The following is a 117,251-nucleotide window of genomic DNA, read 5'->3' as shown; positions in this document are numbered from 1 at the left end:
AATCAGCAATGGCTGCTAACCAGAGTGACAACTAGACATATGCCTCATGATGAAAGTACACAAAGCCATCAACTAAAAAAATCAAACCCGAACCTAATCAACTCTTTAGCTCTAACTGCCAATTTACAGGAAATACAGGGAACAGAGAAACATATCAGTGAAACTACAGAGATGCAATCAACAAAATTCAGATGATGGGAAACACGATAGGACCTGCTTTCTTCAAAAAAAAAAAAACTATAGCAAAAAATTTGAGGGGAAACCAACAGATAAGAAAAGACTTAAAAGGGAGCACTGGGTGGCTTAGTCTGGTAAGCATCTGTCTTTGGCTCAGGTCATGATTCCAGGGTCCTGGGATGGAGTCCCATATCAGGCTCTCTGCTCAGTTGGGAGCCTGCTTCTCCCTCTCCCTCAGACTGCCGCTCTGCCTACTTTTGTTCTCTCTTTCTCTGTCAAATATATAAATAAAATCTTTTTAAAAAGATTTAAAAGATATTATTAATCGAGTACAATGTATGACCTTTATTTCAATCTTGGTTTAAACAAACAAGTATAAAAAAATGAGACAGAGACATGTGAACACTGGATTGTTGTCAATATGAACTGGATATATGCTGATATAAACAATTTATTGTTAAATTGGTTTAAGTGTAATGAAGATGTGATTATTTCTTAAAAAGAATCCTTATCTTTTAGAGATACATTATGAAAATACATACAGATAAAATGATAGGCCATTGATGAAAGACCTAAAACTAGAAGACACTGATAAAAGAAACTGAAGATGATACAAACTAATGGAAAGATATATTGTACTTATGGATTGGAAGAATTGATATTAAAATGTTGATACTACCTAAAGCAATCTACAAATTCAATGCAATCTCTACCAAAAAACGATAGCATTTTTTACAGAACTAGAACAAATAATCCTAAAATTTGTATTGAACCACAAAAGATCCTAAATAGCCAAACCAATTCTGAGAAAGAACAAAACTGGAGGTATCATAATCCCAGATTTTGAACTGTACTACAAAGCTGTAGTAATCAAAACAGTATGGTACTAGCACCAAAAAAAGACATACAGATCAATGGAACAGGATAGAGAGCTCAGAAATAAATCCATGCTTATATGGTCAATTAATCTAAGACAAAGGAGGCAAGCATATAAAATGGGGGAAAGACAATCTCTTCAATAAACAGTGCTGGGAAAACTGGACAGCTACATGCAAAAGAATGAAACTGGACCACTTATTTACACCATGCACAAAAAAATAAACTCAAAATGGGCCAAAGACCTAAATGTAAGACCTAAAACAATAAAACTTTTAAAAGAAAATATAGGTAACAATCTCTTCAACCTCTGTTTTTTGACCTCAGCTTTAGCAGCATACTTACAGATTTATCTCCTGAGGCAAGGGAAACAAAATAAAAAATAAACTATTGGGACTATAACAAAATAAAAAATTTTTGCACAGCAGAGGAAACCTTCAACAAAACAAAAAGGCATCCAAATGAATGAAAGAAGATACTTGCAAATGATATACCTGATAAAGGGTTAATATCCAAAAGATAAAAAAAACTTATACAACTAAACACCAAAAAAAAAAAAATCCAATTAAAAAATGGACAGAGGAACCAAATAGACATTTTTCCAAAGAAGACATACAGATGGCCAACAGCCACATGAAAAGATGTTCCACATCACTAATCATCAGGGAAATGAAAATCAAAACCACAATGAGATACCTTATATCTATCAGAATGGCTAGTATCAAAAAGACAAGAAATAACAAATGTTGGTAAGGACATGGAGAAAAGGGAACACTTCTGTGCCCTGTTGGTGGGAATGTGAATTAGTGCAACCACTGTGACAAACAGGATGGAGGTTTCTCAAAAAAATAAAAATAGAACTGCCATATGATCCAGTAATTCCACTTCTGGGTATCTACCTAAAGAAAACAAAGACATTAATTTGAAAACATATATGCACCTCTATAGTTAATGTAGCATTATTTATTTATTTAAAAATTTTAAAACATTTTACTTATTCGTTTTAAGTAAGCTCTATGCCAATATGGGGCTTGAATTCATGACCCCAAGATTAGGAGTCATATGCTCCACTGACTGAGCCAGCCAGGCGCCCCTGCAGCATTATTTATAATAGTCAAGATATGGAAGCAACCTGGGTGTCCATTGATAGATCAAAAGATAAAGAAGATGTAGGAGATAGATAGATCACAGAATATTAGTCGTAAAAAAGTATAAGATCTTGCCATTGCAGCAACATGGATGGACCTAGAGGGTATTGTATTTTTTTTAAGATTTTATTTATTTATTCATGAGAGACACACAGAGGCAGAAACACAGGCAGAGGGAGAAGCAGGCTCCATGCAGGGAGCCCGATGTGGGACTCGATCCCAGGACTCCAGGATTACGTCCTGGTCCGGAGGGAGGCGCTAAACCGCTGAGCCACCTGGGCTGCCCTAGAGGGTATTGTATTAAGTGAAATAAGTGAGACAGAGAAAAATAAATACCACATGATTTCACTTATAGATATAATCTAAGAACAAAACAAATGAACAAACAAAAACAGAAAGGGACTCATAAATGATAGAGAACAAACTGGTAGTTGCCAGAGAGGAAGTGGGTCAGGGCATGGGCATAATAGGTGAAGGGGATTAAGAGGTAAAACTTCCAGTTATAAAATAAGTCACAGAGATGAAAAGTACAACACAAGGAATACAGTCAATAATACTATAATAATATGGTAAGGTGGTAGGTAGTGACAAACTTTTTGTGGTGAGCATTTCATAATGTACAGAATTGTTGAATCACTATGTTGTACAACTAAAACTAATATAATACTGTATGTCAACTTTACTTCAATAAAGAGAATGGTATGCTATCAGAGATGGCCTTCAAAATAATAAGGGAAAAGTTGAGGGAAGTATGTCGGTTGAGGGTGAAGTGGATGAGGGATATAAATGAAACAAAATTGGCCATAAAGGAACAAACATTGATTCTGGATGATGGGCACATTGGGGTTCGATGCATTATTCTCATTGTGTATATACTTGAAATTTTCCATAGCAAGTTTAAAAAACAAACAAAAATAAACATACAAAGAAAAAATTACCTTTACATTTCACAGAATCTTTGGAGTGGGGCAAGGATTATATTCAATATATTCAATTGCCTCCCTTCTACTTTTCTGTGGACCATATAACAGTACTTATTTTCAAAACAATTTGCATAATTAAACAATGAAATAAATAAAACTAGACTACTTATAATTAAGAAAACAACAATGGTTTTCAAATTTGCAAGGGAATATCTTGCTAAAGATGTAGATTGCTGGGTCTCAATTCCTAGAAATTCTAATTTTTAGTAGGTATGGGATAGAGCTAAGGAATCTGCAATTTAACCAGTAGCCCACATGATACATAGACAACTGGGCCACACAGCAATATACTTCAAGAAACATTAGTACATCCTGGTAAATACCTCTTTGCCCACATTTATAAGAGTTTCTCTTGGAGTATAAAGAAGTAAAATTGCTGGAGATGGCAGATTTTCAATATAACTCTCCAAAATGACTATCCTAATATATATTCCTTCCAGCAGAAGAAGAGAATTCCCAAATCCCCATTTCTTGGCTAACTCTTGATGTGCTCATACTTTTTAATTTTTGCCAAGAACATAACTACCTTACAGAACGATCTTTCAGTTAGCAACATTTGCTAAAGCAGCTCTTGAAAAATCTGCCACATTTTGAACAAAGACTCCTTTTTAATGATATAATGACTTTTCACCCCAAAATACATTAAATAAATATGCTAAAAGAAGTGATAATTCAACATTACAGTTTAAAGCAAAAATATTCTCACCAATTACAGAATGTAAGAATTCCTCATCAGAGAATCTCATATGGAACAAATTTGAATTGTGTTCTATGTTTATATGAACCACAAATGTTTTTTGCTTGTTTTTGCACACAGACATAAAGCAAATAGAAACAAACACCCCAAATTGAGAACAAAACAGGAAGGAGCAGCTGGCAGAAATGTGGAAAGTTTCGTAATTCTTGAAAAGGTGAAGGAAGCCAAGGACACAGCAGGAATCTGAGTGAGTGAAATTAAGGTTTCAATCAAGTGTGAATTGTGCCTGTAAGACTCAGGTGGCCAGCAATGGAGTCCCCACTTTACGGTAATGACACTATGTTGAGGGAAAATTCACACGAGAATGAAATGAGAAGTAGAGTCAGAGCATGGATGGCATGGTCTGATCTGGTGAGGAGTCTGGGACAGCCTTCGCTGTAAAGAACAACCCCGTGAGTAGCCAGATAAAATGGATCACGAATAAAAGGGTTAAAGAGCGCCTGTGCTCTGGAGCGGAGCTTCTGGAACTTAATGTGCACACAATCCCCCCTGCCCCAACAACCCAGGATTGCTATGAACCCACTCCTCTGTGGCAGCAGGGCCAGGACTGCCCAAGACTCTGCATTTCCTACAAGCTCCCAGGCCACGCCTCCGGGCCAGTGGCTCTGAGGCCTTGCCTGGGTCTCCAGTGGCCCAAGAGCAGGGGGGAAGAGCCAGGGGCAACCACTATGGAGATGAATACCATCACCTGTGTCCACGCCCCCGGGGAGCTCAACATTCAGAGGGGGAGGAGAGAGATGGTAGACACGGAGAACAGACAGCCAACACCAACACACAGGTACTTGCTGCTCCTGGCCAACAGAGGCCATAACGAAAGATCTTCTGGAAAAAGGTTTTCCTCAGCCTGAGAGATGTGTCTCTCACTCACCCCGCCTCAGGGAAAATCGCCCACCCGCACATCCACACAGTGGGGCAACGATTTTTAAGGACAACTTTTCATTACAAAAACCCCTGCGATCACTAAGACAGGAGAAAATTCATCATTTATTGAGGGCTCACCTTGTGTTCTGCACACTACTTGGTGCTTTCCCTGAGTTCTCTCATCTAAACCTCATGGCATCCCAATAAAGTGGTGATGCCCATCTTCAAGTGGACTGGATTCAGGAAGTCCAACGGTTTGGTCAGGACCCCTCTGCTCTCTGGCTGCCTTAGCTCTCTTCCAGCCCATGCTGGAGGAGACAGGCTTCTTCTAGATGGGCATAGGCAGCTCTGGGCTCAGGTCATCGCAGCCCAGTCCCCCTGGAAGAAAGAGAGAGAGTCTCTCTTCTGGGGGTAATGGCCCCTACCCCTCTTGTCCTGCTCCTCTGGATATGGAACCTCTGCCATGTGAGCAAGCTGGAGCAGGAGTGATGACGTCCCAGTACTACAGCCTGCTGCGCATGCAGTAGAACTTCTGTCCCACAGTGGAGGCTGGACAGGAATGGGACCTCCAATCCTCTGCCTTGAACCTGCCTGGCTATAGCTTCTGCAACACGGAGTTGAGGTGATGAAAGATGCTGATGGCCTGCCCTTCCTGGAGTGAAACCATAGCCCTAGACTGGGAGCTGAGAGGAAATGGAGTTCCATCTCTTTGGCTGCATCTTACACAAGTAGATTCCATCAGACTGAGCTGAGAAGTAGGAAGCAGTTTGTGGTTCAGATGTCACAGACTCCCATTTAAGTAACAAGTTCATTGCTCTTATTAAGGTTTACTGGTAAATTTTCTTGGATAAATGTTTCTGTATCTGCTGTATGTTCTTAGGACAATCCCAGAGACTTTAAATGGTTGGGTTTCTAAAATACTTTTCACCAGTTAAATACTTGTTTCTCTGGGGAAAGTGTCTACTAATCTCACCCCACCATTTTGGAAGTCCATACTTCAATCAGGTTTTTTTTTTTTTAAGGAGAAAAATAAGTTTGATAGCATTGTAAACTCATGATTCAAACATACCCCAGGTGTTTCAATCCACTACAATTATTTTTACTGATGCTCAAATTATGCCAACTGTGACTGGGGGAAATTCTTTAGGTTGGCTCTTAAGTCCTTCTGACATGACCCTAACAGTTGTTGACAGCTTTCTTGCTGTTAAAATACTGTGTACATTCTAGTTGCTTCAGCAGTACAAATACTAAAATTGGAATGATACAGAAATTAGCATGGTCCCTGCGCAAGGATGACACACAAATTTGTGAAGCGTTCCAAACTTTTAAATACCATATCATTTCACTCATATGTAGAACTTAAGAAAACAAAGGAACAAAGAAAAAAAAAAGAGAGACAAGCCAAAAAGCAGACTTTTAACTATAGAGAACAAACTGATGGTTACCAGAGGAGAGGTGGGTGGTGAGATGGGTGAAATAGGTGAAGGGGATTAAGAGTACACCTATCAGGACGCCTGTGTGGCTCAGTGGTTAAGCGTGATCCTGGAGTCCTGGGATCGAGTCCCGCATTGGGGTTCCTTGTGCATTGGGCTCCTAGCATGAGCCTGCTTCTCCCTCTGCCTATGCCTCTGCCTCCCTCTCTGTCTCTCATGAATAAATAAATAAAATCTTTTTTTAAAAAAAGAGTACACTTATCATGATGAGCACTCAGTAATGTACAGAATTGCTGAATCATTATATTGTATATCTGAAACTAATATAACACTATGTTAACTATACTGGAATTAAAATAATACAGACATACATACTGTGTACATTACCTACAGAATGCTTTTGAAAAACTGAAAGGTCATACTTTCCAGTATCAAAAGGAGTATATATGGATTCTAAAGAAATGAAGAAGATAAAATCAATCACTCAAAAGGGAAAAAGAAATTTAAAAAATAAGGAAACATTAAAGATAGAATAAAAAGGAATGCCTGGGTGGCATAGTTGGTTAAGCATCTGACTCTGGGTTTTGGCTTAGCTTGTGATCTCAGGATTGTGAAACTAAAGACCCACATTGGGCTTCGCACTCAGCACAGTCCATTTGAGATTCTCTCTACCCTTCCTCCTTGTGCTCTCTCTCTCAAATAAATAAATCTTTTAAAATAGCATAAAAATATGACATGAATAATAAAAATGTATTAGTTATCATGATAAATACATTGGAATCTACTCCCCTATTAAAAATTAAGATTCAAAAAGAAAAAAATTAAGATTCACAGGGGCACCTGGCTAGCTCAGTTGGTAGAGCAAGGGGTGTAAAGATTACTCAAAACTAAAATCTTAAAAAATAAAAAGATAAAAATAAACTAAAATTAGGATTCACAAATTGGACTAAGAATTCCATTTTATGTTATTTAGATGAAACACAAAATGAAACAAAAAGATTAATGTAAAGGAAGGAGAATATATAAAATAAATGCAAATGAAGAGAAATCAAAGATAAAAATACTTACATTAGTAAAATTTGACATTTAAAAAATGACATTGGAATTTATAAAGCCAAAATATGAGGAAGGATAGAGTATCACTAATATGATTAATAAGTCTTATTTAATAGCTTCCTGCAAAGAAACATGTATTGAATACTAGATAATATACTGGTTTTTTTTTCCCTAGTATCATGTAGCATTTACAAAAACCGAGTATATATAGCTGTACGAATAGTGGCATGTAAGTAGGTTTAAATGCTAAAGAAGACTTACAGAACCCAAATGACATGGCTTACAAATATACAGTTTATTATAGGGAAAGGACATGCTATATCAACAGCACAAAAGTCGGAATATACATCACAGCATATGATTCACAGCAGGGGTCTGGAGAGGCCAAGTGTAGGCTCTTATTGTCCTCTTCTAGTCCTAGAAGATAGATGTTCTGCACTCATCCTATATCTTCCTTGCCCCAACCCTAGAATCAGCCATTTCTTTAAGGAACCCTGGTTCCATTTATTGGAGAATAATATTTAGCAACAAAGACCTGGGTGCTAGGTGTACTCATTGCTACTGGGGTATCACTGCTTCTAGACCATTTCAGAAGCCAGAGCCAGAAAATATATGTAAGTATGCTACCTTATGTATATGTACATATCTATATTTCTGTATATATCTACCAACTAGAGTACACTTATGTATAGTTCTTTTTATTGTTAGTCTTATATTATCTTATCAAAATACCATTTTCTTATTTTAAATTGAGGTATAATTGACATACAACATTATATTAGTTATAGGTGTACAACATAATGATTCAATATTTGTATATCCTGCAAAATGATCACCACAATAAGTCCAGTTAATATCTGCCACCATACTCACATTTCTTGTGATGAGAACTTTAGACTTCCTCTCTTAGCAACATTCAAATATGCAATATAGTACTATTAACTGTAGTCACCATGCTGTACATTACATCATCATGACTTATTTATTTTATAACTGGAAGTTTGCATCTTTTGACTCCCTTCACCCATTTTTCCTACACCTCACCCCCTCCTCTGGCAACCACCAATGTAATCTCTGTGTCCATAAACTTAAAAAAAAACAAAAGTTTTTCACAGTTATTTAACACTCCGCCCTACCCTCTTCAGTGAAGTAATGCCATACAATTTTAATACAATTAGGTTCTTTTGTCACATGCTGCACTCCATCCCAAGATCATGGACAATCATATTAATTTTTAAAACTTTGCAAACAGTAAAGTTCATTCTTGGTGGCGTGACATTCTGTGGGTTTTTGGCAACTGTGGAGTCATACATATCTACACCACTCTTGTACAGCCCATTGTATATTTCAACCTTCCTTCTCCCACAATCCCTGGTAATTACTGCTCTACTTTCCGTCTTATGGTAGACCAAATAATGACCTGAAAAAATATCCAAGTTCTAATCCCTCCAACCTGTGAATATTACATCACATGGCAAAAGGGACTTTGCAGATGTGATTAAGAATTTTGTGATGGGGAGATCATCTTGGGTTATCCAGGTGAGTCCTAAATAATCACAGAGGTCCTTAAAAGAGAGAGCAAGACAAAGGAGGTAGTAGGAGACATGAAGATGGAAGCACGAGGTTGGAGTGTTGTGAGGCAGGAGTCACAAGCTAAGTAATACAGGCAGCCTCTAGAACCCAGAAAAGTCATGGAAATGAATCCTCCCTTAGAGCCTCCAATAGGAACCAGTCCTACAATACCTTGACTTTAGTCTAATGAAACTGATTTTTTACTTCTGGCCTCCAGAACTCTAAGAGAATAAATTGGTGCTGTTGTAAGGCACCAAGTTTGTGGTAATTTTTTACAGCAGCAATAGGAAACTAATACATCTCCCTATAGTTTTGCCTTTTCCACAGTGTCTTAAGAATGGCACTATACAATACTTCTGGGTCTTAGAATCTGGCTTCCTTCACTTGGCAAAATACATTTACAATTCATCCATGTTTATGTTATATATATTTTACCACTAAGAAAGAAGATTCATTTGTGTTGAGTGAATCAGTAGATCTTTCCTTCTTATCACTGACTAGTACTCCACTGTACACTTGTGCCAGTTTGTTATCCATTCACCTGTTGAAGGACTTTAGATAGTTTCTGATGAATAAAGCTGCTATAAACATTTGCATACAAGTTTTTGTGTGCACATAAATTTTCCATTAACTTGGCTATTAAAGAAAGCTCATAGGTATTCATAGCTTTTAGGACATGGGGATGGCAATTTAAATATCATTACCAGGGAAACACATTATTCGGTAATACAAACAAAAAGAATTACAGGCTTTTTAAGGCCAAAGTTACGTTCACAGAACAAGCCAGAAGTTTTGAGTTCCAGATGTCTTACAAGACCCCTTTGTTAGTAATAATATTTCCAAGGACATATTAAGAAACCAGAAAATCGTCTTATTCTGTTGCTGGGATTTCTTACACTAGTAGTTAGGACAGCCTGTGGTTTTCCAGACCAAATGCTGAAATTCCATTATTTAGAACTGAAAGAAATAAAGACAGATCTAGGAAGATTAAAACTTACTATGGAAAGGAAAAGGGCAAAATAGAATTATAAACAATTGGAATATTAGCATGGAATGTTATCCATCCTACAGTGCAAACAGAAGAAACTGACAATATCTGAATTTCTGATTTATTATATTGGCAATCCATTTACCTCTAGTCCTTAGTACTGTTGCCATGTAACCTTTTAAAATAATTTCATGAAGTTATTAAAACTTACCTGTTTTTTCCAACAGATGTGCAGGGACACCTCTGGCAGTAGAGTTTTGCCTGAACAAAACAAAAAAATACGTCATTCAAACATAAAAGTGGCAAAATTTTTTCCCTAAGGGACCAAAACTACAGAGGAATAATTCTGAGTTATGCTCTTCAATACCAAATCAGGTACAAGTCACATACTATCCAAAAGGCTTATAAAACTAACTGCAAAGTGTATAATAAACATTTGTAGGGGTTTGAGATTTTTCTCCTACTTACAAGCTAACAAATTAGCCTGTTATCATTTCCTGAATGCCAGCAGCATGGTAAGCAGTATGAGCATCATCAGCATATATATGTGGGTTCCCCCCTCCCCAAGTCCCACAGCGGCCATGCAGAGGGGCCCAGTGGACACACTGTTTATATCTTGTAGTTTTGCATTGCTGCCGAGGAATATTGGCCTTAGGGAATTCACATCTTTTAGAGAAAACCTCCTATTTGTTCAGAAGGAGACATCACCTCAAGGCAGCTCCCTACGAAGAAAGCCCTGAGAAATGGCTCAGGTAAAGAGCGGTCTGGATCCTGTGTTCCAGGAATGTAAAACAAGAACACGCAGTGATGCTCTGGGCTGTGATGGATAGTATCTTCTAACAAAAGCGTGCCCAGAGAGATAACAGACTATCTGTCCTTCTGCGTGAAGTGGACAATAAGAGGTCTTGCTCAAAGTTTTGCTCCTAGGAATATTTTCCTTCACCACTGTCTTTCAGGGACTAGAATGGATCCATTTTTAAGCTGGTGCCAGCAAACTGTGTGTAAACCAGGCCTGTGGCCTGTGCTTTTTCTTGTCAACCAGTCATAGAGAACTCTCTGGGAAGTCATAAATGCGGGTTAAAGGGAGAAGTAAATCAGTAGAAGCAAGTACCATGGGAGCTTAAAACATAGCTTCATGCACTTTACTTGTGCCTTCTGAGCAGCTTGGATCCAATCATGTATATACAACGTTACCATTTTCTACTGGAATACTGTTGTCACATCCAATTTTATGTTTCCATGGAAACGACATTCACTTCCTGATGGTCATTTCAAGTGGCACACCTCATTCTCCTTTCACCTTCCAGGTTTCCTGCCCATGCTTTCCATTGAGTGAACCTAACCAGAAGCTGGAGGGCAAAGAAACCTATTGATACCACCTCCCATGGCACAGAGCAGGTAGAGAGGGTGGAGTGAATCTGGAAGGGCAAATGGAAGGTATCTAGCACAGCCCATAAATGGCATTGATGTCACTGGCATGATTTTCTAAAACATTAAGCCATTCTTGGGAAAGTTCCAAACAAAACAACACACACTCTTTTCAACTTACACAGTAGTTCCGTTCCTGGAAAATTCCAGGATATTAAAACCATGCAAAAAATACTTTGAGTTATGCTCACTTCAGCAGCAATATACTAAAATTGGAATTATACAGAAAAGATAAGCTTGGCCCCTGCACTAGAATGACATGCAAATTTGTAAAAGCATCTCATATTTTAAAAAATAAATTTTAGAAAGAGAAAAAGTACATTGAATTTACATGCAAAATAAGGTCAGGTTTAGGTTCAGATAATTACAAATAAGTTTCTCATACATATGAATGGCCAGGGGGATGTTTGAAAATCACATAAGAAAAAAAATAATAAAAAATTTTAAAAAAAGAAAGAAAATCACATAAGACGTAGGAAAATTCATCCTTGTAAGAAAGTCACATGCACTGAAGGACATATGACATTCTTGGCTTCTGCCCAACTAACTAATCCCGGCCAGGGGGTTCCTGTCAATCACTGCAACAACCTTACTAGCCACACAGGAGTTTTCAAAGCATACCCTTGGGTGGTACTGCCCCTAGTGATACCCACTCTTCTAAGGTGAAACATTCATCCTTGTAGAATTTGAGTTTGATATCTCATCCACTTAACTGGAGGCAACATTCAATGGAAGAAACCATTCAATTTATGGATTCTTCTCAATTTCTCAATTTAAGGATTCTTGTTCAATCCAACATACAAAAGTCTCTGACTCAATTACCAAACACTTGCTGCCATTTCTGGCAATGTATAATTGTGAATTTGAATTTTCTGATTTAGTATAAATACAAAGTAAGAAAATAACTGAACATGAAGCTCAAACTTCACATGGAGCCAGATAAAAGTTTATATATAACCACATTTCATGTAACTTGATATTAAACTATAACATTTTTCTACTTTTAACTAATATATTTTGGTTTTTAAAAAAGATTTTATTTATTCATTTGAGACAGAGAGGGGGTGGAGAGATAGTGAGTGAGAGCATAAGCAGGGGTGGAGAAGGAGAAGCAGGCTCCCTGCTGAGCAGGGAGCCCCAAATGGAGCTCAATCCCAGGACCCCAGGATCATGACCCGAGCCAAAGGCAGACACCCAATCGACTGAAAAGTATGGGGCCAACCAGGCGCCCCATACTTTTAACTAATATATTCTAAGTAATAACATCCACATTTTATAAAAATATAAAATACCTAAACAGAAATATAGAATCAAAACATTATATACTATGGCAGACAGAATAATGGCTCCCCTCAAATATGTCCATGACCTGATTTCTTGAAACTTTTGAATGTTACCTTACATGGCAAAAGGGATTTTGCAGATGTGACTAAGTCGAGGATCTTGAAATGGGGAGATTATCCTGGATTATCCAAGTGGGCCCAATGTAATCATGAGAGTACTTAGTAAAGGGGAGCGGGAGAGTCAGAAGACAGAGAAGGTGATGTGACAATAAGAGTATATATTGGAGTGATGCAACTAGAGCCAAGGAATGCAGGCAGCCTCAAGAAAATGGAAGACACAAGCAATGGATTCTCTCCTAGAACTTCCAAAAGGAACCAACCCTACAGACACCTTAATTTTAGCTCCATAAACTTCTCCATACTTCTGACCTCCAAAACTGTAAGAGAATAAATCCGTGTTGTTTTAGGGCACTAAATTTGTGGTAATTTGTTACAACAACAACAGGAAACTCATAAACATTTCTGCCCCTTCTCCCTGCTGAGAGATCCACCATTGTTAATACCTTGGTACCTGTACTTCCAGATCTTTTCCTATACCATTAAATGTGTGTATGTACGTGTGTGTGTACTTCTTACAAAAATGGATCACAGTTGGATCACATGCTATTTTGTAACTTGCTTTTTTAAGTCTACAAGCTCCATATGTCCATTTCATCAAATATCTAGACTACATTAAAAATTTCTCAAATGAAACAAAAATGCCCTTAACTCTTGTTTGGTCCATAACAGAATCTGTTTGAGGACCACACGTATCATCTGATTATTAGGTCCCTTTGGTTATGTTGTTGACTATTGAGGAGATGGTTTTACAGTTGCTCTGAAGAATGTGCCACCTTTTGGTTCATTTAGTTGCTACCTCTGGTGCTATTTAGTTTGTTCTTTTATTTCCTGTATTTGAAATGCTGTAACATTTTTACTAAAATTTTTGGCTAGAATTCTCTATAGGTTATGGGTATTCATGTTGAGTCACATCAGAAAACACATAATATATGGTTAATCCATTAAGGATGTTAAGACTGACCACTGGATTAAGGTGATGACTGCCTAATCCCTCCATTTTACAGTTATATTTTTGCCCTGAAACTAGAAAGTGACCATTGTTCCTTTGCATTTTAAAAATATCCATTTCCAGGATGCCTGGCTGGCTTGCTTGTAGAGCATGTGACTCTAGATGTCAGGGATGTGAGTTCAAGTCCTATGTTGGGTGTAGAGATTACTTAAAAATAAAATCTTTTTAAAAATCCAGTTCTTATTAACCATTTTAACACCTGTTGATATGGTGTTATGACCATTATAATTCATGGAAATTTCATTCAAGATTGTGATGTTTGGGGATCCCTGGGTGGCTCAGTGGTTTAGCGCCTGCCTTCAGCTCAGGGTGTGATCCTGGTGTCCCGGGATCGAGTCCCACATCGGGCTCCATGCATGGAGCCTGCTTCTCTCTCTGCCTATGTCTCTACCTCTCTCTGTGTGTGTCTCTTATGAATAAGTAAATAAAATATTTAAAAAAAGATTGTGATGTTTTTAAAAGTCTATCATCTCTTCTACATTTACTAATTAGTATTCACCTGTGAAGTAAAGCTTTCCCTCATTTCGGGGGGATATTTGGTTACATGAAATACAAATTCTACTGGAAAGGCAGGATAAAATGCTTTATTTTTTGCCATTAATTACCAACTTTCGTAGTAAGTAGTTGATTCAATAGCTTTCTCAAAAGGTGAATTTTCATAGATTCCATCTATTTGAATTCATTGCTACTGTTAGTCTTTATAATGCTCGAAATGTCATGACTATGGCCAGTGGAACATAAGCCCAGTGATCTTTAAGAACTTTACTGATTTCTAGCACAAAAAAATATCCCTGGCTTTTCTTGTATTTTCTCTGTTCCAGCCTTGGAATGAGCTATTTCTCCAAAATGTCCAGTTGTACTTTAGTGGGGAGTGGTTTTCAGAGACCACAACCTGAGCACTAGAGGTGTTCATTATTACTGGGGTGACACTGCTTTTAGGCCATTTCAATGGACAGAACTAGAAGAATATACATATTGAGGAAGACAGACTCTAGGGTGCCCCCTTGGTGTTCATGTTCCTGTGTGCTTCCCTCCTGAAAGTGGAAGGAATCGTGATTTGCTTCTAGTCAGCAGTGTCTGGCAAAGATGTCAGGATGCACGCAATTACATATATATAATTATATGTGTATGATTTATGATTAATGTCAGTCTTGGAAGGAGAATATCCCCCTTGCTAGCTTTAAAGAAGCCAGCTGCCAGGCTGTGAATCACTTAGGGAGAGAACCACTTGACAAAGAACTGAGGGCAGCCTCTAGCTAACATCCAACAACAAACTGAGACCCTCAGCCCAGAAGCCTGCAAGGAATGAAAAATTGCCAACAACCAAAGAACTTGGGAGCAGATGTGAGCACAATGTTGACTGACACCTTGATTGAAGCTCTGTGAGTCCCTAAAGCAGAGCATGCAGCTAAGTCATGCTCAGACTCCTAACCCACAGAAAGTGTGAAATAATAAATGTGTCCTGTGTTAAGCCTCTAACTTTGTGGTAATATGTAACAATAGATAAGTAACACTATTTAACCAAGGGCTTATATGAATTTTTTTAATTCAGTTTTAACATTACAGTGTTTTTCTTAATTTCTTGGATCCTATCCTAATATTCTTACAAATAGTGGGACTATTGGTTTTATCCCCTGGAGGACTGCATACCAAATGGTGAACAAAAAACTGAAAATGAGGGATCTCTTCTATTTTTCCATTTTTCCTCTCCTTGAAGGCAAACATTTATTCATTCATATTGTCTCATCTAAGTAAACTAAGTCTACGAAATCACTTTATAATAATTTTGGCCCTAAAATTCCTTTAAATTGTCATTATGAAGTATAATATTTCCTATTAATATAGTACTTCATGGTTTAAAACTAATTTTTTCATGTCAAAGTTTCTCTAATAAATTTTAGAACAGCATTCAATTAACAGAAGTTTAGGCAAAATTATCATACAAATTATTTGCTCTCCACCAACAATGTTTATTTCCCCAAACAAGGCACACTTATGCTTTAAAAATATTTTTTAAAAGAATACAGTTTCATTTTTCATATATTTTTTAAACATTTTATTTATTTATTTATTCATGAGAGACAGAGAGAGAGAGAGAGAGAGAGGCAGAGACACAGGCAGAGGGAGAAGCAGGCTCCATGCAGGGAGCCTGGCGTGGGACTCGATCCCGGGACTCCAGGATCAGGCCCTGGGCTGAAGCCACCAGGGCTGCCCCATTCTTCATATTTTCAAGAAACATATGAAACAGAAATTCAAAGTACAAGCTCTGGACAACCACTTATGCTAAACAAAGATGTCCCTAATTAAAACAATCACTTTCTTCTTTAAATATTTAGTAACAAATATTTAATTTTTAAAATTATACAAATAAATGTATACTTCTATTATTTATGATAAAAAGTTAAATATTTTCAAATGTCCACTAGAAGTAATATTATTAATACTTATAAAAGAAAAAATACTCAGATTCACTTTGAATACTTGTCTGTTACTTTCAGGTTTAGCACAAGATATTATAGAACAAATAATTCAGCCTGACAAAAAAACATTTCCCACAAGTACTACTTCCAGTAACAATTTCTCTACTGAATGAGACTTGATAATAAATATTATGAAATTTCTCACAACCACCCTGCACGTGAGTCAGTAAGTATTATTATAATGTATTATATAGAAGGTAGCAGGCTGGTTTTCAGAAGCTTGAGGAACAATGGGTAGGTTCTCTTGACCAAAAATATCATACCCACTAAGAAATTAAATTATTTAAATCAAAGACTTTTCTGGAACAGCTTCACAAATTCTTTAAAACTGTTCCATGTCATGAAACTCTTTTTTCTAGATTAGTAACACATTGAAGAGGTTGAAGGAATCTTGAGAAATGTATCTAGGTTTTATTTATTTCTCTGTCCTTGGGTCTAGTATAAAACCTAGCATATTAATTCAATTAATGTTAAATAAATGAAAGAATAATTGGAGGAAGGAAGGAAGGAAGAAAAGAAAAAGAAAGAAAGAAAGAAAGAGGAAGGGGTGCAAAGGATCTAGTAAGATGGTCTTAAGTGCCTTTAAGTTACTGTGAAATATATTTAAATGTCTTTAAATGAACAAAAATATAAAATAATGAAAAACTGAAAGAAGTTAACCAAAATTTTAGTGAAAGCTGCAGATTTCCAAGAATCAATGAAAGAAATAGGTATTAATAGAAAGATCTCAGAAAGATGGTAGAGTAAAAGGATTCTGAGCTCACTTCCTCCCACAGACACAACAAAGCTATAAATGCATATAATGCAACTCACTCTGAAAATGGCCTGAAGGCTGGCAGAACAGATCTTCGATAGCTAAAGACACAAAGAGAAGGCAACATCAAGAAGGGGAGGAGAGGCAGAGACACAGCTGAGAACCAGACCTCTGATAGTGATCCACAAGATGGAGAGACATTGCAGACACAGAAGTCATTTCTGAGAAGCGAGGGATCAAGTCCCAAAGATGAACCCCTATAATATCTGACTTTGAGAATCAGCGGGGCTTAACTCTGTGAAAGACAGAAGGCTATAGGATACTGAGTCTCCACTCCTAAAAAGCTGGTACACTGTAACACTTGGTCAAGAGACCCAGCACAGATAGAGCAGTTTGAAAAGCACATGGTTTATACATGAAGATATATTGACTAACTTTAGGGCATGTGCCCTAAAAAAATCTTTAGGAGCTTTCTCTGGAAACGGAAGTTCTGGGAGGCACAGTTTATCTTGCCCTCCTTCAGTGTAGCTAGCCAAATGCTTGTGGGAGCCAGTTCTAACACTATCCACCTACCTTGCAAGCACCTATTGCCTCACCAACGCATTCTCCTGCAGACCTGCCATGACAGGTGCCTCCCCAAAGCAACTCCTGCCCCGTCATACCTGGTGGGCAGCCTCAGCTGGGACTGGCATCTCCCCAAAGCAGCTACTACCCAACTACACCTGGCAGGCAGGCTTGGTGATACTGCACCCCTCCAAAGTGACTCCTGCCCTGGGAAATCAGTCTTGTCCACCAGCACAACCATAGCAGTTGTGGCCTGGTTCTGGTAACAAGGAGAGACTGGACTACTGGGCTCCAAAGAATACCTTCTAAATAAGGCCACTACCGTCAAGACTAGGAGACGTAGCTGACCTTCTTAATACACAGAAACAGAGAAAGTCAAACAAAATGAGGAGACAGAAGAGGTATGTTCCAAACAAAAGAACAAGATGAAAATCTCAGAAAAGGAACTAAACAAAATGGAGATACACAATCTACCTAATAAAGTATTCAAAGTAATGGTCATAAAGATACTAGAATTGACAGAAGAGTGAGAACTTCAAAAAAGAGATAGAAAATATAAAATAGAACCAACCAAAGCTGAAGAACACAGTAACTGAAATAAAAAATACACTAGAGGGAAGCAATAGCAGATTAGTGTATGCAGAGGAACAAATTAGTGATCTGGAAGATGAGGTAATGGAAAGCATTCAAGCTGAATAGCAAAAAGAAAAAGTAATTTTTAAAAATGATGATAAGGGCACCTGGGTGACTCAGTAAATTAAGCATCTGACTTTGGCTCAGGTCATGATCTCGGGATCTTGGGATCAAGCCCCATGTTGGGCTTTACAATCAGCCAGCAGTCTGCTTGTCCCTCTCCCTCTGTCCCTCACCCCACTCACATAAACTCTCTCTTTCTGTCTCAAATAAATAAATAAAATCTTTAAAGAAATGATGATAGATTAAAGGATCTCTAAAATATTATCAAGTGTACTAACATTCACATTACAGGGGTCCCAGAAGAGAAGAGAGAAAGAAAAAGGGTCAAAAAGAGTATTTGAAGAAATAATAGCTGAAAACTTCCCTAATCTGGGAAAGGAAACAGACATCCAGGTCCAGGAAGCACAGAAAACCCCAAACAAGATGAACCCAATGAGGTCCACACCAAGACATATAATTATTATATCAAAAATTAAAGATAAAAAATCTCAAAAGCAGCAAGAGCAAAGCAAGTAGTTATGTACAAGAAAAACCCTATAGGGTTATCCGCTGACTTTCCAGCAGAAACTTTATAGGCCAAGACAGACGGACATGATATATTCAAAGTTCTAAAAGGAAAAAAACAGCTCTTTTTCGTGGTGCCTCCGAGGCGGTAGGCCGCTTCAGGATGAAGCTGAACATCTCTTTCCCAGCTACTGGCTGCCAGAAACTCATTGAAGTGGATGATGAGCGCAAACTGAGTACTTTTTATGAGAAGCGTATGGCCACAGAAGTTGCTGCCGATGCTCTGGGCGAGGAATGGAAGGGTTACGTGGTGCGAATCAGTGGTGGCAATGACAAACAAGGCTTCCCCATGAAGCAGGGTGTCTTGACCCATGGCCGCGTCCGCCTGCTGCTGAGTAAGGGGCATTCCTGCTACCGACCCCGGAGGACTGGAGAGAGGAAGCGCAAATCTGTTCGGGGTTGCATTGTGGATGCCAATCTCAGTGTTCTCAATTTGGTTATTGTGAAAAAAGGGGAGAAGGATATTCCTGGACTCACAGATACTACTGTGCCTCGTCGCCTGGGGCCCAAAAGAGCCAGCAGAATCCGAAAGCTTTTTAATCTGTCAAAAGAAGACGATGTCCGCCAGTATGTTGTTAGCCCCTAAACAAAGAAGGTAAGAAACCTAGAACCAAAGCACCCAAGATTCAGCGTCTTGTTACTCCACCTGTCCTCCAACACAAACGTCGGGGTATTGCTTTGAAGAAACAGCGTACTAAGAAAAATAAGGAAGAGGCTGCAGAATATGCTAAACTTTTGGCCAAGAGAATGAAGGAGGCCAAAGAAAAACGCCAAGAACAGATTGCCAAGAGACGGAAGGTGTCCTCTCTGAGAGCTTCTACCTCTAAGTCTGAGTCCAGTCAAAAATGAGATTTTCTAAGAGTGACAAAATAAATATGATCAGACACCAAAAAATAAATAAATAAATAAATAAATAAATAAATAAATAAATAAATAAATAAATGGAAAAAACATACAACCAGCAAGATTATCATTCAAATTTGAAGAAGAGGTAAAGAGTTTCCTAGATAAACAAAAATTAAAGGAGTTCATTATCACTCAACTGGCCTTACAAGAAATGTTAAAGCAGAAAAGGAAAGGCCAGAGGCCACTGAGTGACTCAGTTGGTTAAGTGTCTGCCTTTGGCTCAGGTCAGGATCTTAGGGTCTTGGGATCGAGCCCTGCATCAGGCTCCCTGTTCAATGAGAAGCCTACTTCTCCCTCTCCCTCTACCGCTCTGCCTGCTTGTGCTCTCTTGCTCACTCTTTCTCTTTCAAATAAATATTAAAAAAATCTTTTAAAAATATAAACAAAGAAAAGGCCATAACTAGAAGTGATAAACTAATGAAAGGACAAAATTTCACTGGTAAAAGGAAATATATAGGGCAGCCCCGGTGGCCCAGCAGTTTAGCGCCGCCTTCCACCCGGGCATGATCCTGGAGACCTGGGATCGAGTCCCACGTCAGGCTCCCTGCGAGGAGCCTGCTTCTCCTTCTGCCTGTGTCTCTGCCTCTCTCTCTCTCTGTGTCTCTCATGAATAAATAAATAAATAAAATCTTAAAAAAGGGAAATATATAGTAAAGGTAGTAGATCAATCAGTTATAAAGCTAATATAAAGGTTAAAACACTGGACGCCTGGATGGCTCAGTCTGTTAAGTGTCTGCCTTAACATGAGGTAATACACAGAAACAGAGAAAGTCAAACTCCTGTAGCTCAGGTCATGATCTCAGGTCCTGGGATTAAACAACGCATTGGGCTCCCTGCTCAACAGGAAGCTTGCTTCTCCCTCTGCCCCTCCCCCTGCTCGTACTTTCTCCCTCCTCCTCAAATAAATAAAAATCTTTTTTTTTTAAAGGTTAAAAGACAAAATAAATAAAATCACTTCTATCTACAAAAATTAGTTAAGAAAAAGACAAAATATAAAGATGTGAAGTATGACATCATAAAACTAAAACATGGAGGGAGGAGTAAAAATGCAGTGCTTTTAGAGTGTGGTCAAACTTGGTATGCCTGGGTGGCTCAGTGGTTGAGCATCTGTCTTCGGCTCAGGGCATGATCCTGGAGTTCTGAGATCAAGTCCCACATCAGGCTTCCCGCAGGGAGCCTCCTTCTCCCTCTGCCTATGTCTCTGCCTCTTTCTGTGTGTCTCTCATGAATAAAAAAATAAATTTTTTAAAAGTCTTAAAAAAAAGAATGTGTTCAAACTTAAGCAATCATCCACTTAATATAGACTGCTATATAAATAGGATGTTTATATCAAAAACCTATAATACACAAAAAATTAGAGAAAGGAATCTGAGTATAACACTAAAGAAAGTTACATAATCATAAGGGAAGTGAACAAGAGAAGAAGAAAAGAATAGAAAAGAGCTACAAAACAACCAAAAAACAACAAAAGGGCAGTAAGTACATTTCTATCAATAATTACTTTGGGCAGCCCTGGTGGCTCAGCGGTTTAGCGCCACCTTCGGCCCAGGGCGTGATCCTGGAGTCCGGGGATCAAGTCCTGCGTGGAGCTCCCTGCGTGGAGCCTGCTTCTCCCTCTGCCTGCCTGTGTCTCTGCTTTTCTCTCTGTGTCTCTCATGCATAAATAAATAAAATCTTTAAAAATAATAATAATAATTACATGTAAGTAAGACTAAATGCTGCAATCAAAAGACAGAGGGTAACTCAATGGATAAAAACAACAATAACAACAACAAAAACAAGACCCACATATATGCTTCCTATAAGAAACTCACTTTAGACCTAAAGAGATAAACAGACTAAAAGTGAAGAGATGTAAAAAAAATATTCCATGCAAATGAAAGCAAAAAAAAGCTGGGTAGAAATACTTAGGCAAAATAGACACTAAAATAGACTGTAACAAAGAAGGGCATTACATAGTGATAAAGGGATCAATGCAACAAGTGGATATAACAATTGTAAATATCTATGCACCCAAGAGAAGCCTACCTAAATACATAAAGCAAATATTCAGACACAAAGGGCAAAACTGACAATAATACAAAAATAGTAGGTACTTTAACAATCCACTCACACCAATGGATAGATCATTAGGGAGAAAATCAGTAAGTAAACAGTGGCTTTGAATGACACATTAGACCAGATGGACTTAAAAGATATATTACAGAACATTCCATCTAAAAACAGCAAAATTCACATTCTTTTAAAGTGCACATGGAACATTTTTCAGGATGAGCACATTTTAGGCCACAAAACAAGTTTCAATAAATTTGAGAAAAATGAAATCATATCAAGCATCTTTTCCAACTACAATGCTATGAAAGTAGAAATCAATTACAAGTAGAAAACTGGAAGAAACACAAACATATGGAGGCTAAACAACATGGTACTAAACAACGAATGGGTCAGGAAAGAAATAAAAAAATACCTGGAGACAAATGAAAATAAAAAATACAATGGTTCAAAGTCTTTGGAACATAGCAAAAGCAGTTCTAACAGAGTTTAAAGCAATAAGCAAAAAACAAGAAAAATCTTAAATACACAATCTAACCTTTCACCTAAAGGAACTAGAAAAAGAAGAGCAAACAAAGCTCAAAGTTAGTAGAAAGAAGAAAATAATAAAGATAAGAATGGAAAGAAATGAAATAGATATTTTAAAAAAGCAGATAAAATCAATGAAATTAAGACCTGGTTCTTTGGAAAGATAAACAAAATAGATAAACCCTTCGCCAGACTCCTCAAGAAAAAAAAAGAGAGGGGACTCAAATAAATTAAACCAGGAAAGAAATAGAAGTTACAACTGATACTACAGAAATACAAAGGATTATAACAGGCTACTATGAAAAAATTATATATTAACAGACTGAATAATTTAGAAGATATCATGAATTTCTAGAAACGTACAATCTGGGTGTTATACATAATGATAAATCATTATGCACTACATCTAAAACTAAATATGTACTTTATGTTGGCTAATTGAATTTTAAAAAAAAAGAAATAGGGGCAGCCCCAGTGGCGCAGTGGTTTGGTGCCACCTGCAGCCCAGGGTGTGATCCTGGAGACCCAGGATCGAGTCCCACGATCAAGTCCCACATTGGGCTCCCTGCGTGGACCTGCTTCTCCCTCTGCCTGTGTCTCTGCCTCTCTCTGTGTCTCTCATGAATAAATAAATAAAATATTTTTTTAAAAAAGAAACAATCTTCCAAGACTGAATCAGGAAGAAATAGAAAATCTAAACAACTGATTATTAGTAACAAAATTGAATCAATAATCGAAAAACTCTCAACAAACAAAAGTTCAGAACCAGACAAATTCACAGGTTAATTCTATCAAATGTTTAATTAAGAGTTAATATCTATGCTTCTCAAACTATTCTAAAAAACTGAAGAGGAAGGAATACTTCCAAATTCACTCTATGAGACCACCATTGCCCTGATAACCTAACCAGACAAAGACAATACCAAAAAAAGAGACAAATATAGACGAATATCCCTGATGAACATAGATGCAAAAAATCCTCAACAAAATATTAGCAAATCAGGACACATGGGTGGCTCAGCGGTTTAGAGTCTGCCTTTGGCTCAGGGTGTGATCCTGAGATCCAGGATCAAGTCCCACATCAGGCTTCCTGCATGGAGCCTGCTTCTCCTTCTGCCTGTATCTCTGCCTCTCTCTCTGTGTGTGTCTCTCATGAATAAATAAATAAAATCTTTTTTTAAAAATTAGCAAATCAAATTCAACAATACATTAAAAGAATCATCCACCATGATCAAGTGGGGTTTATGGTGGGATGCAAGGATGGTTCAATATCCACAAATCAATCCATATGATACACCACATTAACAAAATGTAGGATAAAAATCATATAATCATCTCAACAGATGCATAAAAAGCATTTGACAAAATTTAACATCCATTTACGATAAAAACTCACCAAAGTAGGTATAGAAGGAACATACCTAAACAAAATAAAAGCCACATATGACCCACAGGTAACATCATACTCAATAATGAATGGCCAAAAGCTAAGGGTGCTTGGGTGTCTCAGTTAGTTAAGTGTCTGCCTTTGGCTCAGCTCCTGATCATAGAGTTCCAGGATTGAGCCCCACATCAGGGTCCTCGCTTAGTGGGGAGTCTGCTTCTCCCTCTGACCCTCTCCCCTCTCATGTTCTCTCTCTCTCTCTCACACTCTCTCTCACTCAAATAAATATAATCTTAAAAAATAGAAAAATAGAAAAGCCTCTGAAACCAGAAAAAAGATAAGGCTGTCCACTCTCCCTACTTCTATTTAACATAGTACTGGAAATTCTAGCCACAGAACGAAAAGCATGAAAAAGAAATGAAAGGCATCCAAACAGGTAAGGAAGAAGTAAAATTGTCACTATGTGAAGATGACACAATACTATCTATAGAAAACCCTAAAGACTCCACAAAAAAATATTAGAACTAATTAAATGAATTCAGCGAAGTTGCAGCATACAAAATTAACATACAGAAATCTGCTGCATTTCTATACACTGATTAACAAACTAGCAGAAAGAGAAATTTTTAAAAATTCCATTTATAATGGCATTAAAACAATAAAATATCTAGGAATGAATTTAACCAAAGAGGTGGAAGACCACCATTACTATTTAACATAGTACTGGAAGTCTTAGCCTCAGCAATCAGACAACAAAAAGAAATAAAAGGCATCCAAATCTGCAAGGAAGAAGTCAAACTTTCACTCTTTGCTGACCACATGATACTCTATGTAGTAAACCTAAAAGACTCCACCAAAAAATTGGTATAACTAATACATGAATTCACCAAAGTCGCAAGATATAAAATCAATGTACAGAAATATGTTCCATTTCTATACACCAATAATGAAGCAACAGAAAAAGAAATCAAGGAATTGGTCCCATTTACAATTGCACCCAAAACCATAAGATACCTAGGAATAAACCTAACCAAATAGATAAATTGACCTGTATTCTGTAAACTATAGAACATTTATGAAAGAAACTGAAGAGGACACAAAGAAATGGAAAAACATTCCATGCTCATCGATTGGAAGAACAAACAATGTTAAAATATCTATACTACCCAAAGCAATCTACATATTTAATGAAATCCCTATCAAAATACCACAAGCATTTCTCAAAGAGCTTGAACAAACAAACCTAAAATTTGTATGGAACCACAAAAGACCCTGAATAGCCAAAACAACCCTGGAAAAGAAAAGATTTCACAATCACAATTCCAAACTTCAAGCTATATTACAAAGCTGTAGTCATCAAGACAGTATGGTACTGGCACAAAAACAGGCATATAGGCTCAGCAGTTTAGCGCTACCTTCAGCCCAGGGCGTGATCCTGGAGACCCAGGATCGAATCCCACGTTGGGCTCCCTACATGGAGCCTGCTTCTACCTCTGCCTGTGTCTCTTCCTCTCTCTCTCTGTGTCTCTCATGAATAAATAAATAATCTTTTAAAAATGAATAATTAAAAAAACAGGCATATAGTTAGATCAATGGCAGAATAGAAAATCCAGAAATCAGGCAGCCCCGGTGGCGTAGCGGTTTGGTGCCGCCTGTAGCCTGGGGTGTGATCCTGGAGACCCGGTATCGAGTCCCACATCGGGCTCCCTGCATGCAGCCTGCTTCTCCCTCTCCCTCTGCCTGTGTCTCTGCCCCTCTCTCTCTGAGTCTATGAATAAATAAATAAAAATCTTAAAAAAAAGAAAATCCAGAAATGCACCCAACTATATGGTCAACTAATCTTCAACAAAGCAGGGAGAAATATCCAATGGAAAAAAGACAGTCTCTTCAACAAATGGTGTTAGGAAAACTAGACAGCAACATGCAGAAGAATGAAACTGGATGACTTTCTTACACCATACACAAAAATAAATTCAAAATGGATGAAAGAACTAAATATAAGACAGGAAACCATAAAAATCCTAGAGGAGAGCAGAGGCAGCAACCTCTTTGACATCAGCCATAGCAACTTCTTACTCTGGAGACAAGGGAAACAAAACCAAAAATGAACTATTGGGACTTTATAAAGATAAAAAGCTTCTGCATAGCAAAGGAAACAGTCAACAAAATTAAAAGGCAGCCTTCTGAATGGGAGAAGATATTTGCAAATGGCATAAAGGATTAGAATCCAAAATTTATAAAGAACTTATCAAACTCAATACCCCCCAAAAAACAAATAATCTAGTTTAAAAATGAGCAGAAGACATGAATAGACATTTTTCCAAAGATGACATCGAGATGGCTAACAGACACATGAAAAGATGCTCAACATCACTTATCATCAGGGAAATACAAATACAAATCAAAAACCACGATGAGATACCATCTCACGGGTGTCAGAACAGCTAAAATTAACAACATAAGAAATAACACGTTGGTGAGAATGTGGAGAAAGGGGAAGGCAAACAGGGGCAGCCACTCTGAAGAACAGTATGAAGGTTCCTCAAAAAGTTAAAAATAGAACTAACCTATGACCCAACAACTGCACTAGTAGGTATTTACCCAAAGGATACAAAAATACAGATTCGAAGAGGTACATGCACTCCAATGTTTACAGCAGCATTATCAACAATAGCCAAACTATGGAAAGAGCTCAAGTGTCCACCAACTGATGAATGGATAAAGATGATGTGGTATATATATATACAATGGAATAGTACTCAGCCACCAAAAAGAATGAAATCTTACCATTTGCAATGATGTGGATGGAGCTAGAGTGTATTATGGTAAGTGAAATAAGTCAGAGAAAGACAAATACTATATGATTTCATTTATGTATGGAATTTAAGAAAAAAAACAGATGAACATATGGGAGGGGGCAAAAAGATAGGGAAACTAACCAAGAGACTCTTAAAGATAGATAACTGAGAGTTGATGGAAGGAAGAGAGTGGGGGATGGGCTAAATGAATAATGGTATTAAAGAGGGCACTTGTTATGATAAGCACTGGGATGTCGTATGTAAGTGATGAACCACTGAATTCTACTCCTGAAACCAATATTGCACTGTATGTAAACTAACTAGAATTTAAATAAAAATTTGAAAAAACAAAGAGGTAAAAGACCTATACAATGAAAACTATAAGATATCGCTGAAAGAAACTGAAGATGACACAAATGGAAAGATATATCATGCTCATGCGTTAGAAGAATTAATATTATTAACATGTCCATATTACCCAAAGAAATCTACAGATTCAATGCAATCCCTATCAAAATACCACAGCATTTTCCACAGAACTAGAACAAATAATCCTAAAATTTGTATGGAACCACAAAAGACTATGGATAGCCAAAGAAATCTTGAGAAAGAAGAACAAAGCTGGAATATCACAATCTCAGGATCAAACTATACTACAAAGCTATAGTAATCAAAATGGTATGGTACTGGCACAAAAACGGACACATAGATCAATAGAATAGGATATAGAGCCCATAAATAAACCCACACTCATACGGTTAATGATTTACGACAAGGGAAACAAGCATATAAAATGGGGAAAAGATTAAAAAAATGGGGAAAAGATAATTATCTTTAATAAAGATAATTTCTTTAATTTCTATATGGTGCAGAAAACCATATAGCTACTTGCAAAAGAATGAAAGTGAACCACTAGTTTATACCATATACAAAATAAACTCAAAATGGATTAAAGACCTAAATTTCAGCCCTGAAATCATAAAACTCCTAAAGAAAATACAGGCAGTAAACTCTTGGATATCTGCCTTAGCAGTAATGTTTTTTTAAATCTATCTCTGCAAGCAAGTGAAACAAAAGCAAAAATAAACCACTGGGATTACATCAAACTAAAAAACTTTTTTTTAAAGATTAAAAAAAATTTTTTAAAGTAATTTCTACATTCAATGTGGAGCTCAAACTTAAACCCCAAGATCAAGAGTCACATGCTTTACCAACTGAGCCAGTCAGGTATCCCAAACTAAAAAACTTTTGCACAGCGAAGGAAACCCTCAACAAAATGAAAAGGCCACCTATTGAATGGGAGAAGATATTTGTAAATGATATATCTGATAAGGAGTTAATATCCAAAATATATAAAGAACTTTTCAACTCAACACCAGAAAATTTAATTAAAAAATGGGCAGACCACATGAATAGACACTTTCCCAAAGAAGACATACAGAGAGCCAAAAGACACGTGAAAACATGCTCAACATCACTAATCATCAGGGAAATGCAAAACAAAACCAAAATGAGATATCACTTCACATTACTCAGAATGGCTAGAATGAAAAAAAAAAGAAATAATAATTATTGGTGAAATGTGGAGAAAAGGGAATGTAAATTGGTGCAACCACTGTAGCAAACAATGTGGAGGTTGCTCAAAAAATTAAAACTAGAAATACCATACAATTCAGTAATTCCACTTCTGGGTATTTACCCAAAGGAAAAGAAAACACTAACTTGAAAAGATATATGTACCTCTGTGTTTACTGCAGCATTATTTATAATAGCCAATATATGGAAGCAGCTTTAGTGTCCATCAATAGACAAACAGATCAAGAAGATGTAGTATTTATATGCAATGGAATATTACCCAGCCATAAAAAGGAATGAAAACTTGCCATTCATCACAACATGAGTGGACCTAGAAGGTGTTTATGCTAAGTAAAATAAGTCAGAGAAAGACAAATACTATGATTTCATCTATATCTGAAATCTACAAAACTAAACCAGAAAGAGATTCATAAATACAGAGAACAAACTGGCAGTTGCCAAAGGGGAGAGCTGGGAGGATGGATGAATTAGTGTAGGGGATTAAGAGGTACAAACTTCTAATTATGAAATAAATAAGTCATGGTGATAAAAAATATAGCATGTGAAATATAGTCAATAATAGTGTTATAACTTAGTATGCCAACACATGGTAACCATAGTCATTGTGGTGAGCACTTTGTAATGTATATAATTATTAAATCAGGATGTGGTACACTTGAAACATTAGTATAATATTGTATTCAACTGTACTTCTATTAAAATAATAGTAATAATTTTAAAAAATCCAATAAATGGTTATTAATAGGCTATAAACCCAGAAATGAGGATTATGTTGACTGCAGGTACAACCTCTACTTTAAATTTTGGAGTCCATGTCATTTTGTCTATAAGATGGGGATTAAGGGCACCTGGGTGGCTCAGTGGGTTAAGTGTCTGCCTTCAGCTCAGATCATGATCTTAGGGTCCTTGGATCCTCGGATCATGCCCCACTCAGGCTCCCTGCTCAGTGGGGAGTCTGCTTCTCCTTCTCCCTCTGCCCCTCACTCATGCATGTGCATGTGCATGCGAGCTGTCTCTTTCTAATAGATAAAATCTTTAAAGGCGGGGAGGGGAATTAGTCTACCCTTAGAGAGCTATAGGACAGATCTCACAACCGCCAGGCTTTGGCCAAGCAGCAATCTCAGTCATAATAGACAGCAATTGTATCTGAAGTAACAAGGACAATACTGCCCTCTAGGGAGCACTTTGGAAGTTTGTGCGTACTTTTTTGGACACACTTGGAGTGAAACTGCAAAACATCAATTATAAAAGGAATCTTAAACGCCACAAGAGAAAAAAGGCATTACCCCTAAAAAATGAAAATTAGACTGTCACCAGAATTTTTGCATGGGTCAACAACTGACACCAGAAGATAATGGAATGATATTTTCAAAGTGAAAAAGAGATTATTAGCAACATAGGATTTTATACCTAGGTTAAATTACCATTCTAGAGTAAAACAAAATAGATACAGTCACAGAAAGAGAAGTAGTTTACCACTTAGACTCTTACTAAAAGAAATACTGTGTTTTTAAATTTTTAATTCCAGTATAGTTAACATATGGTGTTATATTAGTTTCAGGTGTACGTTATAGTGATTCTACAATTCTATACATTGCATAGTGCTCATCATGATAAGTGTACTCTTAATCCTCATCACCTATTTAACTCATCCCCCAACCACCAGCCCTCTGGTAACCATCAGTTTGTTCTCTATAGTTAAGAGTCTGCTTTATGGTTTGTCTTTTCTCTCTCTCTTTTTAAAAATATTTTCCCATCTTACACACTGTACAGTTTTTTAAAATATTTATTCATTCATGAGAAATACAGAGGGAGAGGCAAGAGACACAGGGAGAAGCAGGCTCCCCGTGGGGAGCCCAATGTGGGACTTGATCCCAGAACTCTGGGATCACACCTTGAGCTGAAGGCAGACACTCAACTGCTGAGCCACCCAGGCATCCCTGTCTCTTTTTATTTTGTTCCTTTGTTTTTCTTCTGAAATTCTATACACAGGTGAAATCATATAGTATTTGTCTTTCTCTGACTGACTTATTTCACTTAGTGTTATACTCTCTAGAAATGTAATTATCAAGAAAGAGAGCATCCCTATTTCCCAGCCTTGGTGAAAGAGTTGAAGCCTAACTTTGAAAAGCACCAATTAGCAAGTACAGCTGGCCTAATTACATAGACCAGCCTTCTCCTAACATTCTCCAGTACTTTTCCACTAGCTCACCTCAATGCTTAAATTTTAGAGGTGAGTTCTCTCCCTCATTCCAATAGTTTTTTTTTGTTTTTTTTTTTTTAAGATTTATTTGGGGACAGCCCCGGTGGTGGAGCAGTTTAGCGCCACCTGCAGCCCAGGGCGTGATCCTGGAGACCCTGGATGGAGTCCCACATCAGGCTCCCTACATGGAGCCTGTTCTCCCTCTGCCTGTGTCTCTGCACCTCTCTCTCTCTCTGTCTCTATGAATAAATAAATAAAATCTTAAAAAAAAGATTTATTTGTTTGTTTGAGAGTGAGCATGGGGAGTCAGGGCAGAGGAAGAGGGAGAGAAAGAATCTCAAGCAGACTCTCCATTGAGCCTGATGCAGGGCTCGATTTCATAACCCTGAGTTCGTGACCTGAGCCAAAACAAAGAGGTCTCAACTTACTGAGCCACCCATGTGCCCCTGTAATAGGTTTGAATAAAGTCTTCCTTGATTTTTCAACTGGTCAGGTTCAATTTTTCCTTTACAAAAATCTTTAAAACATTGCTGTTAGAATAAGTATATTTGAAAAAGAGGAGGAAGCTGGAAAAGACTATCCTTTAATTCTCTATATGAACCCACAGAGGCTCACCTCTGAACCGAGTATGCAATGAGACAGCTCCAAAGCAATATAGCAAACAAAGACTTTGAGAACTGAACAATGATATAAAACGCCACTCAAACTAGCCCCTGTGTAGCTAATATGTAGGATAACCCCAAAGTACCAGAGCAAAGGCTTTGGAAACTCAACTGATATTGAGACCAATGCATACTGAAGGTGAGCTAAAAATCTGTAGTCTGAACCCAACCAGGTTGATCGCCTGCCTGCTTTAAAAAAATCACATCCATCAGAAGACTTTATAACAGGATCCATATTCTTACAACATAAGATACAAAATATCCAGTATACAATCCAAAATTACTTGACGTACAAAGAATCAAGAAAATGTGCTTAATTCCCAAGGGAAAAGACATTCAACAGATGCCAAACCCAAGATGACTCAGCTACTTAAAGTTATAGACAAAGACTTCAAGGCTGTTATAATTATGCTCTGTGAGGTAAACACACCCTTTAAATAAGTGAAAAGAGTGTTCTCAACAGAGTAAAAAGAAACTATAAAAAATAACCAAATGGAAATTTTAGAGGATAACACTATAATATATGAAATTAAAGATTCACTAGATGAGCTCAATAGCAGAATTATATGTGTGACATGTATGCATAATATACAGAAAACCATCATTTTATAGGATATATAATTATATATGATATGTAAATATGAGGATTATGAGGATTGTAGGCACAACTCCTACCTTAAAATTTTGGAATCTGTGTCATTTTGTCTCTAAAAAAGGATATAGTCTAGTCTTGACGATCATGAGAAGCTGGAGATGTACACCCCAGATCTCACAACCCAGTCAGTCTCTGGTCAAACAGCAACTTTAATCAAGAGATGGCAATAGTCTCTGAAGTGCTATGGGTGTAAAAGAAACAACACTGCCCTCTAGGGAGCATTGTGGAAGTTTGTGTGTACTTTTTTGGGACACATTGGAATGAAACTGCAAAACATGGATGATAAAGAAAATATATATATGCAGAGGGAGGCAGGGAAAATGGGAGAGATTCTAAGGATTTGGCTAATATGATTGTAGGGGCTGGAAAGTTCAAAATCCTCAGGGCAGGCCAGCAGGCTGGAAACCCAGGGAAAAACTGATGTTGCAGTCTTGAGTCCAAAGGCAGTCTAGAAGCAGAATTCTTCTCTTCTCTCGGCAGGTCAATAGTTTTTCCTAAGCCCTGTGACTTATTGGATAAGGCATACTCACTTTATAGAGGATAATCTGCTTTACTCAAAGTCTACTGATTTAAATGTTATAATCACATCTAAAAAATACCTTCACAGCAATATAGAGACCACTGTTTGATCAAACACTAGGTATCCTAACCTAGCCAAGTTGACACATAAAATTAACCCATCACAGATGACAGAGGAAAACAGATTATGAGCTTGAAGACAGATCAATGGAAATTATCCAAACTAAAGACGAAAAAGAAAGAAGAGTAAATTTAACAGAACATCAGGCCTGTGAAAAAATATCGAATGGTCAACCATTGGTACCACTAGAGTCCCAGGAAAGCAGAAAAAGATTAGTGCAGAAAAAAATATTTGAAGACATAATGGCTGAAAATTTCCCAAATTTGGAGAAAGACATGTCTCTATAGTCAAGATCAGCAAACCCAAAACAAGATGAACTCACCAACAAGAAAAATTTATTCACTCTTCTCAATTATATATGATGCAATAATAAAAAGTGACCAGATATAAGCAACAGTCTCAACAAATATAAAAAAAAATCAGTATTAAACAGACCTCAGTTTCTTTTTTTTTTAATTTAATTTTTATTTATTTTTGATAGTCGCAGAGAGAGAGAGAGAGAGAGAGAGAGAGAGGGAGAGAGAGGGAGAGAGGGAGAGACACAGGCAGAGGGAGAAGCAGGCTCCATGCACCGGGAGCCCGACGTGGGATTCGATCCTGGGTCTCCAGGATCGCGCCCTGGGCCAAAGGCAGGCGCTAAACCGCTGCGCCACCCAGGGATCCCAGACCTCAGTTTCTGATAGAAAAGAATGAAAAGATGTTTTAAAAAAAATAAATGTTTAGTCAATTATACTTCAGTAAAGCTAAAAAATGTTTAGAATAATAAAATGTGGGGCACCTGGTGGCCCAGTCAGTTAAGCATCTGCCTTCAGCTCGGGTCATGATCTTGGGGTCCTGGGATCAAGCCCCACATTGGGCTCCCTGCTCATTGGGGAGCCTGCTTCTCCCTCCCCCTCTGCTACTCCTCCTGTTTGTGTTCTCTCTCTCAAATAAGTAAATCTTTTTTAAAAAGAACAACAAAAAGTTACTAAATAATTTATGGGTTTATGAGAAAATCATAATTTTGCAAAGGATTCTTAGTTATAATACCAATAGCGCCAGCAACAAAGGAAAACAGACATACTGGACTTTATCAAAATGAAAAACTCTTGGGCTTCAAAAGACATCATCAAGAAAGTGCACAGAAAACCCAGAGAATGGGAGAACACATTTGCCAACCATAAATCTGAGATTTGTATCCAGAATATACAAAGAATTCTTACAACACAGTAATAGAAAGACAATTCAATTGTAAAAATGAGTCAAGGATCTGAATACACATATCTCCAAGGAAGATGTACAAATAGCCAATAAACACACAAAAAGATGTTTGGCACCATTAGCCATCAGGGAAATGCAAATCAAAACAATAATGAGATACCACTTCACACACACCAGGATGCCTAGAATCAAAAAGTCATAATAAGCAAGCAGAACTGTCATTCATTACTGGTGAAAATGCAAAATGTACAGCCACTTTGGAAGACAGTTTGGCCATTTCATACAAAATTAAACATACTCTTACCGTATGATCCTGCAATCACTGTCCTTAGTGTTTACTCAAATGAATTGAAAACTTATGTCCACACAAAGTCTGCCCACAGATATTTATTACAGCTTTAATCCTAACTGCCGGAATTGGAAACAATTAAGCTGTTTTATCAGACAAACAGTGGTACATTCATATAATGGAATATTATTCAGTGATAAAAAGAAATGAGATATCAAGCCAGGAAGACACTGAAACATTTTAAATGCATATTGCTGAGTTAAGGAAGCCAACCTGAAAAAGCTACATACTGTATAATTCCACCCATATGACATTCTGGAAAAGGCAAAACTATGGAGACAATAAAAAAGAACAGTGGTTCTCAGGAGTTTAACAGCAGGAAGAAAGGGAGGTATGAGTAGGTAGGGCAAGGCAATTTTGAGGGCACTGAAACGATTTTGTATGATAGTGTAATGGTGAATATATGTAATTATACAACTATCAAAACCCAGAGAATATACAATACAAAAGTGAATCCTAATATAAATCATGAACTTTAAGTTTTTTTTTAAACCTGTTGTAAACACTGTCAACTAAAAAAGAATACAGCCAAAAGAGAAAAAAGGCCATAGCAACAGGTTTTGGTGAGATGTGGAGAAACAGGAACCCTAACATACTGCTGGTGGGAATTAAAATGATGCAGCCACTTTGAAATACAGTCTGGCAGTTTTTCAAATGATTAAATAGAAAGTTACCATATGACCCAATAATTCTCTTCCTAAGTTTATACTGAAGAGAAATGAAAACGTATGTCCATGCAAAAACTTACACACATACTGCTGTGTGTCTCTCATGAATAAATAAAAATCTTAAAAAAAATGGTGTTCTCTGACAAAACTACTAAAACAGAAAAAACTCCAGCAAGTCTGACTGTCAGAAAACTAGGAGAAAAAGAGAGACAATGAGAGACAGAGGTAGAGAATATTTGGAACAGAAAAATATATATATAATAAAAAATAAGAGCAGAAATTTTTTTTAAAGATTTCATTTATTCATGAGAGAGACATAGGCAGAGGGAGAAGAAGCAGGCTCCACGCAGGAGCCCGATGTGGGACTCGATCCCAGGACTCCAGCATCATGCCCTGAGCCACTCAGCTGTCCCCAAGAGCAGAAATTTTTAATAACATATGAGAATACAATGGACAACTTCATTCCAGTCCACCTGAAAACTAAGACATATGGAAAGATTTCAAGAGAAATATAAGAAATATAGGAACTGATAATCAAATGTTGCTCATATGAAAAATATTAATCCCATGGTTTTACTGAAAAATGTATCAAATCTTCCAAAGAAAATCTTTCTATATTAAACAATATATTTCAAAAAATAGAAGTGTAAAAGTTACTCAGCTCAAACTTCATAACAAACTCACTAAATCGTAAAAGAAAGTAACATTTTAATCAATCTCACTTATTAGTATGTATGCAAATCTTCTAAATAAAATAACAACCGTTAACTTAAGCACCGTATTAAAAAAATAACTTGACACAATCAAGTAGAACGTTTTGAAGAATGCATCGAGTTCAACATCAGAAAATCTAGCAATGTAATATTTTATAGATTAAAGGAAAAATATAATCATCACACAAGATACAGAAAAGATGATGAGCATTTATTCATTGTTTAAAACGAAACAAAATTAAAACCCCTAAGATAATTAGAATGGGGAACTTCCCAACCTTGAAAAAAATCCATTAAAAAAAAAAACTACATAGCGGAGGCAAAATTTTCAGAGAAGATGGAAGGAAAATTATGTTCCTGAAAAGTAACAATAAAGTTGGATAAAATTGACAAAAACAACCATTTCAATATTTTAGAAATCACCTGAGATGGGGAGAGAGAGAACACAAACTACCACTATCAGGAAAGAAACAAGAAGTATCACTATGGACCCTGCAGACATAGAAAGGATACTAAGGGAGTAAGTACTACAAACAATTCTACATATAAAAACTTGACAACTAAGATGAAATGCACCAATTCCTTGAAAAACACAAACTTCCACAATGTATCCAATATGAAATATGTAATTTGAATAACCCTATGATTATTAAGAAAATTGAATTTTTTAATCTTAAAAATCCTCCCAAAAAGAAATCTCCAGGCCCAGATGGCTTCCACTGGAGAATTATGCCAAACTTTTAAAGAATTACCAACAATTACATATAATCTTTTCCAGAAAACAGAAGAGGGAACACTTCCCAATTCATTTTGAAGCTAGCACTTCCCTGACCAAAATCAGAGACAATACAAAATATTAAAACTACAGCCAATATCCCTCATGAAGGTAGATGTAAAATCTTTAGCAAATATTTCAGCAATATATAAAAAGAACTGTATGGGTTCTAGTATCTAGAATATATATATTTTTTACACCCACTTGGATGGCCGTAACAAAAACAGCAACAAAATGTATAAGTATTGGGCAGCCTGGGTGGCTCAGTGGTTTAGTGCCACCTTCGGCCCAGGGCATGATCCTGGAGACCCGGGATCAAGTCCCGCGTCAGGATCCCTGCATGGAGCCTGCTTCTCCCTCTGCCTGTGTCTCTGCCTCTCTCTCCTCTCTGTGTTTCTCATGAATACATTTTTAAAAATGTATAAGTATTGATGAGAATACAAAGAAACTGGAATCTTCATACATTTCTGATGTATGAAAGTAAAATGGCTTAGCTAATTTTTTTTAGATTTTATTTATTTATTTATTCATTCATTCATTCTTTACTTGGGAGAGCACATGAGAGAGCACAAGCAGGGAGAAGGGCAGAAGGAAAGGGAGAGGTAGACTCTACTGAGCAGGGAGACATGTGGGGCTCAATCCCAGGACAACTGAGTTCATGACCTGACCCAAAGGCAAACACTTAACCAACTGAGCCAGTCAGGCACCCCCGTGTAGCTACTTTGGAAAAGAGTTCGGCAGTTCCTACAAAAGTTAAAACACTGAGGGGCACCTGAGTGGCTAAGTCAGTTAAGCATCCAACTCTTGATTTTGGCTCAGGTTGTGATCTCAGAGTTGTGAGATTAAGCCCTGTGTCAGGCTCTGAACTGAGTGTGGAGCCTGCTTAAGATTCTTTCTCCTCTTCCCTCTGTCCCTCCCCTTTTTCTCCCCTCTCCCTCTCTAAAAAAAAAAAAATTAAGAAAGAAAGAAACTTTAAAGGTTAAAACAAGGGACGCTTGGGTGGCTCAGTTGCTGAGCATCTGCTTTTGGCTCAGGTCATGATCCCGAGACCCTGGGATGGAGTCTTGCATCGGGCTCCCCACACGGAGCCTGCTCCTCCCTCTGCCTATATGTCTGCCTCTCTCTGTGTGTCTCTCATGAATAAATAAATTAACACATATTTTTTAAAAAGTTAAAACAATGAATTGCCATATGACCCACTAATTTCACTTCTAGGTATATACCCCAAAGAACTGAAAACAGGTGTTTAAATAAAAACTTGTGTGTTCATAACACCACTATTTGCAATAGCCAAAAAATGGAAACAACCCAAATGTCCACCAACAAATGAATGCATAAACAAAATGTGGCATATTATTCAGTCACAGAAAGGAAAAAAGTATTGACACATGCTATGACATGGATGAACCTTGAAAACATTATGCTAAGTGAAAGAAACCAGACACAAAAGGCCACACATTGTATAATTCCATTGATATGAAATATGCAGAATTGGCAAATTCAAAGAAACAAAAAACAGATTAATGGTTGACAGGGGCTGAGGGGAATGGGACTGTGGAATGATTGCTTAACGAGTATAAGTTTCCCTTTTGGGGTGATGAAAATGTTCTGGAATTAGATAGTGGTGATGGTTGCACAACACTGTGAATGTACTTAGTGACAATTGAATGCTTTCAAAAGACTAAAATGGTAAATTTTATGCTATGTGTATTTTACAACAATAATTTTTTCTTAAAAGAATCATAACCAAATGAAGTTTATTCTCTGAATACAAATCTAGTTAAATATTCAAAACCCACACTGACAAGCTAAAGAAGAAAAAAATATCACATAAGCATATCAACTGATGCAGATAAAGCATTTGACAAAATTCAACACTTATTCCCAACAAGAATTCGCAGAAAACTAGGAGCAGTTACTTCAACTTGATTTTTAAAATCTACAAAAAAAAAAAAAAAACCCTTACAACCAACATTATACTTATTGGTGAAAGACTACTTTCCTCCTAAAAACAAGAACAAGGAAACGATGTCTACTCTCATCACCTAATTCAACATGGTAGTGGAAGTTATAGCTAGGGCAGCAAAGCAAAAAAAAGGGGGGAAAAGCATCTTGATTGGAAAAAAAGAAATAAAACTGTCCCTATTTGTGGATGAAATTAATGTGTATGTGAGAAAAACCTATAAAAGAATTAGTTCAGCAAGGTTGCAGGATATGAAGATAAACATATAAAATCAACTGTATGAACCCAAGGACATCAAATTTTAAAATACAATTTACAATCAGTCAAAAAATGAAACAAATGTAAATCTAACAAAATATGTATAGGACTTACATGCTGAAAACCACAAAACACTGATGAAAGAAATACAAGAATTTCTAAATAAATGGAGAAATATTCTGTGTTCATTAACTGGAAGACTCAATATAAAAAAGATATCAATTCTCACCCAATTCATATACATGTTTAATGAAATTCCTATCAAAATCCCAGCAATATTTTTATATAGACAAGCTTATCCTAAAATTTTTTTTCTTATCCTAAAATTTATATGGAAAGACAAAGGAACTAGATTAGCTAAATTAATTTTGAAAAAAAGAGTAAAGTGGAAGAAATCACTATACCTGATTTCATGATTTATTATATAGCTATAGTAATCCAGATTATGTGATATTTGCAGGGAAATCTATAAAGATTAATGAAGAGATTAGAGAACCCAGAAACAAACTCACACAAATATGCCCAACTGACTTTTTTTTTTTCCAACTGACTTCTGACAAAGGTGCAAAAAGTAATTCAATGGAAGGAGAGCCCTTTTGTCAAATGGTGCTGGATCAAAAAAAAAAAATCGTAGTCCAAAAAATGAATCTCAATCCAAACCTCACAACGCATACAGAAATCAATGCAAAATAAATTGTGTACTTAAGTGTAAAACATAAAACTATAAAATTTTCAGGAAGAAAACATATGAGAAAATCTTCAGGACCAAGGAAGGGTGAAGTATTCTTAGGCTTAACACCAAAAGCACCATACAGGGAAAAATGGACAAGTTGAACTTCACCAAAATGTAAAATTCTTCTGTGTGCAAGACCGTATTTGGAAGATTAAAAGTCAAGCTACAACTAGGAGAAAATATCTGCAAATCGCATTGATCTGACAAAGGATTAGTATCTCAAAACTCAATTGTGAAAAAGCAAATATTATAATATGAGGAAATTACATAAACAGACATTTCACCAAAGAGGATATACAGATGGCAAATAAGCCCACAAACAGATGTTTAATTATCATTAGCCATTACAGATGTAAATTAAAACCACAATGAGATATCACTACACACCTAACAGTATAGCTAAAATAAAAAACAGTGACATCATCTGGCAAGGATATGGAAAAAGTAGATATACTGCTGATAGGAATGTAAAATTAGTACAGCCATTCTGGAAAACCACTTGGCAGTTTCTCGAAAAACTCAACATGTAATTACCACACTACTCAGCAACTGCACTCCTAGGCATTAACTCTGGAGAACTAAAAACTTTGGTTCACATAAAGACATTCCATGGGGATCCCTGGGTGGCGCAGCGGTTTGGCGCCTGCCTTTGGCCCAGGGCGCGATCCTGGGGACCCGGGATCGAGTCCCACGTCGGGCTCCCGGTGCATGGAGCCTGCTTCTCCCTCTGCCTGTGTCTCTGCCTCTCTCTCTCTCTCTCATTCTATGTGACTATCATAAATAAATAAAAATTTAAAAAAATTAAAAAAGACATTCCATGAATGTTTACAGCAACTTTAATTGTAATAAGCAATAACTGGAAACAACCCAGATGTCCATCAATGGGTGAATGGTTAAACAAACTATATGGTATATCCATACCAAGGAATATGATTTAGTAATAAAAAGGAATGAACTATGAAAGTATGATTCTGTTTATATAACATTTTTGAAATAACAAAATTATGGAAATAGAGAACAGATTAACAGTTGCCAGGGGGTTAAGTAAAGACTGAGGGGAAGCAGGGGTGAGGAGGTGGGCAAGAGGAAAGCAGGTGTAGCTACATGAGGGCAACACAAGGGATCTTTTTTTTTTTTTTAAATTTTTATTTATTTATGATAGTCACAGAGAGAGAGAGGCAGAGACACAGGCAGAGGGAGAAGCAGGCTCCATGCACCGGGAGCCCGATGTGGGATTCGATCCTGGGTCTCCAGGATCGCGCCCTGGGCCAAAGGCAGGCGCCAAACCGCTGCGCCACCCAGGGATCCCACAAGGGATCTTTAATGATGGAAAAGTACTGTATCTTGACCATATCAATGTCAGTATCTTGGTTGTGACATGCTACTATATATAGTTTTATAAGATATTACCAGCAGAGGACACTGTAAAAAGGGTACAAGGGATTTGTGTGCCATTTCTTAGAAATAATAGCATGTGAATTCACAATTCTCTCATAATAAAAAGTTTAGTTTTGATGTGTGTCTGGGTGGTGAAGTTAGTTAAGCATCTGACTCTTGGTTTCATCTCAGATCATGATCTCAGGGTTATGCAATCCTGCCCCACATAGGGCTCTGTGCTCAGCATGGAGTCGGCTTGGGGCTTTCTCACGCTCTCCCTCTATCCCTCTCCCCCACACTTGTGTTCTCTCTCTCTCTCTCTCTCTCTCTAAAATAAATAAATAAATAAATAAATAAATAAATAAATAAATAAATAAATAAAATTTTTAACAGTTTAATTTTAAAAACACGGTGGGAGGGGCACCTGGGTGGCTCAGCTGGTTAAGCGCCTGACTAGGTTTTGGCTCAGGCCATGATCAGGTCATGAGATTGAGCCCTATTCAGGCTTAGCAGGGAGTCTGCTTGAAATTCCCCTCTGCCCTTCCCTCTGGCACAGGCATCCATGCTCTCTCTTTCACAATAAATCAATAAATAAAATCTTTTTAAAAATTAAAAAAAATAAAAACAGGATAGGATATAGAGAAAATGGTGCTTGGAGGGAAATTTTTAGCTTTATTTTTTAATTTTTAAAAAGATTTATTTATTCATGAGACACACACACACACACAGAGAGAGAGAGAGAGAGAGAGAGAGAGAGGCAGAGACACAGGCAGAGGGAGAAGCAGGCTCCATTGCAGGAAGCCCAATGTGGGACTCTATCCCAGGACTCTGGGATTACGCCCTAAGCCAAAGGCAGACATTCGACCACTGAGCCACTCAGGCGTCCCAAATTTGTAGCTTTAAATATCTATATAAAAGAAGATACAGGGCAGCCCAGGTGGCTCAGCGGTTTAGAGCCGCCTTCAGTCCAGGTCGTGATCCTGGAGACCTGGGATCGAGTCCCATGTCGGGCTTCCTGCATGAAGCCTGCTTCTCTTTCTCTCTGCCTGTGTCTCTGCCTGTCTCTCTCTGTGTCTCTCATGAATGAATAAATAAAATCTTAAAAAAAAGGAAAAAAAGATACAAAATCAATAACCTACACTTCTACTTCAAGAAACTAGAAAAAGAAGTGCAAACTATACCCAAAGCAAGTAAAGAAATAATAAAGATTAGAACTGAAATTAATGGAACACTAAACAGAAAAACAATAAAATCAAAGAAATTAAAAGTTGGTTCTTTGAAAAAAATCAATAAAACTGACAAGTTTTTAGCTGGACTGACCACACACACACACACGAGAGAGAGAGAGAGAGAGAGAGAGAAAGAGAGAGAGAGAGAAGAAATGAATAACCAAAATCAGGAATGAAATAGAAGACAGCACTATCCATGCTACAGAAATTTAAATTTTAAAGGATTAAAAGGAATTACATGAACAATTTTCTGCCCACACATTAAATAATTAAGTATAAACCAACTGAATTAAGCAATATATTAAAAGGGATCATATGCTGTGATTTATCCTGGGAATACAGGGTTGATCTAACAACCAAAAATCAATTAATGTAATATACTGTGCTTATAAAGAATAATGAAAAAAACTTTATCTTTATAGATGTAGAAAAAAAATCTCACAGAATCATCACCCATCCAAGATAAAAACTCTCAGCAAACAAAGAATTGGAAAGGAACTTCCTCAACCTAAAAATCTACAGTTAACATCATAGTTTGTAGTAACAGACTGAATGCTTTCTCTCTTAAAATTAGGAAGAAGACAAAGATGTCTTTGCTATTGCCACTTTTGGTGAACATTGTTCTGGAGGTATTATCCAGTATAATAAAGAATAGAAAGGTTAAAGGCAACCAAATTGGAAAGGAAGATGTAAAACTGTCTTTATTTGCAGGTGACATGATCTTATATACAGAAAATACCAAGGAATTCACACACACAAAAATGATTAGCAGTAACAAACTAGTTTGTCAAGGCCACAGGATGTATGATCAATATATGAAAATCAACTATATTTTTATATGTGAGCAGCAAACAATCCAAAAATGAAATTAAGAAAACAATTCTATTCACAGTAGCATCAAAAATAACTACTTAGGGGTGCCTGGGTGGCTCAGAAGGTTAAGTGTCTGCCTTCAGCTCAGGTCTTGATCCCAGGGTCCTGGGATTGAGCCTCGCATCAGGCTCCCTGTTCAGTGGGGTGTCTGCTTCCCCTTCTCCCTCTGTCTGCTTTCTCTCTCCCTCTTCCTCCTGCTCCTCTACTTGTGCTCTGTCAAATAAATAAGTAAAATCTTTAAAAAAAAAAAAAGGACCCAACTCTTTAAAAATAAATAATTTTAACAATAAATAAATTTAACAAAAACGTGCAAGACTTGTATGCTGAGAACTAACAAAATATTACTGAAAGAAATTAAAAGAAAATCTAAATAAATAGAAAGACATTCCATATTTATGAACTGGAAGAACCACATTGTCAAATGGTAATCCCTTCCAAACTGCATCTATAAATTTAATACAATCTGTATCAAAATTTCAGGAGGCTTTTTTTTTTAAGATTTTATTTATTTATCCATGAGAGACACAGAGATGCAGAGAGAGAGGCAGAGACATAAGCAGAGGGAGAAGCAGGCTCCATGCAGGGAGCCTGACGTGGGACTGGATTCCGAGTCTCCAGGATCACACCCTGGGCTGAAGGTGTAGCTAAACCGCTGAGCCACCTGGGATGCCCCAGGAGGTTTTTTTTTTTTTTAGAAATTGACAAGCTGAACCTAAAACCTATATGGAAATTCAAAGGATTTAGAATAGTCCAAAGAATTTGGAAAAAAAATTGGGGGGAGGATTTTATTACCCAATTTAAAACTTACTATAAAGCCATAATAATCAAGAGAATGTGGCATATAGATCAATAGAATTCAATAAATTAATCTTCACATCTATGTCAAATATTTTTGATACAAGTGCCAAGACAGGGGCTCCTGGGTGGTCCAGTCCGTTAAGTGTCTGCCTTTGGCTCTGGTCATGATTCTGGAGTCCCAGGATTGAGCTTCACATTAGGCTCCCTGCTCAGCAGGAGTCTGCTTCTCCCTCTGACCCTCCCCCATCTCGTGTTCTCTCTCAAATAAATAAATACAATCTTTTTTTAAAAAAGTCAATGAGATATCACCTCACACCTGTCAGAATGGCTAAAATAAAAAAAAAAACACAAGAAACAAATGTTGGTGAGGATATGGAGAAAAAGGAACCTTCTTGCACTGTTGATGGGAATGCAAAAGGTGCAGCCATTATGGAAAACAGTATGGAGGTTCCTCAAAATGTTAAAAAAAAAGAGAGAGAGAGAGAGAGAACTACCCTACGACCTAGCAATTGCATTACTAGGTATTTACCCAAAGGATACAAAAGTACAGATTTGAGGGGTTACACACATCCTTATGTTTATTGCAGCATTATTTACAATAGCCAAATTACAGAAGCAGCCCAAGTGTCCACCAACAGATGAATGGATAAAGATGTGGCATAGATACACAATGGAACATTATTCAGCCATAAAAAAGAATGAAATTTTGCCATTTGCAACAACACAGATGGAGCTAGACAGTATTATGCTACACAAAGTAAGTCAGAGAAAGACAAATACCATATGATTTCACTCATGTGGAATTTTAGAAATAAATGAACAAAGGGAAAAGGGGTGGCAAATCAAGAAAGGTACTCTTTTTTTTAAGATTTTATTTATTTATTCATGAGAGACACACAGAGAGAGGCAGACACACAGGCAGAGGGAAAAGCAGGCTCCCTGTGGGGACTCGATCCCAGGACCCTGGGTCATGACCTGAGCTGAAGGCAGATGGTCAGCCACTGAGCCACCCAGGTGCCCAGGAAAGGTACTCTTAATTATAGAGAACAAACTGATCGTTACCAGAGGGGAGTAGGTATGGATGATGGGTGAAACAGGTGATGGGGATTAAGTAGGGCACTTGTGATGAGCACTGGGTGTTGTATGGAAGTGTTGAATCACTGTATTGTATACCTGAAACTAATATGTAACACTGTATATTAACTATACTGGAATTAAAATTTTAAGAAATAAACGTTTTTGTAACAAAAAAAAAAATAACTCCAAATAGTCACAGACCTAGATGTAGAAACCAAAACTATAAAACTTCTGCAACAAAGAAAATATTTGTGACCTTGGAGTAGGCAGAGTTCTGAGATAGAACCCCAAAAGTATAATCCATAAAAGAAAAAAAAGATAAATTGGACTTCATCATGAAAACTGCACTTCAAAAGACACCAATGAGAAAATAAAGACAAGCCACAGGAGAAAATATTTGCAAACCATGTAGCTAATAAGAGGTTTGTATTGAGAATATATAAAGAACTTCTGCAACTCAGTAACAGAATAATCCAGCCAAAAAATTGGCAAAATATTTGAATATCATTTCATAAGCACATGAAAAGATGCTGTCATTAGGAAAATAAAAATCAAAAAGCCAATTAGATAGCACTATATATCCACTAAAATGATTATAATAAAAAGAGAGAGAGGGATGCTTGGGTGGCTCAGTGGTTGAACACCTGCCTTCGACTCAGGGTGTGATCCCGGGGCCCTGGGATCGAGTCCTGCATCGGGCTCCCCGTAGGGAGCCTGCATCTCCCTCTGCCTATGTCTCTGCCTCTCTCTGTGTCTTTCATGAATAAATAAATAAAATTAAATTTAAAAAAAGAGAGAGAGAGTGAGAGAGATAGTACCAGGTGTTGGGAAGGATGTGGAAAAACTGGAATCTTCACATATTGCTGATGGGAATATAAAATGGTATAGCTCCTTTGGAAAATGGTTTAGAAGGCTCTTAAAAAGTGGAACATAGGCTTATCATACAACCTAACATTTATTTCATTCCTAGGACTCTACTCAAGAGAAATGAAAACGGGTCTACACAAATTTGGATGCTAATGTTCACTGAAGCATTATTCTTAATAGCCAAAAAGTGGAAACAATCCAAATGTCTATCAACTGGTGAATGCATAAACAAAATATGGTGTGCCTTTATAGCAGAATATTATTCAGCAATAAAAAGAAACTACTGATACAGGTTACAACATAGATGAATCTCAAAAACATCTTATGTGGAAGAATTCAGGTGCTAAAAGACTACATATTGCAGGTGCATGAGGAATTTTCTGGACTGATGGGAAGGTTCTATATCTTATTTGGGCTGATAGATACATGGTTGTATAAAATAACCAAAACTCATCAAACCAAACACTCAAGATTTGTGCATTTTATTGAATGTAGATTGTATCTAAATAAATGAATAAAACCCTGTTTGATTCTGCTATGGAAGTCCCAAGGAAGTGTTTGGCCTTCAATATTTATATTAGAAATGAAAAAGACTGAAAAGAAAATTAAGTACTTAGTAAAAAAACAGGACAATAAATCCAAAGAAAGTAAAAGAAAGAAAATAATAAAGGTAAGAAGTCAATGAAATAAAAACAAGAGACCCAAAAACTCAAGAAATGGTCTTTTGAAAAAAGAAAAATAGACCATGAATCATAATAGTAGGTGATAAAAAACTTTAAGACAAAAGATTGTTGAATTAGTGCAAAATATTGTTGAAGGAGTTTGAGAATACAAACCACTGGACTAATGGGTTTTCTTGTAGTTTTACAATCCTTTGGAGAAGGTTGAAGATGATTCTCAAGGGATAAAGGTCTTATTTGCGTTCGAGCTACACATATTCAGTTATCTTGCCATCACTAAAATGTGTTCCTGGTTAGGTGAAGCTCCTGCTGTGACATTCTTGATGTACATATTATCTATAAAGGACTTATTGTTAACTCTTTCGGAGTTATGATTCTTGCTAAGTTTTTATGTTTGTTGAGAGAATTACTGTATGCATGTAATAGGAAATTATATTTATTAGAAAGTATTTATTGTAAGAATATAGATTGTAAAAAATAAACCAGTCTGACAGTGGTCAACTTTAATGTATAATTTCACTACTATGTAAGTAGCATGAATTCACTTGCTGGCCTTGGCTTTTTCTATAAACTTGTGATTCTAACAGAATCAATGCTAATGCTGACATAAAGCTTATTCCTTTGACACCATTCTTTCTGCTGAAGCGAACAACAATCAATAGTGCTTTATGAATTCTCAAAGTACTTTAAGTCAAAGACATTACTTCCTCGTAGGGGTTTTCATAAAACACTTTTAGGACCAAGATTTTCACCTTCAATTTTAACCAGGGCTGAATCAAAGATGGCTTATAGTTTTAATTAATAATAGAGTAAATGTACCACAAAATGTATTCAATCACTCCCTTCTAACATTTAGGTGTCTTACAACTGTTGCTATAATAAACAATGCTGAAATAAACATCCTATATAGATCTTTGTGAACATGAGCAAATATTTATGATGTGTTCCCAGATAAGGAATTCTGGGTCAAAGGATGAGATATTTTAAATCTGGATAGATAAAATCACAGTCCTCTTCAAAGAACATTCCAGTTTATACTTCCCAACAATATAGCCTCACCAACACTGTTTGCTATAAATCTTTTCAACTTTTGCCAAATTTTTTTAGTATAGTTGACACAATTTTTACAAATTTTAATAAGTGAAAATGAATCCCATTGTTTTCACATTTCTTATTACCAGACAGGCTCAGCACTTTACAAATACGTACTGGGTATTTTTGTATTTCTTGTACAAATAGCCCATACATATTTGCAAGATGGACTTTCCCTGCGGCCAAAAGCTGAAGTCAGACATATTGTTTAACAGCAGTGCTCCATCCCCCTAGAATGCAATGTTATGTCCCTGATGCCCAATATTTGTAAACATTCTCTTAAATGAAAGCATTAACTATTTGTCTAAATTCTTCCCAAACAGTAACACAATCCCTGAGTATAAAAGTGCAATGGCCCAGAGGGCACCCAAGTGGCTCAGTTGGTTGAGTGTCTAACACTTGGTTTTGGCTCTGGTCGTGATCTCAAAGTCGTGAGATCAAGGCCCAGATCAAGGCCCACACTGGGCTTGGAGCTCAGCACCCAGTCTGCTTGAGATTCTCTCTTGCCCTCCCTCTGCCCCTCTTCCTGTTCTCACATGCTCTCTTTCTAAAATAAAGAAAATCTTAAAAAAATAAAAAATAAAAAAGTACAGTGGCCCAGGACAAAACTCATTTTCTCTAATCCAGCAAGGACCGACCTTACAAGAAAGTCACTGGGCAGTAGCACAGCTCCTCCCTGTTAAGTCTGAGGCACAGAGAGAACTCCATGGAGATGTCACATCTGCTCCTGCCTGTGGGATCACTTGACTGTCACTAACTGCAGTCTTCACCCAGGTCAAATCAGTATGCTCATGAATCAACATGAGCTCTCTTCCTGCTGGTCCTTAGCCCACTGAATGGGATGCAATAAATATTTTATTCCATTTCTGCTTTTTCATCTTACTGATTTGTTCTAGGAATATTAAACTTTCACATGTCATGTAAGTCATAAATATTTTCTCTCAATCTATCATCTTTTACATCTGTGATATCTTTGGCCTCATTCTGAGCTTTTAGACATCAGATCTGTTAACTTCTCCTTTACACCTTTTGGGTTTGTTTTGCACTCCTCATACAAATGATTAAAATTCTTACTTTTTATTTGTTCCGAATTTTGTCTCAATAAAATGAAATCTTAAATAAGATTTTAAGTAAAAGATCTTTAATCTCCAAATGGTTAGCCATTTGGACTCTTTCCTTTTCCTCACAGACATAAAATGCAGCCTATAGCATATATTATTAAAATTTTATATATGGTTGTTAAGTTTGTTTCAATGATCAATTTCTGCATCAATACCACACTTCTTGTATTATAGCTTTCTATATTCTAAAACATCGTAAGTCAACTCTCCCATTATAATGTTTCTAAAAGTTTACTTACTACTTTTGTGAATTTATTTTCTAAATCTTTATCAGCTGAACAAGTTCTTTAAAGTCTTACTGAAATTTTTATTCAGATTACACTGAATTTATAGCAAAAAATGGCAGCCATCTATACAATATTGAGTATTACCATACAGGAATATTGCCTATTTTCTCATTTCTATCTCCTTCTTTTGTTTTATTCATAAAGATCTTGCAGTCTTGTTAAATTTATACCTGGATAGTTTATACCAACTGTATTTTCTGATCTGTATGTGGGGGGGGTGTAAACTAATTAGTAAATTATTTAATAAACTAATAATTTTTGCATGTTTATCTTGAACCCTTTCACCTCACTGAACTCTTAGCAGTTCATGTTTTTCAGTTTCTAGGTTGTATTTTCTAGACAATCTTATACCTTGTAAATAATGTTCTATTGCTTCCATTCCCAATATCTGTACCTCATCTGCTAAGCCCCAGAGAACACTGTTGTAGAACTGAAGTGGTAGCTGACATTCTTGACTTGCTGCAGACCTTAATGAGAATAGAGAAACAATCACATGAATTCCAGTGTCATGCAACTAATAACTGCTTCCCATCCTGAATTTTACTCTACTTATTACTTCATTAACCTCACAACTCCACATTTTTACCCAACTCAAACTTTTTACCACACCTACGGCATCTTGGAGGGATGTTACTGTGCTCCAGTATTTCATCATTCAAAACCATGATGCAGATAGTTCTCTGCTAAGCACATGACATCAAGTTTCCTTCTCTACATTACCTACATTTAAAAAGTTATTGTGGACTATATTAAATACATCTTCAAGGTATGCTTTTCTCTTTCAATCTCTGTAATTTCCAGGTTATTCTTTTAATTTATTACTGGACCTAATTTACTAATAATTTTATTTATTTAGATTTTATTTGACAGAGAGAGTGCACGTGCACAACCAGGGGGAGCAGCAGGCTCCTTGCTGAGCAGAGAGCCCAATGAGAGGCTCGATCCCAAGACCCTGGGATCATGACCTGAGCCAAAGGCAGACACTTGACTGACTGAGCCACCCAGGTGGCCCAATTTACTAATATTTTAACATGGATTTTATAACTTGGTGAGAATATATTCCAGTGGTTTTGTCATTTTGTTTTTGGTAGTTTTCTCTCCAGGTTTGGGCAGCAGGGATAGAACTTTGAACAATGAATTATGAGGTCTCCTTTTTTTGTCTCTTCATTTCCCATATTCTGAAACAGTTTAAACAGAAATTACCTATTCAGGGGCACCTGGGTGACTCACTTGGTTAAGCGTCTGGCGTTGGCTCAGGTCCTGATCCCCAGTCCTGGGATCAAGCCCTGCATCGGGCTCCCTGCTCAGTGTTCTCCCTGTGCCCCTCCCCCGACTCGTGCTTTTTCTCTCTCTCAAAATCTTTTTTAAAAATTACCTATTCTTTGAAATTTGGCAGAAGATACAGAGTTTGTGGAAATTTCTGCCGATGTATTTTTTTTTAGTAATCTGAGCTTGATTATAAGTATACTAAGGATATCTGTTTCAAGAATTTCTAAAAATTTTATGTATTTCTTGAAAAGCATCCATTTCACTGAATGCTTCACCATATTCAATTTTTCTAGAAACAGGATTTCAGAAGTTTTATGAATGCAACTATATGCACTCTTATCAGAAGAAAATTCTTTGGGATGCCTGAGTGGCTGAGCGTCTGCCTTTAGCTCAGGGTGTGATCCCAGAGTTCCAGAATTGAGTCCTGCATCAGGCTCCCCATGGGGACCCTGCTTCTCTCTCTGCCTCTGCCTTTCTGTGTCTCTCATAAATAAATAAATAAAATCTTAAAAAAACAATAAAATTATTTTTCCTCTGCAAAATGCAAACACACACACCATCTTTGGAGGTTACATTCAGTGAAACAGAACTTAAGGCAGCCTGAAAATCCTTTGCATGTCACAGCTAGATTGCCCTCATGGTCCCCATTTCTGAGACTTGACAACTTATCATTAAGCTGTACACACAGCTTTCTCTTACAGAAAGAGTAGCACTGGCTATGTTGAGAACAGACCGCAGTGGGGCAAGTATGGAAGCATGGAGGAGTTATGCAGTGCTATTCTAGGTGATAGCCAATGGTAGCTTCAACTACGTTAACAGTGGAGGGAATGAGAACTGGTCAGACTCCAAAAATACCTTGACAGGTAAGCCAAGAGGATTTACACACACAATGTATTATCATCAGTAACAGTGCATTACAGGCAGATAGATTCTCAACCAGGTACAACTTTTGCTAAGAACCAATGCACTCCAAGTTTTAAGAAAATTAGGCCCACTGTTTTCACATTTGTGTATATCTATTTACATTACGCATAGTGCTTTGTAAATTTGTTGAAATTCATGTAGATGTTGGAAACAGACCAAACTTCTTTCTATTGTGACACGAGATTTACTTAAGACAAATTTAGTCAACTGCCAAAGCTTTGGGTCTTGTTATCCCAGAATTTCTGGTGGCAGAGGCTTACAAAACAAATTCAGACATGTTAAATATAAAATTAATGTCTGGATTAGGACTTTGCTTTATTAAATGTGTCCTTCATGCTACAATACAACCCTTCAAAGTTGATCAACTATGCAGCATTATATGCTTCTGCAGAACTTATAAATTTTAGTAACAATTCATAGCCACACCTTCTCAATTTCTACAAGGCAGCTTCAATGCCTGAAAAGGCTTATTAGACTGTGGCATCAAGTTTAATGCAAACTTAAGAAAAGCAACTATAGACCATTACCGGACTACCAAAACTAAGCCAATTCTGTATTATTTGATACACCTACTTCTCAACTCTCTAAAATTATTTCTTAACACTGGGAAGTTTTGAAAAACATCAATGCCAGGGCTCCATCCCTAGTCAACTAAATCAGAATCTCTGCAGGCTATCTTTTTCTTTCTTTCTTTTCAGGTTCTCCAGCAAATCTAATGTTAGCCAGAGTCGGGAGCTACTGTTTTAAGAGAATCTTACAAATAAATAAATAAAAATAAAGCATAGTACAGGAAAAGTGTAAGAAAATGGAAACGAAGTTAAAAATGAAAAGGCTCACACTTTGCTTTCTAACATCATTGACCTCTTGAAAGGTCCAAAAGTTACTAAAATTAGAATCTACATTATAACCGTTATCAATTAGGCAGTTAAGAAAAAGCATAAAATAAGGCCTAGAAAGATCTACGTTACTTATCTAGAATCATCTGGTCTAACAGTGTTTTCTAATATGGGGAGGTTATCAGATTTCAGGTATAAATCAATGCAGAAACAACTGGCAGGACACCACAGGAAGAAGGTGAAAAACCTCTGGCTCTGGTTTCCTGTGTTCCAGTTCAGGAAAAGAGGGAGAGAACAAAAAGGTGTGTCCATGGGAATGAGCTCCCATGCTCTAAAGGATAATTTTTATTAATTTCCTTTTCACTCATAATTTCAAAGATAAAGCAACATAAAATATGGGAGAAACCAAAGCTGGTTTTTAAAAACCTGTGTCTTCAAATCTTTACTGGTACAATAGTCCTTCAAGCCTGGAATCAATCAAAGATGAATCATGCAAAGTAAGAAGAAAATCTTTATTTGAAATAGGTTTGATATGTGTGCTACAGAACAGGCTGGTTCTAGCAAATAGTTTCATTTCAAACCTGTACTGATGTATAAATTAGACATTATTTGGGAATGATTAATTTCTGCTAAAATGTAGATTGAATCTAACATTATGCCAATTTTTACATTTATTGTAGACCCTATTTTAGCACTAGAGGTTAAATTTTCATCACCAAAAAATGAGAATAACCTTACAGCTACCACTAAGGTAATGAGCTGTGAAATTAATTTTCCAGTATTGCTTTGAAAATATACCCTAGGTTGTAATGAGAAATTCCAACTCCATCCAAATGTGTGATTTCCCTGGAATTCTTCAGTCATCATCTACTGTTGGCTTGATTGTCACTCCTCTTCTTATTTGACCCCAACCAATTAAACTGCAAAAAAGAAAATTTTAAAAACCATGAATTTTACACCCATTTCATTATCATTACCACACAATCATATGACATAACTGGTTTTACTTGCCTATCTGCTAAATTTGAATGTTCCCCAAAACTGCTGTTCCATTAAGAAAGCTGATACTTTTCTTCCTAGGTCCTCAGGGCCACAAAGATGGGCTCCAGATAGAATGAATGACCAAAAAAGCAAACAAAAAGTTGCTACTACAAATATGTTTGTCTTCACTCTACTGAAGTATACTCACCCCTCCAGAACCACCAGAGCCTTCCAGTCCACCTAAGGAATCATGCTGATACACAATCTATCACAGTCTGATTTTCTAAAAAATCTCATTTCCTATCCTCTTCTCTTGAAAAATGCTTATTTGTTATTATTTATTTTTTTTTACCATTCACAGCACTCAACAGATCACAAAGGATTCAGCATGACCTTAGCTGGTAATGAAAATTAAGGAGAGAACTAGAAGAATGTACACTCTATTAGCAGATTACTCTTAAATAGCAGAGGGACTTCCGCTCCCTCTTACAATGTTTGCTCTAATCAATGACTAGGCTGACAACAATAGCTTCTAGAACAAAACCCATCTAAACATGGGGTAAAACCACAATTCTAAAGAAAGTAAAAATCAGGGCAGCCCGGGTGGCTCAGCGGTTTAGCACCGCCTTCGGCCTGGGATGTGATCCTGGGAACCCAGGATCGAGTCCCATGTCAGGCTCCCTGCATGGAGCCTGCTTCTCCCTCTGCCTGTGTCCCTGCCTCTCCCTCTGTGTCTCTCATGAATAAATAAATGAAATCTTAAAAAAAAAAAAAAAAGTATGTAAAAATCATTCAGATGCTCTCATTTAACAATTTTAACATACTTGCTAATTTTTAAAAACCTGTTTTTTATTTCAATTTGTTATTATTGAAGTATAATTGACATACAGTATTATATTGGTTTCAGGTGTACAACATAGTAATTTGCCAATTCTATATATTATTTAATGTTTACCATTAAGTGTACTCACCATCTGGCACCATACATTATAATATTATTGACTATGCTCTCTAAACTGTACTTTCCATCTCCAGGACTTGTTTTATAACTGGAAGTGTTAATCCCTTTCACCTATTGCACTACCCTACCCACTTTGTTCTGCTCACCAGAAACCACCAGTTTGTTCTTGGTATTTACGGGCCTGTTTGTTTTTTAGATTCCACCTTTGAGTGAAATCATATAGTATCTGTCTTTCTCTGATTTATTTCACTTAGCATAATACCCTCTACAACCATCCATGTTGTCACAAATAGCAAGATTTTCTTCTATTTTTTATGGTTAATATTTCATTGTGTATATATACCATATCTACCTCATCCAATCATCTATGGATAGACACATGGCTATTGTAAGTAATGCTATAATATATATATATATATATATATATATATATATATATATATATATATATATATAAAATCTTCTCAAATTAGTGTTTTTGTTTTTTTAGGGGTAAATACCCAGTAGTAGAATTACTGGATCACATGATTATTTTGAAATATTTGAGGAACTTCCATACTGTTTTCCACAGTAGTTGCACCAATTTATATTCCCATAAACACTGCATGAGAGCTCCATTTACTCCACATCCTTACCAACATTTGTTATTTCTTGACTTTTTTTTTTTTTTAAGATTTATTTACTTGAGAGACAAAGAGTGTGCATGTGCACAAGGGGGAAGGGCAGAGAAAGAGGAAGAGAGAGAGGAAGAGAGAGAAACTCAAGAAGACTCCCCACTAAGAATGAGTGGGCCCCAATACGGGGCTTGATCTCACGACACTGAGATCATGACCAGAGCCGAAATCAAGTCAGATAGCCAATCGATTGAGCCACCCAGGTGCCCCTTTTTATTGTCTTTTTGACACTAACCATCCGGTGTGGTGTAAGGTGAAAATTCATTGTGGTTTTGATTTGCATTTCTCCCCAAAAATTATTGATGTTGAGTATTTTTTCATGTAGTTGTTGACCATCTGTATGTCTTTGGAAAAATGACTATTAAGGTGCACTGCCCTTTTTTAAATGGAATTGTTTGGCTTGTTTGGTGTCATGCAAGTTCTTTATATATTTTGGCTATTAAGCCCTTGTTGAACATACTGTTTGCAAATACCTTTTCCCATTTAGTAGGTTGTCTTTTCATTTTTTGCTGTGCAAAAACTCTGTATTTTGGTGTAGTCCCAATAGTTTATTTTTGCTTTTGTTTCCCTTGCTTGAGGAGACCTATCCATAAATATACTGCTAAAGCTGATGTCAAAAATTACTGCCTATGTTTTCTCTTAAGTTTTATGTTTCAGTCTCACATTTAGGCCTTGAATTTATTTTTGTGTATGGTGTAAAAAAGCGGTCCAGTTTCGGGGCACCTGGGTTTAGTGTCTGCCTTCAGCTTACGTCATGATCTCAGGGTCCTGAGGACTGAGCCCCGTTTAGGGCTACCTGCTTGGTAGGGAGTCTGCTCCTTCCCCCCACTCGTGCATATGCTTTCTATTTCAAATAAATAAATAAATAAAATCTTAAAAAAAAAAAAAGCCGTCAGTTTCATTCTTTCACATGTAGCTGTCCAGTTAGTTTCCCCAGCCTTCATTCATTGAAGAGACTCTCCTTTTCCCACTACATATTGTCATAGATTAATTGACCATATAAGCATGGGTTTATATCTTGCCCATCTTATTCCATTTATCTATGTGTCTATTTTTGTGCCAGTATCATACTGTTTTGATTACTACAGCTCTGTAATATAGCTTGAAATCTGAGACTACGGTATCTGCAGCTTTATATTTCTTTCTCAAGACTGTTTTGGCTATTTGGGATCTTTTCCATACAGATTTTAGGATTTATTCTAGTTTTATGAAAAATGCTATGCTATTTTGATAGGAACTGCACTGAAGTTATAGACTGCTTTGGACAGTAGCAACATTTCAACATGAGTAATTCTTTTTTTTTTTTTTTAAAGATTTTATTTATTTATTCATGAGAGACACAGAGAGAAAGAGAGGCAGAGACACAGGCAGAGGGAGAAGCGGCTCCATGCAGGAAGCTCGACATGGGACTTGATCTTGGGTCTCCAGGATCATGCCCTGGGCTGAAGGCGGCGCTAAACCGCTGAGCCACCTGGGCTGCCCCAATTCTTCTAATCCTTAAGCATAGTATATCTATTTGCTTGTGTTGTCTTTAATTTCTTTCACCAAAGTCTTACAGTTTTCAGAGTATAGGTCTTTCATCTCCTTGGTTAAATTTATTCCTAGATATTTTATTCTTTTTTTTTTTTTGGTATTTTATTCTTTTTGGAGCAACTGTAAATAAAATTGTTTTCCTAATCTTTCTGCTGCTTTATTAGTATATAAGAGTACAACAAACTTGTATATATTAATATTGTGTCCTGCAACTTTCCTGCATCCACTTATTATTAGTTCTAACAGTTTTCTGGTGAAGACTTGCCAATTTTTAAGCAAAATCTAAAGTTTCATGTGGATAGAATCCTCTTATAGATTACGGAGAGACGCAAAAAAATCCTTTTATTTTAAAATCTGTTCTGATCTAGGAAATCATTCTAACCAAGTACAAATAATACATTCCCTGTTAAGAGTTTCTGAAAATTTATTATTTAAGACTATTTTAAAATACCCTGGAAATCAGTGTGTCTATAATAGCAAATGATATAATCACACCAAAGAGTAAAATTAAATGACAAAAATCACCACAAAGCAGGATTATTTACTTAAAATTCAACCAGAAGTTTAACTCCCTCTAAATTATAGAGTAATAATTGAGATGAATCTTCTGAACAGATGATGAGACACCTTCATGGGGCACAGTATCAAGAAGCCTTAATAAGGGAAGTAAGTAGTGAGAAAAGAACAGAGAACCAAAAGTGATTTGAATAATTATGACAATAATGAGGTCTCAGAACAGTGTAATTGAGAGAGTTTGTATGAGACAAAGCAGGAACAAACATAAAATGCTTCCAGAAAGGTCCAGAGTATCATAAAGTAGTGAGAACCTACTGGAAATTATTGAAGACAGCATCATAAAAATGTTTTAGAGAGATAAAGTTTGACTGAGCTCTTAACTAACAAAGGAAGAGGAAATTAGGAATCTTTTGCAGTTAACTTTTACGTGTGAAACAATGGCAGTAAGGGGAATAAGACCACACAGAATAGAAAGCAAAGGGTAGATTCAGCAACTAACCAGGTAACTAAAAGCAGAGCCAGAAATCAAAGATATGTATTTCCTAGCTTAGCCATTCAAAGGACCTAGAAGGAAGAGCACCCTAGGAATAAGAGCAGACCTAGCACCCAAATCTTCATTTCTAAATATTATTTCCTACTAAAGGAAACCAGGCTTCCTTGGAGAAATAGCCAATTTTAAAACTGGAGCAGGGGAGGTACAAGATGGGTTTAGAATCTCTTGGGCCAGAAACTAAGGAATTGTTCATATTAAAAGGCAGCTCTGGTGGCTCAGTGGTTTAGTGCTGCCTTCAGCCCAAGGCATGATCCTGGAGACCCAGGATCAAGTCCCACATCGGGCTCCCTGCATGGAGTCTGCTTCTCCCTCTGCCTGTGTCTCTGCCTCTCTCTTTCTGTGTCTCTCATGAATAAATAAAATCTTTAAAAAAAAAAAAAAAAAAGGACATAGGAGCCAGCTTGAAGAGCTTCTACTAGACAAATCCTGAACAATCAAAATACACAAGGACATTAATGAAATCTTAACTACTGAATAAAACAGAACTCTGTGTATAACTAGTTAAGTAAATAATAGGAAAGAAAGAACAATAAATGAGAAGTGGTAGGTTGGAGGAAGGGTGTCACCATTTTGTAATCCTAAAATCAAGTTCAATTCAGACACGAATCATCAGTGGAGGCTAAATCCGGGGAGTGAGATGTGATGAGGAGTAGGTTATTCACACGGTCTCAGGGAGTCTTCCTACAAAATGCTTACTAGGTGCACAGGTAAAAAGAGGATGAGGTAGAAAAACTGGCCAATGCTGACTGCATAATCAAAATTAACCTCAACAAGGAGGATCAATCAGATCTCATGTGCTTCTGGCTGTGATTTCCTGAGAAGACATCACCACCTCTGTAAGTATTCCGGCCAAGAATACATAATCTGAATCTAATCTTAGGAAGTATCAGATAAACTCAAATTAAGGAAGAGTAAAAATGTATTCTTCAAAATAGTCAACATCAAGTAAGACAAAGAAAAGCTGAGGAAGTACCCAATTAGAGATAAAAGAAACATGACAGCTAAATGCAGTGAGGGAGCCTAGACCAGAGGGACTAGAGGACATTATTGGGACAAGCTGTATAACTAGAATATCAACTGTAGGTTTCAGTAATTTATCGAGAAAGTTTATACATATAAGGGTATATACACACACACGTAAAAGTAAATGGTCTATCTAGGAAAAGAGAATAGGGGTGTGTGCAATTCTTGCAATTTTTTTATTAAGTCTGAAATTATTTCCAAATATAGTTTTAAAAAGCCAAAAGAGAAATAATGAATCTAATAAACTCTTGGTCTTTTCATATGTTGTGTGTATCACAAACCAGGGCTAGAAATACAGATTCAAAGTTATCCAAAGAAATAGTTGAGCTAAAGTGTCACTAAGTGTTGTGCTCAAGGTAAACTGTGCGTGTCCAAGATCTTAGGGGAATCGACTGTGTCTTTTTTATTAGATAGTGACAAGGGCTAGTAAACTTACCGCCAATGTTTCTCAACTCTTCGGCTAAGGGCAATTTTTTCTCCTACTTCTGTGCACACAGGATTAGTCAAAACGATTTTGCCCAAATCGGCCTTGACTGCGCTAACTCTTCCTCCTGTTGACAGGGATCCTATGTTCACCATGAGCACTTCATTCTTAGACAGCTTTTGCACCTAGGAAAAAAAATCAAGGACACATAAACATCATAATCAAGAAAATGCTTTCTAAAAATGACTGCTTAATTTTCCTACATCCTTGCCAACTACAGATTATTGGCAATTTTCCATCTCTGCTAACCTAATATGAGACTTAACTTCCTGAAAGTCAAATTTACTCACCTTTTCTTAATCCCATGTTAGCTATAAAAGAATGAACCTCAAAACTGGTCTTAACATCGCTGCCACTTTTCGGAAATAGGACTTACAGAAAGCACTTACCTTTGCTGCTTTCTTGTCTCCTTCAGTACGTACACCTAGAAGCCGTCTGAGTAAGAAATAGGAGATTTCCAATTCTGTGAAGATCTCTGGTAAAGCTCCAACTGCACCAAGTACCTGTCCCACCATTCTGTCAGCCCGGCACAAAGTGGGGTCAATTTTTGTTCCCACTCCTGATATAAAACAAGATAAAAAAGCCCAACTTTTTATTTTCTATAAAGCTGTTTACACAAAACGTAGTCAAACAAGTACAGCATACACCTATACTTTTTTACACACATTTATATTCCCATACTCATATAAGAATTACATAGGGCATAACAAAATACCTTTCTTACCTGAAGAAACAGAATCATAAACTCATAGATTAGTTGGGCATTTGAGAACAATCTCTTGATTTAAATTCTATGAACAGGGCAGCCCAGGTGGCTCAGCGGTTTAGCGCTGCCTTCAGCCCAGGGTGTGATCCTGGAGACCCGGGATCGAGTCCCATGTCGGGCTTCCTGCATGGAGCCTGCTTCTCCCTCTGCCTGTGTCTCTGCCTCTATCTCTCTCTCTCTGTTTATCTCATGAATAAATAAAATCTTTAAAAATATAAAATAAAAATAAATTCTATAAACAAAGGACAGAGATGATTGCCTAACTCAAAAATAAGTATGAATATACTTATTAAAGGTTGAAAAAATACAAAATTCATAACGAGCAATTTGTAGAATATTTGCCTGCCATTTCTCCCCTGGAAGGCTAATTAAAAAATTAACTTCAGGACTTGACATATGATTCCTGGGATCCACTTCAAGATATTTTAGCTGTGAATGAGGAGGGAAGAAGATATAAAGATGAAGACTGGTAAAGTATTGGTAATTGTTCAAGCTCAGCAGTGGCTACGTGAGCATTATCATTAAATTATATACAGTAAACTCTTAATTACGGGATAGAAAAGTGAATTATATACCCCAAAACCAGATAACCAAAAAACAAACTCCTCCTTTACCCAATAATTTCTACTGTAATCCAAAGGTACAACATGTCAAATTCTCACTGAATCTTGTCTTTTTCTGGGCATGGGTTGTAAGTTGTAAATTGTAAGAGACTAGAAAACCCATATATCATCTCAGTAATTACTTCACAATTGAAGGCATTTTTTAATTCTACCTCAGAGTAAACATGATCTGACAGGATTCAACTGACATTTGTGGATAACTTTCCATTTGCAAAACACACAAAAAAATAACCACTCTCTACCACCAAAATTATGTAGACAAAAAAGTATACTTAATCATTTTAAATGCTGGATCATAAAACTTATTTTATTATTGCTAAAAGGAGTCACTTCACATACTAAACCAAAATGTGTTCTTCTTTATGCTTAGAAATAATTTTTACAAACATATGAAACCATCTTATGAACTAAAATCAACAGCTTAACCACATGAATGTTCCCCCACCCCAGTCAATTATTTAAAATACTCATTTAAAAATCTACAATATGTCTTTTTGGGTAATCCTTTTCCCATTGAAATACCTCCATGTTAAAAATGTAGGGATGAGAGAAAAATCCTTACCAATAAGACCTCCTGGAGCAGCATACTGAAGATCATTATGCTCTGCAAAGAGTGACACGATTTTGGAAAAGATTGGTTTACACATGAGTTTTCCTTCACTATCTTTGGAGACAATACCAGGTCTGACTTCTATCTCCTGGCCCACCTGTAAACACAAGAGTTAGTAATTGGAATCACTGTGGAATGATACCATTAACACTAACATATCAAAAGTCCTAACAGGGTGACCTCAAAACTGAAAAGGCAATTATTTCTCTTATGTTGAAGACTGTTAAAAAAAGAAAAGAGCTTCAAAATGAGAACCATCCAACCAACTGTTACTAACTACCTACCACAAAAGCTTATGTCCATATAAAATGTGCTCCATCCTCACACACACACACGTAAGTTTACTTTTTAATTTGGAGTATCCATACTATTCACTTCATGATTAAGACAAGGGAAAAACAAACAAAATAACACAATAATCAAAATCCAGTTCACCTTTAATACTCCTTTTAGAATACTACCACCAGCTACACCACCCTTAAGGTCATCAACTTCACAGCCAGGTTTGTTGACATCAAAGGACCTAATAACTAAAAGAAAAACAAATTAAAGCCAATTCTGCTCATTTTAACTTTAAAAGAAATATATTTTTTTCTAAGTTAACTTCTCTAGGATAATAATAGTCACGTAATATTTATACACACAGGGGTGACTTTGTGACAAAATCTATTATTATTACTCCTATATTTATCACACTCTTACTTATGATGAAAATAGTGGAGGACAGCCCCGGTGGCTCAGCGGTTTAGCACCGCCCTCAGCAGGGCATGATCTTGGAGAGCCAGGATCAAGTCCCACATGGGGCTCCCTGCATGGAGCCTGCTTCTCCCTCTGCCTGTGTCTCTGCCTCTCTCTATCTCTGTGTCTCTCATGAATAAATAAATAAAATCTTAAAAAAAAATAGTGGAAATAAAAGTTAATTGATGGGAGCATATTATGGTACATCCATATTGTGGAATTTCATGCAGATATTTAAAAAGAATGTTGTTTTTTTTTAAGATTTGAGAGAGTACATGCGCACACACTGGGGGTAGGGGCAGAGGGAGAGGGAGAAATTTAAGCAGACTGCACTGAGCTTGGAGCCCGATGTGGGGCCTGATCCCATGACCCTGAGATCATGACCTGAGCTGAAACCAAAAGTTGGATGCCTAACCGACTATGCTACCCAAGCACCCCAAAAAAAGAATGTTTGACTTATAATGTAATGACCTGAAAGGATAACCCACAAATACTATTAAAAAAAAAAAAACAACAACCTAGATATTAAAGTAACACACAGAGTACGATCCCATTTCTTTCTTTCTTTTTTTTTTAATATTTTATTTAGTTATTCATGAGAGACACAGAGAGAGAGGCAGAGACACAGGCAGAGGGAGAAGCAGGCTCCATGCAGGGAGCCCAACGTGGGACTCGATCCCGGGACTCCAGGATCACGCCCTGGGCTGAAGGCAGGCGCTAAACCGCTGAGCCACCCAGGGATCCTCATGATCCCATTTCTACAAAGTAAAACTAAAACAGGAAACATGTACATGTTTGTACATAATGATGTGAATAAAGAGGAAGGCATGGGAATAATACACACCACCTGTTAACTTTGGCTACTTCAGGGCTAAGGGGCCAGAAGTGAAAGGCAGGGAGATGGGACTTTTCTTTATCTACCTCTGTATAACTTCTTGTATTAAAATTTAGTTTTAAAACTATAAAACAAGGACACCTGGGTGGCTCAGTGGTTGAGCATCTATCTGCCTTCAGCTCAGGGCATGATCCTTGGGTCCTGGGATCGAGTGCCACATCAGGCTCCCCAAAGGGAGCCTGCTTCTCCCTCTGCCTGTGTCTGTCTCTCATGAAAAAAAAAAATAAATAAAACCATAAAACACCTTTAGAACTACATGAACTGAACTTAGTTCCTGAGAGCAGTGACCCTTAGCAAGGACACACAGCACAATCATCCAAAAGAACACTTCCCACAATATAAAGGGGGGGCACCAGGTACAGGCCCAGAGAAGCTCAAATGTCTGTTTTAAAAAGGCTCCTAAAAACAAAACAAAACAAAACAAAACAAAACAAAACAAAACAAAACAAAACAAAAGGCTCCTACCTCTCTCTAGAGGAACCACAACCACATCAGATGATCAAATTATATCAATATTGGTACTATGAACTTAAAGTGAAAGGGACATGAAAATCTTCATTAATGGTACAATGAAAACATTTGTATGAAAGCTCTTAAGACTCATTCATTCATTCATTCATTCGAGACACAGAGAGAGGCAGAGACATAGGTAGAGGGAGAAGTAGGCTCCCTGCAGGGAGCAGGATGAAGGACTCAATCCCAGGAGCCTGGGATCATGACCTGAGCCAAAGGCAGACAATCACTGAGCCACCCAGGTGCCCTGTATGGAAGTTCTAATATCCTGTTCCTGACTAAAACATTTTGATTCCATGGAGAATACTGTATGACTCCATCTTAATCAAGTAATATACCATACATATACACATCACAGAAAGATTAAAAGTTGCTTCTGTGTTCAGTACTCTGTCCCTCTTCCAGTAATGCAATCTAGCATTATCAATACAATCCCAGAATCAAAATAATTTTTACGAAGATTATAATTTATTATCTCTGCAGAAAGAGGAAGTTATTAATAAACACCCTCAAAGGAAACCACCAAAATGAAAAAGATCAAATTAAGAGTTAAAGATAAATACTATCACTTACCAATAAGTCGGGGTTCTGAAGTAAAGTCTCTTGGGGGTACTGGAATTTTCTTCACTATGTACTCACAGACAACTTCAATATTGTATTTCAGCTGAGCAGAAATTGGAATAATAGGAGCTCCTTCTGCTACTGTGCCTATACAAAATTCAGCAAGATTAAGACTCTTTAGTTTTACAAACGTGATCTTTCTGTTACATCAGTTAAGATAACCAAAACAGATGCCTAAACATCCTCCCACAAATGCCAGCAACAGATGCAAAGTGCTAATTCTCTTTAGAAAGGTAGCAGCATTCTGTTTTTACTCATAAAAATGAATACTAGTCCCTTTTCGGAAAAAAGTTGTTAAAATATATTAACACATATATCTAATATACTAAAATGGTAACACTGTCTAAAGGAATAAAACACTAACACTCCTGGGAAAAAGCACTTTACTAGTTGAAAGATTTCTAATAACGTGTAATTAACCCCCCCAATAAATGTCAGGGTAAAATTACAGACTCTTTGTTAATCAAAGACTACTGGCTTATATAATATTTGCTCCCTATTAATTATATGTTAAACAGGTTGGTCAAAGAAATGGACCAAACATAATTAGTTTTTAATCAAAATGACTTATTCTTTTCATCATGACAGAACTAGGTTCATTAGAGTCAACCCTTCCAACAAGGCTGAGAGAGAATTGTCAACAATAGCATGCATCATGTCTTCCCTAAAATGAAAAACCCTATACTATTAGAGAAATGAACACTAGGAAGATTTAACATATCATTGTCAGTTCCAAAGATCAAAGTACTCAGTAAGAATAGTCTAAGACTTAAGTTTTTTCAAAAGATGCTTCTGTTCATTAAGGAGGACTTTTTTCCTAAACTGACTAACAGTTTCCAGAATATAACTTCAGTTCTTTCAGCCAGCAAAAATATACTTTAAACTTTCAATTATAAAAGAAGTCACTGAAAAAAAAGTCACTGGGATGAAACGTACAGCATAGTGAATACAGTCAATAATATTTTAACAATTTTGTTGTTACAGACGGTAACTACACTTATTGTCAGGAGCACTGCATAATGCACAGAATTACCAGAACTGTCCAATCAATACATCGTACACTTGAAACTAACACAAAAGTACGTCAACTACACTTCAATAAAAGAAAATATTCTAGATATATCTGGATGAAAAAATGTATGCGCTTTAGTTTATCAAATTCACAAACACAGATTTCACTAACTGTTATCTAGTGGTTACAAAGTGGTAGGTAGAGAAATAGGTTTTAAGATCCATAAACTTCTCTATTTCAGATAGTCTCTTTTAGTAAAAGTTAATTTAACATCTGGTATCTGGATTAAATACCTCTCAAAGTGATTCATAGATTTATTACAGATTATGGCTTCTTACCTTGTACAAATGCAAGGATCTGTTCATACTGTTCCTTAGCCTGACTTTCTTTTACCAAATCAATTTTATTTTGTAAAATCAAAATATGCTTCAGTTTCATGATTTCTATAGCAGCCAAGTGTTCAGAAGTCTGAGGTTGAGGACAAGACTCATTACCAGCTAGATGATGAAGAATAAAAAAGATGCATGAGAATTAACTGGAAATATCCAGAATAGGCAAATCCATAGGGACAAAAAGCTGATTAGTGGTTGCCAGGAGCTGGGGGAAGGACACAGCGTAGAGTGACTGCTTAATGGGCATGAGGTTTCCTTTTGGGGTAATGAAAATGTTCTGGAACCAGAAAATGGTGATGCTTGTAGAACACTGTCAATGTACTTAATGTCACTGAGTTGTACACCTTAAATAGTTGTAACGGTAAATTTTATTTTATGTATATTTTGCTACTTAAAAAAAGCTTACCTGGTATCTAATAAAGGAAACTTTTGCATGTCCTAGCTATACCAGCAAAAGTCCTACATATCACTGCCAAGTGTCCACCTTTTGTCCTTGTTTAACACTCTGTGCCTGCATTCACTGGAGTCTTCAGATAATTTGGCTCTCATCCCTGGTGCTAAGCAAGAAGCTTGGAATCAACAAGTTTGGTATCCCAGGGTCTGCCCCTAGCCTTTGCTCAGGTATAAGGTATACCCTCTGGCTGTATCCAGTCTTAGAGATGTTATGGCCCAGTTAAGCTCCTGAGAGGCAGAGAATAATTAAGAGAAGACACTACAGTCTGTGAATTTCAACTACTACCAAAGGGTACTCCCTAACAAAACGAGATAAGAACACTAGATGTAAAGTGTTCTTTATACTCCTTCATTGTGTACTTGTATTGGAATTCAGAACTCTACCCTGGTAGGAAAGCACCGAAGCATGTGGGGGAAGTGAGACATTCTGGAATGAAGCATGTAGCTATATGGGGGGGAGGGGAGAGGGCTGCCTGAAAAACATGGTCTATGGGAATGACAAGCAGGGATGGTTTTTATTTGTCTTTTTATTTTTGTAAAAAGGAAAACTTGGAAAGACGGAGAGAATACATTTTATATCTGGATTTTTCCAAATAAAGATGGCTATGGTAATGGGGGTTGGGGTAGGATGGTGGGGGGGAACCTAGATTAAGGCTAGAAGAGTGTATTATTAAGAAATTGGCATGTTTTCTTGGGCCCTCCAACAATCATCTTCCCCAGGCAGTGATGTTCAGGTGTCCTACACTATCTACTTGGCATCCTTTCAAAAATTATGTCCCATAGGTTAGCATCTGCCTTCAGCTAAGGTCATAACACCAGAGTCCTGGGATCCAGCCCCACGTCAGGCTCCCTGCTCATCAGGGAGCATGCTTCTCCTTCTCCTCCCTGCTCTCGATCTCTCTCTCTCAAATAAATAAAATCTTTTTAAAATTTTAATAAAAAAATAAAATAAATAAAAATTATGTCCCATTAGCAATGAAATCTGACAGCTCACATAAGGAATGTAGTACAACTCTAGCTTTGAAAATTCCAATGAGGAAAAAAAAAAACAAAACAGAAAATCCCAATGAGGTCTACACTTTAGCACTTTGTTTATTTTTTTTACACTTTAGCACTTATTATAAATGAGATTTGCATCCAAATAAAACCACTATACGTAACTATTGCAGTGGACAAAAAATATACATACATTCATACACAAATTTAAAACTAGAATAATAAATCATCTCATGTGATCTAGGTGGGAAAAATGCACTACTGACTTTAATTTAAAATATATACTAACTGGGATGCCTGGGTGGCTCAGCGCCTGCCTTTGGCCCAGGGCATGATCCTGAAGTCCCAGGATCAAGTCCCACCTCGGGCTCCCTACATGGAGCCTGCTTCTCTCTCTGCCTGTGTCTCTCTCTCTCTCTGTGTCTCTCATTAATAAATAAATAAAATATTAAAAATATATATACATATATATGTATATATATATACACTAACCTATACAGCCCCAGAGCTATCTTGCTTAGTTATTTTATGATACCTGATAGGCAGGGATGTCATCATGGATGACATGTTAGCTCCCATTTGTGTCGCTCTTAGGTAATGGATATGGCCCTTAATGGCCTTAGTTCCACTTTAAATATAACATCTTGGATTTGCTCCACATTGATTTGTCAAAACCAATTCTGATATATTTACCTATCAACAGAAGAGCTGCATCCATCACTGCTGCACCGTTTAGCATAGTAGCCATCAAAATATCATGGCCAGGACAGTCAACAAAGGAAACATGTCTAGCAATTAAGAAATAACGATTAGTCCTAAGATCAATTCACATTTCAAAAGATAGAAATCCCCAAATCCAATCAAAATGAATATGGTATAGAATATAGTATAGAAAATATACTAGAAATGTCACCGATTTGAAAGCTAAAACAGTGTTTACAGAATGGGCAATGCCATCTGAAAAAATGATTTGTAAAAAATTCCTCTAGCACCTTGAAAAGCTGGAACTGCCAATCTGAAGTAGAGATGGCAGTACTATTTTAGCAAAACTGCTACTTACTGAAAATCACTATTTTTAAAGAATGTATGCTCACATTGTTATGATCTAAAAAGGGGTTAGCAAACCAAAGCCCTTAGGCCAAATCTGGCCTATGCCCACTCAAGCATATTATTTGCATCTGCTTTCATAATACAAAGGCAGAGATGAGTAGCCTCTTCCCAGTGCCATCTGAGGACCAGAAGTAGGGTGAAGTCAAGTGAGATATTTGCTTCAGGGGCAAAATTTAAGGGAGTGACAAAAAACTCACTAATCAAGATAAATATTTAAACTTAAAAACAAAACTAATGCCAAAAATTTCATGATGAGCAAAATATCAAAATTAACTTAACAATGTCACACTGAGCCCAAAATAGTGATACTGAAGCAAGAGGAAAAAGATCCGTGATTTTGAGCTTGTCTTTTTTTAAACAAACGATATTTTATGACAATTCTTTGCATCACTTTCAAAAAGCACCACCTCGAAATACTGTTTACTGAGGTTTTTGGGTTTTTTTTGTTGTTGTTGTTTAGGATTTTTTCTCTTATATTCTGGGCCCAAGGCAAGGGCCTCACTCACCTCTACCCAGTCCCAGCATTGCCCCAATGTAAAAAATTTCCTTGTGGGCCATCCCCAAACCCCAGTAACATCACTAGGTAGAAGCTGTATCCTCTGATAAAGAACCAGGATATGAATCACATTCAAAAAATAGATAGGCAACAAAAACATTCAGCAATTAGTTTCATTACAATGTGTTTTTTGAAATAGATCACCTGACTAATTTAAAATTCCCTTTGGTCCCTGGAATGTCTGTAGGAAATTCATCTGGTGTACTACTTCCACAGGATCTGTAACATTCTGGCCGAGGACAACTTGGGTCGTCAAGTTTATAAATCTAAAAATTCCAACGAAGAAAATATTCGAACTTGTTATCTGCACATTTAATAATCAAAGTTATTTCTAGTTCCACAGTACACAGCTCACCTTAGCATTAGCATATCCAAGCTTGATTGTAATATTTCTTTCTAGTTCATTTTTGAACCTGACAGTGTGAACTCCAGAAATAGCTTTTACAACTGTGGATTTCCCATGAGCCACATGACCAATTGTACCTATAGACAAAGTTTAAGAAATTAATTCATGTGCATTCAATTACACCAAATACTATTTCAAAAAGCATTGGAGTACAAAATCCAAAGCTATAACTTACTATAAATATCAATGTAAAAGAGTGACTTCAATTTTTCCTTCTTCATATTCTTTCCTACTAAAACCTTATTCTGGTACAGGACTGAATGGAACTGTCCATGTAATGACAATCTCATTCAAAAACTACACTCAGTGCTAGAGACCCAGGATTGAGTCCCAAGTCAGGCTCCCTGCATGGAGCCTGCTTCTCCCTGTCTCTACTAAATAAATAAAAAATCTTAAAAAAACAAAACAAAACAAAACTACAGTCAGTATAGTAAGTTATTCATCTTATGTTTCCAATCACATAAAAGACTGCCTTCATTTAAAATAAACACTCCACAAGAAAGAATTCTGTATACTAAGAAACTTTACAGCATAACCAGAGCAAAGTAAGTAGGTATGAGTCCTGACACAATCAAAAAGAATCTATGAAAACAGGAAAACAACCCAGGTTTAATTATGGTAATGCTATCAAGGATAGCATATATCTTATAGCTTTTTAATAACCTGATGGCAGAGCTTTACTATTAACTAGATTTGATTGTGCTGTCTGTACAGGTTGTCAGATACCCTAAATTTACACTCAGTCAACATATCTTCTTCTGTAAAGTTCTAGATGGCAATTGTGGGGAGGGGGGGGACCCTTTTACTCATTAATAGCTTATATACCAAATAAAACTTTAGAAAATTATGCCTTTGCAATAGCCCTGTATGGCAAGTACCACCACATTTTCATCTCTTCTGCTACATAGGACTACACCTTGCCTTATGCTACTAAAATTTTCATGTGTCTGTATTTTTTCTTTTCACCTAGACATAAACTAAGCATGAACAATACGTGCTTCCCACAAAATCTGGCAGGTGCTTTGCTCACACAGGCTCAATGTCTATTTCCTGAATGTCTGTAACCTCACAAAATTCAGGTAATCACACAAAGGGAGAAGTTAAAATTACTCGTCCTGATCAAGCAAGTCAGGTCACCAAGTTATTCTTATCTTACCTATATTAATTGTGGCTTGTCTGCTGATAACTTCGTGTGAAAGTGGAGTCAACTTGGTAACATCCTACAATGAAACATTTTTATTTTAAATCGCTGTACATAAGACAAATCACAGCTTTCCCTTTGACTTTACATTTGCTACCCACAGCTTGCCACCATGTGAACAAAGCACTTTTCCTGCAAAGGTGCTTTCTTGTACTCTGATGACTAGAAAGCCCTAAAAGCCCTTCATCGTTTCAGGAGACTACACCTCCACTCACTATGGGAGATGAGAAAACCCGAGACCCCCCAACCTCCCACTTTGACAGCATTAGCACTGAGGATGATGTAGATACTCCCTTCCCAGATCTTCAGAAGCAAAAGCCTTAGTAACACTTAGCATTAGGCCTTTCCAGCCGAATCCGTCAGGGATTTGAGGTCCCACAACCTCATATCCCCACGCAAAGCTCGCGCGGACGTGCCGAGGTGCAAGCGGCGGCACCAACACGGTTTAGGGCGTCCCAGTCCGAATCTCCCTAACACATGCTCCCGACATCCCGGCACTGCCTCGTCTCCACGCCTCCTGGGAGGCTCGATCATCCATTTCTGAGTTCACTCCGCATCCCTGCAGAACGTGACCTTACCAAGGTGGCGAGATCCTGGCGAGAAAGGTGCGGCTGCCCCAGAGTCACTCCAGCCTCGCCCCCCGCCATCTTGCTCCGAGAGGAAGGAAGTCGCCTCAGTCGCTTCCTGACCGAAAGCAGGTCCCCTTGTGTGGGGCGGGGAAACGGAGGGCGGGAAGGCCGACTAGGGCCCACGCCTGGGAAAAGAGGGGAGCCGGTGCAGCAGGGGCCTCGCTGCTTGGACTTCTCTCCGCTTGGGTTTACGCAGTGCCTGCCTGAAGACTCACTAAAAAACAGGAGGCAAAGTTTCGGAATCCATACGCTGCTGCCCTGGCGGATATTTGTGTAGGCAACGCTGAGGGCAGCCCAAAAAAAGACCCTTTGCTAGGCGGGTGATGCAACCGCCAAGCGCGCTGGCGAGGGAGAAGCTATTTCCGGTTCCCGTAGGGATGGCCGGAAGTTTCCTGGAACCTGGGAACGTTCTCGCGGGGGGCGGGGGGGGTGAGGCTAGACGGAGGGGCTGTCCATCTTTACTGATTTCCATAATTTAATAAGGCGAGATCGGCTCGGGGTGCGGCTCGCCTGTAATGGCCACGCTGGCAGCGCTCATGGCCCTGCGCGTCACCTGGCGAGTGGCGGGGAGGGCGCCCTCGCGCGGAGGTTTCATGAAGTGGTCAGAGGCCCAGGGATGGGAAGAGCCAAGTCCCTAACTTGTTCTCAGAGACAGGTTTCTAGGGCCCGGGAGGCGGGTCCATGGTGGCTCTAAACTGCACAGCATAGAGTTAACATAGGATAGAAGCGAAGTGCTGTAAAAGCGCCCAAGAAGGTTTGCTTTTGTTTTAAGCCCATACAGGAAAACTAACTTCTTTAATGGAAAAATTACCATCCAATCGGTATTTTAAAATTTAAAGACTTCAGGGACTTGACTTTTTTTCACGAGGTATCAAAAAGAAGCCGAGTAGTTTTTGTTTCTCCCCGTGCATTTCTACACTTTTACAAATTTTCTGTCATGAACAGCTGTTCATTTCTAGCCAGCAAAAAATGTAAGGAGAAGCGACCAAGAATTTAGATTACCTGTGTTTATTGAATACTTAAGTAAGATTAAAAGGAATATAGGTTTTCTATCACATACGTTTTAGGTTACAACAGTTTACCTAAAATAGGAAATTTTATTTCAGTAAGTGCATTCATTGGTTAAGTGATGGTAGAGAACTGTACAATGTATTGTATTTGAATGGAAGCATTTATTTCCTAAATTTAGCAACTTATAAATTTGTAAGTTTATAAATTTAGAATTTATCTTACATTCTAAATAGTTATACCAGCCAATTCAGGAAACCTATTGAGGTGATAAAAATGTAGAAATGTCAACTCATTACGCTATACACCTGAAACTAATGTAATATTGTATGTCAACTATAATGAAAGATAAATGTTGAACTAGTGGTGATGGTTGCACAACTTTGTGAATATACTAAAAACCAATGAATTGTATGGTTTAAAAGAGTGAATCTTGTGGTATGTGAATTATATCTCAGTGAAAAATAAAATTCATTGATAATGAATAGAACATAATATGCTTTATTGTCAAACGTATCCTAGAAGTAGAAATGTCACAAGAAATAATGTTATTAAGAATTATAAGTATTGGCACTGACTTAATAGGTATTTATTTTATTTATTTTATTTAACCCTCACAACAATCCGATGAGGTAGATAGTGTTACCCCATTTTTACAGGTGAGGAAAGTGGGTCCTTGAAAGATTATATAACATGCCCACAGTCCCACAGCTTCTAAGTAGCAGAACTGGAATTCATAGGCAATTACAAGCATACTCTTTTTAAAGAGTTGGCTTTGAGGTAAAGCTTGCATACCATAAAATTCACTACTTTATACAAGTCAGTGATTTTAGTAAATGTACAGAGCTGTGCAACCACAGTCCAAATTTTGAATATTTCTGTCACCCCAAAGAGACCCCTCATGTCTACCTGCTGTTAATCCCCCTTTCCATCTCTGGCCCCAGGCAACCACTAAAGATCTTTGTCTCTACAGACAATTTCTGGACATTTCACATAAATGGAAGCATATAATGTTTTTTGCATCTGGCTTCTCACACTGAGCATAGTGGTTTTGAGATTCATCCATGTTATAATAATTCCATCACATGGGCATATCACATTTTGTTAATCCTTTCATCAGTTGATGGATATTTGGATTGTTTGCACTTTTGGCTATTGTGAATAATACTGCTGTGAACGTTGGTGTACAAGTTTTTGTTGTGAATAATGCTATGAACATTTCTGTACACATTTTTATGAAAACATGTTTTCATTGCTCTTGGTAAATATCTAGCTGTCCAATTGCTGAGTGCAATGGTAAATCTATGTTTAACATTTTGTGGAACAAACTTTTCTAAAGTGGCTGCACCATTCATTCCTACCAGCAATCTATGAGGGCTCTAGTTTCTCCACATGCTCACCAATGCTTGATTCTGTTTTTTTCTTTTTATTGCAGACATTCTAATAGGTGCAGTTTTCATTTGCATTTCTCTAATGACTAATGATGTGTTGAGCATCTTTTCATGTACTTATTAGCCATTCACATTTCTTTTTTTAAGATTTTATTTTATTCATGAGACACACACACACACACAGAGAGAGAGAGAGAGAGAGAGAGAGAGAGGCAGAGACACAGGCAGAGGGAGAAGCAGGCTCCATGCAGGGAGCCCGACATGGGACTCGATCCCGGGTCTCCAGGATCACACTCTGGACTGAAGGCAGTGCCAAACCGCTGAGCCACCCGGGCTGCCCGCCATTAACATTTCTTCGGTAAAAAAGCTATTCCAGCCCATTCTTAAATTGGGTTGCTTATTTTCTTATTATTGAGTTGCAAGAGTTTTTTATATAGTCTGGATACAAGTTTCTATCAGATACATGATTTGCAAAATTTTCTGCCAGTCTGTCGCTTCTCTTTTCACTTTCTTTTTTTTCTTTTAAGATTTTATTTATTTGACAGAGAGAGAGAGCAAGTGCGCAGGCAGAGGGAGACAGAGAAGCAGGCTCCCCACTGAGCAAAAAGCCCTACATGGGGCTTGATCCCAGGAATCTGGGATCATGACCTAAGCCAAAGGCAGGCACTTACTATCTGAGCCACCCAGGTGCTCCAGTCTTTTCGTTTTCTTAATGGTATCTTGGAAGAGCAAAAGTTTTTAACTTTGATAAAGTCCAATTTATTTCTTCATTTATGAATCATGCTTTTGGTATCATTATTTAAGACTGCTTTACCTAGCTGAAGTTCACGAAGATTTACTTCTAGGGTGTTTTTTTTTTTTTTTTTGGTTTTCTTTTTAAAGATTGATAGTTTTGGAACGCCTGGGTGGCTCAGTGGTTGAGCGTCTGCCTTTGGTTCAGTGCATGACCCCAGGGTCCGTGGATCAAGTCTTGCACTGGGCTCCCTGTGGGGAGCCTGCTTCTCCCTCTGCTTGCGTCTCTGCCTTTCCCTCTGTGTCTCTCATGAATAAATAAATAAAATCTTAAAAAAATATTGATAGTTTTAGCGCTTATATTTAGGCCTATGATCTATTTTGAGTTAATTATTGTGTAAAGTGTGAGGAAAGAATTTAACTCCATCCAAAAGTTTAAATCTTTTTACATGCAATTGTCCCACCACTATTTGTTGAAAAGACAGTCCCTTCCCTATTGAATTGCCTTGGCATTGTTGTATAAAATAAACTGACCATAAAAGGGGTTTTTCTGGACTCTAAATACTGTTCCATTATCTGTATGTCCATACTTATGCCAGTACCACGCTGTCTTGATTTCTGTAGTTTTATAGTACATTTTGAAATTGAAAAGTGTAAGTCTCTCAACTATGTTCTTTTTCAATACTGTTTTGGCCCTTCTAGAGTTTTTGCATTTCCATATAAATTTCAGGATCAGCCTGTCAATTTCTGCCAAAAAAGCGGGGGATAGGGGGTGGGGGGGAAGCCTACCGGGTTTTTATATGGATTGTTTTGAATCTGCAGATCAATTTAGGGAGAATCACCATTTCAACAGTATTGAAACTTCAATCCCACAGGGCTATCCTGCCTTACCTATACTTAGCATTGCAACGCCCCTCACCAAAACAGTGCTGTTCCTCTCTCAAGTCGCCGGAAAGCATGAAGCTCAGTGGTCCTTTCAGCCAGGCTTGAGCCCTGCTGTTCATGTAATGCTTTCCCTGCTTCTACTTCAGCTACCACCGCCCCAAGCTGTGGCAGCCAGAACTAACTTACCTAAAGTCCCTCTCTACCCTGTATCGACAAAGACATTTTGTCCCAAGAGAGCTATGCAATCACTGTTTTTTTTTTAAGAACTTAGTTTTAGAACCAATAAATAACCTCAGAGCTTGGATTTAATCCCGTCTCTATCCTTAACCACACTCCCCAAACCCTAAAGCTGTGCTTCTGGCAACAGTTATTACTGAAGGCTTTTTTTCACTTCTTTCATTGAGCAAACACCATATAGCAGCTCTTCTTTGCTCCCACTCACCTCAGCTCTGGCGCTCACACTTGGTGTGTGTGTGTGTGTGTGTGTGTGTGTGTGTGTGTGTTTTCATGCACATCTACTGAAATGCAGTGCTTATGAATATGTGGCTTGTACCCTGAGGCTTCTAAAGTATAGTGTTGCTTTTCATTGGTTCATAAAGAACATAAGAATGATTAACTTGGGGGGGGAGGAATTTGTCGTTTTTCACACATTCATTTACAAGGGGGCATTGTCTACTTTGTGTTTCAAAGTAAATATAGTCCATTAAAAAACGGTGACATTCATTTCGTCTTTTATAGATAGTGGATGTTTAACAACTTACAATACTTTTCTATCTGGCTTGGCATATCACATTCTTTGTTTTACCCGTATCTCACTGGCTACTCCTGTCTCCTTGACAATTCTTTATCTTTTCCTGGATGACTCCCTAATATTGGAGTGCCTCAGGCCCAGTCCTTGCTTTACTTCATTCAGCCCCTTTGTAATCTCATAAACACCTCATGAACATGTGGCTTGCAATGTTGAGGCTTCTGAAACATAGTGTTATTTTTTGCTGTTTTAGCAGGAGTACAAAAATGATTAGCTTTTTAAACATTTATTCTTTGTTCATTTTCAAGGGGACCTTGTCTACTCTGCATTTCCAAGTAATCTATTCAGTTAAATTGGCAACATTCATGGCACCTTTTATTGATGACAGACATTTAGCAACTTCTAGTACCTATCTCTCCAGCTGGTAAGCATAGCACACTCTAGTCTTCTGCACCAGCTCCCTGTTCGGGATAGCTCCCTCCCCTTGGCATGCCCCCTTCCCCTTTCTCCCCCACCCCCTCTTCAAGCCTGCTCCTCTTGAGATCTTCCCCATGTCAGGAAATGCCAGTTCCATCCTTCCAGTCACTCAGGCTGGAAACCTAGGTGACATCCTTGACATCTGTCTTCCCTTTATCCCAATATCCAGGAAACTCCGTTGGCTATACCTTCAGAATATTTGCAGTCTGGCCACTTCCTACAGTCTCTCCTTTAGCCAGTGTTCTATTCCTTTGTTAGACAAGTCTCCTTACCCATTTCCCTGCTTTCACATTTGTCTACTTAAATTTTTAAATAGCCTATTTTATTATTGATTTGTGTATGTGCGTTATATGTCCAGTGGGTTTTTTCTTTAGTTTTACTGACATACAGCCCTGTATAAGTTAAAGGTGTATGGCATAATGACTTGGCATAAACATATTGTGAAATATAGTAAGTTAACATCCATCATCTCATACAGAGAAAAAAAATATGTTTTTTTCCCTGTAATGAGAACTTTGAGGATTTACTCTCTCAGCAACTTTCAAATATCCCATACAGTAGTGTTAACTATAGTCATCATGTTGTACATTACATATGCCTAAACTCTTATTATTTACACAGCAGCCTTAGTGTGAATTATATTGCGCCTTTTCTCAAGAGCTTCCAGTGGTTCCCAGTTTCTCAGTGGCCAAAGCCCTTACAATGGTCTACAAAGCTTTACACAGTCTGGTCCTTCACCTGCTTTAAGTCAAACGCAACCTCCTAACTTGACCATCCCAGTTAAAACTGGAACAGTCCTCCTCCTCAACACTCCTAATCTCTTTGTCCTGCTGTTTTTTCCTATTGCACTTATCACATTCTGAGGCCACATAATTTGCTTATTTATTACCTCATTTATTTAATCTTTGAAATGGCAAGGGCTGTCATACGTTTTGGTCACTGACAGATCCCCAGGGCTTAGTACAGGACTTGGCACACAGTAGGCACTCATAAATACTGATGGCATGAAAAAGTAAATTAGCGTAGATTAGTATTGATTAGATTACTATAGTAAACAAACAGTTTATGGAATTATATAGGAGTAAAAATGCAAGATCATTTAATATGTTCATTAGTATAATAGTATTAGAGTTGAAAAAGCATGGTGAGAGAGGCCACGCAGGAAGGCCTCAGTCTATACTCAGTGGTCTGGTTTTTCTTCTTTTCCCTCTGTCCTTCTTGTGTCCTACACTGTAAGCCTATGAAATTATCAGTGGTTCTCTGAATAAAGCTGCCTTGCTGCCTCTCCTAGGCCTGGAACAGGCTGTGCTATGGGAGGTTCTTTACTCTCTTCCCTTTCCCTTTGGACTGAATTTAGAAATTACTTCCTCTGATGGGGTACCTGGATGGCTCAGTCAGTTAAGTGTCTGCTTTTAGCCCGAGTCATGATCCTGGGGTCCTGGGATTGGGCCCCACATTGGACTCCCTGCTTAGTCGGGAGCCTGCTTTCTTCTCCCTCTCCCTCGGCCACTCCCCCTGCTTGGGCTCTCTTGTTCTCTTTCTCCATCAAATAAATAAATAAAACCTAAAAAAAAGAAATTACTGCCTCTGAGAAGCCTTGTTTGACCCTCTCAAGCCCGGGTTATATCCCTCTACCTTTGTGCTCTCTCACAGAGCACCCATGTGGTCTAAACCTGTCACAATGTGTTGGGGGCTCTGAGACCAAACCTGAATCTTTCTAAACCCTTGTTAGCTGGCCACAAGCACAAAGCAGTTATTCTCACAACTGCCAACAGAGAATTACTTGCTAGGGCTTTATGGATGGAAGTGAAATATGAAGAAGCATTTGGTTCCAGAAAGAATCACATTGTTGAGTCCCCTTGATCATACAAGGTTAAGTCAAGCTATCAATTCATTTTCATTGAGGTAACTCCCCACATTGATGAAATAACACAAATATAAATACTTCAAATATGCTCTGTGGTGGGGGAGTACCCTTTGAAGGTTTTCTCTGCATGTGCCCACATTCCTTTCGGATACTTAGGGATCTGGTACTCTCCTAGCAGGGCCCGGGGATGGGTTTAAAGGCTCATGAAACTGGAATAGAGACGGGACAAACCCTTTCCTATCCTTTTTTTTTTAAGAGATTTTATTTATTTATTCATGAGACGCACAGAGAGAGAGAGGCAGAGACACAGGCAGAGGGAGAAGCAGACTCCACACGGAGCCCGATGTGGGACTCGATCCCAGGACTCCAGGATCATGGCCTGGGCATGAAGGCAGGTGCTAAACTGCTGAGCCACCCAGGGATCCCCCCTTTCCTATCCTTAAGAAAGGGTTCCCACCTAATGGCTATAGATCTGACTTAGAGACGACCAGAGAAGACATCCCTGTCTAAGGATCTCTAGAAACCATGTCCTGTTTAAAGAGATTGAATTTTCCTTCTGATGGCTTTAGTTTTTTGTTTTGCTAGAGAACCAGAGGGAAAATCAAGTTTGTGAGTTGGGAAGTACACAGGGAGACCTGGAGAAATGTGGAGAGGTGGTGAAAGACCAGGCTAGAAATAATAGGAGAGAAGTTACAAGGAATAATTCCAGGCAGCCCGGGTGGCTCAGTGGTTTAGTGGTGCCTTCAGCCCAGGGCGTGATCCTGGAGTCCTGGGATTGAGTCCCACATCGGGCTCCCTGTGTGGAGCCTGCTTCTCCCTCTGCCTGTGTCTCTGCCCCCCCCCCCGTGTCTCTCATGAATAAATAAATAAAATCTTAAAAAAAAAACAAGGAATAATTCCAAGGGACAGGTGACCAGCAACAACCAAGGTATGTAGGCATTAGCTAGGAATCCTCCAACATTCATGAAGACACGGATTTCTGATTAGTCATGCAACATAAAGGCTCAACTTATTGGGCTGTAAAAACAACAAATTTTAAAGGCTGGAAAATTTGTGGAGCCTTTCAGATTGCTTTTTTTTAAGTTTATTTTTTTAAAGTAGTCTCTACACACAATGTGGGGCTCAAACTCACAGTCCTGAGATCAAGAGTTGCTCGTTCCTCCAACTGAGCCAGCCAGGCACCCCTCAGATTGCATTTTGAAGGTTCCCTGTGGTATACGGACCAAAAAATAATGTTTAGGACAACACCCACCATCCTTTTTTTTAAGATTTTATTTATTTATTCATGAGAGACACACACAGAGAGAGAGAGGGAGGGCACAGCAGAGACCCAGGCAGAAGAAGCAGGCTCTATGCAGGGAGCCCGATGTGGGACTCGATCCCAGGACCCCAGGGTCACGACCTGGGCCGAAAGCGGTGCTAAACCGCTAAGCCACCCAGGCTGCCCAACAGCCACCATCCTGTTGGAATGTGTCAGTGTATAGGTCTTGGTGTGTACTGGCAGAAATTGGTACTGATTTGGGGGGGAGGCTATTGAACTTTGAGGGACTGAGATGGACTGTACCCCAACAAGATGCCTTAAAACCCCTGAAAAGCTGTAGAGTGCCTGTCAAAACAGTTTTCAAGGGGAAAGAGAATGCATATGTAACCTTATTAGAGTTCACTGAAAATATAATTCTTTGATTCCCATAGATTAAGGTGGGAGCTGGATACATGCAGTGATTACCAAGATAATTACCTTACTGTAGAGTCTGGATTTCTAAAAAGCCTCGACTTTTTGTTTGTTTGTTTCAAGATTTTATTTATTTATTCAAGAGACACAAAGAGAGGCAAAGACAGGGGCAGAGGGAAAAGCAGGCTCCCTGCAGGGAGCCCAAGGACTCGATCCCAGGACCCCAGGACCCTGGGATCACGCCCTGAGGCCCTGAGCCAAAGGCAGATGCTCAACCGCTGAACCACCCTGGCGTCCCAAGCCTCGACTTCTTTTAAAAATAAATAAGTAAAGTGGGGCAGGGGAAGATTATACAGTATCCTAAATCCTCAGAACCTCCAGGTAGAAACTTCCTTCCGACTCTACCACCATTCTTAGACCCAAGCCTCTAGCATGCCTCAGGACATTTCAGACTGCAAGGTAGCAGATTTGAGGAGCATTCTCAAACACTTAAGTTAGAGGGCTAGGAAAAGACAGCTTCCATTTGCCCCCGTGGGAATCCACCAGTGTGGAAGGATGCCCTCAAGGTATTTGGGAGCTCCCATTACTTTCCAGTAATTGGTGGGGAAAGTAATTGAATACAGGAATTACCTGGAGGAGTTAGTTTATTTAAATGACGTGGTTTTACTTTGGTCTCAGGGAAGCAGAATGCTCCTTACTGTACTATAGACCCTTCGATAAAATACTTAAAAAAAATGAGAGTGAAAGAGGTGTCATTACATAGAACATTTTACCCCTAGGAATGGACTCTACATAGTAAATAGATTGGTGAAAAGATACAGCCCAGTTTCAGAGAGTATTTTTAAAAAGGACCTTTTGGACATAATGAAATATCACATATGAGGCTATGTGATGTTAATATCATAATAAGGGTGTACTGGTCAGAATGGTTTATGGTTTGTGTCATTCACTGTAGGTATATATACCAGCTACACAGTGCACAGACACATTTTGGTTCCTGCTTGAATGAAGAACGTTAAGTTTCTCTCTGGACAGGTCGCTGCTACCCTATGTAATGTACACCTCAAAATTAATGTTATTTGGCTCATATACAGAAATAAAAATTCATTACTTTTAAATGCTCAAGAATAATGTCTGAAAACTCAAATGTTCAAACTTGCACGTATGCCATTTTTTTTCGTATGCCATTTTAAAGTATATTTTAGGGCTTATAGTTTTTTAAAGCTTGTTTTTATAGTTTAAGTTGGAAAAGGTAAGCTTATGTCCCTGTTTCCCAAGGGTTCAGGTGATTCTCTATTTTTTTCCCACGAACTAGCTACTTCAGCAAAACAGTACACCGTGTGCTATCTTGGCCTCTTGGGAAACATGGCATGTTCAAGTTTGCTAGAAAGAGATAATGATCGCTTTCAGCCACACACCTCACTGTAAATTCATCGGGATATTGGTCTAGAGAGAAAATGGCGGCGGGGGGTGGGGTGGGGGTGGGGGTAGGAGAAATTCCTCAGTTTAGGATTAGAAATGGGCAATGGATGGCTTAATTTAAGGTTAGTTGCAGAACCACTGGCCTCCAGCTGTGTATTTCTGTTATTTGCATTTTTCTCACAAAGAGATTTCACAACAAATTTACAGAGCAGTCCTATGGTGTAGTTTTAATACTCTTAAATCAAAAAAGGCGATATTTTAAAAGCATTCGCTAGAACGCTACAGCTGCCTTATTTAAAAAGAACCTCCCCAAATCACTGCCCTCTGAATGTGCGTTCTTGCCATCTTATTTTGACGCAAATAGAATAGCGCTTTTAGAGCCGACATTTCTGTGCGGTGCAGACATGCCGTTTTCCATGAATTTTCCCACCTCTGGGAAATGCATTTCCGAAGCGTGTAATTGTTGTGCAATAAGCCGAGTGAACTATGACGCAATACTACCCTGCAAGTTGCCGTGCAAAAATGATGTCATTTGGCGCAGATGTAGTCAATTTTATAACAGGTAGCTACGGCAAGGCTTCGTCCCCGTCGTCGCAGATTCCCCCGCCCCCACCGTGGTGTTCGAGATGCAAAAAGACATTTTCCGGGCGTCCCACTCCACAACTTGTGGAGGGTGGGCGCGCCGCAGTAGCTCGAGCCCCCGGCTCGCGCAGACCGAGCGGGACCGCTGCGGCGGGACGAGCACCACCGAGCATTCCCAGCCCCGACGGCGACGCCACGAGGGAAAACGCGTTAGGTCGCGCCCGCAGTGCAGCGCCCGGCCGCCTCATTCCCTCGGTGGGGCCCGCCGGCCTGGCGGGCCTGAGCGTGGGGCCCCGCGGGCGTGGGACGGCCCTGCCCCCACCCCGCTCCCACACCCGCTCCCGCTCCCCCGGTCCCGGAAGTGACGCGCGCTGGCTGAAACATGGCGGCATTGGCGCTCGACCAGGGGGAAGGTAAACACCCTCCGGGCCGCGGCCCGCGCGCGGGGCCCCTCGAGGCGCCGATGGGGGCCGACGGCGCCTCCGAAGCCTGCTTTCCAACTCTCGCCTTCCCACCCTTCGACCTCCCTACCCGCGTGGCAGGCTTCCGCGTTGCAACGACGCCGCATGGGGCCCCCTGCCGGCGGGCCCCGCCTCCCTGGGCCGGCCCCGGGCGGCTCCTGCGGCCCGCAGGGGGCGCGCGGCCCGGAGCGGCCCCTGGCTCGTGGCCCCGCACGCTCCGCCCCTTGCCCGCCCCTTTCCCGCCTTCCTCCACCCCCGGCGTGGGTGATCCTGAGGCTCGGCGCGCTTCGGGGCAGAAGCCCGGAGACGCCGTCGTCGACGCCGCTACCGCCGGCGCTTCTGCCGCTGCCCGCGGCCCCCCAGCCCTTTCCCCCGCCTGTGGCCCCGCGTCGGTCCTCCAGCCGAGCCCCGCCGGGCGCCGCGAGGCCCCTGGTGTTGGCAAGGCCGGGCCCGGCCCCGACGCCGCGCCGCCTCGCGCCGAGCCCGACTGTCTCGACTCGCGACTCAGCGCTGTCTTCTTTCCCAGGACTGGTTCCGAGGGGGCCGCAGGCGCGCAGACTCGCCCCCAGCCTGAGCGCCCCGGCCCGGCCCGGGAGCGGCCCCTTGTAAGAGGTTCGAGGAGCCTGCCGAGTGCCATCCCGGCGCCCGACCGCCCACCGCCCGGCCCGCCGGCCCGCTTCTTCCTGATGCAGACTGCCGTCCACTAGAGGCTGGACAGACCCCCGAGGTGCGTAGCCGCCCCTGGCCCGCCGGCCTGCGGGAGCCCGGGCTTCGTCCGCGGCCCCGTGCTCGGCACGGATTCGGTAGCCTTTTCTGCTCAGACCCGACTCAAACATTTGGTAGACGCCGGGACCTAATTTGTCTTTGAGTTTACTTAAATTGTTTGAAATATAATTTTTTTTAAGGAGGGGGGAAAAAAAACGGAAGAAGCATAATTCAGCCATTTTTTGCAGCACACAGCTGCAGGTACCATGATTATTTTCTCCCTAACCCGTTCCTTCCCTTTAAAAATTCTGTTTATGCCTGAAATAGAACTATGCGAAATGCGAAGCATAAAACGTGGAATAAGAAGGTCTGGGTTCGACTGGGTGACGCTGAGAAAATCGCTTACCGAACCTCGGTTTCTTATCTATGAAATCTAGTCAGTAATAGCCACATCACAGGGTAGCGAGGACTATATGAGGTCATATATGTGAAAATAACCTATAGCTGTAAAGTGTTGTAAAAATGCAAAGCAATTTTTTAAGTAACCCTTGCCAGAGTGGTTAATGTTGTAGTGGCTAACTGTTGCTGCCTCTTCCCCCCCCCCCCCGTATTATAAGTATAAGCAATAAGTACGGAATAGCGAAGCAGTGCCGTGAATCGACTAGAAATATATAATAGTCACGTTGCTTGGCCTTCTTCCTACGAAATGCTAACTGCTTATTTAAATAACGGTATTCTTTAATTCAAATTTAACGTTACTCTACTGCTTTGCTTTTCATTTTTCTAGGCCGCTTATGCCCTTTTTCTTACTCGGAATATTTATTTAACACTTATGTTTTAGTCTTACATATTTCCGAATTTACATTTATTTTTGTTGATTTCATTGAATTGTGTCTTAGGAAATGCTTTTAAGATATATACTCCAATTTTAATGCTGTTTTTCGTGTCTAGGGAACAGGATGCCTGAATATCTACTAATTTGAGAATTGTTTTTGAAGAGCTTACAAATGCATTCAGATGTCTGTGATTCTTAAAAGATCTAGAAATGTAGAAATTTTCAACTTTTTGACAATGTAATAGTGTTTATATAATTTAATTCTCTTTTTAAATCGTCACAGCACTTAGTAGGTGTTTAGACCCAGTTTTTCAGTGGGAATGGGTGTTAATTTGCACTCTTGCTGATTTAACTTAGGAATAATGGAGTAAATATTTGTGGTTTGAGAAATTGGATTTATTATTTGTCAGAATTTATAAAATATATGTGTAACAGTATGGAATTGTTCTTACTGGGTACATCAAAAATGTAGTATGGTTTGGCTTAAAAATGGTTCACAAAAAGTGAAAGAGAAGCATTTTTTAACTATATTATTATTATTATTATTATTATTATTATTATTATTATTATTTTTAGCCAGCAAATGGTTTTCTGATTTTTTTTCTGAAATGTTTTATTTTATAATCCAATACCAGTTGTTTTTGTATAGGATGCCTTTGTGTTGTATAAAAAGACAAAATAATTTAAGCGAGCAGGATTAAATTAGCAAATGGAAGAGCCTATTTTAATATTCTAGCTTTTATACATTGGACTTACCGTTTGTCCTGAAGATAAAATTTTGGCAGATCACCACTTTATTGGGAATTTCAAGGTTTGACCTTCTCTCTGCCTTGATTTGGGTTCTCTGGGGCTAAAATCTTGGAACCAGGGCTGGGTTGGCTTTGTGGGTGTTCGGAAGAGCCCCGAAGTTGGTATAATAATCTGCATATAAAACTGGCATTGTTCAATATGAAGGTGAATGGTAAAATTCATGCTAATTTAAATGTTTAATTTTTCTTCACTTAGAACGCATTAAACAACAAAAAAACACCATGACAAGTCAAGAGAAGCCTCAGAAGAAAGGAGAAGGCTTTTTATTTTAGTACTTTTAACGACATTTTTTCCTTCTTTTGGATAAGGGGGCCCAAATTTTCATTTCGCTTGGGCCCTGAAAATTAGCTGGCCTGTTGTCAGCTTGCCCTTCACATTGTAAATATTTTAAGAGTAAATAATATTAACTGGGAGGAGAATGAATATTTAATTTGAGGGGTTGAATTAATTTATTAGCATATATTTCCCCTTAACTGGAATGGTGTAGTTAGTGTGGAGTTTTTTATTGAAGAAGTCACTGGTGAAGCTTTGTAGGACACTGTTTAAACACAGAGGCTCTGAAGTGGGGCAGACCCCCAACGCCACGACTTAAGAATCATAGCCTTGGGCAAGTTTCTTAACCTCTGTGAGCTTTGATTCTTCTCATCTTTAAATCAGGGATAGTTACAGAACTTGGAGAGTTATGAGGATTAAATTTATCTCTTTACCCAACAAATATTTATTAAGCACTTACTATGTGCCAAGTGCTGTTATTTCTAGGTTGTGAAGGATACAACAAAGCAAAACTGAAAAAAAGAAAAAAAACCCAAAAGTAAACTAAGTAAAAGAGCCTGCCTGTTACCTCTATTTTAATATACTATGGAGAAAAATAAAGCAGAAAGGGAAAGTGAGGATTTCTGGTTGTGGGGGCGGGTGAGATTTTTTGGTTTTTCTTTTCTTTTTTTTTAAAGATGGGGTTTGGGGAAAGGCCTCACTGAGATGACACTGGAATAAAGACCTGAGGGAGCTCTCTATATATCTGGAAATGTAGTGAACATCCCAGGCGGAGGGAATAGTGAGTGTAGAAGCCTTAAGGTGGGCGTGTGGCTGTTTTTCAAGAAACAGCAAAAGAGGCTAGTGTATTGGGGCAGGATGAACAAGGGGGGAGAGTAATAGAGCATTATTAACCATCTTAAGAATCATTGGAGGGCCTCTCATGATTCATCTTTGTTGTAGGTATATGTTGTACTGCTACTGGTCCAAAAGTGGAAGGCCTTTTCAGATTTAGAAATTTTTACTTTGGAAGAAACTAGAAAAGGCAAAGTATTTCCTCAAGATACTCTGTTTTTAATATAAGGCCTTTAAAGCTCATCTGGCTGAATCATTGAAACAAATAACAGATAGAAAATTTATTTCTTTGTCTCTGATAAAATCATTGAATTTAGTTAATGATTGTACATCACTTAAAGATTTGCAGGAAATCTATATCAGAACATCAGGACCTTCCAAAAGATTTAGTTTTTTATAATTCTTGTAGAGAACTAGGATGTTAACATTATAACGTTGATGATTTCTTGTTAGGAAATAACTTAGAAGATTTGGGGTTTTATTCCCCAATAGAGGCTTTTCCTAGAATTCTCACTGGATCCAATCTCTGAAGGCTAGGGAAGCTGTTTTCCATGACATCACTCTTGGACTACTACTGCTCGTACTGAGGAATAGGCAGAGGAGCATTAAATGAAAATCTCCTGATGAAAAAATAGCATTAAAGCAGGAGTGGCTTTTTTCTTACAAGGTTTCTTGTATTATAGAATGATTAAATGCTAAACATACCTGAAAAGTGAAGTAATTTGGATAATAGGTGCCAACCTGGGACTGGAGAACCCAGAGCCTTCCTAAAAGCTTAGTTAAACGGTCATTTGCAATTTGGTACTGAGCTATAAAAACATTTAGATAGACAAGAAAGAATTTCCAGTATTAAACAAATTAAAGTTATGCAGCCTTTCCTTCCCTATTAAACTGAGTTGTTTCTCCATTTGAATAGTGTTATCCAAGAGTAAGATGACTGTTGATAGAGCTAATACAATGAGTCTGTTTTTAAATTTTTCTTGCCTTTTAGATTGAGAATTTAGCCACTTTGAGATTCCCAGACTTTAAATTTCTTCTTTGTAAGTTACAGAAATGGTGAGAAACTTTATGACTCAGAAATTAATTCTATTTTTATCCGTAGTAAGCCTTGCATTTTCTTTTCAGCGTGCAAGTATGGGATTTTCTGCATTAGTTATCAACTTTGGTAAGCTACCGGTTTGAGGATAAAGGTAGTATGAAATGATTTAAATTGTTCATTGAAAAAAGTATATCAAGCTCTGAGAATCTAGCTTTTGTTCCAAATGACTTAGGATTTTGTATGAATTTTTAAGGAGCTTTGGGAGGAATATGAAAGCATTTAATTATTGCTTATGGCATAAACATGGAGGTTAATTTTGAAATGTCTTCTATTAAATTGCCTAGAATTTGCCTTCAAATCGGAATGGCAGCCTTCTAACTGAAAAGGAAGCATTTAATTTCTTTGCCTTTAATTTCCTGTCCAATTTTACCCCCACTAGACTTCTTTCTTTACTGGTCACTAGAGAGTTTAAACTGTTAGAAATTTCTGTGATATAAATAGCATTAATAGTCTTTCAGGGCAGAGGTAGGAAAAGTATGTTTTGTGTATATGCGTGTGTTGCATTGATCTCTTGATCATACCTTTTGGTCTCAAGACCTCATACTATTAAAAATTTTGGAGATCCTAAAGAGCTTCTAGCTATGTGGGTTGTATCTGTTTATATTTACCAAATTTAAGTTAAAACTAGAAAATTAAAAAATCTAATTAGCATTTTTGCCGAAAATTAAATGTTTTCCAAAACCAAACAAAATTTGGTGAGAAGAGTGGCATCATTTTTACCTTTTTGCAGATCTAATTAATGTCTGACTTAATGAAAGACAATGGGCTTCTTATCAGCTTCTGCATTTAATCTGTTAACCATATCACACGTCTAGCTTCTAGAAAATACTGAGAGAATGAAAGTGAAAAAACAACTTTAATTTTTATTTTTTTTAAGATTTTATTTATTTAATCATGAGAGAGACAGAGAAAGACAGGCAGAGATGAAGGCAGAGGGAGAAACAGGCTCCATGCAGGAAGCGGGGCGCGGACCCGATCCCAGGTTTCCAGGATCACGCCCGCGGCCGCCGAAGGCGGCACGAAACCGCTGAGCCACCCAGGCTGCCCGAAAAAACCCAACTTTTAAAATCATTACTGTGAAAATAGTTTTGACTTTGGCGGAGTCCTTTAGGGGACTAGGACCCCATTTGTCCCTAGACGACATTTTGGAAATTGCTATACTAATCATTGTTATGCGTAGAAAATATGAGGCTTTTTTTTCTTTAATCAGTGCCAAGTTGATGAAATACTCTTAAGTATTTTTTCCCAGTAGTGTATGTCTTGTCATTTAGTTTAAGTTGGTTCCGCTTTTTTTTTTGTTTTTAGATTTTTTATTTAGTCATGAGAGATCCAGAGAGAGAGGCAGAGACACAGGCAGAGGGAGAAGCAGGCTCCATGCAGGGAACCGGACGCGGGACTCGATCCCAGGACTCCAGGATCACGCCCCTGGCCGAAGGCGGCGCGAAACCACTGGGCCACCCGGGCTGCCCTGGTTCCGCTTTTGAATAAAACCTGCCATTTGAAATTTTGAAGGCTAAGTGTAGAATGTATATGTATATGGGTTTATAAACCATGATTTCCTTTAATCTGGTGATCCGTTTTTGAAAAGTGAGGATACAGAATTTCTGTACATTGAACATTTTGTATGTTAGTAAATCTCTCTCCTCAGATCCCCTTAATGGATTTTTTTAACCAGCTCTCATTGATATGTAGTTTTTTAAAATTTATTTAATTCTTTTAAGAGATTTTATTTATTCACGAGAGACACAGAGAGGCAGAGACACAGGCAGAGGGAGAAGCAGGCTCCATGCAGGGAGCCGGATGTGGGACTAGATGCGGAGGTCCTGGACCGAAGGCGGCGCTAAACCACTGAGCCACGTGGGTCTCCAGGATCACGCCCTGGGCTGAAGGCGGCGCTAAACCACTGAGCCACGCGGGGCCCCTCGGTTTTTTTGTTTGTTTGTTTGTTTTTATTATTTTAAGGTATGTAGTTCTTGAGTTTAGTTTCACAGTGATTGTTAAAATTACTTATTCTTTAAGTTGCTATAATTCTTAGAGATTTCTTATGTGTAAGTTATGTTTTACTTTTTGTATTCTTACACTTTCCTTTTAATACTTAATATTTTTTATTTGCTTATAGGTGTGTTTTGTGTTTTTTATTTTAATTTAAGCCTCACTTTTTTTTTCCTTTTCTTTGTAGCTTCCAGGGTATGGATTGTGAACAAGTTGGTTTTGTTTCATTTGTTCATTTGTAAGTTTGGTTGTTTGATGCCTTAAGCATTGACATTGTAGATCCGTGCTGTCCAATGGAATATAAGACATGTAATTTAAAATTTTCTTATAGCCATGTTTTTTTAAAGTAAAAAACAGATGAGATTACTTTTATTTTTTATTTTATTTTTTAAAATATTTTATTTATTCATAGAGACACACACAGAGAGACAGAGACAGAGGCAGCGACACAGGCAGAGGGAGAAGCGGGCTCCATGCAGGGAGCCCGATGCGGGACTCGATCCCAGGTCTCCAGGACCACGCCCCGGGCTGCAGGCAGCGCTAAACCACTGCGCCACTGGAGCTGCCCGAGATTACTTTTAATATATTTAACCCATTATATCCAAAATATTATTTCAACATGTGATCAGTACAAAAATTTGTGTAAATGAAATTTACACTTTCTTTTTTGTACTATTCAGAATCTGGCATTTATTTTATACTTACAGCACATGTCAATTTGGACTAGACACATTTCAAGTGCTCCATAGCCCTGTAGCTAGTGGCTTATATGTTGAACAGCACATATGTAGAAATTAGCTACTCTGGTTAGGGCGGAAAAACTTGAAGAGCCCATACAAGTTACAAAATTATATTTGTGTGATGAGAAAAAATGGAAAAAAATGCATTGCAAAATGAGGTCCAGTATTTGGACTACTAGTACATCTCTTGATCTCTCATAAACTTACATTGTGATGAATTCTAGGAGGGTGTGAAATCTGTAGAGTTGATTTTTGAGGGGTATCAAGTTCCTATGGTTTTGTGAATAGTAAAAGAGCAATAGGCAAGAGTTGGACAATGGGAGCCAACATTGAGTGACCTCTGGTGGAGTGCCTTGCTCTGGGCTAGGCATTTAAGTGAATTCATTTAATCACCACTGCCACTCAATAATAAGGTAGTGATGATAATTCCTAATGTGTGGATGGAAACTGAAGTCAGGAAGTTAACAGACTCTTCAGATCATGCAGGTGGTAAGTACTAATGAACCACTCTTAATTTCAAAGTTTTGCTCTTTACAACAGAATACAAATTTCTTTATATTTTTTGCAAATCAGATTCTGGTTTTATCTCTATTTTTAACTAGTCGTATGACCTTGAAAAATTTCACCCATCAACCCTAGTGTCTATCAAGTTAAGTTGGCCTGGGTCCTAAGAGACTTAACTGATAAGGCAGGTTGGGGTTTGAAAGAAGTACTGTGGCTAGGGAGAAGGGTTTTTCCAGAGACAATCAGACTTTTTAAAGGGTCAGGTCTATTTTATTGGTTCCAGTAGCACCAACTGAAGAGGTATAATAATAAGCCCTAACATTTTGGTGTCCTTAAGGGCTGTATATTGTTCTAAGCCTTTATGTGTATTAACTGACGTAATCCTCACAGCACTATGTGAGGAAGGTTCTATTGATATTGATGTCACTTTTTTCTTTAAGATTTTATTTATTCATGAGAGGCAGAGAGAAAGGGATAGGCAGGCTCCCCATGGAGCAGGGAGCCTGTTGCAGGACTCGATCCCATGACCTTGGGATCACAACTTGAGCCAAAGGCAGATGTTCAACCGAGCCACTCAGGTGCCCCTTTGATGTCACTTTTTTTTTTTTTTTTTTACAGATAAAGACATGTGAACCCAGAGAGGGTAAATAGCTTGCCCCTATGTCACAGAGCTGGTAAGAGGTAGAACGGGGATTCAAACATAGGCCTCTAACTCCACACCTATACTCTTAATTCACTACTTTCATTTAGAGATTAAATCTTGGGTCAGTTAATCACTGAATATTTTATTGTTTTCTGCTTATACACATACTTCCTATTAAAATGTAAAATACTACTGCTGCTTTAAAACTGTTAGTCTTACTGATAGATGCACCAAGCTTTTTCATGGAGAAAAGAAGTTACTGATATGTCCCAGCTATCACAAATTAGTTTTAGAAGTCCAGTTAGATCAAGTAAACTTGACAAATGAATTGCTAAGACTTGAAAAATAACTGTATGCCTTTGTAAGTGCATTATTATACCTCTGTAGGAGAATAGTAGAATAAGTGAGAATTTTATGACTAAAAATTTTGGGTGGCTCATGTTAAATGTTCTCGATTTTACAGATGCAGAGGTAAGACCAAGGTTTGAGTAACTTCAAGTATAGCAATTTCTGTTATAAAACCATGTTAGTTAGGGACCTTGATGGTAATATGAAGGAAAAACCCACCCGAGGTAGTAAAAAAGGGATTTAGTTTAAGCATAGAAGAATTTCTCTTAGAACCCAGGAACAGGAATAGAGGTGGGCCCTATTAGCAACTGGAAAAATGAGGGTGTTGGGGAGCACTCCCTATCCTCTCATCTTAGCTTTATTCTTTAGCCCATTGGCTTTCTCTGATACTCAGCCTGTGTGGCAGGCAGAAGTTGGTGCCCACAGCTGCTCCTTGACATATTCCAGGTCCAGTCATACATACAGTCAGTGCATGTCTCTTTTATCCCTTTTCTAAATTCTTGACAAGAGAGTGTTCATCTTGATTCACGTTTCCCACCCCATTCTGACCTTATGTGACTAGACAGGATCATGGAGTGGAAGCCTGCCTGGTTGAAGTCCCCCTTAGTGGGCTGGGTGCCCTGAGGAGTATGAGTGCTGTCCTTATGGTTTAAGGGTCTTTTGACTCCAGTTTCTCCTCTTCACGTCCCCCCCCCCCCCCGATTCTTTGCCCTGTGATGTTTTTACCATAGTAAGTATCTGGAACCTAGATTGCTTCTATTTATTTATTTGTTTGTTTGTTTGTTTGTTTATTTATTTGCTTCTTTTAGAAAGCATAGTTTCTCCTTTTATTTTTTTTTAATTTTTACTTCTTTTAAAATTCAAGTATAATTAACAGTCTTATACTAGTTTCAGATATACAGTATAATGATTCAGCAATTTTAGACATTTCTCAGTGCTCATCAAGAGACCTGTACTCTTAAAAAAAAAAAAAAAAGAGAGAGACCTGTACTCTTAATCCTCTTTTTTTTTTTTTACCCATTCCCCCCACCAACTTTCCCTCTGGCAACCACCAGTTCTTTGCATTTAAGACTGTTTTTGTCTCTTTTTTTCCTGTTGATTTGTTTCTTAAAATTCTGCATATGAGTGAAATCATATTTGTCTTTCTTTGACTTACTTAGCATTATACCCTTTAGGTCCATCCATCTTGTTGCAAATGGCAAGATTGCATTCTTTTTTATGGCTGAGTAATATTCTGTAGTGTGTGTGTGTCACACCACGTGATCTTTATCAATTCATCAATCGCTAGACGCTTGAGTTGCTTCCATATATTGGCTATTGCAGGTTGGTAAAGCCACTGTGAGAAGAGTATGGAGGTTCCATAAAAAATTAAAAATAAAATTACCATATGACCCAGTAATTCCACTTCTCGCTATTCACCCAAAGAAAACGAAAACATGAGTCCAAAAAGGTATATGCACCTCTTTGTTTATTGCAGTATAGTATCTCCTTTCAAAAATTTCCTTTAGATTGAACTTTTTTCAGAAAGGTAAAAGCTGTTTGAGACCTCTTCAGATAGTGATAACTGTTAAATAGGTTTACTTTGTTTTTTTAAAAAAATTACTTACTGAAATTAATTAATTTGATAGTGCACAAGCTGGGGGAGCAGCAGGGAGAGGGAGAAACAGACTCTCCACTGAGCAGGGAGCCCAGTATGGAGCCCAGGACCCTGGGATTATGACCTGAGCCGAAAGCATACGCTTAATCAATTGAGCCACCCAGGTGTCCTGAGAGGGTTAACTTTGACAGGAAGTGAAATATATGGTATTTTAGGTTATTTTTATCAAAATAACAGATTAATAAAACACAAAGCAATCTACTCTCAGTATATGAATGCCGATGTCCAATCTTTTATTACTAAATCTTCATTAAATGTGACCAATATCTTGACAAGTCAGAGTGATAATTGGTGTCCATAGTGATCCTGAGAAAGATAATGAAATATCAGATATTTCATCTGTTTTAATTTACTGTTTTTTAATTCCAGTTATTTTGAAAATTGATCATTAGTGTGATGTGGATAGTCCTCTATTAACCATAATGTTCGATTATTCAGATACCACACTGTGTGATGTTCCTTTTCTTCCCAGTATGCAGTTGTGTGTATATGCCTCATATCACTTAGAAAATTCAAAGCTCTAATTCTAATTTTACCTCTAAAAATAACACAGGGGAAAGAAAAACCCTAGTAGCTTACTTGCTTACTTTAATCTTGAATGTATTAGTAAAGTTGTTCTGCTTACAGTGTCTAAGATATATCTCTTTTCCAAATGATAAACAGCCCTCTTGTGTTCTGCCTTTCCAAAATGAAAGTATAGCTTTCATTATAGCTGGATTAATGGACTACTAATAAACTTGATAATAATTTCATCTTGTGCATACTTGCTGTTTTAGGTAAGTGAACATATTATGTCGTTTAATCAATAAGACTGAAAGGTAAGTTAGGGACAAACTGGGACAAGAGGCACTTAGAATGCCTCTTGGTAAGATGGGAAATACAGAAGCAAGAACCGATTGGGAGAGAGTAGAATTATGACTATTTTTAGGCATGATGATTTTGAGATCCCAGTCAGTTACCCAGAAGAAATATCTAGTGGACCATTCACCATTTGGACAGAGATGGTCAAGGTATTGGTAAAGGTAGGTATTAGGAGAACCCATGGGTTTTTAAGAAGTCATTTAAGGAGACACAATGTTTAGATGAAAAGAAAGAAGGTCTGAGAGCAGAATTCTGGGGAACAGCAGTGTTCATTCAAGAAAAATGAGCCCGGGGAGGAGATTGAGAAATAAGTAGCCCAGGAATAGAAAGAAAATCAGGGAAATAGTGTCATGAAACTGAGAAAGTGATGAACCAAGGGAGTAAGTCATGCTGCAGAAGGATTCTGAGAAATAGGGACTAGGATATAATCTTTATTTTTTTAAGATTTTATTTATTTGAGAGAGAGTGAGAGCGAGAGAGCACGAACATGAGCAGGGGAGGAGCAGAGGGAGAAGGAGAAGCAGACTCCCATTGAGCAGGAAGCCTGATGCAGGATCCTGGGACTCTGGGATCATGACCTGAGCTGAAGACAGCTTCTTAATTGACTGAGCCACTCAGGCACCACCACCCCCCCCCCCCGCCTTTTAAAAAGATTTTTTAAAATGAACTTTCAAAACAATAATACACTTTTGTGGCAGATAGATTAGAAAACACAGTTTAGCAAAAGGGAAAAAAATAGAACTGCTTGATAGTCTACCATCCTGAGATAATCATTTTTAATATTTTGGTATGTTATCCTTTCTGACTTTTTTCTTGCTAATTCACAAAGTTTTGTGGGTTAAGATGACTTTAGACTGCGATAACTGCTGAATCAATGGGTTAATGTGTCAAAAAATTAAACATAGGGTTTCACAGATAACATATTGATGACGAAATAGAAAAACACAGTGATCACCTACTCACAAGAGTGGAGAAATAGTGCTTTTAGCATGTCCATGGAAGCTGCCTTTTCACTGTCATATCAGAGGGCTCTGCCAAACCTAGGGTGCAGAGGGGATTCCCAAAAGGCCCATACTTCCATGCCTAACATAATGCCTGGCACACACGAGGCATTCTTTCAGCAAGTAAAGGAGGCGGCCTTGGTAATAGAGTGGGGAGATTGGGTCTAATACCAGAAAGTCCAAGCTGGAGGACAGAGGTAAAGTTTGGAAGTGATAGGCCAAGTAAAAAGAGAGGTAGAGGTTAAGCCTGAGTGAAAAGTTGACAGTTTAGATTTTAGATGGGGACTGGTTTTCGATTGTGGTGAGATCCAACAGGTATGGGAATAAGGTTTTAAAATGGAGTAAGGAGGGGGGTTGTAGGAGTTGAGGTGGCTAGGGAAATTGGACTTTTCGGGTTTTGCATGAGTGATCCAACATTGAAGAAGTGGAGAACATGAGCTTCGGCCAGAGTTGTCCGTGAACTTGCAGGAGAGAGTGATTGATCAGGATGTGTGTATTTGATAAGTGACAAGGAGGAATAGAAGATGGATTTTTATCTGAGCAAACGGCATGTTTTAGAAAAAGGACAGTAGAAACCTACAAGAAGGCTTAGAAGGTAGGTTTTAATCTGTACAAGAGGGTTTTTTTTGGTATTTAAATCAGACTGTGGAGAAAATTTGGTGACTAGCAGGAGCTAGTAGGGAAGTTTGTTTACACTGAAGCAAGGTTCCACTGGGCACAGAGGAAAGGGTAGGGAGGGAATTTGGGATGGGAGGATGCCCCTGAGCTGTGCAAGACTGAGAAGAGAGGATAGATGGCCATTGGCTGACAGGGTGGGAAGGAGAGTGGTTGTGTGAAAAGGAGAAAATTTGCTTCATAAACAGTCTAATAGACTGAATTAGTTTATTCTGCTTAGGAGATCTAATTATTCTAACTATTTTGGCTTCATTTCTCTGATATGCAAAAAATATGGTTTCATTCCCTTTAAAAATTATTTGTATTTTAAATATGTAAGCAATGTGTGATCATTATATTTTAGAATAAGGTTAATGAGGTAAGTAAAAAGGAGAAGGCAAACCTCAATTTCTTGAAATCTTACTACCCAGGGATATCATTTTGGTATATGTTCCTCCAGACTTTTTCGAATCTCAACATACACATGTATATTTTATTTTGGAAAATAGACCAAATAAACTGCAGTTTCCTTCAGTGTTTTTTCACATAACAATACCTAATAGACATCCTTTGTCAGAATAGGTAGATTGCTGCCATTGTTTTTAGTTGTTACAGTAATCCATTAGACAACAGCACCGTATTTATTTAATAATCTGTTGTTGGGCTTTTGAATATTTTCCAGTTTTCTGTTATAAGTAAGGCTAGAAAGAAAAAATCTTGTATGTATAACTTGGCATATTTATCTGATTACTTCCTTTGGGTAAGTTTCTAGGTTGTTTTCAAGGTCAACAGCAGTGCTTTTTGGTTTGATTTCTTTTTTGCTGCTTTTTCTCATAATTCAGCATTTGGCAGAGAAATCTTTTTGTGTTGATAATTTGGGGACATCTTGAAATACACTTGGTGAACAGTGTAAAACCAATGGGCTGGGCATATACTGTTTGTTAAGTTAACAATTTACATTATTTGATAGGTATGTAATAGACTTTTTTCCCCAGGTGAGGAAGCCAAAAAAAGGGAAGCCTTTAGGTTGTCTTCTCCCAGAGGGCTTGTACATTTAAGACTGAGGCAGTGAAATTGAGATAATTATGAAAAATTGTTTAAGCTCCTAAATTAATAATGTCTTCAGAATGCATGGAAATGATTAACACAGTTTTCTTTGATTACCTTTTTTCCAGGTGATTCATGGCAGGGGACGTGGAAGGATTCTGTTCCTCCATCCATGACACCAGTGTCTCTGCTGGGTTCAGAGCACTGTATGAGGAGGGATTGCTTCTTGATGTCACTCTGGTTATTGAAGATCATCAGTTCCAGGCCCATAAAGCACTCTTGGCCACCCAGAGTGATTACTTCAGAATTATGTTTACTGCAGACATGAGGGAGCGAGATCAGGACAAAATTCATTTAAAAGGTCTAACTGCTACTGGTTTCAGCCACGTCCTTCAATTTATGTACTATGGAACTATAGAACTGAGTATGAATACTGTTCATGAGATCCTTCAGGCTGCCATGTATGTTCAACTTATAGAAGTGGTGAAGTTCTGCTGCTCTTTTCTATTAGCGAAAATCTGCTTAGAAAATTGTGCAGAAATTATGAGACTCTTAGATGATTTTGGTGTTAACATCGAGGGAGTCAGGGAGAAGTTGGACGCCTTTCTGCTAGACAACTTTGTACCACTCATGTCCAGGCCTGACTTCCTGTCTTATCTGAGCTTTGAGAAGCTCATGTCTTACTTGGATAATGATCATCTGAGCAGGTTCCCAGAGATAGAGCTGTACGAGGCTGTGCAGTCTTGGCTGCGGCATGATAGAAGACGCTGGAGACATACCGATACCATCATTCAGAACATCAGGTTTTGTTTGATGACTCCATCCAGTGTTTTTGAGAAGGTCAGTGCATTTGAAAGCAGTAGATAGGACTTATTTAGTTAAAGCAGTATGTTTTTAAGGTAAGATTTCTAGGCTTGGTCAGGAGTTAATTAAAAAGAGAATAGTTTATGTACAAGCAGTCTGATTTGTTGTAGCTTTTGCATTTAGGTTTAAGAAACACATTTTGTGGGTGAAAGATGAACCAGGTAGGTAGTAGAGTAGTTTTATTTTAAAAGTACTTTTAAAGTTGGAACATAAGTATTTAACTCAAAATATTCCAAGTTTGCTTTAACTTTTCTTTCTTTTCACAGAGTAATTAAATCTGAACTGGGTCAGGCTAGCTCTATTTTTAAAAATTAATTTAAGTAATACATGCTGAAATTAGAATCGAGAGGAGTTTCGTTAGTTTTGAATGATGTGCGTTAATGCAGTTCCGTATTCCTCTAAACTGTAGTGAGTAAACATAAAATTGCTCTTGAAAGCCAGTAGGCTCTAGTGGTGATTCTCCCCTACCCTGACCTAGTTGATTTTTTCCCTTACTCGTAAGTAGTTCTGTTTTTCTCTTCTTTCACTATGAATACTAACCGAATTTAACCATGAAAACGTTTATGTCTAAAACCATTGTTTTGGCATTTCTAACTAATAGACTATAAATCCTCTGTCTACATCAATGAAACATCCCTGTGCACATTTTACCGTGTAATAGTTCTGCTATCTGAAAAATAGTCTTTCTCCAAAACAGCCTTGGCCTTTTTGTATGCAAGCATATTTCATTTTTATATCAGAGTCTCACTTGTGATCCTTTCGTGCTGAAAGGAGAGAAAGCAGTTTCAGTAATTGCTTAACTTAATTGGTTTCTAATCACATGGTTACCTCTGGGGCTCTGTTTACCTCTTGCATCATTTCTTCTTTCTAGAAAGCACACTTAAATCTTTGGTTCGACACCCTTCATGTTAAATAGTTCTTCAGCTTTAGTTACCACACCTGGTGATAAAAAATATAATATTTTCAAAGGGGGAGTTGTTTACACCATTTGAAAAATAACACTCAGCAGCATGGCATGTTTCCACCCCCCCCCAAATGCTATGGAATATCATTAACTTATACTTTTAATAGAAAACCCAATTTTACAGGATTCTATCTTTATTCTCAGAATGTACTTGATCTGGCAGAAATTATTGAAATTAAAAAATACATTTCTTAATTACTTTTTGTTGGGTGATAATCGGCTCCGCATCAACTATGTAAATCATTTGTCTGATTTGATTTTTTTTTCCCTTACTATATGTTTTTATTGCTTTCTTTCCCTGGGGAATCCTGTTTTGTCTTTATACATTAAATGCAAATGCTTTCCTACTACTAAAACAAACAAAACCCCTCCAACTTCAATCTAGATGGAAGTACTGGTGAAATAGGAAATAAAACTCCTTTTGTGGGACAATATGGATAATTGTTAGCAGTTGAGTGCAGAGCCTTTTTATATTCTAATTACCAATTCAAGGTGGTCAGTAGTGACAGTGTCTGAAATGAAAGTTAATACCATTGGATAGTTTTATAAATTATATGAAGCATCACTTGTACCTTCTGATGGATTTTGTTTGCTTATAATAGCAGAGGAGGTAGTTATTAACCATTAGCCAGGTATTGGGTATCTCCTCAGAATAAAAATGTTAAGGCTTCCTTCTTGAGTTAATTTCTTAGAAAAACTTAATAAGGCTCTGGCCACAGAGAAACTGTTGTTTTTGATAATATAATGGAAATCTTTTAGTTTTATTTTAGTAATACTGGTAAGATAAATGGTAGTCCGTGATTCTGGTCTTAGCGATGTATGAGAATTAATGCTTATCAAAGGAATCTGTGGCTTCCTATTTTATTTTAATTCCAGTAGAATTAAACATATATTGTTATATTAGTTTTAGGAGGAATGTATGGCTTTCTCAATTTTGAGAAACACTATGTTAGGCAGATTTTTGAGAACTGCTCTTTATAGACCAAACTAAAATGGAAAATTGGGTTGGGAAACAATTTGAACTATTTTGTACCATACGATTTTGATCTCCCTTGAAAATAGGGCCCATCTATTTTTCCTTTACCTTTGGTATGCTGCAGGTCTCACACAGAGCCATTTTAATACCTATTATATATGCATGGTGCCAGAAAGGGCACAGAAATAAAGATATGTTACATCTGGGCTTATCTCTTTAGTAAGAGAATTTACACAGGGAAAACTACAGGCAGTTTTGATTTGTGTTTTTTTTTCCTATTTGCTGAAATTTAGAAAAATGGAATATTGATAGGCACTTATTTTTAGCTTTAAATTGTTAAAAATACTTATTAGATTTTCTAAACATAAAAAATGTCTGAAAGAATAGTGGAATGATCACCCATAAACATATACTATAGGTTACTAGAGTTATCATCTTACCACATTGGCTTTAGCAATGTAAAACCATTTGAAAGAATGTCGTGGACATTATGGTACTTCATCCCTAACTACTTGAGTTAGCAGCTCATTTTCCAAGGGTGAGGAAATAGACATAACCATAATGCCATTGTTGAAATTAACAGTCGTTACTTAATGTCATGTGATATCCACTTCATTTTCTAATTTTTCTCACTTGTCCCCCAAGTGTCTTTTTTTTTAGCTTTTTTTTTTTAGGATTTAATCAAGGTTCATACCGCATATTGAGTTATTATGTCTTTGACTCTAGAACTTTCTCTCCTTTTTCTTGCTTATGATGAGGATGTTCAAGCATACAAAAAGTTGGAAGAGTAGTATAGTGGATAACTGTAGCTGTCACCTAGATTCAAGAACTGTTAACATTTTACCATATTTGCTTTATCTAGGTTTTTCTTTGCTGAATCTTCAAAAATAAGTTGCAAACATCCTAATACTTCCATCCCTAAAAACTTAACATGCCTCTCCTATACAAATAAGGACTCTTTCCTACCCATGTTCAATGCCATTCCATCTAGGTAAATTAATATCATCTAATAGCTAGTCCATATTTGAATTCTCCCATTTCTCAGAATGCCCTAGAATCCAGTCATTATTTATGCATTACTTTTGGTTATGACTTCTGTCTAATCTTAATCTAAAACAGTCCCCTGCTTTTTTTGTGTGAGAAAGATCAGAACACTGGTTGTCTTAGTGTGTCCCACATTCTGGATTTATCAGATTATTTCCTTGTGTTGGTGGTAACTTAGTTCCTCTTTTCCTTACTTGTCCTGTTAACAACACCTACTTTTCAGCATTGTGTTTCTTCAGGAACAGTTATAGGAAAATGTTGTAATGCCAAAGACATCTTGGCACTTATCAACTCTGATCAAACTTAGAATTTACCTTTTTTTTCATTAGGCTATGTAGCCCAATCCTATGACTAAGATAATCAAGAATTTTATTCACAGTATTGTTAGATTTCTTTTAGATTCTTAAAATTTACCTCCTTACAAAAAAAACTGAGAGTCTTTCCATTCAATTTAATGGGATTAAAACTAGCTGAAGTCGAGAATAAAAGATTACTCATTCTAATAAAAAAATTAGTGTATATCTATGATCCTAGAGCTGCGCTGTTCAATACGGTTACTGCTTGTGGCTATTGAATACTTGAAATGTGGCAAGTCTGAATTAAGATTTAAAAAATTAGGATGACAAAAAAAATTAGGATGACAAAAAAGGTGTAAATATCCTTGTTACTCATTTTTATATTGATTATAGTTTGAAATGATATTTGGGTATACTGGGTTAAATAAAATACATTATTAAAATCAACTTCATCATTTTTACTACTTTAAATGTGGCTACCAGAAAGTGTAAAATTAATCATTGACTCACATTTGTGGCTCTTCATATTTCTGTTGCACAGCGCTGCTCTAGAAGTTCAAGGAGTGAGTTGTTCATTAGAAACTCTCTGAATATGCGTGCAGTAAACAGCCTTTCTCACATATTAAACCCTTCTCCTGGTTTCTCAGCCATTTGAGATGTTCTCTGCAGTTTAGCGTTAAATGAACTTACCTACCTACCTAACTGTTCCATAGAATGACTGATGAAGTTAACTTGAGTATAGCATCTCTGTCAGAATCCTTAACCCTGGCATCAGGAAAATAAAAAGCAAGTGAACAAAGCTTGGTGAAATAAGCCTGTGGAGACTTTAATTTTTCCTTTGGTAGTTATCAACAGATCTGAGCAGAGGCTTCATAGGGAATGGGGCATTCTGCTTCTCCCCCAAGGAATAGCCCTCCTTCATCGCAGGGACCTGAACCATGCCTTCTAGCTATGCTGAAATGCTTGGGTTTATTCTTCTGCAATATCTTTCCCCATTGTCTTCTACTTTTCTCCCCAGCTGAAAACAGACGATCTTAACTTTTGTACTGAGTACTCTATGTGACCATCACCAAGAGATCAAGACTTCCAGATTTCCTTACCAGAGTTCCTTAGAAGCAGTGAATCTACTTAAGTGAACACCTTATATATGTCACGTTGTGCATCGAGTGCTCTACACATAGGTAGATTCTGTAGGTTTTCTCCATTTTATGGATATGAAAACGGGCTCAGAAAGGTTAGGAATCTTATCCCAGGATAGGTGGCACTGCTCCGAATGGAACGCAGTTCTGCTTGCTTCCCAGTTCAAGGGCTTCCTATCACAGCCACTAGAGCAGGGAGAGACAGGACCCTGAGGGGCAGAAGCTAACACTTACCCTGTGGCCCAGCTTGTTTGAAGTTGTTGAATATAGAGTCAGGAAAGTCCCAGTGTGTTTGTGTGAACAAAATAGCCTGAGAAACTTAATGGTACTGAAAAAGGTACAAGGTATAGGAAAACTTTCATATGTGCAAGCACGATTCTGGGATTTCAATGTATAATCAAAGAAAGCTGAAAATGAATTTAAGTATCTCCTTTTAATACTAGCTGTTGAAGAGTTCTCATGATTCCTTTTATCTATAGTGGATTCCCAGTTTTAAATCTAGACTTCATTTTCAGTTTTTACTTACACACATGTCTTTGGCATGTTTTTTTTCCCTAGCTCTGAGGGTCTTTTTGCATCTGTTAACAGAGATAATGCCTGACATTTGTCACTTTAATTTCAGTGATGTGAAGATTTAAGTAGTTTAAACCTTGCTTTCTGTGGTCTTTTGGTTTTTAAAAAACAATTACTGCTTTATTAAAAACATTTTATGAAGTAAATTTGGCAAAATATATTATACTTTTTTGTAGCAAAATTGTTAAATTATTCATTAAAATACCCGTATGTTGATTCTCTAGTACAGTGACACTTTAAAATTTTTGAACCCAGGGAATCTTTAGTATCATAAATATGTATAAGGTAAAGAGCATGCCAATGATTCCCTTAGAAATTATATTAATCATAATATCTTCCAATTTTTCAAAAGGGAAGAAACTCTCAGTCCTGTAAAGATTAAAAACACATTTGTTCAGCTTATAATTAGGCTTTTACGGTTGATTTTTCATTGGCTGTTTAGTAAAGGAGTAGAATATAAAGATGTATTCTGCTTTATTCCTAATGTTTTATAAATTACCTCCTGATATTCAGACTCCCTAATGTGCTTTTTTCTTCATGTAATAAATGTAATTCATCATATTTCCCCAAACTTGGATTCATGTAACTTTTAAAGAACAAAGCTAATGTTTTAGTTAGAAAAAAAGTTCTCTTTTACTGAGAATATATTTGGATTTAACAAACCATATCTGCGTTTTATGAAAACTTTTTATATTTACAACTTTGAGATAATATTGATAGTCTGCTGAAAAAAAAAAAGACAGCTTTCTTAGTAAAAATTGATCCTAGGATCAGAATTTAAAAAGCTTCAGAAGAACTTACTAATACTTTTTTTAAAAAGGTTTTTTATTTTACTTAAGGTGCAGAATTTGTGGCTTTAAAAGCTACACGTTAAAATGGGGATAATGTGTCATGCTCACCTTGAAATGGAAAGAATTCAAGGATTACGAATTAAGTGTCCAAGTATACCTTGGATACTTAACAACATTAGTAGCTCTCAGAACTGGTCTTCACAAAACACTGATAAACTTCCAAATATTTTCTCTGTTAGCATAGTTGATTTAGATAGCATTAACAGTGGACTTGAGGGCATTGATTATCCTTAATGTCATGCTTGGATGATGTGATATTCAGGTTAATTGAGGTACAGACCACTTGTAATGAGCAATATCATATGGGTAAGGACACATTTATGTAAAGTGTAGGTGCCATATACCCTCCAGAATTCCTTTGCTGTGACCTGTTTTGACTAATCTAGCAGTTGAGTGAGCCAAAATTTCTGTCCAGCAACCAGACCATTACCTGTAGTGTACCACAGTTTAGTGGAAAACTCAAAAAATTTATTTCTAATGACTTCAACTACAGCCAGACAAATCTAGAGGAAAAAAGGTTTGCTTCTAGCCCTCACAGAAGTACATGAGAAACATAAGCAGTGCTGTGTTTGATGATACAAAATTTTTACAAAACCAGTAACCTAGATTCCAAATGTGAAATTTAGAGTTCCTAATAAGTTTGTTTTTGAAAAAGTTTAAAATTCCCTTCATATATTAAATAGTACTTAACCAGCTGTAAACTTGAAATTGCTTAAATTAACAATCAGCTCACTTGCCCCTTAGAGTGAAAGCACAGAGATGAGCAGTTTTTCGGGTAGAAACTAGGTCAATAGGTTAAGCGGACTTTTGCATTTCACTTAGTATCTTTTTCTGCATCCATCTGCTTTTTGCCAACCCCTCCTCCCCAGCCCTGTGGACTTGTATGATTGTAATTAACACATGCACAGTTCTTTAAAAAGCACTCGAAGTGTCTTTCTCTTCAAGTCTTCTATCTTCTACATACAGAAGCAGAGTGCTCTTGTTTTCTGCTTTTGAACTTGGGTTCGTTGCAGGTTCCTGGAGGGTGCAGTAATTCAGGGTGTTGACTGGTGTTAGATCCCCTGGGAGAGTGTGGTACGAGGTGTATAAAGCAGGCAGGAACCTACTGAAAATGAGAGTTTACAAATTCAGTCTTGCTGATTTTTCTCTTAAATAAAATAAATGAGAAATGAAAAGCCTAGAATTGGAAATTAACCATGAAGTAAAAGTGAAGGAAGAAATGGAGTGCAAATAGCTATATTGACTTGTAAAAGGAGAATTTTTTTTTAATGAACGAGCGAGAAACCAAATGATAAGCAGACATCAAACAAGATCAGAGAAGTCAGAAAATGGAGACAAGGTTAGGACAAGGGCAAATACTGAGATTTTAGGCTTTAAAGTTTTAATTCTCAAATTTAATATTTACTTAGAAAATGTTTCATGTGTCATAGGTAAGCCTTGATCATTCAGAAGTTAGTTTTAGGATTAAAACTTTTTGGCTTTATTTCTGTTTTAAAATATTTACATAATTGAGAGTATTTCCATAAATAGGAAAAATTCTAGAATGTAGTTGTGCTATCTAAATATTACTATAATCAGATAATATGGTCTTAAGCGGCTTTTTAGAAATCACATCATTTTCTACCTTTTAGGCTTGTGCACGCACACTTGCTTAATTTCTAGTGGTGTTCTCTGACCATTGCACTGAAATTGGAAGGAAATTAGACTTTCTGAGCATACTTTTGAACTACATATTTTTCACTCTAGAGAAGTTGAAGGGATAGAGCTAACCAAATTGTGCTGAAACTCAGAGTATTATCTTAATGAGGGTCTACCTCATCCCCATTTATACTGGTTACTTCTGAAGTTCTTTTCGGTAATTTAGACTTGCCTGCTTGAAGGAGAGAGGATAGGTAAATCCTTATTAAAATTTGTCTTTACTGTTTGGTATTTGACTGCAATTACAGTATTAGAGGATTTGTGCTTGGCAGGAACTGATTTTTTTTATAGCCTTATCCTTGGTCATTAACTTGGTTTTTCAGGACAAAGGGATTAATTAAAGGTATTTTGCACCTAGCTTTTTTGTGCTGATTGTAACATAAATGAGCAGAAGCTTCAGTTCTGAGCATGATTTTATAAATAGACTTCTCATACCAGGATGGATGCTTTTGTAATACAGTACATAAAGACTGCTCCACATTTTGCTGAATATCAAAATAATACTAAATGTAGCTTTGGTTCCCAAGGGTATAATTTGTTTTAGTAACTGCTTTGTTTCTGGATATTTCCTTTGAGCAGATTGGATCATGGAGAGGGAATGATAAAACTGATAGCCAGCATTCCATCTTCCTTCCACTAGACACCTTATATTCATCATTCTGAAATTTAGGTTAGCATTTTTTGGTTGTAGAAAGGGCCTTTTATAAGGAGAAAATATGAAACCAGAGGCTTGTCCATAGTCACACAATGTCAAGCCTAAGACCTGGTTCTTTAGTTAAATTAGTTAAGGAATTACTCCAGTTACCAGTGGCCACCTCCCACCCCACTGATGAATAAACTAATAAAAGACAAGGGTTGTTTTTGGTTTTTAGTTTATACTGGGCATTTAAAATACATTTCCAAAGGTGAAATAGATAATATCTAAAATTGGCTGGCTAAAGACCTAAAAGTAGTTTAGATAGTAGCCAGTTATTTTTTTTTAATTTTATTTTTCAGTAATTTCTGCACTCAGCATGAGGCTCAAACTTACAACCCCAAGATCAAGAGTCACATGCTCTACTGGCTGAACCAGCCAGGCACCCTAGACTGCAGCCAGTTTTAGTAGCTTTTTTAAGTTGCAGATTTTTAATCAAATAAGGGTAATAAGCTCTGTGAAAATGCCTGTTTTAGTTACATTGCTGTTTATGTTTTAATTGTCAAAATTAAGAGTGGTATATACAAATTACCTTTAAAAGTTAAAATTTTGGGATCCCTGGGTGGCGCAGTGTTTTGGCGCCTGCCTTTGGCCCAGGGCGTGATCCTGGAGACGTGGGATCGAATCCCACGTCGGGCTCCCGGTGCTTGGAGCCTGCTTCTCCCTCTGCCTGTGTCTCTGCCTCTCTCTCTCTCTCTCTCTCTCTCTCTCTCTCTCTCTCTCTCTCTCTGTGTGTGTGTGTGTGTGTGACTATCATAAATAAATAAATAAATAAATAAAAGTTAAAATTTTAATGGATTATGTAACATTTTGACAGCAGAGGGAAAAACATGGAATTTTTGCCCAGTGGTAATGGCTAGCTATTATTTCTTCAACTTACTATATATGTACAGGAACCACATTCAAAATTAATAATTTCTCACATTTTCTCCTTTATATGCACACACACAATTACATTAAATTAAAAGAAAATCATAGGAAGAAATGGCCAATTTAAGATTTTCAGATCACTGTTTTTAAGAGGTAACTTTTTTGTAATATGATTTTTAAGTATTGAAGTAAGAAAAGTGATAATATATTCTAAGTGTTAAAACAAGACAGCTTTTTTAATCCTATGAAAGGATAAGGAAAGTAGTTCTTTAGAACATGAAAGAAATGTCATTTTTCTCCATATCTTGCCTTTGGAAACACCTGATCTATAGATAATCTGTTATGTGAGGAGTGAATGTTGGGAGAAATGCTCTCTCTACAAAAAGATGAGCCACATGTTTCTTTTTTGATAGCTCCCTTTGTTAATGCATTTAAATGACTCCATTCACATAGGTTTTAGCCCTATGCTTTTTATTTTTTTTTATTTTTTGTATTTATTTATGATAGTCACACACAGAGAGAGAGAGAGGCAGCGACATAGGCAGAGGGAGAAGCAGGCTCCATGCACTGGGAGCCCGATGTGGGATTCAATCCCGGGTCTCCAGGATCGCGCCCCGGGCCAAAGGCAGGCGCTAAACTGCTGCGCCACCCAGGGTTCCCTGCTTTTTGTTTTAAGGCAGAGTATATCTGTAATTACTTTGTCCAGGATTATCAAAGAGGCATTAATTCCCCATTTCTATCATGAAAGAAGAAACTAATTATGCTTATTGATATTGTGTGGTTTTAGAGGAAAATTGTAGCTCTGGGAAAAGGACAAGGTAGATCTAGAACTTCTAGCTGTGGCAGGGATTAGGAGCTAAATTTCTTTGGTTAGAAGATGTTTTACTGTATAATCGATTATCTCAAAGGCACAACTTCCATTATTGAGGGCCTACAGGTAGAATATGCTGGATAAAGATAGGTAGCTGTTATGTGGATTTTAACAGAGTTGAAGTAACTTTTTAAACTTTGGAACTCGAGTTTCTAAGGAACACAGTTGAATGAATGGAGAGGAGAACAAAGGAACTTGAAGATTGGATAGAACATGAGAGACAGGAAAATCACTGTAAGAAGCAGTTAAGCTCAGTTTGATGGGATCTGTAAGAGCCTGGGTTTGGAAGGTGGAAGGCTGTCACAGGCCATTATGCCTCGTCCTCACGTGATGCCAGAACCCCTCTCCTGTGCTCCTGATCCACAGTCACACTTGGATTACCTCCACTGGCAAGATTGCTCACTGGCTCCAGAGATAGACAGTCCTGACGTGGGGAAAATATGTATCCATTCCCTTCTTACTATAGTCCTTGTAAAAAAGCCAAATACAGACCTATATAGAACCTGAAAGGGGGCAAGTCCCCCAAAAGCTCACTGGTAACTGTTGTATGGGTAGACATATGTTTTCCTCTGAATATACTGCCAACTGTATAAAACAGTCCATTTTTACTTTTTGAGAATATTATATATACTCTTAGGCAGTTTTTATCATTTGACATTTTGAACATCTGTGTTAGTGCATGTGGATTAGCCTCATTCTTTTTAATGACTGCATATGGTAAAGATTGTAGACCAGCCTAAGATCTTCCTTCTTACTTCCACTTACTGGTCCTAAAAACAGTTGCTATCTTTCTCCAGAGTCTTCTCTTGAATTTGAACATTCCTCATCAGTTTTACCATTTTTCCTATGGTTTGGATCCCTCTGTCTTTGGGATGTGGTCCACTTAGTGATATCTAATTTGTAGCAATGGAACTCAGCCCTCTTAGCTGTGGTTTCACCAAATGGAGAGGGTGGGATTGTCTAGTTTAATTCAGTCCACGTTGTTACTCTGCCATATTACATTGTTAGTTGGTGTTGAGGATAGTCAGTTGTAGCTTTACATTTGGAGTTCACAGATCCCTGGAGCATTTGATAAAAGCTGTGGACTTCTCATGTCTCACCTTACCCCCCCCACCCCCACCCCCGAATGCATTAAAACAATTATTGCTGCAGTTTCAGGTGGTTCGTGGGTCCCTGGTGTTTCTCTTTATGATTAGATTTGTTAATTACTTTGCCAAAGTCATAGGTTCTCTCATTCTCTACCAGTTCTGTTACATCCTCAAACATTACACTGGAAGTGGTCAAGTCTTGCCATTGCTGGGTGAGTCATGCTGCCTCCCAGCGTGTAGTGCTCTTATCGCAACTGGCATGTTTTTTTTGTTTCTGTTTTTTTTTTTTTTTTTTTTTTTAACAATCCAGGATCAGCCTCAGGCTAACCAGTCTGTAGTTTGGAAGTCTGATTTATAGTACTTTCCCATTCTTCATGATTCCACACAGATTACAGAAAACAATTAAGCAGCTTTATCTGTGAAGCCTCTCAGGATTCCAGGATGTGATTTTGAGATCAAATGACTTTAACTTGGTGAGAATATCTATCTAGTTTTTTTTTCTTTTTCCTCAGCCATCTTGGATTTAAGTTTCTTCTTGTCATTGTGTTTGATCTTCAGATTAGAAAGAATAAAACATTCTTAGCCAAGAATGGAAATAAAATAGAAGGCTATTGGTCTTTGTTAATATTACATTAACCACCCCAATCAGGAGGGGCTTCACTTTTGCCTCTACTCCTTTTCACTTTAACCTCTAAGACACCATTTATTCATTATCTGGCAGTTTGTTAAGTCAGTTCATCCTGAGGCTTTAGCCTTGTTCACGGTATTTTTAAAGCTCCGTTTCACCCTTTGTAATACTTATTTTATGTGCCTGGGTTTTTTTTTTTTTTTTTTTTTTTACCATCTGTCGTAAGTGGTTTTTTAACATCTGAATTCCAGAAAGCTCTCTATGCAGCACATCAGATTTTTTAGATACTTTCCCCTTTTCTTCCCCTCATCAGTGTGTTTTGCAATTATGCAGTCAGCATTATGCTTTTGAGAGCCTCCAAGCCTTCTTGAGCTCCTTTACACAGTTTCCGATCTTGGAATTGATCCTAATTTTCCTTTAAAAAACTTGAAATCTGCCTATCCAATATGTGCAGCATTCCCCTTCCTTTCTCGATCTCCAAATGACATGGCTGCTTTCTGTAAAGCTTCCTCCTCCTTGCATCTTACCAATCATGTTTTATTGGGCAGGATTAGGTCCAGAGTAAGTTTTCTCTCATTTTTCGTCTCATTTCTGAAAGGCTGAATTTTTACACAGACCAAAAACACATCATCAAATGCATTGACTTAAGCTGACTGACATTCCACAGATGTCCACTGGTCAGTAATAGTAGCTCATAATAGCTGTTATTTGTTGTATACTGCCATGTGACAGGCACCATATTGTCCTTTTCACATAGATTATCTTGCTTGTCTCCTAAGGGTTATGAGGCATAGGTGCTATTATTGTTTTCCCAGTAATACAGATGAGGAAATGGGTATAAGGATGTTGAGTTACTTGCCCAAGATCCCACAACTTGTGAGTGCCAAAGTCAGATATTTTCTAAATTGGATTCTTAATTGCCACACTGGGCTGCTTGATGTGGTGCTTAATTACAGTGCTGGACAGGATTCTATTACTTCAAAACCCGTGTAGCTCTCAGGCCACTGGCTGTGCACAGTAGGCACTTAAATATTTAATTTGAGGTTTATGTTTCTTGTTGATTTCCAGGGTATTGCTGTTTAGCTCTTGCAGATAAAAAGATGAGGAAAATGGGTGAGGCACACTATTAGGCAATTCATAGAAGAAATGAATGGAAAATGATGCTCATTTTTACTAAGCAAATACATTTTTTAAAATTTTTATTTATTTATGATAGTCACACACACAGAGAGAGAGAGAGAGAGGCAGAGACATAGGCAGAGGGAGAAGCAGGCTCCATGCACCAGGAGCCCGACGTGGGATTCGATCCCAGGTCTCCAGGATCGCACCCTGGGCCAAAGGCAGGCGCCAAACCACTGCGCCACCCAGGGATCCCAGCAAATACATTTTTGATGACTTTGAGAGACCCGCTTTTGAAATGGCAAGACTTTTTCTTCATAAATACAATACACAAAAAAGAATGCAAAGATGTTTGTGAAGTTTCAGAGATAATCACTATTAATGCAGGCATTCATACACAAAATCTTTTTAAATTGGGATACCAGTGTATTTGTTGGTTTGTTTTTTAAGATTTTCTTTATTTATTCATGAGAGACACAGAGAGGCAGAGACACAGGCAGAGGGAGAAGCAGGCTCCATGCAGGGAGCCCGACGTGGGACTCAATCCTGGGTCTCCAGGATCGCACCCTGGGCCATAGGTGGTGCTAAACTGCTGAGCCACCAGGGCTACCCTGTTTTTGTTGGTTTTTAAAAACTGAATATATTGTGCACATCATTCTGTGTCAGTACATACTCAGTGCTGATGGCTGTACAGGTTTCCATTGTTTATCATAAGATCAAAGCTCACTTCATTTCATTTGTTCATGTGAAGTAAGAGTAGTAGAGGGTGAGACTTCAGATCTTAGATTTTTAAATTTATTATTAGTCTCTTTATTGAAATTACTTCTTGACCATTATTCATTATTTGATCTCTTCCACACTTGCTGTTTTGCTAGGAAGATTGGGGTTGGATGCCCAGTCATTGTGAGTCACATGATTGAGTCTTTGTTTCAAGAGTCCTTATACTATCTTTTCTTTGAGAAGGGTCATTAGACTAATTCATTGAACATGTTGAGTGCTTTAATAAATGAGTTTGTCATCTAGAAAGTTCCCTAAAAAGTAGTGGAAGCTGTGCTGCCCCCTTCTAGAAATTGAGCTTTGGAGCAAGACTGTCCTGTTCAAGGTTTGGATCCCAGTTTTGCCAGTGTGAGTCACGTGAACAGTTGGGGCTGGTCACTTAAGGTTCTCTGCCTCAGTGGTTTCATCAGGAAAACAGGGATGATTATTACTCTCTGGTGGGAGAAATAACTTGAGATATGACACGTAAAGCCCCAGTGCAGTATTGCTACCTGTTTTTTTTCTCTTGTATGTAGTCAGACAAGAAATTGTCAAACTTTTTTGTGCCCTTTACTCTTGTGGTAGCCCTGTGAAACCCACGAAAGGACCCCTTCTCAGAATAACGATTTTTAAATCAAGTTAAATGCTTGGGATTACAAAGGAAGCCAGTTAATCTGAAGTACACTTAGCAAAATACTTAAAACATATTTGTGGTACTTTCTGTTTCAGACTTTATTTTTGGACCAAGGTGGGAAGTAAATGAGAAAGATAGGAAGGAGGGAGGAAAAAGAGGAGAGGAAAGAAAGAGGGAGCTCCTGAATATATATGCCTGGTGTCGGCTCCCTCCCAAGCAGTCACCCCAGATTTCCCACAGGCTCTGAGACATTTCCACCTCAGCATCCTCTCAGCAGTTCAGATTGATCCGCAGTGAAGTGGCATGCCTCTCCAGTGTCCCTTAACCATACCACTCTCCAGAGCACCTCAAGTCTAAATCCTCAGATCAATTCGAGTCCTCACTTTTGCACCCTGTTGCTGCTTCACATCAGTCATGTGCCTCTGCCCATCTTCTCTCTCAATGTCAGATTTTCTCGCCGAAATAGAAGACTCTCATCTCATCCTTGACATTATGATCCAGGCTTTTTCTTCGTGCTTGTCCAGCCCCCCTGCCTCTTCTCCAAGGGAGTCCGTGAGCATTTGGGGCCAGTGTGGTATGTGCCACATCTTCAGTCCTGCGGCACTCACAGATGTGCTATACACTCTTTTTCCCAATTGGCAACGGCCTCATTTACTTGTTGGCCAATCTGTATCTGTTTTCATTTCCCCAAACATATTCATAGTTCTTTGAGGAAACAGACCCAGTCTCATACTTAAGATTTTTATTTCCCTATATAACTTAGCACAATACTTAAAAGTGCTTCATAAGATCTTGGTTTAAAAAAAAAGTCATCACAATGAGGTAGTTCCAGCTCCAAAAACAAAAAGGAAAAAATTGGACCTTGGCCAACCGGCTTATGGTTTTAGGAGTTGATGCAATCAGACCAAATCTTTCTGTCAAAAACCTACAGAGAATTTTGTATACGTTTAAGTTTTTACTAACTCACTAACTTGATTGCCCAAGTTATTCAGTCATGGTTGGTCTTAACATTGTTCCTCTTGGTTAAGACAACAATGGCTGTGATTTCCTCTACTGTGAAACCTCTGTCCTCACAGACACCACTTGTATCCCAGGGCCTGGCCTAGAATAGATGATTAGTACATTTTGTTAGAAGAGTTTAGCTTGTGCCTTGAAAATAGCTTGTTTACTTTAAAAGGCTTGGGGATGTGCATAGATTATTATAAAAACAAATAGGATAAAAGCTTTGTTTAAAAAGAAAGTCTGTGATCGTAACAGGAAAAGCAGTTTTAGGATAGTCTGGAATCACATACTAATCATCTTAGTTGGCTTTGGTATTTTGTTTGCCATTGATGTTCTTTCTTTTGGTTAAATTCTCTTACTTGTATTCTTAGGTTAAGACATCCGAATTTTATAGATACTCCCGACAGCTGCGCTATGAAGTTGACCAAGCATTGAATTACTTTCAGAATGTTCACCAGCAGCCTCTGTTGGACATGAAGTCAAGCCGCATCCGCTCTGCCAAACCCCAGACTACAGTATTCCGAGGAATGATTGGACATAGCATGGTTAACAGTAAAATCCTCCTGTTAAAGAAACCAAGAGTCTGGTGGGAACTGGAGGGCCCACAGGTTCCACTGCGCCCGGACTGCCTTGCTATCGTCAACAACTTTGTGTTCCTGTTGGGTGGTGAAGAACTGGGCCCAGATGGTGAATTCCATGCTTCTTCCAAAGTGTTCAGGTATGACCCAAGGCAGAACTCTTGGCTCCGGATGGCAGACATGTCAGTGCCACGTTCAGAGTTCGCAGTTGGTGTTATTGGCAAGTTTATTTATGCCGTGGCAGGCAGAACCAGAGATGAGACCTTCTATTCAACTGAGAGATATGACATCACCAATGATAAATGGGAATTCGTGGATCCTTATCCCGTTAACAAATATGGACATGAAGGGACAGTGCTCAATAACAAGTTGTTCATCACCGGTGGGATCACCTCATCTTCCACCTCCAAACAAGTGTGCGTGTTTGACCCCAGTAAAGAAGGGACCATAGAACAGCGGACCAGAAGAACGCAAGTGGTTACCAACTGTTGGGAGAATAAGAGCAAGATGAATTACGCGAGATGCTTTCACAAGATGATCTCTTACAACGGCAAGCTTTATGTCTTTGGTGGCGTCTGTGTGATCTTGAGGGCCTCTTTTGAATCTCAGGGATGCCCTTCCACAGAAGTGTACAACCCGGAGACTGATCAGTGGACCATCTTAGCATCCATGCCAATTGGCAGAAGTGGCCATGGTGTGACTGTGCTGGACAAACAGATAATGGTTCTTGGAGGCCTTTGCTACAACGGTCATTACAGCGATTCCATTCTTACTTTTGACCCGGAAGAGAACAAGTGGAAGGAAGATGAGTACCCACGGATGCCCTGCAAGCTGGATGGTTTACAGGTGTGCAACCTGCATTTCCCGGAGTACATACTGGACGAGGTCAGACGCTGCAACTAGTGACGTCTTTCTCCCTTTCGAAAAAGCCAAACACAAAATTCGTTTGTGACAAAGTAGTTAATCAAAAAAAACATAAAGAAAAACCTCACCAGTTTTACTATCGAAGCCATTGGTCTAATAGCGTAAAAAATGTTTCATTCTGTGCTAGCATCCTTTTATTTTTCTTTTCAGTGGCCTCAAACTCATGCAATAAGTTCATTCTAAGCGCTAGCTCTTGAAACTACTTCCAGAAGCAGTTGAATAGAGTGATCCACTTATCTGGGAAGTTGATTTTATGCTTTAAAACATTTCTTTCAGATGTCAGTGTAGGAGTCCTGCATCTTCTAAGAGAAGACCTGATAAGTGTCACTGGGTGTAATTTTGGTTCCTATCTCAACCTGAAATCTTTTTGAAACGTTTATTTCAGTGTATTACAGTCTGTTAGACCTTTTGGTTTTATTATTTAAGGTTAAAACTCTTGACCTTTTTGCATGGCTTTTTGCTGAAAATGCAAAAATATAAATTTTCTACAAAAGTAACTTTTTTATATTCAAAACACTATTTCTAAGCTGCCTTCTCTTATCTGCATTGTGTTAGTGAAAGCATATCCATACTTGCATACATCTTATGAACATATAAGGCACATCTCCTTTTATGCGTGGTTAGGATTCTATATTTTTAAGCTAGTGCACTTGCACACACAGTTTGCCATACTTGTTGAATTTTAGATGTAACGTCTTTTCATGTATTAACATTTTTAGAAAGTTAAAATAACTGGAGTCCTCATTTGGTATCAAAGTAGCCTATCTTCAGTCCATACTGATTCAGTAATATCTGAGCTCCTTGTATTCCTGAAACATGTATGGATTTCTGAAAACTAACATTTTATATTTTATTTTCACAAGTAAACATTAGTGTTCCTTATCAATGTATGTCTTCTTTTTGAAAATGTTTTTCTTTGCAGTCTGTTTAACGTTACCCTGTTTTTAGTGAGAATCGGACTGGTATACACAGCCCTGGCCCTGCAGCGTGCAAGCACTTTTAAAGAGATTTTAGGTAATACCAGACTGCTAAATAAAGGCCCCTTAAAAGTAAGTGCAACTCCCATTCTTTACATTCAGTAAGGCTGCTGCATCTGTTATTGAATGGAAAGTAGCAACTTGTGGAAAATTTGAGCTCATTTTTGACTTTAGAGGTAAGAAACAGAATTATAATCTTACTGGTCATATCTACTTGTTTATTTAGTACAAAATACTTAGTCGCACTGGGGATGTAAGCCCTCAGCCTTTGTTTTATTTACTGAAAGCTACTAGCATGAAGGATGGGAACCTCAAAGTTCAGAATGGTTCAGGAATAACTGTTTAAAAGCATTTATGATAAGTGTTTTAGGATTAGCCATGCACCTTTCAATTCTTGAAACTCGAAGGAAAAACACATAGTTGACAAAATTAAGCAAGAATAACTGGGGAATGGATCATTCAAATTGATACCATTTTCTCCTGAGTAGAGTCTATATCTGATACAGACAAGTTAGTTCTACACTGGCAAAACTTGCCAGATCTTAGGATGTTGGTGCAATATTGCAATGCCTTCTTCTATGGCTGTTGTATAAATTTTCTAGTTTTTCTTTTCTTTCTTTTTCTTTTTTTTTTTTTTTGCTGCTGCCACCACTGAACACAAAATGGAAGAGTGAAGTCATGGAAATGGAAATGTGAAGACTTTTGCTTTGTGTTTTTTTTTTTGTTGTTGTTGTTAATTGAGATAGACAACTATGACAAAAACACCTGATTTTAAAACTCCAGAACTGGGAGGCATTTGAGTTTAAGAAACAGTCAGGTACACAAGTAGTTTTTGAGAAAGAGAAACATTGGCATTGATTTTAGAAATAAAATTAATGATACTCTTTTGTATATGAGACTTAAATTTTTATTAAGTGGTTCTATCATTTACTTTCACTTTCTAGAAATAAAATTCAATACCTTTTTTCCCATGGTTAATATGGGTAAAAGTCTTTTCCTACCTTTAAAAAATCCTTGTTAGTCATTTTACTTTTGAAAACTAGCAGTTAGGTTAGCCGTTTAATTGTTTTTCTAATGTTATTAGTTGGTTTAGTGTTTTTGTGTGTGTGTGCTGTCTTGCTTTAAAGAAAATAACAATAACGTCTTCATTATTTTCCTCATTGTTGTCTTTTGCTGGAAAAGACCGAGACAGGGTACCCCTATCAGGCTTTTACGCTTTCACACACCAGTGGTGGTTCTCTTTGTTTAGATATGACTTCATAGCCCTAGTTAGGGTAAGAGCTGGGCAAACAGTTGAATATTCTTGGTCTTCCTTTCTCAAGACACAAAGACCAAGATCAAAGTTCGTGTTTTGGAAAATTTGTGAAATCTTAACTTGAACTAACTCTGGGTTCAGCTTCACACATAAGTCATGTCTGACCTGATGTTAGCTGTTATCAGTTTTGAGCTTTAAGGATAGTTGCTATTGCTTGGGTTCTGAATGTATGAGAAAACTCATCTTGTTTAAATGTAGTGCTAATATAGGTTATTTTAAACCCATGATTAACTTACATTCCCTTTTAAAAATATGGTTTAATTGTTGAAAGAGATTTATTTTTGTTATACTAATCTATGGAAAATTTTTTCATAGAAGTTTTTTTCAAGTTTATTTTTTGTGTGCTTCATTTGGAACCATTTTTGTTTATATACGTTGTATGTGCTCAAAATAGTGGTTTTTAAAAAAAAGTCAGAGGTTGGAAACTATACAGTGTAACTGTTGTGATCTTTGTGTGTTTTCACTTTATATTTTAAACAGCAGACTTTACAAAAATAGCTGATCTTCATTAATTACATCTTAATTAGAATTGTTTGTTCTCTTCCGTGTCTTTGACCTTCTCAGTTTTTTATTTTAATCTGCTTAAAGAAAATCCTTGCACTACAACCATTTCATAAAATTCAAGATTCTCTCATTGAAGGTTTTGTATTGGAAGAAATACTACTGGTTTTTAAAAGAAGCAAAGCTTAATTAATAGAATTATTAGCTTTTCTTGAGACAGCATTCTCTGTGTCCTCATTACTCTGCTCTGTGTGCGTGTTACTCTAATTTGTGAAATATTGACTGAGCCCTTCACTTATCTTTTCTAAAGCAGCACCTTTGGACACCTCATTCTGGGAAGCCTGCTCGAGTCATAGTAAAGGACACACACATTTGTGTGGAGAGAAGTGGTAAAAATGGAGAGTTTTGTCTTAATTACATGAAACTAAGCTTTAAAATATTTTATAACAAATTATTTGAGCTGCATAATCTAAACATGTCAAACGTTCAGTGGGACTATTTTTATATATGTATATGTGGTTGTAGGTCATAACATTTCAGTTTATAATATAAATTGATATTTCAGTTTATAAGCTATCTCAGAAAAGACTAGCTCTTTTGAGAATACGTAATTTAAAGTTTCAGACTGAAGTAAAACACAACATAGACAATAGTGTAAATTAGATATAACTGAGGGCTATCTGGCAGTAAAACTGCTAGTGCCATTTTTCTTTTTTTTGCCTATTACACGTTTTTGATTTTTTTTTTGTACTCAACATTTTTAGGGATATGTTTGTTCAATCAGATTAGAGTTGGTTTGGGAATAAATATCTTCTAAAAAGAGATTTATCTGAAAAATTAAAGTCCTGAAAAATTAGTTTATTGAGAGTTTATAAAGTCAAATATTCAATAGACATAGCCTGGAATAGGTAAGCTTGTGGAAGTCCTAGCCTTTCAGTACATACACCCGTGTAACTTTGGTGTTACATGAGCAACACTGAGAGAATGCCATCAGCTTGGTTTGTTCCCCTTTAATATTCTTGGATTTTCATTTTACATCTTTGGGAACAACTGCACTAAAAACCTTATTAATCAGTATATCAGTAAGGATTAGGTGTTTGCTTTCTGAAGGAGAGTTCCAGTGAGGTGGTCAGAGAGGTTATTTTCTACCTAACTCGCATATGCCCTCTGCCTCTTGGGCATACTTTGTCTATAGAAAAATATTTTGACCTTTAGGTACATTTTGGGCCAGTAGTCAAATAATCCTAGGGCCGATTTAAAAAATCTTAGAATAATTTAAGGTTTGCCTTTTATACCTGTTTTGAAAGCCTTTACATTTTTGTCAGGTAATTTTTCCCAAGCCGTGAATATAATCTATTCAAACATGTTTATGCTATCCATTCTGTTTTTAAATTGAAAAAGAAAATGTTAAAAGTGTTTATGAAGAAAAGTTTAAATAAAATATTTTTAATCTTTAAAATATTTATCTCATTATTTGCTATCTTTATGCCACCCATCACTTTGAAAGTCACTCATGACTTGATTAACAGTATACATTTTGTTTTCCTTCAGTGTGCCAAGGAAGTGCCATAAAACTGATTTCTACCAATGCTTTCAGCCACAGATTCAAATGAGCACATTAGAGTGAAATTATTTACACTTACATGCAATGGAAATTGTATAACGAAGCCAAGTAATTAAAGTTCCAGTAACAGAGTTTTGCAGAGTGGAAATGCAGTGTGGTGATCTTGTAGGTTTCCTGTAGCGTTTATGATTGATTGTTCTTAAAGGCATTTCTGAAATTAGCAAAAAAAAAAAAAAAAAAAGGCAGAAATGAAGCCGGTACATCACAGGCACTTGGATATACATAGGCTCCTGTGTGCCTTCCTTAAAATGGACTCCTGAGAAACCTCAGCAGGATTCCCTGGGTCCTGGCCTCAAGCCACCTTACCATTATCAGCCTCTTTCCGTCGCTTCCCACACTCCATTCTCTTGTGATCTTTGTTAGTTTCTAGCCTCAAATTACTTGCCTTCTTTCCCCGTTCCTGCTTGTGAAATCCCCTTATTTTCCCACCCCAACTCAGATGCTCTCCTCTCTTCCAGAAACCTGTGTTCTCTCTCCCATTGAATTAATTGCCTTTTCTACACTCAGCA

At 37.8% G+C, this 117,251-nt stretch overlaps 2 protein-coding genes, 1 non-coding gene and 2 pseudogenes across 4 annotated transcripts; 4 read left to right on the top strand and 1 right to left on the bottom strand.

The window, feature by feature from the left end:
- Positions 1-6,029: 6,029 nt before the first annotated feature.
- On the top strand, positions 6,030-6,129 carry LOC129518917 (U6 spliceosomal RNA; annotated as a pseudogene).
- A 5,334-nt stretch (positions 6,130-11,463) lies between these two features.
- On the top strand, positions 11,464-11,569 carry LOC129518921 (U6 spliceosomal RNA). Its single transcript, XR_008666258.1, has one exon. It is a non-coding gene; the product is annotated as a U6 spliceosomal RNA (small nuclear RNA).
- Positions 11,570-18,831: 7,262 nt separating this feature from the next.
- Positions 18,832-19,598, top strand: LOC129518358 (40S ribosomal protein S6-like; annotated as a pseudogene).
- A 32,162-nt stretch (positions 19,599-51,760) lies between these two features.
- Positions 51,761-69,693, bottom strand: EIF2S3 (eukaryotic translation initiation factor 2 subunit gamma). The gene is made up of 12 exons (XM_055337922.1): positions 69,458-69,693; positions 68,835-68,898; positions 67,628-67,755; positions 67,417-67,538; positions 66,300-66,394; positions 64,104-64,262; positions 62,706-62,840; positions 60,422-60,516; positions 59,939-60,083; positions 58,377-58,546; positions 57,940-58,112; positions 51,761-52,182 (listed from the first exon to the last, which is right to left on the bottom strand). Exons 1-12 carry the CDS (start codon positions 69,524-69,526, stop codon positions 52,119-52,121), a joined length of 1,419 nt encoding a protein of 472 aa, XP_055193897.1. The 5' UTR covers positions 69,527-69,693; the 3' UTR covers positions 51,761-52,118.
- Positions 69,694-81,060: 11,367 nt separating this feature from the next.
- On the top strand, positions 81,061-116,531 carry KLHL15 (kelch like family member 15). Of its 2 annotated transcripts, none has more exons than XM_055338419.1 (3): positions 81,061-81,480; positions 94,885-95,596; positions 111,195-116,531. In XM_055338419.1, the coding sequence occupies exons 2-3, from the start codon at positions 94,892-94,894 to the stop codon at positions 112,302-112,304; spliced, it is 1,815 nt and encodes a 604-aa protein (XP_055194394.1). In that variant the 5' UTR covers positions 81,061-81,480; positions 94,885-94,891; the 3' UTR covers positions 112,305-116,531. The 2 variants fall into 2 exon arrangements, with proteins under 2 accessions (XP_055194394.1, XP_055194395.1); XM_055338420.1 differs by lacking the exon at positions 81,061-81,480 and adding an exon at positions 91,947-91,969.
- Positions 116,532-117,251: the final 720 nt, after the last annotated feature.

This window comes from Nyctereutes procyonoides, unplaced genomic scaffold, assembly GCF_905146905.1.
Source record: "Nyctereutes procyonoides isolate TBG_1078 unplaced genomic scaffold, NYPRO_anot_genome, whole genome shotgun sequence".
NCBI lineage: Eukaryota > Metazoa > Chordata > Mammalia > Carnivora > Canidae > Nyctereutes > Nyctereutes procyonoides.
The sequence above is the reverse complement of the archived record's forward strand: the minus strand, read 5'-3'. Positions and strand labels throughout refer to the sequence as shown.

Bases quoted from the DNA above. Each gene is read 5' to 3' on its own strand.
- KLHL15 (XM_055338419.1), top strand. From the start codon at position 94,892: ATGGCAGGGGACGTGGAAGGATTCTGTTCCTCCATCCATGACACCAGT. The intron at 95,597-111,194 runs GTCAGTGCATTT...TTGTATTCTTAG, and splicing joins CATCCAGTGTTTTTGAGAAG to GTTAAGACATCCGAATTTTA.
- EIF2S3 (XM_055337922.1), bottom strand. From the start codon at position 69,526: ATGGCGGGGGGCGAGGCTGGAGTGACTCTGGGGCAGCCGCACCTTTCT. The intron at 67,539-67,627 runs GTGAGCTGTGTA...TGGAATTTTTAG, and splicing joins TTGGATATGCTAATGCTAAG to ATTTATAAACTTGACGACCC. The intron at 60,084-60,421 runs GTGAACTGGATT...TTGTGTTTACAG, and splicing joins TTCTAAAAGGAGTATTAAAG to GTGGGCCAGGAGATAGAAGT.